The sequence below is a fragment of the Dipodomys merriami genome, unplaced genomic scaffold (assembly GCF_024711535.1).
Source record: "Dipodomys merriami isolate MVZ:Mamm:240054 unplaced genomic scaffold, mDipMer1.0.p SCAF_277, whole genome shotgun sequence".
Lineage (NCBI taxonomy): Eukaryota > Metazoa > Chordata > Mammalia > Rodentia > Heteromyidae > Dipodomys > Dipodomys merriami.
This window is the reverse complement of record NW_027204237.1, coordinates 890,003-1,025,314: the sequence shown is the minus strand read 5'-3', so window position 1 is coordinate 1,025,314 and position 135,312 is coordinate 890,003. Positions and strand designations below refer to the sequence as shown.

At 45.1% G+C, this 135,312-nt stretch overlaps 2 protein-coding genes across 2 annotated transcripts; both read right to left on the bottom strand.

Moving 5' to 3' along the window:
- Positions 1–24,121: 24,121 nt before the first annotated feature.
- LOC138837852 (tRNA dimethylallyltransferase-like) lies at positions 24,122–65,066 on the bottom strand. The gene is made up of 11 exons (XM_070036863.1): positions 64,895–65,066; positions 50,575–50,715; positions 44,354–44,452; positions 43,500–43,645; positions 38,788–38,930; positions 35,032–35,143; positions 34,575–34,687; positions 33,604–33,681; positions 27,262–27,371; positions 26,832–26,949; positions 24,122–24,959 (listed from the first exon to the last, which is right to left on the bottom strand). The coding sequence occupies exons 1-11, from the start codon at positions 64,898–64,900 to the stop codon at positions 24,856–24,858; spliced, it is 1,170 nt and encodes a 389-aa protein (XP_069892964.1). The 5' UTR covers positions 64,901–65,066; the 3' UTR covers positions 24,122–24,855.
- A 21,771-nt stretch (positions 65,067–86,837) lies between these two features.
- Positions 86,838–93,788, bottom strand: LOC138837850 (protein L-Myc). Its single transcript, XM_070036862.1, has 3 exons — positions 93,652–93,788; positions 92,718–93,216; positions 86,838–89,742 (listed from the first exon to the last, which is right to left on the bottom strand). The coding sequence occupies exons 1-3, from the start codon at positions 93,730–93,732 to the stop codon at positions 89,144–89,146; spliced, it is 1,179 nt and encodes a 392-aa protein (XP_069892963.1). The 5' UTR covers positions 93,733–93,788; the 3' UTR covers positions 86,838–89,143.
- Between the last annotated feature and the right edge of the window lie 41,524 nt (positions 93,789–135,312).

Genomic DNA, 135,312 nt, shown 5'->3' with positions numbered 1-135,312 from the left:
GAGGGACAGCGCCCAGGCCCAGAGTTCAGGCCCCACGACCGGACCCCACCCCCCCAAAAAAAAGAAAAGAAAAGAAAAAAAAAGAAAGAAAGAGCTTTAAGTAGTGCTGTGGCTCAAGGAGTTGAGCACTTAACTTGAGCACAAAGAGGCTCAGGGACAGTGCCCAGGACCTGAGTTCAAGCCCTACAGCTAGAAAAGAAAAGATAAATACATAAACATATAAAATACATATAAATTACAATGATACAATAAAAATGACATATAAATCAGAAGATAAATCAGAAAGGAACTTCCTTGTATTATCTAGAAAGAGTGTACCAATTAATATTAACCTAATATCCCTAACAATACTAAAACAAAATACAAACTAGTACCAATATGTCTATTAAATTTAAATAGATTAAGTCTCCCAATTGAGACTTAATTGGTTAAGAAAAAACTATTGAAAACTATCATATATTAAACATAAGGATAAAGATCAAAATTAAAGAGATTGAGTTCCTTTTTTCATCTTTTTTGTGGTGACCAACTGACTAGCAAGGAACTGGCTCTTCTACTTTGTATACAGAATCTTAGGACTCTAGTCCACAGCTCTGGCCTCAGCCCCTGCACAGAGGTGGAAGGAGTCTGCCTCCTGTCTCTTTAATCAGCTTCAGGCCATCCCACCTGAGTCCCTGTCCTGTTCCCTGAGGCCCCAGGCTAGGCCTGTTCTCCATCTGACTCTGCAGTGGATGGGCAGAGTAAAGCACATTGAAGCGGGCAAATGACCTGGGCCCTGCCAGGTCTGTGCTCACTGCTCAAAGGATGTCTCTGTGGAGTGGAGTTGGCGGTGGGTGGTGGGCCATGAACCTCTCTTTACTCCCCATTCTAAACAGTACATTGTGACTCTCCAGTGCACCAGTGAAAGAACTGAACCTGCCTCCTCAGTTGCAGGCACCTGACTTGCTGAGTGGCTTCTTTGGGCCTTCAGTGTATTATCTCTTCATTCTCACAAGCATCCAATTTGGCTGAGGGGGAAACAGAGGCCTAGGGAAGGTTCTGAACTCCAGCAGAGCCAGGAGATACCACTGAAGTTGCCTTCCAATGAGCAGTCAAGAGTCAGGACCAAGGGGCCTGAGGGCAAGCAGGCTGGTGACAGATGTGGGCCGAATCTTGGCGCAGAAAAGCAGAGGCTGCAGAGGTGGTCATGCACCTGAGGCTAGGCTGAGGGGCAAGGACCACCGTGGAGATGGGTAGTTTTTGTGAAGTAGGTAGGCTGGGTGACTGGATGGAGACATAGAAGGCTGGGGAGACTTAGAAGAGAGAGCGGGAAGCCCTCCCTGGGGCAAAGGGACGGAGAGGGGTGAGAAGACTCAGTGCTGAGTGATTGATGATAAGTAAATAAGTAGTGGTCACCGGCACTTTCTGCATCTGTGATTCAGAAGAAAGAGTTTCCCATATGTTATAGGACAAAGTCCTTGCAGCATCTTGATGACGTTAGTACTGTTAGCTCTACAGAGGAGTGGGAGCCTTGGCGGAGGTCACAGAGGACTATGTTCAGCTGTGTTCAGCTCCTCTGAGTGCTAGGCTGCTGTTGGCCACCAGGGGGCAGAGAGAGGCTAGGGATTCAGACAGGCTCCTGCGTTTTCCTGGCACTTCCCTGAACTGCTCTTTGTGGTGAGAGATCTTGATGATCAAGGGGCCTGCCCCTCTAATTCTCACTTCCCCTCAGGCCTGTGGAGGGATTGTGGCTGCCCCCAGTGTCAGAGCCAATCAAGAGTAGATCTAGGCCAGCACCCAGATCTCCAACCTGCCAGTTCTGGAGCCTGGGGGAAGTGGGAGAGGTATGGTGGGCATGGATCAAGAGCCCAACCTGGGAACCCCACAGACAGGCAAACTCCACACCGCCCACACTGTGCTGCACACAGAAAAGCCACAGCTGCCATTTCCTGAGCCAGGCTCGTTGTGACCACATCCTTGTGAGCTGGGAAGCAATGTCCTGCTGGACACCCAGCACTGGTGACAAAGGAAGTTCCCAGCACCCAGTGGTAGTGTGCTATTGCTGCTGTTTTTATCATCAGTGGTGAGCTTCCCAGAAGCCACCTGGGGCAGGTGTCTGTGACACCTGACTTCCCCAGGGAAGACATGACTTGAGTCCCACAGCCAGCCATGGTAGGGTAAGAGATTCAGAGAACTCAAAACCCCTCCAGCAAGACAGTCTCCTGCTTCCTTTGAGAACTCTTTTTTTCCCCCAGTTGTGGAGCTTGAACTCAGCACTTTCTACTGTCCCTGAGCTTCTTTTGCTCAAGGCTAGCGCTCTACCACTTGAGTCACTGTGCCACTTCTGGCTTTTTCTGAGTAGTTTATTGGAGATGAGTTTCCTAGCCTTTCCTGCCTGGGCTTGCCTGCTGAGTAGTTATGACTATGTACGTGAGCCACCAACACTCAGCCCTTTGACAACTCAACTCGCTCATTTGATGGGCAGGAGGCACTCAGAGCCTGCTCCCATGGTGGGTACCAGGTGCCATCCGTGGGCCCTGAAGTGAATAAGGAGGAATTGAACAAACTAAGTTAGGCCAGGCCTACAGCATAGAGAATCCTTGCATATAACCCTTGAACAGTGGTGAGTCCAGGATACCAAAGGGCAAGCTTGAGAGTGTGGCTCTCTGCTCACTAACCAGGATCTGCTTGTCTTCCACAAAAAAATCACACACTAGGGGTGAGGGTACCCCCTGGAGCGCATTCTGCCCTCAGACTAGCCTCACGAACCTGCCTAGCAGGGGCACTCTCTCAACTCAGACTCCAGAAGGTTCTACTATGAAGAAGGCTCCTGCCAGAGGTTCCAAATCTGCACTCTGGGACCACTCCTGAGTCTTGGCCTTGCTGTTGGAGGTAGGTTTAAGCCAGTGAAGAATGGCCACATGGGTTGACCTCCTTTTCAGCCTCTGGAAGTACCACAGTAAGGAGGCCGAGTTTGGCAGGGGATCAGGGACCTTTAGCCATGTTTTAGACCATCCAAACAGCCACCTCCCTTACATGGGACAGTACAGGATGAGTCTAGGAGAGGTCACACAGCTGAGAGGCAAGTGGGGATTGATGTTCAGTTCCATAGCCTGCCCTGCCTAGCACCGCTGGGGACTCTGGAGCAGGGCTGTACCCACCTACAGAAAATGGTTGCTTCTTCTAAGTCACTGTCCAAACCACGCAGGGCTAGAGGGAGGCTTGATGCCGACCTGTTCTCTGGGGCCAGCCCTCCTTGAATGAAAAAGTAGCAAGATGGCCTCCTGTCTGGCCTCATGCACTTGAGCCCTTTCTGAAAAAGAAAGGAACAATGGAGGGGCTACCTGCTCAGGAGCCAGACCTCCCCTGTGGGAGCCTCAGTGTGTGCAGTGTTTTAGGTATGTCCACTGAGACCATTTGCAAACCCTCGGGGGTCCAGAGACCTCCCCACTTTGCATTCGCCCTGACTCCCAGTTCAAATTTCTTTTTCAAAGTGTCCTTGCATCTAATAAATCCCTCACGGGGCCTTTCCTTCTCCACCACAGACATATCTGTCCAGTCTGCACCTCAAACAAACTAGATCTACCAAGTAGACACCTGGTTCCAGAACTATGAAGCCAAGTGATGTTAGGAAGCAAGCTGGGCGCTCATGGCTCACGCTTGTAATCCTAGGAGGCTGAGATTTGAGGATTGCAATTCAAATCCAAACTAGGCAGAAAGCTCTGTGAGATTCTTATCTTCAATAAACTACCCAGAAAAGGCCAAAAGTAGTGCTGTAGTTCACGTGGCAGAGTGCTAGCCTTGAGCAAAAAGAAGCTCAGCGAGAGCACCCAGGCCCAGAGTTCAAGCCCCAGGACAGGCAAAAAAGAAGGAGGAGGAGGACAAGGACAGAAGAGGAGGGAGAAGGAGGAGGAGGAAGAGGAGGAGGAGGGGTGGGGGGAAGAAAAGAAGAAGGAGAAGGAGGAGGAGGACGTGGTGGTGGTGGTGGTGGTGAAGAAGCCTCACAGAATAGCTGGGTAGTGATCAATTCAGAATCCATACAGCATGGAGTGGTACTGGGGATCCCTCTACAGTGACCATCCCGGCCAGCCCGTCCCGGCTGAGCATCCGCAGCCTTCTAAGGCCCTGTAAGGACCCAACCTGGCCTGGCCTGGAGGTGAGATTCCTCAGCTGAGGTGCTACAGGGACAAGGAGAGGCGGCCAGCGTGGCGGGAGGCCTCCTTTGTACCAGGTATTTTCTCAACGGCAGGGCTGGGCTGCCTGCCAGGTGCCAGGGCGCGGCTCTGGCCTCCCGCCCCACAAGCAGCTTTGCCGCCAAACCCTGTACCTGGCTCAGCAACTCCTTCCCGCGCTTTCTCTGCCAGGCCCGGCAAAGTGAGAGAGAGGCAAGGCCTGTGGAGAAAACAGAGTCTGCCAGGCTCTCAGCCCATCCAGCCCACGACTCTGGCAAGGACCCTGAGTCTAGACAGACTGCACACTTGAGACTGCATACTTCCAGGGGAATGGGTTAAAAATACAAACTCTTGCTCAATAAAATTGGAATCCTGCCTCACCATTCATTAGATGTGGGACATAGACAAGTTACTCAACCTGTCTGTGCCTCATTTGTTTGAAAAATGGGGATGATCACTGTGCCCATCTCATAGCGTTATTGTGGGGACTAGGCAAGTTATGACCTGTGATGCTCGCAGAAGTCCTGGGACTAGTACGAGCCATGGAAATGTTTGCTATGATGGTGATTCCGACATCCATGGAATGAATGCTAACCACACACTGGTGGCTCATGTATGTAGTCCTGACTTCTCAAGAGACTGAGATCCAAGGACTGAAGTTCAAAGTCAGCCCAGGCAGAATAGTCTGTGAAACTCTTATCTCCACTTAACCAGCAAAAAGCCAGACATGGAGCTATGTCTCAGGTGGCAGAGCACCAGCTTTGAGCAAAAGAGCCACACAAGAGTATGAGGCTCTTGAGTTCAAGCTGCAATACCAGTGTGCATGCGTGCGCGCGCGCACACACACACACACACACACACTCTCTCTCTCTTTCTCTCCCGCTTGGATGCAGAAAACAAAATCTCAGGCAAACTAAAGCAAAAAGGGAATATACATTTCTCCCTCTCTTTGCCTTGCCATTCCCTTCTTTCTATGCTTCTGCTTCACTTTCATCCCTCACAACAAAGCCTCCACTTATCTGAACACAACCAGCTCTGTTCTTGGGTCAGGAATTGACCTATGATTTGAACGTGTCCCCCACATGCTATGGGGAGCTCGGTCCAGTTTGGGGGCCTTCAGGTGATGGGACCTTCAAGAGGCAGAGCCTAGAGCAAGATGTGTTAGTCATTGAAAGAAGTGCACTTGCAAGGAATTAATGGAGTGCTCTTAAATCCCTGGTTGGTTCTCTTGAGTGGAGTGTCATAGAGAAGCAAGCTTGGTGCCTTTTGGTTCTCTGGCTTCCTGTCTTGCTATGCAATCTCTACAGCACAGACTCTCATCACTGTGATGCTGTCTGCTATTAGACCTCCACCAGAGCTAAGCAGAAGCCAATACCATGTTTTTAGACCTCTAGAGCTGAGTGACATTAAACCTCTTTCATTTCAAAATCAATCAACCTTGAGTATTTTGTTATAGCAATGGAAAACAGACAAATAAAGACTGTCACCTTGAATCCTAACAGCAAAATCATGGGAGGGAGAACCTATTGACCAATGGGGTCCATCAACTATGGCTGGGTTGTCAGAAGATTGGTGTGGGACAGGAAGGCATCTCCAAGGGCATCTGCTCCAATGGCACTCTGGCATGGGAGTCAACACACCTACACACTAGTTCTGGTATTACCACAGGAGATCTCCTTTCTGCTTCTGTTCAAGCACCGATTTCTACAATCCTCTATCACGGCACTTAGGCTGTCTTTTTATGTACCTGTCTTCCTTGCCAGACTGTGATTTTCACTCATTCTTTTAGTATAATAAGTACCTAGAGAGCACCAATGTCATGTCAGAGTTCAAAGAAGTCCTAACTCCAGGTTTGCTGCCTTCCCAGAGGCCCGGTCTGGCTTGGCCTATAGTCAGTCATATGTGTCTACCTCACCGCCCAGTTCCTCCCAAGTTCAGGGGCTGGGGACTTTCTTTCCAAATTGACAGAGCCAACATCACATCCTTCATGTGAAGAAGTTTCCAAGACTCCTGAACTATTAAGAAAAGTGTGTATCCACAGGAAATGTCTTCAGTGGGACCTGGCACTGCTAGATTTGACTTTTGCTGGAAGACTGGGACAATAAATGAGCAGCTTCCAAGGACTTCAGCAGCCATAGGAATGTGGAGCAGCAGAGGTGACAGTATGCTGCTTGAAGACCATTTTCCTGGTTACCAGCGTGGCCTGGTTGCCGTGATGCAAAGGGCTTGATGCTGAGAAGTCTCTCCCTCTCTCTCCTCTCTCTCTCTCTCTCTCTCTCAGTCATGGGGCTTGAACTCTGGGCCTAGGCACTGTCCCTCAGCTCTTCAGCTTAAGGCTAGTGCTCTACCACTTGAGCCACAGCACCACTTCTTGTTTTCTGAGTGGTTTACTGGAGATGAGTCTCATGGGCTTTCCTGTCCGAGCTGGCTTTGAACCATGATCCTCAGATCCCAGCCTCCTGAGTAGCTAGGATTACAGGCATGAGCCACCAGCGCCTGGTTGGGAAGTTTCTTAATACTGACATCATTCCTCTCCATGGCTTTGTTTTCATCTCAGATCTATGTGGTTGCTTTGAAAGCTGTCTCCTGTCCCTGTTCCCAGCCCATTATCCCAAACCAGCTTCCCTGTAAGCAAGATGGGCCAGACCCCTTCCTATAGCCTTCTCAACCCACGAAATCTCTGCTTCCTTCAGGGATGTTCCTTTGGTTCCTAAGGTAGCCCCTTCCCTCCATCCAGCCTTATACTTAGCTTTCAAAACTGTTCATTTGGATGTCCATATTGAAATCTACTTTGGAAGATACTGAAGTTTTCTTTTGATATTTTTGCTACTAAAAGCCTAATATTATTAAGTTTTACATCACTAGGGATCAAACCCAGAGCCGTATGTATGCTAGACAAGTGCTCTACCACTAAGCTACACTCCTAGCCCAAAATACTGATTCTTAAAGGCCATGTAAATGCTGCTGGCTGGCCAGGTGGAAGGTCACATACAAGGAAGTGACAAATAAAAACAAATATTAGTATATTGAGATGCTTTTCTTCTATACACATGACCAAATCATGATAAATATAAGGTAGTAAGGCCTCTAGTCAGAGATGACAGAGTTCCTGGAGTTCAAGAAGAAAAAAGCCACCTCTCCTGGCAGCAGTGGGAAGGACAAGCAGGGAGGCCAATGCAGAACTTCTAAGGATTGGGAAAAACTGCTAGAGAACCAGAGGTGTGGGGAGAGCATGCCGAATGGCAACAATGGTACTGAAAAGAACATAGATGAAGTAGAAAAAAGCTGTGTGCTGAGCACTGCCTTAACTATTACTTTTAAAATGTCAGTTTAGGAGTTGAAGGCATGGCTCAGTTGATAGAGCCCTAGCCAATGAGTGAAAGCCTCAGGTACCCAGTTCAAGCCCCAGTCTTAGACCTAAAATAATTAACTAAAATATTAGGTTAAGCTGGGTGCTGGTGGCTCATGCCTATTATCTTAGCTATCCATGAGGCTGAGATCTGAGGAGCACAGTTCAAAGCCAGCCCAGGCAGGGAAATCCATGAGACTCTTATCTCCAATTAACCACCAGAAAACTGAAAGTGGCACTGTGGCTCCAAGTGGTAGAGCACTAGCCTTGAGCAAAAGAGCTCAGGCAGGGACAGTGCCCAGGCCCCAAGTTCAAGCTCTACAACCACCACCACCAATTTAAAAAATTCAGTTTAATCATCACAACAGCACACCAACGTTGTTATTGGCCCAAGAATTCTTGTATGACAAATGGCAAAGCTGAGGCTTGAGCCTAAGAATTGTGGCTCCAGAAGCCCTGAAACTCCCACAGCTCTGTACTGCGGCATCCTAAGAATTTTGGATGTTATCTGGGGAACTTCTGCAGGACTGAAGATACAAGTAGAGAATAATGGGTGGGAGGGGCAGGGTCAGAGTAGAAACCAATCAGGAGGTTGTTAAGACAGCCCAGATGAGCTGGCCTGGAGTGCAATGACAATTGGAGCAGATGACAGGAAGGTTACATAGGTTATATAGCTGGGATGATGTCAAAGATGTCCATGTCTTAATCCTCAGAACCTGAGTGCCATTTTATGTAACAAAGGGGACTTTACAGATGTGGCTAAATTAAAGATCCTGAGATGAGGAAATTATGATCACAAGATCCTAAGAGGTAGGAAATCAGAGTGAGGAGGAAGAAGGCATGGCACATGGATAGACTGAAATGATGCGGCTACAAACCATGGGGTGCAGGCAGACTCACATGAGCCAGGGCCTTTGGGCCAGCTCATAAAACAAAGGTTCAGTGAGATCAGGTCTGCTGAGCTGCTTCTGGTGAGCTCAATTGACTTTTGAAGGGTTTTCCTGGCTCTCAGGTCTATCTGAAGTTATATACCTCAAGTTATTGGGTGATTCTGATAGCAACAGACCTACCTCACTGGGGTTTTCCATGGGTCAAACTCCACATCCAAACACTGAATACAAAGGGCATGGGGTAAAAGTCACATGTGATTTTACAAGGCCTGTTCATCCTGCTGAACAGGCCGAGCTAAGACCTGATAACAGACAAAAATCAGTCTGTGGTGGAGGGGTGGGCAGGCAGCTGACTTTAATACAATAGACAAAATGAGAGGAAGGGACCCCTGAAGTTCTCAATTTTATATCCCGAGGCTTGACACATAGTAGGAGCTCAAGGAAGGTTTTATGAATGAACTTGTATTTTACCTTCTATCAATTATAAAAAATGAAAGAGAAGCCGGGCGCCGGTGGCTCAGGCCTGTAATCCTAGCTACTCAGGAGGCTGAGATCTGAGAATCGCGGTTCAAAGCCAGCCCGGGCAGGAAAGACCGTGAGACTCCTATCTCCAATAAACCACCAGAAAACCGGAAGTGGTGCTATAGCTCAAGTGGTAGAGCGCTTGCCTTGAGCTGAAGAGCTGAGGGACAGCGCCCAGGCCCAGAGTTCAAGCCCCACGACCGACAAAAAAAAAAAAAAAAAAAAAAAGAAAGAGAATATGGACACTGTGTGTCATTATGCCTGTAAAAACCCAGATGTGGGCTGGTTTTGAACTGTAACCCTAAGATTCTACTCAGGATTTGACATGTACACAATATGGGCCTAACATTATCTCAGGAAAAATGATGCTCTGACCAAAGAATGAAATAAATGTAAATTTAATCACCTTTAAGATAACCTTACAGGCTCATACAACTAGAAACAAAAACCAGTAACAGGGCTGGGAAGGTGGCTCAGTGGTAGAGTGCTTGCCTTGCATGCATGAGGCCCTGGGTTCGATTCTTCAGCACCACATAAGCAGAAAAAGCCAGAAGTGGCGCTGTGGCTCAAGTGGTAGAGAGCTAACCTTGAGCTGAAGAGCTGAAGGACAGTGCCCAGGCCCAGAGCTCAGGCCCACAACCGACAACCCTCTTCCTCCCCTTGCCCCACCCCCGCCAAAAAAAAAGCAGTAACAAAGTCCAAGTTGAGGATGCGGAAAGCCAGACACCAGCAGCCCAGGTAAGAGTGTTAACACAGATATGAAGGACAGTAGCTTTTCAAGTGCTCACCCTAGTCCTAGAGTTCAACATGAAAGCCAGTTAGGCAAAAACAGAGGTTTTTTTGGTTTGTTTTGTTTTGAAATAAGAAAAGAGGCATATCATGAACCCAAGGAAGCACACCAGGAGCAGGAGAGTTAGAAATGGGAACTGGGTGTTAACAGGAAGCCATTTATCTTGCTCTCTTCCTTGTCTGGGCTTTGCTCCTACATCTGCTTGGTTTCTCTCCCGCAAATCAGACTTCTCTCTTTTGCAAGGCACAGGTTCACACAACAAGTATTTGTCTTGTAAATATACCCAACTACCATTCTTCAGTTTCAATGTGTTGAAGTGTATGTAACTAAGTTGTAATTTTCAGTTCCAAGGAAGAGTCCAATTAGCCCAGCCTGTTGATCCTCCACTGATCTAAAAGCTAGGGGCTTACTCCTCTAAAGGGGTTACACCAACTCTGACCCTTTTTCCACAGGACGATCCTTCATCTCTATGTTAATCAGTAATAAATGTGATAAGATAACTTGGGAGAGTGTTTTATTCCTTAAGGTTCTGCTTGGACTGTTTCTCCACTCTGCTCTAGTGACCTCATCTTCCACAGCTTCAAATACCATCAGGGCTGATGACTCAAGATCCTATCTCCCACCTAGGATGCAATCTGGGCTGAACCTGACTAGCCAGTTCCTTACTGTACTTTCCATCAGGACTCTGCAGTTTAGTCCCAGCAAGACCCAAACCTCTTCTCCAATGTTCTCATCTTGGCCAACTGCTCAAGCCGGAAGCCTGAACTTCGTTCTAGATGTTCTCCTCTCTCACCACTTCATCAAGCCTTGCAAATTGTACCTGCTAAGTATCTTAACTGTCTTCCTGCCCCTAGGGTGTCTCCAGCCCATCCATTCCCCACAACTGCACAGTGATCTCACCAGTAAACATGTCTGATGCTATCTTAGGACTCATGTGTTGCAGGCAATATATGACCTGCTTTCTGCAAACCTCTTGGGCCCTTTTTTTTGCCACTGCGTAGCTCACTCCCATCATCCTTTCTGATGTTTCCAAGGTGCTTTTTCCTCAGAAAAGCCTTCCCAGACAATGCTGGATAGATCAGGCAAAAGCATGTGTGCTCCCTCAACACCTCTATTACAGCATTTATCACCTTCACTGAAATAGCACAGAAGGCTTGAAGTCTTTGAAGACAGGAATTGTCTTGTTCACTCATCTCTAGCACTCATTAAATCTGCTGGGTACATTAACAAACAGATGTTCCTAATTACAAAGCTCTTATCTGCTTATTACATGAGACTCCCAAAGTCCTCTACTTGCCTTCATGTTGGTCCAGTTCAAATTACCATGTAGCTGAAAAGAATGCAACTACTTTTGTTGGAGGCTTATTCAAAAATAGCCAGAAGCAGTATAAAACAGTACAAGGAAAGCTAAACCAGGAGACCAGGGCCCAGATACTTATGGCTCTTCTACAAACTCTTTATGCTGTGATGACTCCTTCCTTAGTCTCTCCAGGACTCAATTTCTCCTTTCCGTCTAAAGTGGCTAATCTAGACCAATGGTTCTCAGAATGTTTCACAGGGGAGAAGACTGAAGCAGAGGAGCCTGAAGACTGTTTCCTAGCATCTCAAACTGCTCCATTTGGATTGCTCCTCAATATTGGGATTAATTTATGGTTTTGAGGGGAAAATAGAAATCTTTAGCTAAAATAGGCTTTAAATCAAATGAACCAGATGATCACTTAATTCCTGTAACCTCTGTGTGTGTGTGTGTGTGTGTGTGTGTGTGTGTGTGTGTGTGTGCGCGCGCGCGCGCGCGCGCACGTGTACATGCGCCAGGGTTGGCTTGGCTTTTTTTTTTTTTTAATCAAGGCTGGCACTCTTAACCACTTGAGCCATTCCACCATGTATCTTTTACATGCTGACATTTTTAAACACTGAAAGTCATGAATGTTGTTAAAGTAAGAAGGTAGTTTCTTTTTCTTTTTTTCTCTAGTATGAGGATGTGAACTCAGGGTCTCATGCTTGCTCAACTTGTTTGCAGATAGAATCTTAAGATCTTTGGGAAGATGGGAAAGGATGGGAAGGGGAAACAAAGGAGGAGACTACAATGCTTGATAAGAAATGTACTCATTATCTTGCCCATGTAATTATAACCCCTCTGTACACTATTTTCACAATAAAAAAAAAAAAAAGATCTTTTCTTCCCAGGCTGGCCTCAAACCTCAATCCTCTATATCTCAGCCTCGGAGTTACTAGGATTATAGGTATGAGCCACCAATGTCCAGCATAAGAAAGTTTTTAATGGGTGCCAGCGGCTCATGCCTGTAATCCTAGCTAGTGTACTCAGGAGGCTGAGATCTGAGGATCGCTGTTCGAAGCCAGCTGGAGCAGAAGAGTCCCCATGTGACTCATATCTCCAATTAACAACTCAAAAACTGGAAGTGATGCTGTGGCTCAAGTGGTAGAGTGGTAGCCTTGAGCACAAGGAAGCTCAGGGACAGCTACCAGGCCCTGAGTTCAAGCCCCACAACCTACAAAGAAACAAACAAAAACCAACAAACAAACAAAAGTAGTTTCTGAAATGCACTTATCAATTCTGATTGCAAGGCCCTGGTTATACACACTTTTGGTCCCAGTTACTGGCTTTGAACTATGATCCCCAGATCTCAACCTTCTAAGCAGCTAGGATTCCAAGTGTGATCCAATGGCTACTAGTCCAAATATGCATTTTTTTAAAAAAAAAGTCTCTAATAGCAAAATCTTGGAGAGGGAGAGTTGACTCTTAGTCAGTCTTCTGTCAAAAGACCCACCAGTCCCCATGAAACTCCATTATGCAGATGTAGTAGTACATGAACATTTTTTTTTTTTTTGGGTCCGGTCATGGGGCCTGAACTCTGGGCCTGGGCACTGTCCCTCAGCTCTTCAGCTCTTCAGCGCTCTACCACTTGAGCCACACCACTTCCAGCTTTTTTCTTTTTGCTTATGTGGTGCTGAGGAATCGAACCCAGGGCCTCAGGCATGCAAGGCAAGCACTCTACTGCTGAGCCACCTTCCCAGCCCCTACATGAACTTTTGAAAATGTTATTTGTATAACATTTACATAGACACAATCTAGCTCCCTCAACCATCCTTGGAATTGATGAGGACAAGGAGTAGAGCATGGTAGAATGCTTGCCTAGCCCACAGACAGCGCTGGGCTTAATCCCCACACTACAAAGTGACGAGGAAGCTCACACAGCAGACACAGGTAAAAGTGGTTTTCCCTTTAAGTCACCTCACTCCTAGTGACTCACACTGACCTCACATCTGCTTACACTGTCCCAGGGGCCTTGCAGAGTTGAGCCCTTCCTTCCATGGGAAGTGTTCCAGAGTCAGCATGGCTCATCAGACCTGGCCTTCTCTCTACTTGTCAAAACTGAGGACTCTCCATGTTTGATCTGCTTGGCACCAATCTCACCCCCGTTCTTTCAGAAAAGTGTTTTTCTCCATGCCCATTTCCACAGGGAGCTGCTGTGTTTCTTAGATGATAGATTCTCCTGCTTCATCTAGGGGAGACAACAGAATCCAGATCTACCTTCTGAACCCATGATTGTTTAGCCTGGGGCAGAGGTCTACTTCTTTGTAGTGGGGAAAATCTGTGAGATGTAAAGTGTAGAAGCTTCCAGTGGAGAGCTCATCTGCATGAAGAGGAAAATTAAATCAGCATATAGAGGAGAAATGGAGCAGAGTACCTGCAGCGACCCCTGACGGTGGTTTCTGAGGACCAGCAGCACAGCCTTGCCCTCCAGGGATGTGGTGGGAGGGCTTAGAGTTTTGACTTTTCCTTGGATCCCATGAAGCTATAAATCTTCCTTGATATCTAAAATGTTCAAACTGGCTTTTGGTCCCTTACAAATGAAATAAACACAAGCCCTATGTCAAATGACTCAAATATGGTGAGTCTGTAATTTTTAATGAGTGATTATTAGACAGGAGGATGAGGATGACAGCACATGCTACCTAGAGGGAGTTTACCTTAGAACAAGTGACCTGTCTTACAAGCAGTAAGTCCACAGTAGATGCTCACTGCTTGTCTGTCCAGCTACCCTTCCACCCACCAACTCATACTTCATTCTTCTGGGAATTATTCCACCTCCACCCCATCCTTCGTTTTCAGGGGAACTGCTCTATCCTTTCAGGAATCCACCCCAGTTTGGTTGGCGGGCTTCAAGGGCAATGGATCCTCTTCTTGGGACTTAAAAAAAAAAAAAAGCTCCGGACCACTGATGCTACACCTGTAATCCTAGCTACTCAGGAGGCTGACATCTGACAATCATGATTCAAAGCCAGCCCAAGCAGGAAAGTTCATTGAGACTCATCACCAGAAAACCAGAAGGGGTGCTGTGGTTCAGAGTGGTAGAGCACCAATCCTGAGCAAAAAAATGAGAACTTGGGGACAGCGACCAGGCCCAGAATTCAAGTCCTATGACTGACCAAAATAAAGAAAAATTGCTTTACATACAAGGTAAAATTTACCATCTTAACCAGTTTTCATTTTTAAGCTTAGTAGTTGTCTCCAATTCAGCAGTATCTCCAGAACTTTTCCATTTTGCAAAACCAAAACCACCAGTTGGGTATCAGTAGCTCCTGCCTGTAAACCTAGCTACTAAGGAGGCTGAGATCTGAGAATCATGTTTCAAAGTCAGCCGGGGAAGGAGACTCAGTTCATGTGAGCCACATCCCAGGCCTGAACATGACAGCTCAGATAGGTGGAATCACACATTTATCTTGACTGGCTTATTTAATTTAGCAGAATGTCTTCAAAGTCCATTCATATTGTCGCATGTGTCAATTTCCTTCCTTCATAAGACTATTTCATGGTACATAGCCACCATATTATCCTCCATCCCTTTATGGACCCTTGGGCTGCCTCCACTCTGGCTTTGTGAATACTGCTGCATGTAAGTATCTGAGATCCTGCTTTCAGTTCTTTGCAATATACACCCACAAGTGGGATTGCTAGATCATATGGTAATTCTGTTTTTAAGCTTTTGAGGAATTGTCATATTGTCTTCCATAGCAGCTGCACAGAGTGATGCTTCTCCACATTCTTGTCAACATCTGTTACTATCACCCTGATGTGTGAGGTATTCTGGGACTTTGGAACATAGTACTACAGTAAGCATCAGCACCATAAGCTTGTTAAACCGAGGTGCCTCTAACAAGTGAAGAAAGCCTGGGAGAAGTGAGAAAAGGGTGGGCTGGGGAGCACAGAAAGTCTCCATAGTCTTGCTTACCTGGTACGAGTTGTGGCTAGGATGAGATGCTTTTCCTGTACTTGAATGGGATGAGATATTTCAGTGACCTGATTATGAATGGCATTTATACTTAGTTTGAGTCAGGCTTGTTCCATTTGTATAATCATGGGTTTTTACTTATTTGTTTATTTATTTGTCAGTCATGGGGCTTGACATCTGGACCTGGGCACTGTCCTGAGCTCTTTTGCTTAAGGCTAGCGCTCTGCCACTTTGAGCCAGAGCCACTTCTGGTTTTCTGGTAGTTAACTGGACATAAAAATCTCATAGTCTTTTCTGCCAGGGCTGTCTTTGAACCAGGATCCTCAGATTTCAGCTTCCTGAGTAGCTAGGATTACAGGCATTAGCCACTAGTGCCCAGCTAGTTGTTATCAATATCTTAACACAAAAGTTAGCTCTGTAGAGAACTTATCTACTTTTTCTTCTTGAAGTCCCCTTCCCCCCTTTTTTTCCCCCAGTCCTGAGGCTTGAACTCAGCGCCTGGGCACTGTCCCTGAGCTTTCTTTTGCTCAAGGCTAGCACTCTATGCCCCTTGAGCCACAGCACCACTTCCAGCCTTTTCTGTTTATGTGATACTGAGGAATTGAACACAGGGCTTCATGCATCCTAGGCAAGTACTCTACCACTAAGCCACATTCCCAATCCCTTTGATCAACCTTTTTACAAGTAGATAGGATATAGATAATGTGTATTTAAAAAACACCAACAGGCACTAGGAGTCAGTGGCTCATACCTATAATACTAGCTACTCAGGAGGCTAAAAACTGATTGAGGTTCAAAGATAGCCCTGTATTCACTAGACACGATGTTGAAAATGAATTATACAACTTGTGGGTAAAAACAGGAAGGAAAAACCGGGAGGGAGCAACAGAAGGAATGACATTGTGTATTAAAAAATGTGCTCTTTACCTGAGTTGCAAAAGTCACCTTTATTACAACAAAAAAAACAAAAATGAAATTAAAAAAAAAAAGGCCAACCTAGACAGGAAAGTCCACAAGACTCTTCTCCCCAACTACCTACCAAAAAGGTAAAAATGATGCTATGGTTCAAAGTGGTAGGTGCTAATAACTGTGCACAAAAGCTCAGGGACAGTGCCCAGGCCCTGAGTTCAAGCCTCAGGACAGGCACAAAAAAAAAAAAAAAAAAAAAAAAAAAAGAAAAAGAAACAGAACAAAAAACAGGAATGTGCTTAGAGAAGTAGAGTGTAGTGGTTAGTGCAGGGTTTGGAGTCAACCCAATCTGGCTTCCAAATCCTAGTTCAACAACAAATGTTACTGGATATATTAAGTAACATGATTATAGTAATTATTTCGTGATTATTTCAAAGCATCAAGTTGCATACCTTAGATAGATACAATTTTGTTAATTACAGTTCAATAAAGCTGCGAAGATGTAAAGACTAGCTTAAAGTAAAAACCATAGCATACAAATATTTACTTCAAGCAGCAGGCTATTGTGGGTGCCAAAGGTAAAGTAGTGAACAGGGGGGAAAAAATCCTTGCCCTCCCAAAGCTAGATTTCTAGCATTCAGCCAACATAGGCATGTTTATTCTGTAGCTGTCACTGTTAAACTGTGAATGCGACCGGGTGCTGGTGGCTCATGCCTGTAATCCTAGTTGTTAACAAGGCTGAGATCTAAAGATCCTGGTTCAAAGCCAGCCTGGGCAGTAAGTCCATGAGACTTATCTTCAAGCCAGAAGTGGTAAAAAGCAATCACTGAAAAAAAAACAGCTAGGGAGTACCTAGGCCCTAATTTCAAGCCCAGTATACACACCCACACACTATAAATAAGTAAATAAAACTGAAAGTGCTTGCTCTTTGTAAGGAGACAGTGAATTGTTGGGCCTGTTTGCATGTGCTCACCACAGGAAGCCTGGCAGAAGACTCAATGACCAGCAGCCATGTTTAGAGGGCAGGTTTGCAGTTTCACATCTATTGAGCATCCACTCCAGTTCCACATTATCTTAAAACAGGACTTATATCCTGCAGAATTTACTGTCCAATGAAACAAGAGATAGCTCCAGGTGCTATGTGCTGTGGTAGAATGAATAGGGAGAGCCACCTATCTCAAATCCCAGGCTGTTCTCACTTAACTGCTTTCCACACTTCCTCAATTTTAAATGGAGCTAATAAGGAAAATGACAATATTACCTGTTGTCACAGGGACTGTTGTGAGGATTAAATGAGATTATATGTAAAAATACTTAGAACCAACCAGGCGCTGATGGCTTACGTCTATAATCCTAGCTACTCAGGAAGCTAAGATCTGAGGATAATGGTTTGAAACCAACCAGGGCAGGACAGTTTGTGAGAATCTTACCTCCAATAAGTTACTTTAAAATACTAGAAGCTGGGCACTGGTGGCTCATGCCTCTAATCCTAGCTACTCAGGAGACTGAGATCTGAGGATCATAGTTCAAAGCCAGCCCAGGAAGGAAAGTCTATGAGACTCTTATTTCCAAAAAAGCACCAGAAAACTGGAAGTGCTCAAGTGGTAAGAGGGTTTTAGCCTTGAGCTAAAGAGCTGAGAGACAGCACCCAGGCCCAGAGTTCAAACCCCATGACCAACAAAAAACAAAACAAAACAAAAACAACAACAACAAAAAAAACAACACTTGAAGAGCTGTGACTCAAATGGTAGTGCTAACTTGAGCAAAGAGCTCAGGTACAGTGCCCAAATTTTGAGTTCAAGCCCCTCCCCTCATACACACATATACAGGAGTACTTAAAACAGTGCTCAGCAATGAGTGATATAAAGCAGCCACTGACATTAATACTATGATGTAGAGATCATGTAGCAAGGAAGAACTAAGCCACTCTCAAAGAGCCAACAAGTTCTAATAAGAGAGGACATCTCACGGGCTAGGAAGGTGGCTAAGTGGTAGAGTGCTTGCCTTGCATGTATGAGACCCTGGATTCGATTCCTCAGCACCACATAAGCAGAAAAAGCTGGAAGTGGGGGCTGGGAAGGTGGCTCAGTGGTAGAGCGCTTGCCTTGCATGCATGAGGCCCTGGGTTCGATTCCTCAGCACCACATAAGCAAAAAGAAAAAAGCCAGAAGTGGAGCTGTGGCTCAAGTGGTAGAGTGCTGGCCTTGAGCTGAAGAGCTGAGGGACAGCGCCCAGGCCCAGACTGGACCCACGACTGGACCCCCACCCCCAAAAAAAGAAAAAGCTGGAAGTGGGGCTGTGGTTCAAGTGGTAGAGCGCTAGCCTTGAGTGAAGAGCTGAGGTATAGCCCAGGCCCAAAGTTCAGGACCCACGACAGGCAAAAAAAAAAAAAAAATCACAGTAAAGAGAGGACATCCCAAGCCCGGTGCTGGTGGCTTTATGCCTGCAATCCTAGCTACTCAGGAGGATGAGATCTGAGGATCATGGTTCAAAGCCAGCCTGGGGAGGAAAGCCTGTGAGACTCTTATCTCCAATAAACCACTCAGAAAACCGGAAGTGGCCCTGTGGCTCAAGTGGTAGAGTGCTAGCCTTGAGCTGAAAAGCTGAGGGACAGCGCCTAGGCCCAGAGTTCACACCCCACGACGGACCAAAAAACAAAAATGAGGACATCCCAGAAGTAGCACTGTGGCTCAAGTGGTAGAACACCAGCACTGATTCAGTACAGAGTGACTTAGGGACAGAGCCTGAGTCCAGTTCAAGCCTCAGGACCTGCCTGGGGGGGGGGGGGGGGGGAGGGGAGAGGAAATGGGGGAGAAGAGGGCATTATAGATGGGCCTTGAAGGATGTTGAGTTCACTAGGTGAAGAGAAGGAAAAGGGTGTTTCAGGTGAAGAAAATAATTCAAGCAAGTAAGCTGACCCAAGGAAGAAAACATGCATTCAAACAAACCTTGCCACTGAAGCCCAGTTGGTTGGGAAGTAAAGCCTGAGGCACCATCTTTAACCATTACCAAGCAAACCAGTCAGTGTGAAGTCAGAGATGCCCTAACTGACAGCATACCATGAACCAACACTAACAGCATTATCAAATTTACTGCAATGAAGCAAATAAATTGAATTTATACCTATTCTTTACTAAGCACTACCAAATCGATATGCTAGTTCTTTTTTCTTTTTTTTGTTGGTTGTAGGGCCTGAACTCTGGGCTTGGGCGCTGTCCCTCAGCTCTTCAGCTCAAGGCTAGCACTCTACCACTTGAGCTACAGCACCACTTCTGGCTTTTTCTGCTATGTGGTGTTGAAGAATAGAACCCAGGGCCTCAGGCATGCAAGGCAAGCACTCTACAACTGAGCCACCTTCCCAGCTCCTCAATATGCTATTTCACTCAATTCTTCCTATGTCCCTGAAAGAAACATTACTCCATTTTTACACAAAAACAAAATGAGATGGCTTAGTTTCCCAAAGGTTATATAATCTACCTAGTAGGATAGGAGAAAATATCTTACAGTATTTATATCTACAAATACTGGGGTTTCCTCTCATAAAAAGAAGTATGGATGGGACTGGGAAGGTGGCTCAGTGGTAGAGTGCTTTGCCTTGCATGCATGCGGCACTGGGTTCAATTCCTCAGTACCACATAAGCAGAAAAAGGTGGAAGTGGCACTGTGGCTCAAGTGGTAGAGCGCTAGCCTTGGGCTGAAGAGCTGAGGGACAGTGCCCAAGCCCAGAGTTCAGATCCCACGACCAAAAAAAAAAAAAAAAAAAAAGAAGTCTGGAGGCAGGTAGCTAGCCACTAGTCTGGTTATTCTACAATACCACCGAAACACTTTCCATCTTCCCTCCTTACCATTTTTGGTACAGTTGCTATTGACCTGGAGGTTCACACAGACTAATAGTCTCTGTTAATGCTTTTTTAAATTCTTGTTTTGAACAAGTTTTACCAGCTAGGATTTTGTCAAGCTTTACTTTTTGAAATATTTCAAGAGGTCAGTTCATAGGACTCACTAATTTCACAGATGGAGAAAATAGATTTGCCCTTAGCAAACTAACAGCTAATTAGTTAAATGAGGTTGGAATTCAGTGTTCTTTCTGCTATCAATTTAGTGGAGATTGCAAGTTGTCCACCAAAATCTGTTCTCCCATTCTTTCTTGGCACAGGGCTTGATTCCTTTTCTCAGGCTCCCTGGCAGGTAGGTGTGGCCATATGACTAAATTCCTGCCAATGGAAAGTGAGTGGATGAAGGCATGCCACTGCAGGGTCCAGGCCTTCAGGCAACAGGCGTGCCTCCTGCCTCCTCCCTTTCCCCTTCCCACTGGCTGGGACCAGGGATGACCCAGCTTCAAGTGCGGAAGAGAATAATGCACTACAGGATGGAAAAGCAACGTGATACAAGGAAACCGTGTCCCTGAATGACCATCTGGAACAGAGCTGCCCCACTGACCTGGACCACTCTTTTCAGAAAGACTAACTCAGAGCTGTTACAGGAGAAATAATCAACTGCTTTGTTCTCTAAGCCACTGCATTGTTGAGTCTCTTTGTTACAGCAGCTTAGCCTTTTACTTCAACTAAAACAACCATTTATCTGCCTTTGTACATACTCAGAAAAGCTTTAGCCCACATTTTAGAAAACACCCCTAACCCACCAAGTAGGTGATAATCAAATATTGAAATTCCTACCTGGGGCTACTGTACCAAGACTTCTTCATCCTGTTTATAGAGTATTTAATGGTTGAATCAGATTACTTAAGAGACCCATTTAGCTTTTATGCAATTAATTTAATCAATATTAAGCTGTTGGTGCTCTGGACATAGTCACTGCACTCATAAAAATTTGCTGTGTGTGTGCATGTATACACAGATATATATTACTTCTGTTGTTGGCCTTTCATATGTTGTATGATTTTGTTTTCTTGCAGTGTGGTTGATCAAAACCAGTCTTTTTTTGGGGGGGAAGGGGGTCAGTTGTGGGGCTTGAACTCAGGGTCTAGGCGCTGTCTATGAGCTCTTTTGCTTAAAGCTAGTGCTCTACCACTTTGAGCCACAGATCCACTTCTGGTTATTTGGTAGTTAATTGGAGATAAGAGTCCCAAGGACTTTCCTGCTTGGTCTGTCTTTGAACCTCAATCCTTAGATCTCAGACTCCTGAGTAGCTAGGATTACAGGTGTTAGATATTGGCTTATTAAGACTTTGGTTTTAACCAGAAGAAGCAGAAGAAGCAAGCTCACTGCCCTGCGTTACTCCCCTATCCTTTGTGGTAGTGGTGGTGGTGGTGGTGTGTGTGTAAGTAGAAAAATCTTCTTTACTAAATGGGGAAGTGAGGCTAGGAGTACAAATAATTACTGAGAGTTATAAAGGTTCAGATTGGGGCTGGGAAGGTGGCTCAGTGGTAGAGCGCTTGCCTTGCATGCCTGAGACCCTAGGTTCGATTCCCCTGCACCACATAAGCAAAAAGAAAAAAAGCCAGAAGTGGCCCTGTGGTTCAAGTGGTAGAACGCTAGCCTTGAGCTGAAGAGCTGAGGGACAGCGCCCAGGCCCAGAGTTCAGGCCCCAGGACTGGACCCAAAAAATAAAAATAAAAATAAAGGTTCAGATCATGAACTGGGGACTATAGATGAACTCTGCTTAAGCCTAAAGATTAACTATTTGAAAATTACAAATCCAACTATCAGCTAGATGCCAATGGCTCACTCCTGTAATCTTAACTATTCAAAAGACTAAGATCTGAGGAGTGTGGTTCAAGGCCAGCTCAGACTTTCCTAAGTCTATGAGACACTTATTATCTCCAATTAAATACCAAAAGTTGGAATGTGGAACAGTGGCTCAAGCAGTAGAGCTAGCCTTGAATAAAAAAACTAAAGGTCAGTGTCCAGGCCTCAAGGTCAAGGCCCAGTAATAGCACACATACATATAAAACAAAAAATGACAACAAAAAAGAAAACACCAACTCTTGAGACTGAAGTTCCTTTGCCCATTTGAAACAACATTGTTTAAATAACAAGAAGTACTAACGGCAAGAAGACAAATCAAGATTTCTACTCACAGAGGTAGAGGAACCTAATGCCTCACAAAATGTTGAAATGAATTCCCAGAGCCATCTAGATAGCACTGCTGATGGCCTGGAGACTGAGTATCTAGACTGAAAGGCTCTGCTTCTCTGGGGACTAGCTAAGGCCAGTTGGTGCATTCCTTATCCTCACTCCAGGCTGAACAAACAGTCAAAGTAGGTCTCAATGGGAATTCCTAGTTATCAAAGAAAAATTGGCATGAGATTTAGGAGCTGGTGAGGGAAGTGATTTAAAGATTATCCCAACTTTACCATGACAGTAACATATTTGCTTGGGGTCTCAGTTTCGCAACTATACAAAAAGATGCTAAGGACTGTTTCATCTCTACCTGGAAGACAATCACGAGGCACAAAAGAATCCTCTCCGGCCTTCATCATCAGTCCCCAGAGAGAAGCAGGCTGAGGGGACCCATCCTCATTCATACCTGGGCACTTAGCAGATTGCTAATGTTCTATCTTGTCCAGGATCTTTTGTGGTGATGCTGGAATAAATTTCATCTTGCTGATACGACAGTTTCTAAGAATGTGAATTTAAAAAAAAAAAGTGAGCAGTGAGCTCAATCACAGTGCCTTTAATTTAGCAGGCGTTTAATAAAAAAAAATTAGGTATGGGCTGGTAATGTAGTTTAGTGGTAGAGTGCTTGCCTAGCATGCATGAAGCCCTGGATTTGATTCCTCAGTACCACATACATAGAAAAAGCTGGAAATGGCACTGTGGCTCAAGTGGTAAGTAGAGTGCTAGCTTTGAGCAAGAGAAGCTCAGGGACAGTGCCCAGGCCCTGAGTTCAATCCCTAGGACTGGCAAAAAATTAAAAATTAAAAATATACATATATATATGCACTTTGATTTTTTTTTTTTCTTTTGGGGAAGGGGGGGATTCCTGAAATCCAACTGGCAGAGATAGCAGTGAATTCAGTGAGAAGTTACTGCCCTGGTATTTTAGATGGAAGGATTAAAAGCTTTATGAAGCAGGATTATTAGAACTAGTTCTTCCTGTTTGTCCATTGAGACTTTTTAAAGCATTAAACATATTTAGCAACTTGAGTGAAGAACATTTCGGAGACTAAACTTCCTCCTTAAAAGCAGCCAGCTTAACCCAGCACTTAAGAGCTCCAGTCTAGCTGCTTATCTCAAGTCCAGCCCTGTCACTTGTTGGCTGTACTCTTCATTAGGCCTCTGCCCCCGTAACAACAATTTGAGCAAAACCTTTGGGGCATTTTTGGGGATGAGAGGAGGAAATCTCACTATGTAGCATGAAACTTGCAATCTCTTGCCTTAGCCTTCTAAGTGCTAGGATTACAGGTGTATAACCACCACAAAAGTAGCTTTTTTTTTTGGGGGGGGGCAGTTGTGGGGCCTGAATTCTGGGCCTGGGCGCTGTCCCTCAGCTCTCCAGCTCAAGGCTAGCGCTCTATCACTTGAGCCACAGCGCCACTTCCGGCTTTTTCTGCTTACATGGTACTGAGGAATCAAACCCAGGGCCTCATGCACGCAAGGCAAGCACTCTACCACTGAGCTACCTTCCCAGCCCAAAAGCATTTTTTTAAGGTCCAGAAGAAATGTTCCTTTTTCCATGATTCCTTTCTCTCCTCTCTAAAATGAAATTCTGCACAACTTTTATATACCTTGATACCCTCTTACCTAGACTGGGTGGTTATGTGCACAATATATATAAGCTCCTTGAAAACAAAGAGTCACATCTCACCTCTGTATTACCTAAGTCTAGAGCCTCTCATACCAAGATTCTGAACAAATTCATTTTGGTCAGAGTTACTGCCTCACAGATGTTGAATTCCTGCAAGTTAATAAATAATACTGCTGGCAGCTCAAATCACTACAGTAAGAGCTTTAAACAAAAGACCTCTAATGACAAACCATCCAGATTATTCCAGGAACATATCTGCTGCACAAATCAGTAGAAAGCATGACCTATGAAGATACTCGGGTGGGCTAGGAACGTGGCTTAGTGGTAGAGTGCTTGTCTAGCATATATGAAACCCTGGGTCCCATTCCTCAGTACCACATAAACAGAAAAAGCCAGAAGTGATGCTGTGGCTCAAGTAGTAGAGTGCTAGCTTTGAGCAAAAGAAGCTCAGGGACAGTGCCCAGACTCTAGGTTCAAGCCTCAGGATTGGCAAAAAAATAAAAAGATACTTGGCACACAATTCATAAACCAGCCACGGACATATGTACATTTCAAATGATTATAGAGATCCTTGCAAACTTTTTATTTAATTTTCAATAAAAATATAGGTTTCTACCTTACTAGAAAGATACCAGTAACATCAGTTATCACACAGGAATAGCCCAACAGCTTTCTGTCTTTATACTCTAGGTCACAACTAATTCGGCCTGGTTCCTCCTCCTCTAGAATTCTAAGAGCTGCTCTGGCTCACTTAACTATCTCACTAGGGCTTACCCTTTCCTGCTGTACCCAAATCCAGAACTCCTGATTTGTGCCTCACAATACCTCAGTCATCTACAAAAGCATCTGCAAATCAGATATTTTTAGCCAGTATCAGGGACAAAAGCATTCTTTTAAGGGATGTAAGTGAATTCCTGTATTCACCCCTAAAAGGATGCTCATGTATTAAATGTGCAATCTGTGCCTCTTTCTAAAATCAAACCTTTAAGGTTCAAAGAAAAAAAAAATCCCACCCTGAACTATATCATTACCAGACACAACAGCCACACTGGAGCTGAAAGACTGCTGCCAGGGACAGGAGACCTTAAGACCATACTACAGAAAGAGCATGGGCGTTCTGTCCAGCATTCTGCATTCCAGGGCAGTACAAACAGATGCAACCTCCTTCCTGAACTTGACCCTTCCTCCTTTGCAAAGGCCACTGAACATATCTCTTAAATGCTTATTTTGGCCCTTGATCATGCTGTCCCAAGGATCTCTTCTCTTGAAGTTCTATGTTTCAGTTTGGAGAAATACTCTGTCTTTCTATGGTACTGATGGCGTCTGAGTCCAATCTTCTTCTTTTCTTCAGGTGGTGCAAGTGAGATTTGGATTTCCTATGTGCTGAGAAAACAAAAACAAACAATCAAAAACTCAAAATTTAATATTAAAAGATATATTAAACTTAACTATACAATCCTTTCATAATAAATAACAGGATCAACACATATAGAGGCAGAGCTGTTGTTTTCTTGAGATAGGCTCACACTATGTAGCCCAGGCTGCCCTTGAACTATGTGATCCTCCTGAGTGCTGAGATAACAGATATGTACTACCATACCTACCTGATTAGCATTTCTTTTTGTTTGTTGTTGTGCCAGCCAGTCCTAGGGCTTGAACTCAGGGGTTGGATGCTGTCTGTGTGCTTTTTGCTCAAGGCTAACACTCTATCACTTGAGCCACAGCTCTATTTGTGATTTTTTTTTGGTGGTTAATTTGGGGACAAGTCTCACAGATTTTCCTGCCTAGGCTGGCTTTGAATTGTGATTCTCAGATCTCAGCCTCCTGAGTAGCTATCTTACAGGTGTGCACCACTTATATAGGCTAGCTAACTTATATAGGCTCATTTTCACTATCCTGTCTGTACTCATCCACCCAAGGAAACCTCACCTGGAAATACCTAAAGAGAGGGATGGCTGGAATAAATTCTTTTGTATATTTAAAACATCATTTTTAAGGATTCAGAAGCAAACCTAAGTAAGAAAAAGGTTAGAAGTCAGACAATTTACTTGGAGAGAAAAGTCAACTTTGTTCTCCAGCTAGAGCCTAAGGCAAAAAACTGGGCTCTGGACTGACTCTCCATGGCAGCAGGAGATGGGAGCAAGGACTTGACAGATGGCACTATAGATGGGCTTACACAGCCAAGCTCACAAAGACTCACAAATGTTGCTTCTCTAAGGCTCTCTGAAGGACATTTGACAAACCAAATCACTAAGTTTCCTTTACAAAACAATCAGACACTCTTTCTCTTCCCCTTTCATCATTATAAACCAAGAACAATCGTGGCTTCTTCTGCTGGTTGGGCAATCACAGCCATCCCCAGTCTCTGACAATGGAGTTCATTTTGCCAGGGTTACCAGTTAATAGACCTAATCATTCTACTGGTTGATAATGGAGAAAAAAAGCAAAAACAAAAAAACACTTTTCTAAGAATCCAAGCAAAGCAGTACTCTGAGCAGGATTCCAGGCTGCTGGGTAAACTGTAAGACCCACCATGCCTAAAAGAAGTGAGCCCTGGAATGTGACTAAATTCAAATGGGGTGAGACCTCCTGGGCCTTCACTGTGTGACTACAGAAATCCCACAGGAGAGTCCAATAGAATGAATGGTGACTATCAGAGGGCGGATCTAAGCAGACACTGAGCCTCTGGGCAGTGCCTTTGTGCCAATGGTACTACTACTCTCTACATTTGACTGACAGGTTGGCTCTTAAAGCTTTTCCCTTGCCATCTTTCAACACAATCTCAGCCACTACACTACTTCAATAAACTACCTTGGGAAGTACTGAAGAGGCATGGCTTCTCAAGACCATGCTCTAAAGGAATGACTGTACTTCCTGCTCCCTCCCAGCTGTGCTTCTGCTTCTTCAGTCTCTTGCATGAGTTGCCTTCATTCCTTTATAATGGTATCTCACCTCCACTGAATCCTAAACATGAAAGGTCAAGAAACTCCTCTTGAGCAGAATCATGAAGTCAAAGGAACACTCATGCCAGATGGAGCTAGAGGTCATATGCCCTTCCTTTGCATTTCAGAATGTGGAAGCAGCTCCTTAGTATGGGAAAACCTCCAAAGAATATAAGCACAGGGTCTTAAAGGAACCTGACAGTCCCTTAACATTCCAACAATTCAATACCAAGACCTTTAAATTTCAGCAAGTCAGCATGACTCTCCCCTCCCCCACGCTTACGATTTCTCCATTCCCTTCCCTGAACTCTACCTGCCCACTCACGGTCCCCGATGATGATTCGGTCACAGAGGTCACACATATGGTAACTTCTCTTGTTCTCAGTTTCATTGTGTGATGTCTTTATTGGAGTGGCAGCAGGTTTGTGGCCCTAAGAAAACCAGAATAAGTGGAACATTAGATTCAAAGAGATCTGGATATAATTCTCTGATATTAAGAGGGGAAGGATTTTCCCAAGATTCCTTTTTTGTACCCCAGGAAGCAGGTGGGCTGTGAACAGGTTTTAGCAACAACCTTTCTAAATGTGAAAGAAGAAACAGAGGCTCCAGATTTAAAAGAAGCCAGCCCTGCTGCTTCATTCTATAAAAAAGAAGGCTTGGTTTCCTGACACAGTAACAAAAGTGACAGCAAATAAAAATGCGCTGAAAATCTAACAATAGACTCAACCATTATTAATAGTCACCTGGATAAAACTTTGCACGATATCAAGAGCAGGTTTGAGAACAAACTCCTCCCACTTGGAGACATCAGACACCTCTAAGCCATATACCGAGGGGACATTGGGACCAGGTCCTAATAAGACAAAGAAAATTTGGGAGGTCATCTTCAATACCCTATTCTACTCTCAAGACTCTTAAATCCCTCAAGAGAAAGGATGACGGAATCATCATTCTGACTACACTATTCATTATCAATACTACCCACGGTCCAAGAAAGACCCAGAACATGACTCATCTGTAGCCAATACCTAAAACATACAACCAGAGACTTGGATGCACAATCTTTAAAATCAGTAAACTGAATGGAGTAACAGTTCTATGACTTGTGTATGGACTACGACATACAGACAGCACATGGGCTGAAGGTGTGGCTCAAGTCAGAGCACTTGCCTAACAAGTGCAAGGTCCAGGTACTGACTTCAGGCCCCAGTTAGTACCAAAAACAAAAACAAAAACTTTTTAAGTAAAAAATAACAACAGTATATCATAGAAGGAAATAAACTCACAGCTTTAAGTGCCTTTTTTAAGTTCTATGACATCTATGGCTCTCTGTGGCAAGAAAGAAAGTTCACTGCTCTCTTTAGAAGTAGACACTAGCCTCAAATTTGCATATCCCTTTGGCAGCCCAGTGTTCAGGAAACAGCATGCTGATAAGGTGGGCTGGGAACAATAACAGGAGCCAATAAGCCACCGAAACTGAGAACTAGAAAGAGCCCTGGAATCGATTGAGTTGAACCCTTTCTTTGATAGCCAGATCTAGTGGAGTACTCAAACAACACTTCCAAGTAGGGATGAGACTGGAGGCAGCCAAGAGTTCAGCTCCAGGCATTCATTTATCACTTCAGTCAGCCTTGCTGCCAGAGTTTAGTCTCTGCGGATAGCTTCACCAGCCACTAGACACACTTACCTTCCCTGGCCAGGTAAAGTCAGTTACTGAAAGGCAAAGAACATTGCTCCATGGACAAAAACATCAAAGGCATGGAGATGCCAACGGCTGGCAGGTGCTAGCCTTTTGATTGTGCCAACCACAAATAAGATTCTTCGTAAACTGGACTGGGCTGCACCTGCCACCACACGGAAAGGTGAGACTATGAGGGTGCAGGCAGCACCCACAGCACACCTGGCCTTGGCTAAGCTCTGCACCTGTTTCCAGGACACTCTACATTTTCCTTTCTCCTCTAAGTCCTTTGTTGGGCTTCTGTGCCCTGTCTAAGCACCTTTCAACAAGTTCTCGGCTCCCAGCTGCTATTTCTGGCCTGGATCCAAGGCCAAGCTGGGGTGGGGAAGTCCCCCTGGCTTCATGCCAGACCATATCCCAGAAGATCTGCCATGGCCAATCAAACGTGGCTCCTGACTTACAGGGCAGCTGTGCCTTTCACTCTAGCACCAGGACTGTGCCAGCACACGTGAATGAGGAACAGACATATGACACACTATGCCATCAACTCCTCCTGCCTCAGAGATGGGGGAGTTGTAGTGTAATCACAGAAGGAAGTTCTAAATTATTATAAAAAAGGGCCCTTTTGTTTCAGACTGATTGTCAAACTTAGGAAAAGAGTTATATTGGAAATATGTCAACTTTAGCTGAGACTATCTTCCCCTCTATCTGTCAAGATGTACAAAGAAAAGAGGGTAAGAAGAAAGCACAGGATAAGGTACATATACTCAGAGATACCAAAAGACAGGGGCAGAAACTTCAGCTAGCCTTCCTTATAACTAAATTCAGAAGTCTACTGACAAAACACAAATATGAGATGATTAAGAAGCATATTTAAAAGTTTCCACAGTGGGGCTAGGAAAGTAGTTCGGTGGTAGAGTGCTTCCCTTGCATGCATGAGGCCCTGGGTTTGATTCCTCAGCACCACTTAAGCAGAAAAAGCTGGAAGTGGCACTGTGGCTCAAGTGGTAGAGCGCTAGCCTTGGGCTAAAGGGCTGAGGGACAGCACTCAGGTCCAGAGTTCAGGCCCCACTATTGACAAAAAAAAAAAAAAAGTTTCCACGGGATAATATTGGAGTTTCGGGGGAGGGGGGAGGCTGGGAAGGGATGTGAAGGGTAAACAAAGGAGGAGGCTGCAATGCTTGGTAAGAAATGTATGCATTATCCTGCCCATGTAATTGTAACTCCTCTGTACAGTATGTTCACAAATAAAATAAAATAAAATTAAATTAAAAAAAATACTGGAGTTTCACTCACACTTAATTTCCTTTTAGTTCATAAGCTCAGAAATGTTGTACTTAACTAGGCACCAGTGGCTCACGCCTATAATCCTAGCTATTCAGGAGGCTGAGATCTGAGGATCATGGTTCAAAGCCAGCCCAGGCAAGAAAGTCCATAAGACTCTTATCTCCAATTAACCACCAGAAAACCAGAAGTAGAGCTGTTGGCTCGAGTTGTAGAGCACTCACCTTGAGCTGAGGAGCTCAGGGACAGTGCCCAGGCCCAGAGATCAAGCCCCATGACCAACAACAACAAGGAAAAACAACAACCTGGGGCTGGGAAGGTGGCTCAGTGGTAGAGCGCTTGCCTTGCATGCATGAGGCCCTGGGTTCGATTCCTCAGCACCACATAAGAAAAAAGAAAAAAGCCGGAAGTGGCACTGTGGCTCAAGTGGTAGAGCACTAGCGTTGAGCTGAAGAGCTGAGGGACAGCTCCCAGGCCCAGAGTTCAGGCCCCACGACCAGACCCCCCCCCCCCAAAAAAAAAAAAAAAAGAAAAGAAAAAGAAAAACAACAACCTAAGGAAAAACCACTGCTGCCTAGGCAACAGTACAGTACAAGAAACAAGGAGAGTATAGATTTTTGAGTCAGGCCTACATTCAGTCTCTACTGCCTACTACCTGAGGTATTTGTGGCAAATTGTTTAACCTCTCAAGTCCTTCATTTTCTTATACCTATAAAAAGAAATAAAGCCAGGTACTGGTGGCTCATACCCGTAATTCTAGCCACTCAGGATGCTGAGATCTGAGGATCGTGATTCAAAGCCAGCCTGGGTAGGAAAGCCCATGAAACTCTTTTTTTTTTTTTTTTTTTTTTTGGGGGGGGGTCTGGTCATGGGGCCTGAACTCTGAGCCTGGGCGCTGTCCCTGAGCTCTTCAGCTCAAGGCTAGCGCCCTACCACTTGAGCCACAGTGCCACTTCCGGCTTTTTTTCTTTATGCTTATGTGGTGCTGAGGAATCGAACCCAGGGCCTCAGGCATGCAAGGCAAGCGCTCTACCACTGAGCCACCTTCCCAGTCCAAGCCCATGAAACTCTTATAATCAATTATCCACCAAAATACCAGAAGTGGAGCTATGACTCAAAGTGGCAGAGTGCTAGCCTTGAGCAAAAGAGCTCAGGGACAGTGCCCAGGTCCCAAGTTCAAGCCTCAGGACTGGCAAAAATAAATACACACATAGATAGACAGGCAGCCAGCCAGACAGACAGATATAGCCTCTATATCTTGAAGGCTCAACACTATACACACTACACAGAACACCAAATTTAGGGCAAGAATCAGGAGACAGGGTCAACTTATGAGAATTTCCTTCCCTTAAAAGTTCTGTTCAGCTGGGCGCCAGTGGCTCACACCTGTAATCCTAGCTACTTAAGAGGCTGAGATCTGAGGATCTCGGTTCAAAGCCAGCCCAGGCAGGAAAGTTTGTGAGACTCTTATCTCCAATAAACCACTCTGAAAACTTGAAGTGGTGCTGTGGCTTAAGTGGTAGAGCACTAGCCTTGAGCTGGAGAGCTGAGGGACAGGGCCCAGGCCTAGAGTTCAAGTCCCACAACTGACAAAAAAAATTCTGTTCAATTTAGCAGTGGTACTCAATAGAAACTATGTTGAAAATGAACTAAATAACTTGTGAGGGGGACAAGAGAAAAAAACTGGAAGAAAGCAAGGGAAGGGGTGACACTGTCTAAAAAGAAATGTACTCTTTACCTGACTTACGTAACTGTAACCATTCTGCATATCACCTCTATAGTAACAATTTTTAAAAAACGTTTTTTTAAGTTCAGTTTGGCTGAGCACTGGTGGTAGAGGGCACAATAGCTCAGCCATAGTGCCCAGGCCCAGAGTTCAAGTCCTAGGACTAGAAAGAAAAAAATTCTGTTCAACCAAGTGCTGGTAGCTCATGTCTATAATCAATCCTAGCTACTCAGAAGGCTGAGATATGAGATCACTGTTCATAGCTAGCCCAGGAAGGAAAGTCCATGAGACTCTTACTTTCAATTAACCACCAAAGAGCTGGAAATGGACCTGTAGCTCAAGTGGTAGAGCATTAGCCTTGAGCAAAAAAGCTCAGGGGCAGTACCCAGGCCTAGGTTCCAGTGCCAGGACTGGGAAAAAAAAAAAAAAGAGTTCTGTTCAGCTAACATTTCATTTGAAGTAATTAAATGAAACCATTTCTGACCATAAGAAGATGCTGGGAGAAACGGTGAAAATTTTGTCTTTTTTGTGTGTGCCAGTCATAGGACTTGAATTCAGAGTATAAGCGCTGTACCTAAGCTTTCTGTTGTTGTTGGTAATGGGGCTTGAACTCAGGGCCTGGACCCTCTCCCAGAGCTCTTGCTCAGGGTTACTGTGCCACTTCTGGTTTTCTGGTGGCTAACTGGAGATAAGAGTCTTACATCCCGCTTGAGCTGCTTTGAACAATGATCCTCAGATCTCAGATTCCTGAGAAGGTAGGATTACAGTCATGAGCCACCAGTGCCCAGTTTTCACTCAGCTTTTTTGTTCAAGGCTAATGCTGTACCACATGAGCCATAACTGTTTTTGTCTGTTTTGTTTTTTTTTTCTGAGACCTCATAACTCCACTTCTATCTCCTTTTGGTGGTTAATTGGAGATAAAAGCCTTATGGGGGGTGGGGGAAGAAGAGAAATAAGCAGCTCTTGGGGTTAGAGGTGTGGCTCAGTTGGTGGAGTACTAGCCAATGAGCAAAAGTGGCAGGTACCAAGTTTCAGAACTGTAATTTAAAAGAAAAAAATGTCTCAGGGGCTCTCCTGCCCAGGCTGGCTTCGAACCACAATCCTTAGATCTCAGCCTCCTAAGTAGCTAAGATTATAGACATGAGCCACTAGTACCTGGTTTAAAGGTTTGTTTTGGTTTTTTTTTTTTTTTTTTTTTTTTAATCGTGGGGCTTGAACTCAGGGCCTGGGTACTGTCCCTGGACTCTTCAGCTCAAGGCAAGTGCTCTACCACTTGAGCCACAGCACCACTTCCAGTTTTCTGGTGGTTTATTGGAGATTAGAGTTTCACTGACTTTTCTGCCCAGGCTGAATATGAAGTGTATTCCTTAGATCTCAGCCTCCTGAGTAGGTAGGATTATAGGCTAGAGCCACTGGCACCAAGCTGGCTTGAAGGTTTTTGGGGGCCTGAACTCAGGGCCTGGGCACTGTTCCTGAGCTTCTTTTGCTCAAGGCTAGCACTCTACCACTTGAGCCACTGTGCCACTTCTGGCTTTTTCTGTTTATGTGGTACTAAGGAATCGAGCCCAGGATTTAATGCATGCTAGGTAAGTACTCTTATCACTAAGCCATATTTACTCAGCACAGTTTTGTCTTTATATGTGACCATCCGGCTCAAAAGCTTTTTTTTTTTTTTTTTGGCAGGTCATGGGGCTGACTTTGAACCAGGATCCTCAGATCTCAGCCTCCTGAGTAGCTAGGATTACAGGTGTGAGCCACCGGCACCTGGCTCAGAAGCTTTTTTTTCAGTACTGTAGTCTGAACTCAGGACTCCATACTAACTAGGCCGTGGAGCTTGAACTCTAGGTCTGAGTGCTGTCCCTCAGCTCTTCAGCTCATGGCAAGCGCTCTACCACTTGAGCCACAGTACCACTCTATAGATTTCTAAGTGTTCTTTAGATACAAAGCTGAAGCTAAAATCAACCATGAACATCAACTCTGCTGATACATTGCTCATTTACCCTTTTTTTTTTTTTGTGAACACTGTACAGAGGGGTTAGAATTACATGGGCAGAATAATGCGTACATTTCTTATCAAGCATTGCAGCCTCCTCCTTTGTTTACCCTTCACATCCCTTCCCAGCCTTCCCCCCTACCCCCTCATTTACCCTTATATATTAGAAGTCAATACCATCTCATCAAAGTGTAAGGAGACTACTCAATAGAAACTTAAGTCATTTTTGTCTGGATTTTTTCTGGGATATCACAAGAAAATACCCCTGAACAATCATTTATTTATATAGGCAGGTCTTCCCCCAGGCAAGGTACAGAAACACAAGTTCATTTTCTGGATGAGAAGAGGATACCTATATTCTATCAAGAATGGTCCCAAGGGATAATGATAAACAAGAGACTTACTGCTCAAAAAACGGTTTTTAACCCATCGGTTTTGCTTCCGGGCATATCTCTTAGTTACTTGCTTCAAAGACTCGATACCTGAAAGATATGGTAGATACAGGAGAATTTAGGTAAGCATTTCTTTCCTTGTTAAGAAAAGGCTCACATGCTGGGAAGGTGGCTCAGTGGTAGAGCGCTTGCCTTGCATGCCTGAGGCCCTGGGTTCAATTCCTCAGCACCACATAAGCAAAAAGATAAAAGCTGGAAAGTGGCGCTGTGGCTCAAGTGGTAGAATGCTCACCTTGAGCTGAAGAGCTGAGGGACAGCGCCCAGGTCCAGAGTTCAGGCCCCACAACCGGACCCCCAAAAAAAAAAGAAAAGAAAGAAAAGAAAAGGCCCACACAACCCAACAGAGAAAAGCAGAACAGGAGCTGGGAATGTGTCTTAGTGGTATCGCATGCATGAAGCCCTGGGTTCGATTCCTCAGTACCACATACACAGAAAAAGCTGCAAGTGGCGCTGTGGCTCAAGTAGTATAGTGCTAGCCTTAAGCAAAAGGAACTCAAGGACAGTGCCCAGGTCCTGAGTTCAAGTCCCAGGACTGGCAAAAAAAAGGAAAGAAAGAAAGGAAGAAAGAAAGAAAGAAAGAAAGAAAGAAAGAAAGAAAGAAAGAAAGAAAGAAAGAAAGAAAGGAAGGAAGGAAGGAAGGAAGGAAGGAAGGAAGGAAGGAAGGAAGGAAGGAAGGAAGGAAGGAAGGAGAAAGAGAAAGAGCGAGAGAAGGAAAGAAAGGAAGAAAGAAAGAAAGAAAGAAAGAAAGAAAGAAAGAAAGAAAGAAAAGCAGCACAAAGTTAGACTACATAGGCAGCAATCTCAGTTTTGAGTTGACGGCCATTTGGGGGCTTCTTCTAGCCTCAACTCTTGCTCAGACCATAACAGTAGGGTGCTCTCTCATCCAAGGATGTCCAAGACTAGTTAGAAGGATGGATTCACACCTTTCTTTAGAAGCTGGTTACTTGTCTCTGGTGTGCATTTTCCCTCAGTGATCAGGTACTCGTGAAATTCCTTGAAGCCAATTGACTGGAAGATACCATGTTGATAGTCCTGGCTGGGAACAGGAGAGCATTAGCAGATGAGCCATTGCCTCTGAAAACTAAGCCTTGGACACTGTCTTCTAGAACCATTTCATTTCAGATGAAAACATTGAGATTCAGAGCAGATACTGACTCTAAAATTCTCCCCCTTCCCTCCCAGATTACTTCCTTGAAAAGTAACTCCCAGGAATGCCTGAATAAAAACTCCAACTGTAACAAGTACACTAATCTGCCTTCCAGCTCTCCCAAAGCCTAGGGTAAAGACTGATAAACAAGATCCAAAGCTAGTATTTATGTCTCTGGTCTTTCAGCCAAAGGCAAAGAGTGGAGAGTTTTAAAGTCACAGTCAAATACTCACCTCTTTTCTGAAACTTTCTTCTGATTATAGCGCCTGTGAAAATCTCTTAGCTCCTCCAAGAGACCAGCAGCAAGCATGTCATCCACTCTCTTATCCAAGCGCTCATCTAAAACTTAAATCAAATTAGCCCATGAACTAGCAACATATTGCAGGTACCTCCTGTATACTTACACAGTAAATGGACAGGCTGCCACAAAGAAAAGAATCTGTTCAAATGGAAGAGCTATTCAGATTTTATAAGTGAGCTAATAGCTGGGTACCAGTGGCTCATATCTGTAATCTTAGCTACTCAGGAGGCTGAGATCTGAAGATTGTGGTTCAAAGCCAGCCTAGGCAGAGAAGTCCCTATAAGACTCTTATCTCCAATAACCACTCAAAAACAGAAAGTAGTGCTGTGGCTTGAGTGGTAGAGCACTAGCCTTGAGCACAGAGATGCTCAGGGACAGGGCCACGCCCTGAGTTCAAGCCCCACAACCAACCCAGGAAAAGTGAGATAATAATTTATATAACTTAACTCATGACAGATTCAGCAACTCCAAACAAAAATGGCCAAAATAAAACATAACCATTCTCATTATATAAAGCTATATACAACTGTGTAAAGGGTAATACTTTATTTTATTTTTTTGGGGTCCAGTCGTGGGGCCTGAACTCTGGGCCTGGACCCTGTCCCTCAGCTCTTCAGCTCAAGGCTTAGCGCTCTACCACTTGAGCCACAGCACCACTTCTGGCTTTTTTCATGCATGCAAGGCAAGCGCTCTACCACTGAGCCATCTTCCCAGCCCTAATATTTTATTTTTATATAAACTGTGTACTTACTAGCTCTACCACTGAGCCACATTCCCAGCCCTAATATTTTATTTTTATATAAACTGCACTTACTAGCTTTGTAAAGGTGAGTAAGGATCCCCTAGTTTACTGTTCTTAACAGCTCCATTTCTACCTCTTTTGAGGTACTTAAGAGACAAGAGTCTCATAGATTTTCCTGCCCAAGCTGACTTCGAACCATTATCATCAGGTTTCAGCCTTCTGAGTATTACGGTTACAGGCATGAGCCACCAGCATCTGCTCTTTCTTAACTCTTGTCTTATATTTGTCACTTGCACTGTCCCTGAGCTTCTTCATTCAAACCTAGCAATATACCACTTGGAGGTAAGTCTCACAGACTTTCTGCCTGGGCTGTCTTCAAACATGTTCCTCAGATCTCAGAAGTTCATTCAAACCATCCTCGGGGGCTGGGAAGGTGGCTCAGTGGTAGAGAGCTTGCCTTGCATGCATGTGCATGAGGCCTTGGGTTGGATTCCTTAGCACCACATAAGCAAAAAAATAAAAATAAAAAGCCAGAAGTGGCGCTGTGGCTCAAATGGTAAAGTGCTATCCTGGAGCTGAAGAACTGAGGGACAGCGCCCAGGCCCAGAATTCAGGCCCCACGACCGAACTCAGGGCTAGCCCTGAGCAAAAAAAAAAAAAAAAGGCCCAGGACAGCACTCTTGCCCTGAGTTCAAAACTGGCACACACAAAAAAATCTTCTGAGCTGGGTGCTAGTGGCTACTCAGGAGAATGAGATCTAAGGATCATGGTTCAAAGCCCAGGAAGGTCCATGAGATTCTTTTTTTTGTCGGTCCTTGGGCCTGAACTCTGGGCCTGGGCACTGTCTCTCATCTCTTTAGCTCAAGGTTAGCCATTTGAGCCACAGTGCCACTTCTGGCTTTTTCTGCTTATGTGGTACTGAAAAATCAAACCCAGGGCATCATGCATGCAAGGCAAGCACTCTACCACTAAGCCACATTCCCAGCCCCCATGAAATTCTTATCTCAAATTAATCACCAAAAAGCCAGAAGTGGAACTGTGACTCTATACAGCACTAGCTGTGAGCAAAAAAAAAAAGACCTTCAGGCTGAGATAAGAGGATCCACTTTCACAGCAGCCAGTCCGGGAAGGAAAGGCTGTGAGACTCATCTCCAATTAACCACCAGAAAACCAGAAGTGGTGCTGTGGCTCAAGTGGTAGAGCCCTTGCCTCGAGCTGAAGAGCTGAGGGACAGTGCCCAGGCCCAGAGTTCAAGCCCCACAACTGACCAAAAAAAACAAAAAACAACAAACAAACAAACCCAAAACAAAACTCGGAAACAGTATCCAGGCCCTGAGTTCACACCCCAGGACCATCACAAATATATATAATTTTTTCCATAAACTTAGTAACAGAATAACACCAAGTGTTTATCATTTCAGTTACATTCTCCATTGCTATCTCTGCTACTTATCATCATGCAATGATGTATACTTTCTTACTTTCCTAAAAAGTTTGCATTGTTGAGGGTGACCACTTGCCAGGTACATTCTAAATATCTTGTGTGGGGCTGGGAAGGTGGCTCAGTGGTAGAGTGCTTGCCTTGCATGCATGAGGCCCTGGGTTCGATTCCTCAACACCACATAAGCAAAAAGAAAAAAGCCGGAAGTGGCGCTGTGGCTCAAGTGGTAGAGTGCTAGCCTTGAGCTGAAGAGCTGAGGGACAGTGCTCAGGCCCAGAGTTCAGGCCCCACGACCAGACCCCCCAAAAAAAAAAATCTTGTGTTTCATTTATTAACTCCTTTACTTAGCAGTGCTGGGATTTAACCTAGGGGTCCTGTGCATGTCAGGCAAATGTTCTACTACTGAGCTATATACCCTGGCCCACAACTCAGTATGTATTATTAATTCATTAATCCTCACTGATGCTATGAAATATGTTCTATGATTATCTCCATTTCATAGAAGAACTGGAGCACAGAAAGTAAACTAAAAACTCACACAGGCCAGGCACTGGTAGCTCAAACCTGTAATTCATAATCCTAGTTACTCAAGAGGCTAAGATCTGAGGATCACAGTCCAAAGCCAAGGCAAAAACATCTGAGACGTACATCTCCAATTAACCACCAAAAAGCCAGAAGTAGAACTGTGTGTGGCTCAAGTGGTAGAATGTCATCATTGAGCAAAAAAGCTAACACAGTGCCCAGGTCCTGAGTTCAAGTCCTAGCTAGTACTGGCACAAGTTCTGCTTATGACTATACTACACAATCATCTCATTCTCAGCCCCAGCTCACACCTTTACAAACTGTCCACCTCCCGAGAGAATGATCACCATCTCTTTTCTGTGGCTCCCAGCACTCTGAACATACTACTAACCTGCATTTCTCACATTGCAGTATATCCATCTCTTTATTGGCACCCTACCAGACTGGGCAGTCCTTAAGAGCAGACATCGTCTCTGAAACCTAGTTACTTCATAGAATACATGGTTCTTCATTAGAATGCTCACTGAATCTTTGTTGGATGAGTTACTATTATTACAGGACACTGTTATGTTTGAGCAATAAACACCATCAGCATATCATCATATCCACTTCTCAGGCCTGTGCTAAAATTATGAGTGATCCACCCTCCAGCCAACCCCGATGGGATGCTTTCCACAGGAAAACTTCCTTTTCTATTCTCCTTTGGACCTTCACTAGACAGCCATCTTACTTCCATTCTACTCATCTCATTCAAGCCATGCATCTCATGTTTAGAACCAGCATTAACCTTCACTTTTCAGACAGATACCTAAGGGAATGGCACTGTGCCTAAGTCAACAAATAATAATTGCGATAATAAATTTAATAGCTAGCACTAACTAGTGATTATTATGAGCCACCCATGGTTCTAACACTGCATAAATAGTAACTTAGCATTGTAAGTTTTACCTCAAATGGACTCTAGGTGATCAAAGGGCTTTTACCTGTCTGGTCAGCATGAAGCCAGAGGATGCAAGGGTTAGGGAACTTCAGAGGGCCTCCGAGGGGACCACCGCCTTCCTCTGCATGTTGACGACGAAGAAATTCACTGTGAGAGATTCCTGTTTCTTCAAACACTTGCAAGCTCCTAAGTTGTTTAAAGGGGGAAGGAATCCATAGAAATTATTAGTAAATAATCATTCCCGACTGAAACAAAGAAAAAGGACAAATGTTACAGAAAGCCACATTTTCATTTTTATGGTGTATCTTTCCCCCTTCCCCCAAACAAGGTCCAGGGTGAGTATAATCTTAGGTCTCAGAAAGATCTTAAATAGGAAAATTCTATAGAATGTGAGAAATACAACCAATATTCTAAAACAAGTTAAATAGGTTCAAAAATAACTAAGTTTTCTCCACACAAATAGAATGAGACTCACTTTCAAGTGAACAGTAAAAGAGCTTGGTTGGGACACTCTGTACAAGCCAACAAGTCTGGTCTCGCTGGAGTGCCTTTCCCACAGTTCGAAAGTATGTAGTATATCCAGCTCATCAACTTTCTTCTTAAATATGTCTAAAATTAATCAAGAATACTCCTGGCTAATCCAGTACTCTGTTGGCACAAAGATCACTGAAGAAAAAATACACAGACTTACTCTAAGCTGTGTGTGTCTATTATATTATGCAGCACTAAGTAACTAAACTCTCAAACTATACTCTACCACTCTACATGATTGCAACTTATCAGCTTGAAAGTGATCTTTCCCTTTCTGACTCACTTCTGTTTTCGGGAACTCTAACACAAGAGTAGAGACCCCTTGTCTTTCAGTATCAATGACCACTCAAAGTGGATCTATCAGAAACAAAAAAGTAACATATTTCACTTATAAGGAGTTTAGAATGCAGACTCAACCCAAAATAAAGGTGAAAACACACACACAACCCTCAGTCTTCTCTAAAGGAGAGACTCTAGAACTCTTCTAATGACTCATTAAAACATGATCCTCAAGCTCATAGAAGCAGCAAAATAAAGAGCAATGCTAAGAAAGAAAAAACTGATTTGTCCAAACTGATTACAGGAGGGTACAGTATGCTCAGGGGAGAAGGAATCCAAAGGTGTAACTCTTCTGAACAACTAAAATATCAAAATGAATACCAGGAAGTGGAAGCATGTTTTGGGGGTAAACAAAGGGGGGCAGGCTACAGGAATGCAGGGAGGAAAGGTAAGAAAATGTAGTCATTATATTGAATTTACATTTTTACATTATGTAAAAAATGAACTATATAACTTGAGGGTCGCCGTGGGAAGGGGAAAATGGGAGAGAGAATGAAGGAAGGGGTGACACCCAAGAAGCATATACTCATTACCTGAGGTATGGAATTGTAACCTGTATATACAACTACTTAATAAGTAACAATAACAATTTTTTAACTGATTTGTCCAAGGAGTGGAGAATAAGAGTTGAGGTACAGCACAAATGGTACAATATCTACCTGGCAAATAGAGACCCTGAGTTCAACTCCTAGGACCACAAAATGTGAAACCGAGGAGAGGGACAGGTGGACAGAGAGACAAACTGACAGAAACAGAATAAACACCTCGCTTTAAAATCATGTCATGGAGGCTGGGAAGGTGGCTCAGTGGTAGAGCGCTTGCCTTGCATGCATGAGGCCCTGGGTTCGATTCCTCAGCACCACATAAGCAGAAAAAAAAAGCCGGAAGTGGTGCTATGGCTCAAGTGGTAGAGTGCTAGCCTTGAGCTGAAGAGCTGAGGGACAGCGCCCAGGCCCAGAGTTCAGGCCCCACAACTGGACCCAAAAAAAATCATGTCATGGGCTGGGAAGGTGGTTCAGTGGTGGTGCTTGCCTTGCATGCATGAGGCCCTGGGTTTGATTCCTCAGCACCACAAAAGCAAAAAAAAAAAAAAAAAAAAAAAAAAAAAAGCTAGACATTGTGCTATGGCTCAAGTGGTAGAGCACTAGCCTTGAGCTAACAAGCTGAGGGACAGAGCCCAGGCCCATAATTCAGGCCCCACGACCAAAAAAAAAAAATCATGTCATAAGCCAGGCCCCAGTAGCTCATGCCTGCCCAGGAGGCTGAGATCTGAGGATGGTGGTTTAGAGCCAGCCAGAGCAGGAAATTCTGTGAGACTCTTATTTCCAATTAACCAAAGTGGTACTGTGGTTCAAGTGGTAGAGCACTTGCCTTAAGCTGAAAAGCTGAGGGACAGCGCCCAGGCCCAGAGTTCAAGCCTCACAACCAACCTCCCCCCCCCCCCCCCGCAAAAAAAAGTCATAAAAATGAATGCTCATCAAAATATTCCTAAGGGTTTTTTTTTAATAGAAGTATTTCTATTAAAATGCTTTTTAAAAAATGTCTGGATTTTAGAAAGTATAAACTTCATCATACAGGGGTGGCAAACAACAGTCCAAGGTCCCTTAAAATCTTTTGCTCAAGACTAACATTCTACCACTTGGGTCACAGCTCCACTTACTGTTTTTGAGTGATTAATTGGGAGATAAGAGTCTCACAGGATGCCAGGCACCAGTGGCTCACGCCTGTAATCCTAGCTACTCAGGAGTCTGAGATCTGAGGATCACGGTTCAAAGCCAGCCCAGGCAGCGAAGTCCATGAGACTCTTATCTCCAATAAACCACTAGAAAACCGGAAGTGGCGCTGTGGTTCAAGTGGTAGAGTGCTCCCTTTGAGCTGAAGAGCACAGGCACAGTGCTCAGGCCCAGAGTTCAAGCTCCACAACTGACAAAAAAAAAGTCTCAGGGGCGGAGAGGAGAGGGGGGAGGCTGGGAAGGGATCGGTAAACAAAGGAAGAGGCTGCAATGCTTGATAAGAAATGTACGCATTATCCTGCCCATGTAATTGTAACCCCTCTGTACAGTATGTTCACAAAAATAAATAAATAAATAAAATGAAAAAAAAAAGTCTCACAGGAACTTTTGTGCCCAGGCTGGCTTTGAACCATGATCCTCAGATCATAGCCTCCTTAGTAGCTAGGATTATAAGAATGAGCCACTGGCACCAGCTAAAATCTTTTGGTACCTAACAGGCCAGACACATATGCTTCTATGCTACTCATGGCCCACCTGCCTATACTGACTTTTGTATGGTCTACAAATGATCTTACAAATATCCAGATAGCAGTGGGTAGAAAGAGGGTTCTGTACCCCAGAGAGAACATGAGTGATATTGCCCAAAGGAAACAAAAAATGTTAGAATGAAAGGTGGCCCTCTAAACAACAATCCTATCTGGAAAGATTTTATTCTGTCAGGCAATGGTGGCTCACATCTGTAATCCTAGCTACTCAGGAGGCTGAGATCTGAGGATTACGGTTTGAAGCCAGCCTAGGTGGAAAAGTCCCCATGAGACCCTTATCTCCAATTAACCTCCAGAAAAACAGAAGTGCAGCTGTGGTCCAAAGTGGCAGAACAATAACCTTGAACAAAAGAGCTCAGAAACAGTGTCCAGGCCCAGAGTTCAAGCCCCAGACACAAAAATAAATAAATAAATAAATTATTATTTTTCATGAAAAATTTCATCGGCAGATGTGGTACAATTAGGAAAAGATATTCTGAAAAGGCTCCTAGGAGACAGAATAATGAAGAAAGAAAAATCATTTGGGTAAACTACTTCACAACCTCTATGATTGCTAGATGTTTCCATAATATGTACCTCCCATTGGGGTTTGTAGCCCAATTGCTAGGGTTGTCCCCTTACCAGTTGAGCCATAACCCTACCATGCTTTTTGGTACTTATTTTGGAGATGGAGTCTAGCAAAAATTTTCTGCCCATGAATGGCAATCTCCAGATCTCAGCCTCCAGAGTAGCTAGGATTTATAGGTGTGAGGCACTGAAGCCCAGCTCTTACTGTACTATGTAAACTGTATCCATACAGCTTCATTAGATGTTCCGTTGTGCTAGATGTGATAATCCCTCAACGTGGCAGAAAAGTAAAGCTAACACATGGAACTGCAATTCTAAACCACCTAAGAAAACATGACCTTATGAAGTAATTCACCACGTCTCTTCCCTATGAGACAGTGTTCATGTGCAAAGGTGAGCTGATCTATGAGACAGTTTACAAAATTCACCTCCCACTGGGAAAGCTGCTGGGGCAGAACTCAGCATTGCACAATCAATTATGAAACCCAAATCACAATGTAAACGGACTACATGCCAGAAAAAATTTATATGAAAACTGTTATACAAGCAAAGATCAAATAGAAAACGAAGCAAGATTACATAGGCCCTAGGGAAAAAAACGATCATGTACTATGCATTTAAAATGTAACAACAAAGTAGGGTGCAACTGTTTATTGAGGGAGTTGGACTGAGACAGTCCAACTGTTTCAGTTCAAGTCCTGGGCCTCCTAACCTGCTGAGCTGGAAGAACATATCAATCTCCACTATTACGAAGTCTTCTGTTACTTAGGCAAAGTAAACTTCTCTGCCTCTCAACTCTATAAGAATTCAGGAGCAGTAGGCACATGCTTACTTTTTTTTTTTTTGTCTGTCATGGAGCCTAAACTCTGGGCTTAGGTGCTGTCCCTCAGCTTTTCAGCTCAAGGCTAGTGTCCTACCACTTGAGCCACAGCACCACTTCTTGCTTTTTCTGATTATGTGGTGGTGAGGAATTGAACCCAGGGCCTCAAAGCTTACCAGGAGAGTCACCTTCCCAGCCCCGGCACATGCTGCTTTCTTACCTGGCCACTTTGCGCTTGTCATGTGGGTGCAGCTTGGCAGCCATTTCTGGGTCTACCTGGCTTAGGCGTTTGTGCAGCACATGGCCATCCTCCTTCTCAAGCTCTACTTTCAGATCAATTACTTTCCCAGTGCCCATCTCTTGAGACTGTTAAAATGCAATTTAGAGTAAATGTCACTTAATAATGCAATACACTTTTAGACTGTATGGGCCAGACATTTTGCTTAGTTAGCATTATGAATAAAGAACAGAGATGTATCAGAAGATCTTACTGTATAGTGAGAGATAAATCATAAACCAAAAATTTCAATATTCTATGCTAAGTTCTGTGAGGCCACAGCAAACAAAGAAGGAAGGATTACTGCATAGGGAAGTACTCAGCTACCCTTCCCTGTACTGGTGCTAACACATCCATTTAACATATCCAGGAAACTAGTCTTTCAGCAAGGATGACTAAAGAGAGGACCAGAACTGCCGGTAAATTACCTTTGGATAAGTCTCCCCACACAGAGGCATCTCCACAAGAAAGGTCAGTCAGTGTTGGCCATCTCTCTGACATATGTATTATGCTGCCAGCCAGGAAATGCTGAATCAGACTAATGCATTGTTAACTTACATGAAGATGCTAATTAATCCACAGGAATATTTTTTCCCACACACAGCCCCTGCCCTTAGGCCTGCCTGGAGGAACATACTTCACATATGGAGGTAGTGTTTTCTGCAGAATACTAAGTAGGAAAATTACAACTGCTGAGCATAAGAAATAAGCCAAGAGTCAACCTTCCTCCCATTAAAACTAGCTATCATGAAAGAAACACCCATTTCCTCAGTGAGTTACAAATGAACTAAACTTACCTTGGTATTAACAAGAACTTTCCAGAGCAGAGACTCAATATAGTAATTGGTTCCTCCCACAACAATAGGAATTTTGTCCCGAGCAAATATATCTTCAATGTGGACATTAAGGAAGACATCATCATAGTTAATATGAAGAAGAGAATCCTGACACTTGGGAAGAGTACTAGGAAGAAATCCCATTCATTTGCAGAGAAAAAAAAAAAGGTAGAACAAAGATGAATTGATGCCAGGCTTGAATGTTCCCTCTAAGCTCACACAAACATTTCCACTTAGTTCTGAAGGAACTTACATAAAAAAGACAAGGCACAAATATATATATGGTAGTAATACCTCCAAGGTCTAGAAATTTTTAGGTCTTTTTGTCTCTTTTCAGTATTATTTTATTATAGAACTTTCTGAGTTTGGGGCTGGGAAGGTGGCTCAGTGGTAGCGCGCTTGCCTTGCATGCATGAGGCCCTGGGTTCGATTCCACAGCACCACATAAGCAAATAGAAAAAAGCCGGAAGTGGCTCTGTGGCTCAAGTGGTAGAGCGCTAGCCTTGAGCTGAAGAGCTGAGGGACAGCGCCCAGGCCCAGAGTTCAGGCCCCATGACCAGACCCCTACCCCCCCCAAAAAAAAGAACTTTCTGAGTTTTGCTGCTAAAAGCCAAAGTTTTCTTTTCTTTTTCTTTTTTTTTTTTTTGGTCAGTCGTGGGGCTTGAACTCTGCGCCTGGGCACTGTCCCTCAGCTCTTCAGCTCAAGGCGAGCGCTCTACCACTTGAGCTACAGCGCCACTTCCGGTTTTCTGGTGGTTTATTGGAGGTAGGAGTCTCACGGTCTCTCCTGCCCGGGCTGGCTTTGAACCGCGATCCTCAGATCTCAGCCTCCTGAGTAGCTAGGATTACAGGCGTGAGCCACCAGCGCCCAGCTTAAAAGCCAAAATTTTCAAGCCAGGTATGCAGCTCAAGTGGTGAAGAGCCTGACTAACAAATGAGGCTGAGTTCAAGCCCCAGTACTGACAAAAAAGAAAATTTCTAACTTTTATTTCAAATCAGTTTACCAAGCATAATCACAAGGGTTCTCACAGAACCAAGTGTCAGCTGTAGAGGAAGCTACCAAGGTGACATCCAGTGTGCAACTTTGCTTTTTAAGAGAAAATATAAATTGGTCTCTAAGCTACAGCTCTTAAGACTCAGGAAGTCTCTACTTCTATGTTGTAAAAGTACACATTTTTGTCACTCAAGACTTTACCAAATAAGCACAAGTTCTCAGAGAGACTTCAAATTCCAGAGCCCCGTTTTTGGGCAAGTTACTCGACCTGTCTGAAATTCAGTCTTCTCATCTGTCCAATGTAACATGTAAAGCCCCCACTAAAAGCCCCTGAAAATAACAAGCACTCCATTTACTTTAGTCACTTGTTTCTATATTCCTGCTACTTACTATTTGCTTTAACAGAGGTTTTCCTTTTGAAAAGAACTTCTGTGTGTGCATGCGTGCGTGCGTGCGTGCGTGCGTGTGTGCATGTGTGTGTCCTGGGGCTTGAACTCAGGACCTAGGTACTATCTCTGACCTTTTTTGCTCAAGAGCGATAGCTCTACTACAGGAGCCACAGCTCTACCTCCAGCTTTTTTGATGGTTAACTGGGGATAAGAATCTCATAGACTTTCAGACCTAAACTGGCTTTGAGCCATAATCCTCAGATCTCAACCTCCTGAGTAGCTAGGATTACTACAGCCACCAGCAACCCAACTGATTTAAAAAAAAAAAAAAAAATCACCATCTCTACCCTCCTTCCCTTCCCAGTCAATCTGTAGGCACAGAAACAGGTAATCTCTTTCTTTCAGAAGGAAACCTACTAACACTTAAGAAGACCTGGTAGCGCCGGGCGCTGGTGGCTCACGCCTGTAATCCTAGCTACTCAGGAGGCTGAGATCTGAGGATCGCGGTTCAAAGCCAGCCCGGGCAGGAGAGACCGTGAGACTCCTATCTCCAATAAAACCACCAGAAAACCGGAAGTGGCGCTGTAGCTCAAGTGGTAGAGCGCTCGCTTTGAGCTGAAGAGCTGAGGGACAGCGCCCAGGCCCAGAGTTCAAGCCCCACGACCGACAAAAAAAAAAAATAAATAAAAAAAATAAATAAAAAAAAAAAAAAAAAGAAGACCTGGTAGCGTAGGAAAAAAAAAAGTTACCAATCAAGGCTCATAAAGAAAAAGCACTTGCTGGGTGCTGGTGGCTCACGCCTGTAATCCTAGCTACTCAGGAGGCTGAAATCTGAGGATCGCTGTTCAAAGCCAGCCTGGGCAGGAGAGACCGTGAGACTCCTACCTCCAATAAACCACCAGAAAACCGGAAGTGGCGCTGTAGCTCAAGTGGTAGAGCGCTCGCCTTGAGCTGAAGAGCTGAGGGACAGCGCCCAGGCCCAGAGTTCAAGCCCCATGGCTGACCAAAAAAAAAGAAAGAAAGAAAAAGCACTGCCTTGTATTTTAAAGAAAAACAAATTTTTTATTCTTTTTAAGTACAGGGAACATAATTACAGACTAAAATAAAGCATCATTATATAACATAATTAGCAAAGGGGCTGGGAGCTAGGAGAAGAGGAAGGAAAAACTGTGAGATATCAGACTGAGAGTAGAAAAGAGGGGGGAAATGTAGTACAATGTATTTGATGGGGAAAAGTTTAATATACTTGCCTAAGCCCTGAAACTATTGTGATCTTGGATAATACTCTACTCTCTGGGCCTCAGTATGAATACTTTGCCTGTTAAATTAAAAAGGCTGACTGGAGAGTAGCTCAGGAGTAGAGTACTTGCTTAGCTCATACAAGGTCCTGGTCAGATCACTGGTCCCAAAAAAAAAAAGGGAAAAAAGTTGACTGAACCACAAGTGGGAGAATGAAGCAGGACGACTATCATTTAAGCCCAGGAGCTATCAGCCAGCCTGGCAAACATAGAAAGACCCCATTTACAAACAAAACAAACAGGCTGACAGGATACTTTTGTTTTTAGTTAGGCTCATTGTGTAGCTTAGGCTAGTCAGGAACTTTTGATCCTCCTGCAGCAAAGAGTGCTAGGATTCTGAGCTGAGGCAGTGGCTTACACCAGTAATCCTAGCTCCTCAGGAAATTGAGATCTGAGGATTTTGGTTCAAAGCCAGCCCAGACAGGAAAGTCTATGAGACTCCCATCTCCAATTAAACACACACACACACACACACACACACACACACACACGCACGCACGCACGCACGCGCGCGCGCGCAAAAAAAATCCTAAGTAGACTTGAAGCTCAAGTGGTAGAGGGGTAGTCTTGAGCACAGAGCTCAGGGACAGCACCTAGGCCCTGAGTTCAAGTCCCAAGACTGGTCCAAAAAAAAGTGATGGAGTTGGGTGCCAGTGGCTCACACCTATAATCCCTAGCTACTCAGGAGGCTGAGATCTGAGGATCACAGTTCAGTCCGGGCAGGAAAGTCCATGAGACGTATCTTTAATTAACCACCAGAAAACCAAGAAGTGGTGTTGTGGCCCAAGTGGTAGAGCACTTGCCTTCAGCTAAAGAGCTTAGGGACAATGCCTAGACCCAGAGTTCAAGCCCCACAACCAACCAAAAAACAAAGAAAAAAAAAGTGATGAGATTCTATATGCTTTTTTTTTCCCCCAGTCATAGGGTTTAAAAACTCTGGGCCTGGGTGCTGTTCCTAAGCTTCGTCAGCTCAAGGTTAGTTCTCTACCACTTGAGCCACAATGCCACTTCTGGCTTTTTCTGTATATGTAGTACTGAGGAATTAAGCCCAGGGCTTCATGCATGTTAGGAAGGCACTCTACACTAGGCCATATACCCAGCCCTCCCTGGGCTTTTTTGCTCAAAGCTAGTGTTCCACCACTTGAGCCACAGTTCTACTTCTGGCTTTTTGCTGATTAATAGAGATAAGAGTCTCATGGATTTTCCTGCCCACTGGCTTTGAACCACAATTCTCAGATCTCAGCTTCCTGAGTAGCTAGGATTACAGGGGTGAGCTACTGGCACCTGGCTCCTTTTTTAAATTATAAAGTACTCCATATGAAAGGATATATATATGTATATTGTATACTGGAACTGGAGGCATGCTCAAGTGGTAGAGCATCAATCATGAGTAGAAAAAAAAGCTAAGGAAAAGCCCAAGGCCCAAGTTCAAGCCCCAATACCAGTAGAAAGAAACATGTATAAATTATGAAGCCTAATAATAAAATAAATACTTGTGAACTCAACGTAAGAAATAGAGCACTACCAATATCACTGAAGCCTCCAGTATATGCATTCTCATCCCAACACCTGGCTCCGATCTAAAAAGGAATTGCCATTCTGAAATGTTATCATTCCATCACTTTTCTTACATTATTAGTAATGTGTATGGGTCCCCAATAAAGAAGTACACATTGGTTAGTTCTGCTTCCTTTTTAGCATTTATAGTAGCATAAATAGGACATACACATAGGTACTCTTCTGTAACTTCCCACATTTACATTCTTTCTGAAAAGAGATTCTTCCATTCCAACTGATGCACCTAGCTACAATTTATTCATTTTCACAGTTGAAAAGAATTTATGAGTAAAACAATGTTGGTTTTTTTTTTTTTTGGGGGGGGGGTCGGTCGTGGGGCCTGAACTCTGGGCCTGGGCGCTGTCCCTCAGCTCTTCAGCTCAAGGCTGGCAGTCTCTACCATTTGAGCCAAAGCACCACTTCCAGTTTTCTGCTTATGTGGTGCTGAGCAATGGAAGTCAGGGCCTCAAGCATGTCAGGCAAGCACTCTACCACTAAGCCACCTTCCCAGCCCTAGTAAAACAAATTTTATACACTCTCCTCTGAGTGGGAACTTAGGAATTTACATTTTTACTATTAAGTGCAATACCTTATACAAGTCCCTAAATTCAAACCCTGGTACCACCAAAAAAAAGAAAAAGATTACCAACAAAGCTCCACAAAACTCTAAAGTCATAGTCTAATGAGCCAAATGCCAGTGGCACACGCCTATAATCCTAACTATGCAGGAGAATGTGTTCTGAGGATCGTAGTTCAAAACCAGCCGGGACTTGGGGCAGAAAAGTCCGTGGGACTCTTATCTCCAACTAACTACCAGAAAACCAGAACCAGAAGTGGTGCTGTGGCTCAAAGTGGTACAGCTCTAGCCTTGAGCAAAAAAGCTCAGGAACAAAGTCCAGGTCCTGACTTCAAGCCACACAATCAACAAAATAAAACAACAATAACAACAACAAGACTCTATTCAATCAAATGTATACTCTCTTATCTACTTCAAAGTTTCATTTTATACACAGACACATACACAGATATATATAGAGATAGATAGAGATAGAGATATCAAAACCAATCTGAAATTTATTATGGCATATGTAATATAAGACCTAATTTTTTTCCAAAACAATTAACTGTCACAGGAATAATTATTAACAACTTCCTCATTTCTTATTATTGTGAAATGCCACCTTCATAACCATTTGAACCTCTAACTGGATTTTCTAGTCTGTGCCATAATTTTTCTAGTATTCCATGCTAAACTTCATGTTAAATTCCATGCTAGTATAATTGTCATGAATTTTCAGTATACTTTAATATCTGGCATTTCAGATTCTAAAGGAAATCTAGACTTTGAAGTGTAAGGACAGTCATATTAATCTTTTCTCAAAAACTTAAGTCTTATCCAGAACTACTTTTTTCAGTCCTAAATCTGAGTTTTGTCACTAAAACGAATTTTACTATACGTAAGAATCACTTGGCCCTCTTGTCATAATGCAGCTTCTAGTTGTGTAGTTCTGGAGAAGTATCTAAGATTCAGCATTTCTAACCAGCTGTGAGTGGCTGAGACTTAAGTAGAAAAAGCTCTGTATCTTTTAAGCCCCACAGGTGTGGCAGTCATGCTACCTACTGGTATTTAGGTCATGGGGACCCTTGCTTTGAAGGAACTATCACAAGAAAGAGAACTCCTTTCCTGGCTTTGGTTGCTTTTCCCCCACCTAACCTGGCTTTTTATTTTTTGGTCGGTTTTGGGGCCTGAACTCTAAGCCTCAGCGCTGTCCCTCAGCTCTTCAGCTCAAGGCTAATGTTTTAGCACTTTAGCCACAGCACCACTTCCAGCTTTTTCTGCTTATATGGTGCTGAGGAATCGAACCCAGGGACTCATGCATGCAAGGTAAGCACTCTACCACTGAGCCACCTTCCCAGCCCCTAACCTGGCTTTTTTAAGGATATCAGAGCAGTTGCTTTGTTCCTGAAGTCCACCACTGTGTAACTGGTCACGAGAGGATCCACAAAGCTGATCATGTGGTGCTGGCAGATCCTCTGCTCTTGGGCAGAAACCTTGTTGGTGATGATGTCTAGCCCTTCATAGACCTAGGCAAAGAAAATGAACATAAGGAAAGTCATCTGCCTCCACAAAAGGTATGCTTGATGGGGGAGAGAGGAGAGGAGGAATGGGGAAGATGATTGTCTATTCCTCCTTCCTGCCAAACACTTGACTGACTTAAAACACCTGGTCTAGTCTATGTCTGAGAGGACAGGCAGATCCACAAGCTTCAACACAGAAGAAATTACAACAGTGGCTTATTTATCAAATAATAGCTACTTCAGACTTAAAAATAAGAAGGGTGTATAAAGCCGTTGCTGGTAGCTCCTGCCTGTAATTCTAGCTACTCAGGAGTCTGAGATCTGAGGATCACAGTTCAAAGCCAGCCAGGGCAGGAAAGTCTGTGAGACTCTTATCTCTAATAAATCACTCAAAAAACTGGAAGTAGCACTGTGGCTCAAGTGGCAGAGTGCTAGCCTTGAGCTGAAGAGCTGAGGGACAGCGCCCAGACCCAGAGGTTCAAGCCCCACAACCCACCAAAAAAAAAAAAAAGAAGAAGGGTGTATAACTCCATGCCCAAGTAAGAAGTAGTTATGAAAGATCAAAAGAGGGTTCTTGAGTTTGATTCCTGAGTACCACATAAGCAGAACAAGCCAGAAGTGGAGCTATGGCTCAAGTGATAGTGTTAGCCTTGAGCAGAAAGAGGCTCAAGGACAGTGCCCAGGCTCTGAGTTCAAGCTCCAAAACTGGGAAGAAGAAAGAAGAAAGAAGAAAGGAGGAGGAGGAGGAGGAGGAAGAGGAGGAGGAGGAGGAAGAGGAGGAGGAGGAGGAAGAGGGAGAGGGAGAGGAAGAGGAGGAGGAGGAGGAGGAGGAGGAAGAGGAGGAAGAGGAGGAGGAGGAAAAGGAAGAAGGAGGAGGAGGAAAAAGGAGAAGGAGGAAAAGGAAGAGGAGGAGAGGAGGAGGAGGAAAAGGAAGAAGGAGGAGGAGGAAAAAGGAGAAGGAGGAAAAGGAAGAGGAGGAGAGGAGGAGGAGGAGGAGGAGGAGGAGGAGGAGGAAGAGGAAGAGGAGGAGGAGAGAAAGGAGGAGGAGGAGGAGAAGAAGAAGGAAGAAGAAGAAGAGGAAGAGGAGGAGGAGGAGGAGGAGGAGGAGGAGGAGGAGGAGGAGGAGGAGGAGGAGGAGGAGGAGGAGAAGAAAAGGGCTGGGAAAGTAGCTTAGTAATGGAGTGCTTGTCTTGCATGCATGAGGCCTGGGTTTGATTCCTCAGCACTACATAAGCAGAAAAAGCCAGAAATGGTGCTGTGGCTCAAGTGGTAGAGTGCTAACCTTGAGCTGAAGAGCTGAGAGACAGCACCGAGGCCCAGAGTTCAGGCCCCACGACTGACAAAAAAAAAGAAAGAAAAGAAAAGAAAAAAGGGAGGTTGTATTGTTTAGTCTACTTACAACAAGTTATTCTACTTATCACAAATCTCTAAGAAAGTAAAATTTTGCATTGCTCATAATTCTACTTCAAAATACTTAAAATATTTCTTGGATTTAAATGGTTATAAAAGGTTGTTAGAATTCATGTAAGATTGGTTCTGTTTTATGGAAAAGTGGCCTATCTACAAAGATACATATAAAACACACACACATACACACTTTGAAGTCAAAACCCCTAATACTTGCTATACTCTAGTAGAAACATTTTGATCTATCCAAATTACTGCTTCAGGGGGTGAGCACATAGTCTAAATACTCAATATCCTGTCTGTAAGCTCTTGATCTGTCAATTGAACTAAGAAGTTCAAGCGTACTTTGTGTAAATGCAAGGTCTCAGATGGAGAACAGATCTGAAAATAATAGTTTGAAAATAGGAACAAGTGTTTGGGAATTAAATGTGCCCTCTGTAATCACTGATTCTACATAGAGCACCGAATGAACAAATAATAAGTTCCACAGAGCCCACAAAGATGCTAAAAGCATTTTTTGTCTTCCATTTCCCTGTACTTATATGGGTGTCAGATAGGTGCAGTGCAGGGTTATGGTTAGGAAGAAAACCCTGGCGCCAAGCTGCCTCAATTCTGAACTCCACCACTTACTTTTATTTGTTCTTGGAGTATTCAGTTTCTAACCCTCTGCACCTCAATCTCTTACCAGTAAAACAGAGACAATAACATGTATCTCAGGGCTGTCTTAAGAATTAAATGAGTTAATATAGTAAATGAGCTTAGTTTTATCTGGCAACCTATGTGAAGATCATGGGTTTTTTGGTTTTTTTGTTTGTTTGTTTTGTCAGTCATGGGGCTTGAACTCTGGGCCTGAGCCCTGTTCTTCAGCTCTTCAGCTCAAGGCGAGCACTCTACCACTTGAGCTCTACCCCACTTCTGGTTTTCTGGTGGTTTATTGGAGATAAGAGTTTCACGGACTTTCCTGCCCGGGCTGTTTTTGAACTGCGATCCTCAGATCTCAGACTCCTGAGTAGCTAGGATTACAGGCAGGAGCTACCAGCACTGGCTTTATATACCCTTCTTATTTTTAAGTCTGAAGTAGGCCTCCTGAGTAGCTACAATTACAGGCATGAGCCACCGGCGCCCAGCTAGGATCATGGTTTGAAGCCAGCCCAGGCAGGAAAGTCTGTGAGACTCTTATCTCCAATTAACCAACCAAAAGGTGGAAGTGGATCTGTGGCTCAAGTGGTAGAGTACCAGCCTTGAGCACAAAAGCTTAGGGACAGGCCCTGAGCTCAAGCCATAGAACTGGCACCACACACACACACACAAACCATCTCTCCCCATCCTCACACCATAACCTGCATCTTCCTCTATTACAGAACTTGTTGTACATGACTTTAAAATACTCTATCTCCCTTGCTAGTGTACAAGTTCTGAGGGAAGAAATGAAACATGCACCTTTAGTCCAACCAAGCATCTAACACAGTACTAAATCTAAGGAAAACAGTGAACACTTCAGGCACAAATGCTGAGTTCTATGCTTCCAACACCCTCTCTTTACCAATGAGGAAAATGAAACTCAGATGCATTAGGGAACCTGCCCAAAGTCACACAGGTCATTAGTGACACAGACAAACTCTGAATCTGTATCATCTAACCTCACAATGTTCTTTCCCTACCATGTTGCTAACACCTGGCCTACATAAATCAAGCTTTCAGATTTGGAGAAGTCACTTTCTCAAGTTTCTCATATCTAAATATCTAACATTACTTCTAGTGATGGAGGTCAAAGAAAGGAAGGAAAGTAAAACCAAAACATGGGCATCAAGGGTGGCCTGGCACAGTGATATGTATATATATATTCTCCAGCACTAAAGAGACAGAAACAAGACAATCACAAGTTTGAGGTCAGACTGGCTAAAAACATAAAATAAAATGCAAGGGGAACTGGGTGCTGGTGGCTCACGTCTGTAATCCTAGTTACTCAGGAGGCTAAGATCTGAGGATCGTGGTTCAACGCCAGCCTGGTAAGAAAAATCCCCTTGAGATTCTTACCTCCAATTAACCACCAGAAAACAAGAAGTGTCACTATGGCTCAAAGTGGTAGTAGGGTACTGGCTTTGAACCCTGATCCTTAGAACTCAGCCTCTTGAGTAGCTAGGATTCTAGGCATGAGCCACCAGTGCCTGGCCAAAAAAAAAAAATCACAACTTAGGCCGGGAATGTTTAATGGTACAACATGAGCAGAAAAGGCCAGAAGTGGCGCTGTGGCTCAAGTGGTTGAGTGTTAGCCTTAGGCAAAAGAAGCCCAAGGACAGTGCCTAGGCACTCAAGGTCCTTTTCAAGCCCCAGGACTGGAAGAAGAAAAAAAAAAGCCAAAAACACAGGATGACTAAATGTAACATGGGATACTAAACTGGATTTTCAAACAGAAAGGGACACTAGTGAAAAGGCTGGTAAAAAATCCAGGTCTACTCTAGGTAGACACCTACAATCAGTTTCCTCATTGTGATGAATGTAATAGGATGACACAAGATGTTAGTATTAGTACAAACTCAAAATATATACAGGAATTCAGTGCTATCTTTTTTTTTTTTTTTTTTTTTTTGGTCCAGTCATGGGGCCTGAACTCTGGGCCTGGGTGCTGGTCCCCCAGCTCTTCAGCTCAAGGCTAGCACTCTACCACTTGAGCCACAGCGCCACTTCTAGCTTTTTTTTTTCTGCTTATGTGGTGCTGAGGAATCGAACCCAAGACCTCATGCATGCAAGGCAAGCACTCTACCACTGAGCCACCTTCCCAGCCCGTTCAGTGCTATCTTTAAGACTTTTGTAAAACCTGTTTGTCTCCTAATTTCAGTACCATTATTATTTGGGGTCCAGACAATTCTTTATTGTGGCGGGCTGTCTTATACTTAGTAAGATGTTTCACTATGTTTTTTCCTATATTCACCAAGTGCCAGGAAACCAGCTCCTTGGTTACTACAAATAAAATGTTTTCAGAGATTGCCAAATATTCCCTTGGCAAGCAAAACCATTCCAGATTGATACCACTAATATGGAGTTATATATATATTAACAGCTAAAGACGTACATGATAGCTTGGTAAAATAAAGATGAAAAGCAGAATACAGCAGAGCCTCAACTATGTATCAACTTACATAAAACATATGCACATGTACATAATACACAGATTATTTCTGGAAGTATGTGCAATAGATACTAAAAGTGGCCACCCTGGACACTTTTAGACATTATTTTCTTTGTACTTTTTAGTGTTATTTGGATCTTTTTCAGTAAGTATGTCTCTCTTTTTTCAAACACAAAAGGCCTTTTCATTTGGTTTTCTTCTCTTAAAGCTTCCAAATCACTAAGTTATCTCAAAAGTGTCAAAATAGGTTATCCTTTCCCCCCCGCCACAGCGTACTCCAGCCCCCTCATCCAGGCTAGTGTCACAGTATCTTCCATTGATTTCACTCTCTAACCTACTCTACACCCAACCACCGAGTTACTTCATCGAATAGATTTAATATCACTTCCCTGTTAAAACCCCAATCTCAAGGCATGGCTTCTGAGGGCCTCAACAATTTGTTCCCAGGGTCTTTTATTTTTAGTGTTACCTCCTATAACTGTCACTCAAGAATCCTTTGTGCCAAATAGCTGCTGACCATTCTTTGAAGACACACAAAAGAACCGGACTTTAAGCTCTTCCTTCACTTCGCTCATGCTGTTCTTTTTCTCTAGAATATCCTTCCTGCTTGTGTGCCTGATAAAATGTACACAGTATGACAGAGAGGAAAGAAGGGATGTAGGATAAGCAGTGGCTAAGCACTTGCCTGGCCAGTGCAAAGCCCTGAGTTCAGTCCTCAGCCCTGCAAAAAAAAAAAAAAGAAAAAAGAAAAGAGACAGAGGGAAAATACAGAACAGCATGGAGGTAAGGGTTCAAGAAAGTAATTTGGGAAGGATGAAATAACAGTGCTTACCCCAAAAGACTGTGGCCAAGATAATAATATGACAATGTATGTGAAAATATAAATGTGAGGACAGTGTCTGGTAGATACGTATTAATCTTATTTTTTTTCCCAGTATTGTTTATTTTTGTCATTCATAGTACAGCAGTGAGGGCTTTAACTGTAGCTTCCACAATGAGAATGAAGCAGTGAGGTTTCAGCTCAGAAACAGGATGCCAATTGTAAGCAAAGAGGCAAACAGGACCCTGGTCTAATTCAAATGTACAAAAAAAAAAAAAAAAAATCAAACTACCCAAGAGTCCAATTCAGTTAAATCAAATTGAGCACATACACCTAAAGTGTATGTATTTGTACATACACTTGTACACCATGTGTTTGTAGTTGAAGCACCCTGCCCCAGACACTGAAGCATCAGGGCAACCCCTCTCAGCACCAATCTGAATCTTCAAGCCCCATTGTGCTTTCCTGTGGCTTCCTGTTTGGCCAGTAGTCACTTCTCCTCCCTCCTAACATGGAAGGTTTTACTTCAAAGTTCTCCCTGTAGTGGCAAAAAAAGTAACCAGATATGTACAACCTAGACAGCTTAATACTACAGCCAAAGAAAAACTAAATTTACTTAAAAGAGAAGTGAACCCAGGGACCTAAAAACTGATCTTATATATTTATAGTAGATGAATCAAAAATTTTAAGATTTCCTTTTTAGCCCCTTGTCATGGTCATTTTAAAAGACTATCTTGCCAGTTGTTAACACCTGAAATCCTAGTGACTCAGGGAACATGGTTCAAAGCTAGTCTTGGCAGGAGAGTCCATAAGAAGATTCTTATCTCTAATTAACCATCAGAAAACCAAAAGTGTCGCTGTGGCTCTAAGTGGTAGAGCACTATCCTTAGCGAAAAAGCTCTAGGACAGCACTGGGAGTCTGAGTTCAAGCCCCACAACTGACAAAAAATAAAAATAAAAATAAAAACACAAAATAAAAATAGACTGCTCGGTGCCAGTGGCTCATGCCTATAATCCTAGCTACTCAGGAGGCTGAGATCTGAGGATCCCAGTTCAAAGCCAGCCTGGGCACGAAAGTCCATGAGACTCTTATCTCCAATTAACCACCAGAAAACAGGAAGTGGTGCTGTGGCTCAAGTACTAGAGTGCTCACTTTGAGCTGAAGAGCTAAGGGACAGCACCCAGGCCCAGAGTTCAAGCCCCACGACCAACAAAATAAAAATAAAATAAAAATAAAAAAGACCACCTCTAGGGCTGGGAAGGTGGCTCAGTGGTAGAGCACTTGCCTTGCATGCATGGGGCCCTGGGTTCAATTCCTCAACACCACATAAGCAGAAAAAAAAGCCGGAAGTGGCGCTGTGGCTCAAGTGGTAGAGCACTATCCTTGAGCTGAAGAGCTGAGGGACAGTGCCCAGGCCCAGAGTTCAGGCCCACGACCAGACCCCTCCCCCCCAAAAAAAAAGACCACCTCTAACAGTTATAGCAAAAAGCCTCTGGTAGGCCCCACCTCCTGGTTAACCCATATTTGTGTCTGTTATTTCATGGCCTATCTCTTTTTTTTTTTTTTTTTTTTTTGTCGGTCGTGGGGCTTGAACTCTGGGCCTGGGTGCTATCCCTCAGCTCTTCAGCTCAAGGTGAGCGCTCTACCACTTGAGCTACAGCGCCACTTCCGGTTTTCTGGTGGTTTTATTGGAGATAGGAGTCTCACGGTCTCTCCTGCCCGGGCTGGCTTTGAACCGCGATCCTCAGATCTCAGCCTCCTGAGTAGCTAGGATTACAGGCGTGAGCCACCAGCGCCCGGCCATGGCCTATCTTATATCTCTCCCCCACAAATCTTCCTTGAGCACCAGCAGACAATCCTTTAGTAGAAAACCCTGATCATGCTGGGTGTCAGTGGTTCTCACCTGTAATCATAGCTACTCAGGAGGCTGAGGTTTGAGGTCACAGTTCAAAGCCAGCACAAGGCAGGAAAGTCCATGAGAAATTAACCACCAGAAAATGAGAATGGCACTGTGGTTCAAGTGGTAGAGTGCTCACTTTGAGCTGAAGAGCTAAGGGACAGCACCCAGCCCAGAGTTCAAGCCCCATGACTGACAAAAACAAAAAACAAAACAAAAAAACCCTGATCTTAAATTACATCCCACAGCAGACAAAAAGAACACAGAGCTCCACATCTATTAGATGACACATACTGTGCTTACCAGTCAGACTGCCAAAAATCATTTTCTTATCCTCTTGTAGGTTTGAGAAAGCACAAAGGGAACTGTACTCTTAGGTCTGACTAGTGCTTCTCCACATGACTAGAAGAATTGAGGCATCAGAGATACTTCCTCTCTACAAACCCAAACAGAACACTTTATTTTTTCTTAGTATATATTGCTAGTCTGTGCTTCCAGGCAGTCTTTGTACATGTTTGGCAAGTGCGTTCAAATTTCTCAGTACAATGTTTCATCCAGTCACTGAAGGCGATTCATTGTACCTTGAATTTACATGCCAAGAAGATGACTCAGGCTGAAAAGAAGATGTTCAGTATCATCTTCCTGCAATATTATCAGACTCTACAAATGAGTTAGAAGACCCAGATCCAATTTCCAGGTGTGCAGGCATCTTGCAGTAGGATCTCTAGTCAGCTCTTTAATCTTTCTGTATCTCAGTTTTTCCATCTTGGAAAACAGAGATTATATTACTGGTCCCTCCTTGAATTCAGGTTCTCAACTACTGAATGAAACTATTTATGTTCCTATAATTTGTGAAACAAACAAGGTTTGTGAAAAAAAATTAAACACAGAATTTTCATTTTTGTCAGATCTGCCATATAGAAATCTATGGTAGAGCTCAACAAGAATGCCTAAGCAAATGAGCCCTCAAAAAGTAGTTCTGGGGCTGGGAAGGTGGCTCAGTGGTAGAGTACTTGCTTTGCATGCATGAGGCTCTGGGTTTGATTCCTCAGCACCACATAAGCAGAAAAAGCTGGAAGTGGTGCTGTGGCTTAAGTGGTAGAACACTAGCCTTGAGCTGAAGAGCTGAGGAACAGCGCACAGGCTCAGAGTTCAGGTTCCATGACTAAAAACAACAACAAAAAAAGAATAATGGGAAACCAGAGGCCAGGCATGCATAGCCTTCAGATGCTAGGTGGATTTAGAAACAAGTCACTCTATACCAGGCTCCAAAGATAAAATCACCACTCTAGACTTGCTACCCTTAACAACCCCATTATATTTTTATGTCACATAACAATCTCCATACTTAAAGTACTTACTTAATCCATATTTACCAAAACAAGTACTTCTTTGAAAAGGAAATGCCTTGGATAGACCTTATGGTTGGGGTTGGGAAGGTGGCTCAATGGTAGAGTGCTTCCCTTGCGTGCATAAGGCCCAGGGTTCGATTCCTCAGCACCACATAAGCAGGAAAAGCTGGAAGTGGCCCTGTGGCTCAAAGTGGTAGAGCGCTAGCCTTAAGCTGAGGCACAGCACCCAGCCCCCCCACCCCCACCCCCACAAAATAGCAAAAGACCCTATGGTTAAGGTAGAACAAGGGGCAACCAAAAGCCAATAAGATACAAGACAATTTAGTATTTAAGATGGTGTTTTACAATTTTTTTTAAGTTACTGATACACTTCTATACCTAAAAGGATCATTAAAATAAAAAGATTGACTCCCTGGTGGTAGGAGTAGGGGGAGGGAACTACAGTTCCAGCTAGTTGGGAGACAAAGGATCTCAAGTCCATAGGTTCAAAACCAGTGTTGGGAATACAAGACTAAGGATCCCAAGCTCCAACCTGTCTGAGAAACAAATAAAAATAACTCAAAAAAGAAGCTTAGCCGGGCGCTGGTGGCTCACGCCTGTAATCCTAGCTACTCAGGAGGCTGAGATCTGAGGATCGAGGTTCAAAGCCAGCCCGGGCAAGAAAGACCGTGAGACTCCTATCTCCAATAAACCACCTGAAAACCGGAAGTGGCGCTGTAGCTCAAGTGGTAGAGCGCTCGCCTTGAGCTGAAGAGCTGAGGGACAACGCCCAGGCCCAGAGTTCAAGCCCCACGACCGACAAAAAAAAATAAATAAATAAAATAAAATAAAATAAAATAAAATACCTTTTATATCCTGATCAAAGTGTAGCATACTCCTATGAAAGATGAATGCATGCAAGAACCATTCTGTGTAGCCAGGCAATGGTGGCTCATATTCAGGAAGCTGAGATCTGAAGAATGATGGGTTGTAACTAACCAGCTAGAAAAGTCTGAGACTGCATCTCCACAATTACTAGCAAAAAGCAGGACTTGAGGCATAATAGCTTTAAATGACAAAGAGTGCCAACTTAGTGAGCAAACAAACAGAGCAAGTACAACACCCTAAGTTCAAAAAAGTAGACCATTATTTCACAGTTAACAGGCCCAAGATCCCAGAGTAAGCAGCAGATCTGGAGTTGAACAAAAGTCTCTACTTTCCATGCCCAATGCTTTATCACTTACATAGGCATATTTCCTTAGATGAGGCAGGGAATTCAAAGTGAGGTTTTGTGGGGGGGTTGGTTGTTTTTTGTTTGTTTTGTTTTTTTGGTTGTGGGGCCTGAACTCTGGGCCTGGGCACTCTTCAGCTCAAGACTAGTACTCTACCACTTGAGCCACAGCGCCACTTCTGGTTTTTCTGCTTATGTGGTGCTGAAGAATGGAACCCTTGCCTCATGCATGCGAGGCAAGCACTCTACCACTGAACCACTTTCCCAGCCCCTTTGGTTGTGGGGTTTTTTGTTTGTTTGTTTTTGTCGGTCGTGGGGCCTGAACTCTGAGCCTGGGCACTGTCCCTCGGCTCTTCAGCTGTCTACTAGTGCTCTACCACTTGAGCCTCAGCCCCACTTCCAGCTTTTTCTGCTTATGTGGTACTGAAGAATGGAACCCAGGGCCTCATGCATGCAAGGCAACCACTCTTCCATTGAGACACCTTCCCAGGCCCCTGGTTGTGTGTTTTTTTTGTTTTGTCTTGTGCTGATACTGGGGCTTAAACACAGGACCTTGTATTTTAGCTGGTGTTCTACCACTTGAGCAGAATGATACTTACTTTTAAAGTTTTTGGGTTTTTTTTTTTTGGTCGGTTGTGGGGCCTGAACTTTGGGCCTGGGTGCTATCCCTCAGCTCTTCAGCTCAAGGCTAGCACTCTACCACTTAAGCCACAGCACCACTTCTGGCTTTTTTCTTTTTGCTTATGTGGTGCTGAGGAATCGAACCCAGGGCCTCAGGCATGCAAGGCAAGCGCTCTACCACTGAGCCACCTTCCCAGCCCACTTTTAAAGTTATTATAAAGATTAAAAAACAAAAACAAACCTATGTAGGGGCTGAGGACAGGACATGACTCAAGTGTTAGAATACCTGCCTAACAAGTGTGAGACACCAAATTAAAACCTAAGTACCATCTCCCCCCACCAACACCCCCCCCCCCCGCGTGCGCAAAAAAAAAAAGCAAACATACATTTTTTGTTTTTATTTGTTTTTTCATAGGTCTAAATTCAGGGCCTAAATTCTTTTCTTTTTTTTTTTTTTTTTTTTTTTTTTGGGTCCGGTCGTGGGGCCTGAACTCGGAGCCTGGGCACTGTCCCTCAGCTCTTCAACTCAAGACTAGCACTCTACCACTTGAGCCACAGAGCCACTTCCGGCTTTTTTCTTTTTGCTTATGTGGTGCTGAGGAATTGAACCCACGGCCTCAAGCATGCAAGGCAAGTGCTCTACCGCTGAGCCACCTTCCCAGCCCTCAGGGCCTAAATTCTGTCCCTCAGCTTCTTTTGCTCAAGGCTAGTGCAATACCACTTGAGACATTGCACCACTTCTGTTTTTTGCTAGCTAATTTGAAATCAAGTGTCTCACAGACTTTCCCACCCTGCCTGGCTTCTTCTAATCCTCAGATCACAGCCTCCTGAGTAGTTAGGATTACAGGCACCATCCACTGATATGAGATTCTGATGTGTCAGATTTATAATTATACCACACAAAAGTTTTTTATTTCTTTTCTTTTTTTTTTTTTTTTTTTTGTCGGTCGTGGGGCTTGAACTCTGGGCCTGGGCGCTGTCCCTCAGCTCTTCAGCTCAAGGCGAGCGCTCTACCACTTGAGCTACAGCGCCACTTCCGGTTTTCTGGTGGTTTATTGGAGATAGGAGTTTCACGGTCTCTCCTGCCCGGGCTGGCTTTGAACCGCGATCCTCAGATCTCAGCCTCCTGAGTAGCTAGGATTACAGGCGTGAGCCACCAGCGCCCGGCTTATTTCTTTTTTCTTTTTTTGCTGGTTATGGGGCCTGAACTCTGAGTCTGGGTGCTGTCCCTCAGCTCTTCAGCTTAAGGCTAGCGCTCTACCACTGGAGCCACAGCGCCACTTCTGGCTTTTTCTGCTTATGTGGTGCTGAGGAATCGAACCCAGGCCCTCATGCATGCAGGCAAGCACCCTACCGCTGAGCCACCTTCCCAGCCCACCACACAAAAATTTTATATGCCCCATCCTACCAGTCCAATTCATCACACACTGCTTATAGACTGATGTTTTGCCATGTTACCTTTCTCATACTACTCATCTCCTGGTCCATACCTCCCTATGGAAAGTCTCCTTTACCATCTCACATATTCACTATGACTATTTACTTTCTAAAATCTTCATTCATGTTCCTTCCTTTAGTATGCCTTGTCTTCTTTCTTATTATCCAAACTTGATCTATTTTCCTTTTTTTTTTTTTTTTGCCAGTCCTGGCTTGAACTCAGAGCCTGGCCCTGTCCCCGAGCTTCTTTTTTGCTCAAGGCTAGCACTCTACCACTTGAACCATGGCACCACTTCTGGCTTTTTCTGTTTATGTGGTACTAAGGAACTGAACTCAGGGCTTCATGCATGCTAGGCAAGTACTCTACCACTAAGCCACCTTCCCAGCCCTTGATCTATTTTTCAAGCCCTGTTTTAGAGAGTTTTCCATAACCATGCCAACCTTCACTGATTTCTTCCTTCTCAGAAAGTATATTTAAGCCAAGTGCTAGTGGCTCACACCTGTAATCCTAGCTACTCAGGAGGCTAAGGTCTGAGGATTGTAGTTCAAAGCCAGCCCAGGAAGGAAAATCTGTGAGAATCTTATCTCCAATTAACCACCAAAAGCCAGAAGTTGAGCTGTGGCTCAAAATGGTAAAGCACTACCCTTGAGAACACTCAGGAACAGTGTCTCCAACCTGAATTCAAGCCCCAGGACCAAGAAAGAAAGAAAGGAAGAAAGAAAGGGGAAGGGAAGGGAAGGAAAGGAAAGGAAAGGAAAGGAAAGGAAAGGAAAGGAAAGGAAGGAAGGAAGGAAGGAAGGAAGGAAGGAAGGAAGGAAGGAAGGAAGGAAAGGAAGGAAGGCAGGAAGGCAGGCAGGCAGGCAGGCAGGCAGGAAAGGAAGGAAGGGAAGGAAAGAAAGCAAGAAAGAAAAGAAACTGTATATTTAACAGCTTACCATAAAAACTATTTACAGTTTTTCTCCTCTCCCAATCCTGTCCACCTTGCAAAGCACCATAAATACTTACTCTGCCATGTTTCACGTCTAACCAGACTAAACTCCTTAAATACAGGGATTATGGTCTTATCTCTGCAATAGGATCTTGCAGAAAATAATCATATTTTTAGTTCTGTGTGCTATAAATTGTACTTACTGTTTCACATAGTGTTATCTCATTTAACTACAATAATGTTGTGTTATTGCTCTTGTCCCTCCTATTTTTCAGAAGAATAAAGTCACAGAGATGTTAGGCTGAAGTTGTAAAAGGCTGGGATTTGAGCTAAATTCTGTCTCCTAAAGTTAGCAGCAAATACATTATTAACAAATGTTTGTGGAATTACCTTATCATTTCATGTGTGCTGATGTTCTTGTCACCCCAAGTGAACCAACTGGGGTAGAAACCAGGACAGGAGACTCAGGGGTGGAATGAGAAGAATGGACCTTTCTGATGCTCGGTTTACAGATAGACATTTCATGTCCAACATCTTATTTACACGACGTACATTCATACTGCAAATTCTCTCCAGCAAATAGTTGTTATAATTCTTCTGCTAGATTCATTCACCCATTCTCAATCAAGCACAAATGCACCCACATGAAAAACTATATTCCTTGCTTCCCTGCTTAGAGAAGGAAACAACCTTCTCCCTTAGCTCAGCCACAGGATTAAAAATCTTAATTCTGTATTTATCATACCTCTGGCCTTTTTCGGGAAGGTCATCCTGCTCTGCACTGTAGCACTCACGATCTCTTTATTAATCACTCCAGCCACTTCACAAATAACACCCAAATAAAGGACACTGTGAATCCCAAGCCACGTGGCCAATGGCAGAATCTGACTAGAATACAAGTCTTCTGACTGACCGCCCAGTTCCACTGCCCCAGTACACACTGAAAGGTGCATTTTACTTATTCTGATCTCAGCGTATTAAGGTGAGAATTACAGCAAAAAGCTCTGGAATAACTGCCACTTGAAAAGATATTTACTAGTAGAGTCAACTTCATAAGGTGAAACACCATTTCCTCCACTTACGCGCTATGTGACAAGGGGAGAGCCGTTTCATTTGTCCAGGCCCCAATGTCAACCCGCTAAGTGGAGATCACAATAGTATCGAGAGTTAGAGCAACATCGTGGGAAGTGAATCAGATGATCAAAGGAGAAAGGTTCAGCACATTGTGGGCCTAGTGAGTCTGGGCTCTCTTCACCGACCTCCTCCGCTGGCAGAAGCTCGGAGGTCACCCCCCACGACCACGCGAGCCGGTGTCCACTCTCCCAAGGCCTGCACGCGCCTTCCCAGGTTCCCAAGCCCGGGGCCAGCCACAGGGCCATACCTGCATGGAATCAGCGCTGACGATCTCGCCACCGAGCCTCTGGCCTAGCTGCAGGGCCAGAGTGGACTTGCCAGTGCCGGTGGCCCCGAGAATCACTACAAGCGGCAGCGTGCGTTGCAGACCCTGGAGCCCAGAGCCCACAGGAAGCGCTCGTGCAGCCGCAGCCGCTGCCGCCATCTTGGTTTCCTCTGCGCCTGCGCCGGAGCTTCTGTCACCATGGCAACAGTCAGTGCGCCTGCGCGGAATTCGGGCTCTCCAGGGAAAGCCCTAGGGAGGAGGGAGCTTGGAGACAAAGGTGCCTAGACTATCGAGGGTCACTAGAAGACTGCCCTAAACTAGCTGTTAGTATCTGAACTTCAACTACCTGCTCTCTTAAAAGAGGAATGGCAGCTCCATCCAAGTAGATCTGTGCAATTTTTCTTTCTTTAGGACACCCAATTCTTTTATATCACTATTGTAAATTAGCCTCTGGTGTATTTTATTGTCTGACTTTAAAGACAAAGGATAAATTCTGTTTAGGTTATTGCTGTATCTCTTCTGCCTAGCAAGCACAGTTCTGTTACAGAATAGACTCCTCCCTCTCCCCTTCACCCCACCTCAATCATTAAATGGAGGAGAGAATGACTTGCCTGTTTGGTGCTGAAGGTAGGGAGGTAAAAGGCGTGACATTCTCCACAACTAGACCTGCTCAGTTCTCACACAAGGGCGGCTGCTCTAAATGTTTTCACTTCCCAACCTCAGATGCAATCAGAAGGTAGGACAAAATTTTCCATCCTCTTGGCCAAAGGATACAAAAGATATGATGAGAGAACAGAAAAACAAGCAAGTAAACAACAATTCAGAAAACTAGAAAAGGAAATGAAAGGAATGCAGAAAGGATAAAGCACTGACAATCCTTAGATTCCAGTGAGGATGGGAAAACTTAGGACCATACGGACCAAGGTTTAAGAGTTTACACACGTCCATTTCAAAAACAGTTTTGGGAAAGCCCTTACTAGTGGCTCATGCCTAGGAGACTGAAAACTGAGGATGGTAGTTTAAAGCCAGATCTGGCAGGAAAATCCCTGAGACTTATCTCCAAATAACCACCAAAAAGCCAAAGTGAAACTGTGCCTCAAATGATAGAGCACTAGCCTTGGGCAAAAAAAGCTCAGCTACAGTGCCCAGGCCTACTGGAAGCCCTAAGACCTGTTTAAAAAAAAAAAAAAAAAGGTTTTCTGAACTGGGTTGTAGCTCAGTGGTAGAGCATTTGCCTCATATCCATAAGGTTCTGGGGTTCAGTCCCCAGAACCAAAGAAAACAACAAACTATAAACTGGCTTTATGGTACATTCCTGCAATCTCAGCACTTAAATGTCTGAAGCATGATTTTTATGAATTTGAGGCCAGCCATCATGGACTACATAATGAAATCCTGTCTCAAAACAAAAACAGCTAGGTGTCAGTGGCTTATTCCTGTAATGCTAACTACTCAGGATCTCAGTTTGAAGCCAGCCAGGGCAGAAAACTCTGAGACTCTTCAACTGACCAGTAAAAACACTGGAAGTAAAGATATGGCTCAGTGTTAGAGGACCAGCTTTGAAAAGTAGGGAAGAAAGCTACTAGAGCCAGCTTAGGCTCTTTGTAAGCCCTCAGTACCAGCACCAAAACTAAAAAAGGAACATCCAAAAAAAAAAGACTTTAGAATAAGATGAATTTCAAGCCAGCTCAGTGGCTCATGCCTGTAATCCTACTTACTCAGGAGGCTGAGATCTGAGGATTGACATTAGAAGCTAGACAAGGCAGAAAAATCCATGAGATTCTTATCTCCAATAAACTACTCACAAAAAGTCAAAGTGATGCTGTGATTCAAGTGGTAGAGCACTGGTTTTGAGCACAAAGAGGCTTAGGGATAGCACCCAGGCCCTGAGTTCAAACCTCAGGACTGAGGGGAAAAAAAGAAAGGAATACAGTGAACTTCAGTTCAAATCCCAACTCTTTAACTTATTTGTTGTGTGACTTTTTATTAAATTCACTTTTTTTCTTTTATTGGGGGAGATAGGACTTCCCAGAACTAGTCATAGGCTCCATGACTAGATTACATTCCAAGCCTCTAATTTCACCTCTCAACTTCTGTATTCTTGTCATTACATTCTTCTCAGGGTTGCCATAAAGAGAAAATAAAATAATGAAAAAAGTGTCTGGAAAATGCCTGGCACATAACAACCACCATTTGTTGAATATTTTGTATTATTATAATCATAATATTCCATCTGCTTCCCTCAAGAGGTAAATGCAGCAGCCAAAGAGCAGAGAAATGTGCATAAAAAGTACCTGGACACCTATTTGACCAACTTTTTGTTAGCCAACTTGATTTCTGGAGTGGCAGAACATTTGCCCCCATATATAGGGCTCTGAGTTTAATTCCTAGCACACACACACACACACACACACACACACTTTTTAGTGGGGTGCTAATGGCTCACCTTTGTAATCTTAACTACTTAGAAAACTAAGATCAAGGTTTAAAGCCAGCCCAGGCAAAAATTAATTAACTAATAAGACTCCTACAGCAGGGTCCAGGTTGCTCACACTTGTAATCCTAGCTACTCAGGAGGCTGAGAGCTGAGGGTCCTGGTTTAAAGCCAGCCTGGGCAGAAAAGTCCATGTGAGACTTTTATCTCCAATTAACCACCAAGAAATCAGAAGTGGTGCTGTGGCTTAGAGTGGTAGAGTGCTGCCTTCAACAAAAGAGGTCAGGGACAATTCCCAGGCCAAGTTCAAGCCCCAAGACTAACAAAAATTAAAAACTCCTTCAATTTTCTTTTGTGCATGCCAGTTTGAACTCAGAGCCTCAGCACTATACCTTAGCTTTTCACTTAAGGCAGGCACACTTCCGCTTCAAATTTTTGCTGTTTAATTGGAGACAAGAGTCTCTTGGATTTTCTTGCTTCAAATCATGATGCTTAGATCTCAGCCTCCAGACTAGCTAGTATTATAAGGATGAGCCACTTCCACTACACACACACACACACACACACACACACACACACACACACACACACACACACACACACACACACACACACACACACACACACACACACACACATCCAGCTCCTCCAATTAACTAGAAAATTGCCATACTTGGAGGCATGACTCCAACCTATGACCCAGCAAGCAAGCTGAGAGAGAAGGTAAGATCCTGAGTTCAAGACCCGGTACCAGAGAAAAAAAAAAAAAAGATATAAAGATTCTAACTGCTATTTCCCTAAGATTGCCTCTGCCTAGGTTAGACCAGAATAATTCCTTGTGTCAAAGGACTGAGTTCTGGAAGCATATAGCATATAATATCACTGCCTACCTAGAAGTACTGCCAATATATTAGTCAATCACTTGAATCTCCTCAGACATAATAACTACTCTTACAGACCCAGCCTGAACCTTATAGCCACATATATTGTTTGGAGAACATCAGTTCTTGGTCCTTGGTACTGCCTTCTCTCAACCCAGTCTTCTCTGATGAAAAGCTCTCTTCTCTCTAATTTGTGGTACCCGCCTGAGGCTAGGTTTAAAATGGAGATGTGTAGCCACATACTGGCAGACACTCTCACATGATGGTTGTTAGCTGTAGAGCCTTTGCCTGGAGACTTTCAGAGGGTATTGCTACCCTGGCAACCACCAGAGAGATGGCAGGCTAGAGAAATGATGCAAAGAAAGGAAAGGGGAGGCTGATTTCATGACAGTCTGACAGTGACAGAGTATGCTTACTCACAGGTGGAATAGTACTGTCCAAGTCATGACCAGGTGACTGTTATTAGAAAGAGAAAAAAAAAAGGGGGGGTGGATTTACCACCAAAAAACAAGAAGAGGAAGAAGCTGGTTACCAAGGCAACGGGAGAGAAAGGAATGAAAAAATAGGGCTTCACCACAGCAGCAGAAAATTGCTTCTAGCCAAGCAACACAGGACTGTTGCTATAGAAACAAGGAGAACAGGGATCCTGTAGACCATGGGGAGAATTATCACTGAAATGCTGAGCAGGAAACACTCCTAAATCAGAATGGAGCCTGTGGTCCAAAACAAATGAGAAGTGAGAAAAACATCAGACAATTTCCATTCCCGGCATTTCTACCAGTCTGACTAAAAGAAAATGGGAACATGTTGTTTTAAATACCTTGAGCTATTTTATTAGCATCCCTTCTTCCCTAATGATCTCCTGAACTCTAAATTATACTGAAAATAGTTCCTGAAAGATATATTCTGTGTCTTGAAATTCTAATCAGATATATTAAATTTAAGGGCAAATTAAGAAATTGAAGACTATGATCAGGAGTTAGTATTTCTAAAACAAAACAACAGCATAAAACCCTGCACTGGGAAGCTTCACAGGATAATAAAAAAGACAAAGGAAAGAACAAGGGAGTCCAGAAAGCTATTTGTACTCATTCCCAGGTATTGGTCTTCACCCCTCTCCCTTTCTTATGAGACTAGATGTGAAAAAATTCACACTATACTGCAGAAGAGGAAAGAGAATTACTTACCAAAATGTATGCAGGGGCTGGGAATGTGGCTGAGTGGTAAAGTGCTTGCCTGGCATGCATAAAGCCCTGGGTTCAATTCCTCAGTACCACATAAGCAGAAAAAAGCAAGTGGCATTGAGGTTCAAGTGGTAGAGTGCTAGCCTTGAGCAAAAAAGAAGCTCAGAGACAGTGCCCAGGCCCTGCATTCAAGCCCCAGGACTGGCACACACACACACACACACACACACACACACACACACACACACACACAAAATTATGTATATATTCAGAGAAGAAAACTACAGAACTACTATAAGAAACTACAGAAAACTACAAAACTCCATTCAGTACAAATTATGTCAAGAAAGAAATCCTACCTTTTTTTTCTTCTCTTTTTTGGTATTTGAAATTAGACCTCATGCTCTTGCTCAGCTTGCTTACCACTTGAGCCATGCCTCCAGCCTGGCTTTTGACTGGCTATTTTGAAGACAGAGTCTTATGGACATTTTTGCCTAGGCTACCTTTAAAGCATCTAGATCTCAGCCTGAGTGCTTAGTATTACAGAAATGAGCCAGTGGCATCTGAGAGTTTTTGTGTATGTGGGCTGGTCTTGGGATTTGAATTCAGGGACTCGGCACTGTCCTTGAGCTTCTTTTGTTCAAAGATACCACTTGAGCCACAACATCACTTCTGGCTTTTTCTGTTTATGTAGTACTGAGGAATCGAACCCAGGGCTTCATGTATGCTAGGCAAGCACACTACACTAGGCCATATTCCCAGCCCATATTCCCATGGTTCAAAGCAAGCCCAGGCAGGAAAATTCATGAAACTCTTATCTCCAAGAAACCACCTAAAAACCGGAAGTGGTGCTATGGCTCAAGTAGTAGAGCACTTGCCTTGAGCTGAAGAGCTGAGGGACAGCACCCAAGCCCAGAGTTCAAGCTCCACAACTGACAAAAAAAAAAAATTCTGCTGGGTTCAGGTGGCTCAGGGTTGTAATCCTTGCTTTTCAGGAGGCTGAGATCTCAGGATCAAGGTTCAAAGCCAGATGGGTCAGAAAAGTCCATGAGACTCATCTCCAATAAACCACCCAAAAACTGGAAGTGCTACTGTGGCTCAAGTGGTAGAGTGCTAGCCTTGAGCTGAAAAGCTGAGGGACAGGGCCAGAGTTCAAGCCCCACAACCAAAAAAAAAAAGCCAGAATTGGTGCTGGGGCTCAAGTGACAAAATGCTAGCCTTGAGCACACAGAGGCTCAGGGACAGTACACATGATCTGAGTTTAAGCCCTAGAATCAACAAAAAAAAAAGGGGGGGAAGGAAAGGAAAGTTGGAAGGGAGGGAGGGACACAGAGAGAGAGAGAGAGGAAGGAGGGAGGGAGGGAGGGAGGGAGGGAGGGAAGAAAGAAGGGAGGGAGGAAGCAAGGAAAATAATTCTGTGGGGCACCAGTGACTCATAAATGTAATTCTAGTTACTCAGGAGACTGAGCTCTGAGGATCACCGTTCAAAGCCAGCCCAGGCACAAAAGTACATGAGACTCTTGTTTCCAAATAACCACCAAAAAGGGTGAAAATGAAGCTGTGGCTCAAATGGTAGAGTGCAAAGAAAAGCTCAGGACAGCTCCTACCAGGCCCTGAGTTCAAGTCCTAGGAACGACCCCCCACCCCCACCCCCAGCCCACAAACACACACAAAGAAAAAAATGAAAGGAGAGGGGCTGGGAAGGTGGCTCAGTGGTAGAGTGCTTGCCTTGTATGCACCAGCCCCTGGATTTGAATCCTTAGCACTACATAAGCAGAAAAAGCCAGAAGTGGCGCCATGGCTCAAGTGGTAGGGCTCTAGCCTTGAGCTGAAGAGCTGAGGGACAGAGCCCAGGCCCAGAGTTCAGGCCCCACGACCGACAAAAAAAAAAGAAAAGAAAAGAAAGAAATGAAAGGAGAATTCTAGTTACGCAGAAGAAAGTAAGTTGTGTAAAAAGAAAGCAAGCTAGGAACAAGAAGGGAGAAAAGGGCTGGGAAGGTGGCTCAGTGGTAGAGTGCTTGCCTTGCATGCATGAGGCCCTGGATTCAATTCCTTAGCACCACATAAGCAGAAAAAGCCAGAAGTGGAGCTGTGGCTCAAGTGGTAGGGAGCTAGCCTTGAGCTGAAGAGCTGAGGGACAGCACCCAGGCCCAGAGTTCAGGCCCCAAGACCAACACAAAAAAAAAAAAAAAAAAAAAAGGGAGAAAACTACAGAGAAACCAATCCAACTGATGAAAAGCAATGAGAAGTTCCAAGCCTATCCTTGGCTCCCTGGAAGAGTTTGGGGAAGGTGAAGATTCAATCACAAGGTAATATAGAGTCATGGTGTCAGACTGCCAATTCTAGCTGTGGGAAAAGCCCACACATCCCACAAGTCTTAATCCCAGTTTTAGGGATTTGTGAGACAGCGATTACCCCAGTGTTATAGACCAATCCTTGGTGAATAAAGGCAGTCTGTCACTCCCTTAACCTTAGAGAGCAATAGTCAGATGCCATGTTGAGACAGTGCCCGTTGTTTAAGACTGAGTTCTTCTGGGACCCTGAGAACAAGGGTCAACATGGTTCAAGGAGTTTCACAACACCTTGCCATTGAATTTGTGTGTGAGGGGAGAAAGGGAGCAAGGGAAAGAGGGAGAGAGAGAGAGACAGAGAGACAGAGAGACAGAGAGAGAGGAGAGAGAATGAGATGGCCCCACAGAGAAGTTGAAGTTGAGAACGGCACAGGCAGCTTAGCAGCTTAGATGCCAGAGGCAGCTATTTGAGACACCTGGCAGAGATGGGTGGCTGAGGCTAGAGCCTCCCTTGGGAGGCACACAGAAACATGTGTGGCAGCCGCTGTAGTTGTCCATGGTGGAGAGCAGCTGCTGCTTAAAATGCCTGGCAGAAGTACCCTTAGAGGCAGCTGGGATACCAAAGGCACAAGACTTGGTGGGAGCTCTACCCTCCCAGGCCAGGAACGAAGCCTATCCTCTGAAGCCAGGGTGGCAACGAAGTTTTCAGGCAGAGATTTACTAAGTATTCAACCTCCAGGACCTGTCCCCTTCTTTCATATATTTACTGCCAAGTGGGTCAGAGCCCCTTACCCAGACCCTTCAAATTAGCAAAGCCTATTGCACCCCAGAGAAGTATGTGGGTACACATATGCATGAAAATTTATATTTTGTTTAATTTGGTTTGGCTGTTTTAAACGATAAACACACATGCAAACAAAGGAGAAAAATAACAACAAAGAAAAACAAATGATGTTTTGGCAATGTAGTTACCAGGTAAGAACAGCAGGTAATAAGAATGGATGGGAGGAGAAAAGTAGAAAACAATGTAAGAGAGCTGTTCTAATTGCATAAAGAGGAAAGTATAAATGGGGGGAAACAACAACAAAGGGAAAAGCAGGCTGGGAAGGTAGCTTAGTGGTAGAGTGCTTGCCTAGTATGCATGAAGCCCTGGATTTGATTCCTTAGTACCATAAAACAGAAAAAGCTGGAAGTGGTGCTGTGGCTCAAGTGGTAAAGTGCTAGCCTTGAGCACACACAGGCTCAAGGACAGCGCTCAGGCTCTGAGTTCAAACTCCAGGACCGGAAAAAAGAAAAGAAAAGAGGAAAATATTATTTAAGAGTGAATTATTGGTATTGTGGCTCAGATATAAGGTCTACAGAGAAAAGGCAAGGGAAAGTAGAGCTAAAGTAGAGCTACATGAGAGGGCAAATACAAAATTCCCTTTATCAATGAAGACTAACAAAATCTTTAATGAGCACAGATACAAAGATTCTTTTTTTTTTTTTTTTTTTTGGTCCGGTCATGGGGTCTGAACTCTGGACCTGGGCGCTGTCCTTCAGCTCTTCAGCTCAAGGCTAGCGCTCTACCACTTGAACCACAGCGCCACTTCTGGCTTTTTTCTTTTTGCTTATGTGGTGCTGGGGAATCGAACCCAGGGCTTCAGGCATGCAAGGCAAGCACTCTACCACTGAGCCACCTTCCCAGCCCAAAGATTTTTTTTTTTTTTTTTTTTGTCGGTCGTGGGGCTTGAACTCTGGGCCTGGGCGCTGTCCCTCAGCTCTTCAGCTCAAGGCGAGCACCCTACCACTTGAGCTACAGCGCCACTTCTGGTTTTCTGTAGTTTATTAGAGATAGGAGTCTCACAGTCTTTCCTGCCCGGGCTGGCTTTGAACCGCGATCCTCAGATCTCAGCCTCCTGAGTAGCTAGGATTACAGGCGTGAGCCACCAGCGCCCTGCCCCAGCCCAAAGATTCTTAATAAAATACTTGCAAACTGAATTCAACAACACATTTAAAGTATTTTAACTATGATCAAGTTGGTTTTATCCCAAGGTTGCAAGGATGGTTCAACATACAGAAATCAATAAGCATGGGCTGGGAATGTGGCTCTGTGGTAGAGTGCTTGCTTTGAATGCATGAGGCCTTAGGTTTGATTCCTCAGCATCACATAAACAGAAAAAGCAGAAAGTGGTGTTGTGGCTCAAGTGATAGAGTGCTTACCTTGAGCTGAAGAGCTAAGGGACAGTGCCTAGGCACAGAGTTCCAGGCTCACAACCAAGAAAAACGAAAATAAGTAAGAAATCAATAAGTATAATAAATTACATACCTAATCAAGAGCTGAAATCACACGACCATCTCCTCTAATGTAGAAAAGGCCCTTGGGCTGGGAAGTTGGCTCAGTGGTAGAGCGCTTGCCTTGCATGCATGAGGCCCTGGGTTCAATTCCTCAACACCACATAAGCAAAAAGAAAAAACCCAGAAGTGGCGCTGTGACTCAAGTGGTAAAGTGCTAGCCTTGAGCTGAAGAGCTGAAGGACAGTGCCTAGGCCCAGAGTTCAGGCCCCACGACCAGACCCCCCCCCCAAAAAAAAAAAAAAGAAACCCTTAACAAATACAACATCCTTCTTTGATAAAAGGTCTAAATAAACTAGGAACAAAAGGAATGTACCAGAACATAATAAAGGTTATATATGATACGATAAACCTTATATAGCCAACATCATACTAAATGGGAGAACACTGAAATCATTTCCTCTCAAGTCATGAATGTGACATATGACAAGAATATCCATTCTGGGGCTGAGAATGTGGCTTAGTGGTAGAGTGCTTGCCTAACATGCATGAAGCCTTGGGTTCGATTCCTCAGTACCACATGCACAGAAAAAGCCAGAAGTGGCGCTGTGGCTCATGTGGTAGAGTACTAGCCTTGAGCAAAACAAGCTTAGGGACAGAGCCCAGGCCCTGAGTTCAATCCCCAGGACTGGCAAAAAAAGAGTATGTTCATTCATGGCTGGGAATATGGCTTAGTGTTAGAGTGCTTGTCTAGAATGCATGAAGCCCTGGGTTCGATTCCTCAGTATCATATACACAGAAAAAGCCGGAAGTAGCACTGTGGTTCCTGGGGTAAAATGCTAGCCTTTAGCAAAAGAAGCTCAAGGACAGTGCCCAGGTCCTGAGTTCAAGCCCCAGGACTGGAAAAAAAAAAATGGAATGTCCATTGTTCTAAGTCTTCTTCTTCTTCTTCTTTTTTTGGTCGGTCATGGGGCTTTAACTTTGGGCCTGGGCACTGTTCCTCAGCCCTTTAGCTCAAGGTTAATGCTCTACCACTTGGACCATTAGGCGACTTCCAATTTTCTGAGTGGTTTATTGGAGATAAGAATCTCATGGACTTTTCTGCTCCGGCTGACTTTGAACCGTGATCCTCAGATCTTAGCCTCCTGAGTAGCTAGGGTTACAGGTATGAGCCACCGGCACCCAGGTCCAAGTCTTATTTGATATCATAGTGGATACTGGTGAGAGAAATAAGGTGAGAAAAAGAAATGAGACTCAGTAAACGAAGTCAGGTTATTCCTATTTGCAGATGATATAATTCTTTTTTTTTTTTTTTTGCCAGTCCTGGGGCTTGAACTCAGGGCCTGAGCTTCTTTTTGCTCAAGATTAGTACTCTACCACTTGAGCCACAATTCCATTGCTGACATTTTCTGTTTATGTGGTACTAAGGAATTGAACCCAGGGCTTCATGAATGTGAGGCAAGCAGTCTACTACTAAGCCACATTCCCAGCCCCATGGTGATATAATTCTATTTGTTTGTTTGTTTATTTATTTATTTATTTATATTTTTTGTCAGTCATGGGGCCTGAACTCTGGGCTTGGATGCTGTCCCTCAGCACTTCAGCTCAAGGCTAGCATTCTACCACTTGAGCCAAAGTACCACTTCCAATATTTTCTGCTTATGTGGTGCTGAGGAATCGAACCCAGGGCCTTATGAATGCAAGGCAAGCACTCTACCACTGAGTCACCTTCCCAGCCACTGATACAATTCTTTTTTTTTTTTTGGTCGGTCGTGGGGCTTGAACTCTGGGCCTGGGCGCTGTCCCTCAGCTCTTCAGCTCAAGGCGAGCGCTCTACCACTTGAGCTACAGCGCCACTTCCGGTTTTCTGGTGGTTTATTGGAGATAGGAGTCTCACAGTCTTTCCTGCCCGGGCTGGCTTTGAACCGCGATCCTCAGATCTCAGCCTCCTGAGTAGCTAGGATTACAGGTGTGAGCCACCAGCGCCCGGCTACAATTCTATAATTAAAAAACTCTTATGGTTCTACCAAAACCTTTCAGAACTAGTAAACATTTTCAGCAATTTAGCAGGACATAAATCAACATTCAAAAACAGTAACATTTAACCAGGCACTGGTGGCTCACACCTGTAGTTCTTGCTACTCAAGAGGCTGATATTTGAGGATCTCCATTCAAAGTTAACTACAGCAGGAAGGTCAAGACTGTCCAATTAACCACCAAAAAGCTGGAAGTGAAGATGTGTCTGAAGATGTGTCTTTTTTTGCCTTGAGCAAAAAAAGATAATGAACAGTGCCGAGGCCATAAATATAAGTCCTTGGGGCTGGGAAGGTGGCTCAGTGGTATAGTGCTTGCCTTGCATGCATGAGGCCCTGGGTTCGATTCCTCAGCACCACATAAGCAAAAAGAAAAAAGCCAGAAGTGGCACTGTGGCTCAAGTGGTAGAGTGCTAGCCTGGAGCTGAAGAGCTGAGGGACAGAGCCCAGGCCCAGAGTTCAGGCCCCACGACCGTAAACCACCCCCCCAAAATATATAAGTCCTGGTACCAGCACACACACTCTCTCTCTCTCTCTCCCTCTCTCTCTCTCTCTCTCTCACACACACACACACACAGAGGCATGCATGCATGTGCACATACACACACAGAGCAGCATTCTCTTTTCTTAGTGCCAGTCATGGGGCTTGAACTCAGGTCCTGGGCACTGTCCCTGAGCCTCTTAATGCTCAAGGCTAGCACTTTACCACTTGAGCCACAGCACCACTTCCAGTTTCTTTTTATTGGGGGGGGGGCCCGGTCGTGGGACCTGAACTCTGGGCCTCGGCACTGTCCCTGAGCTCTTCAGCTCAAGGCTAGCGCTTTACCACTTGAGCCACAGCGCCACTTCTAGCTTCTTTCTTTTTGCTTATGTGGTGCTGAGGAATCGAACCCAGGGCCTCAGGCATGCAAGGCAAGCACTGAGCCAACTTCCCAGCCCACCACTTCCAGTTTCTGAGTGATTACTTGTAGTTAATTTCTGAGTGCTTAATTGGAGATAAGAGTCTCATGAGGCCTTTTCTGCTCAAGCTGGCTTTGAACCGAGATTCTCACATCTCAGCAAGGAGTAGCTAGGTTTATAGGTTTGAGCCACTAGCACCCGGATCTAATTTTTGACAAAGAAGCCCAAAACATACATTGCAGAAAAGACAACCTCTTGAACAAATAATTATGGGAAAATTAGCTATCTACATGAACAAGATTGAAACTAGACCCTAATCTCTGACCCTATACAAAAATCAACTTCAAATGGAACAAAAATAAAAAATATAACATTTAAAACTTTGAAACTAGTACAGGAAAACATATGGGAAATCTGGATGTTCTAGGCATAAGTAATTATTTTCTGAATAATAGGTCTCCTATCATCCATAAATAAGAGCAAGAATGGACAAATAAGATTGCATCAAATTAAAATTTTTCTGAGCTGGGTGCCGGTGTTTCACACTTGTAATCCTAGCTACTCGGGAGGCTGAGATGTGAGGATTGTGGTTCAAAGGCAGACTGGTCAGGAAAGTCTATAAGAGTCTTATCTCCAATTATCCACCAGAAAACTGGACGTGATGCTGTGGATCCAGTGGTAGAGTGCTTGCCTTGAACTGAAGAGATAAGGGACAGTGCCCAGGCCCCATGACTGACAAAAAGAAAAAGAAAAAAAAAATCTGAGATGGGCAACTGGTGGCTCAAACCAGTAATCCTAGCTACTCAGGAGGCTGAGATATGAGAATCACAGTTCAAAGCCAGCCCGGACAGGAAAATCCCAGTGAAACTCTTATCTCCAATTAACCATCAGAAAACTGGACATGGTCTAGTGTCTCACTAGCCTTGAGCAAAAGAGCTCAGGGATAGTGCCCAGGCCCGAGTTCAAGCCCTATGACCAAACCAAAAACAAAAAAATAAAATAAAATAAAAAAGAAAGTTTCTGCACAGCAAAAGAAGCAATCACAAGAACCAAAGAACAACTCACACCCACTAGTCAGCAGATAAAGGATTAATATCCAGTCTAAACAAAGAGCTTTAGAACATAACAAAAACAGGCTGGGAAAGTGGCTCAGTGGTAGAGTGCTTGCCTTGTATGCATGAGGCCCTGGGTTCGACTCCTTAGCACCACATATGCAGAAAAAGTCTGAAGTGGTGCTGTGGCTCAAGTGGTAGAGTACTAGCCTAGTCTTGAGCTGAAGTGCTGAGGGACAGAGCCAAGGCCCAGAGTTCAGGCCCCATGACCAACAAAAGACAAACAAACAAACAAAAACAGTAAAGTCTGGGGTCAGTGGCTCACACCTGTAATCTTAGCTACTTAGGAGACTGATATCTGAGGATCACAGTTCAAAGCCAGCCTAGACAGGAAAGACTGTGAGACTCTTATCTCCAATAAACAACTCAGAAAACTGGAAGTGGTGCTAAGGCTCAAGTGGTAGAGCGATAGCCTTGAGCTGAAGAGCTGAGGGACAATGCCCAGGCCCAGAGTTCAAGCTCCACGACTGACAAAAGAAAAAGAAAAAAGAAAAAAGAAAATGCAATTGAAATGACACTCCAGCTATAATAGCTATCATCAAGAAAACAAACAAGTTCAGCCCTGGTGGCTCATGCCTGTAATCCTAGCTACTCAGGAGGCTGAGGTCTGAGGATCACAGTTCAAAGCTAACCTAGACATGGAAGTCCTTGAGACTCTTCTTCTAATTAAGCACCAAAAAACTAGGAGTGGAGTTATGGTTCAAGTGACAGAGTGCTAACCTTGAACAAAAAAAGCTTAGGGAAAATACCTAGACCCTGAGTTCAAGCCTCAGGACCTGTGGACATACACATACACACACAGACACACATGCTGACAAGGATTCAAGAGAAAAGGATCTCTCCTCCAATGTTGGTGAGAATGTAAACTAGAGTAACAACTGTGGAAATCAGTATGAAGTCTCTTCAAAAACCTAAAACTAGGGCTGGGAATATGGCTTAGTGGTAGAGTACTTGCCTAGCATGCATGAAGCCCTGGGTTCCATTCCTCAGACCCACATAAACAGAAAATGCCAGAAGTGGTGCTATGACTCAAGTGGTACAGTGCTAGCCTTGAGCAAAAGAAGCTCAGGGACAGTGCCCAGGCCCAGAGTGCAATCCTCAAGCCTGGTAAAGAAACAAAACAACAACAACAAAGAAACTGAAACTAGGGGCTGGGAAGGTGGCTCAGTGGTAGAGCGCTTGCCATGTATGCATGAGGCCCTGGGTTCGATTCCTCAGCACCACATAAGCAAAAAGAAAAAAGCTGGAAGTGGCGCTGTGGCTCAAGTGGTAGAGCATTAGCCTTGAGCTGAAGAGCTGAGGGACAGCACCCAGGCCCAGAGTTCAGGCCCCATGACCGGATCCAAAAGAAAAAGAAAAAAAGAAACTAAATAAATCTACCTATGACTGACTCACCACTCTTGAACATATATCCAAAGGAATCTAAATTAGTGTACATAACACTCATGATTAGCTTGTTCAAAATAGCCAAATGGTAGAACCAGCTGAGATCACCAATAACTGATAAATGAATAAAAAGTATCATAGAATAAATATTACTCAGCCATAAAAAATTTTCAGGAAAGTCAATGGAGCTGGAGAGCATTATGTTGAACAAGGAATGCTAAGCTCAAAGTGCCAAACACCAGTCACATGCTCCTGGTTCATGCCTATAATCCTAGCTACTCAGGCAGTACGATCTGGAGAACCTCACATGAGATCAGCCAAGGCAGAAAAGTTCACTAGAGTCCATCTCCAAATAACTAGTAAAAAGCAACTCTGTAGTCATGGTCCAAGTGGCAGAGCTTCAGCCATGAGCAAGAAAGCCTAGTCAGATATCTAGTAAAGCAGACCTATTTGGGTGGGTATCAATGGAAAAGGAAAATATAGTCAGAGTTCTTTATATACATGTATAAAAAGAGAAAAATGAAACCTTTTGAAATCAATTTTTTTTAGCCTTTTTTTTTTTGGTTGTGGGGCCTGAACTCTGGGCCTGGGCGCTGTCCCTCAGCAATTCAGCTCAAGGCTAGTTCTCTACCACTTGAGCCATAGCTACTTCTGGCTTTTTCTGCTCATGTGGTGCTGAGGAATAGAACCCAGGGCCTCATGCATGCAAGGTAAGCACCACTGAGCCATCTTCCCAGCCTTTAACCTTTTTTTGTGTGTACTGGTCCTGGGGCTTGAACTCAGTGACTGGGTGCTGTCTGAGCTTTTGTGCTCAAGGCTGATGATCTACCACTTGAGCCCAGATCTCCTTCTGTGTGTGTGTGTGTGTGTGTGTGTGTGTGTGTGTGTGTGTGTGTGTGTGTGTTTAATTGGAAACAAGAGTCTCACAGAGACTTTTCTGCCAGTGTCTGTGAGCCACTGTGCCTAGCCTGTTGAAATTCTTTTAAGAAGTTGGGAATAAAGGAGAATGTTGGAAGGGATGAGGTAGATAGGATATATTGTATTCACATGTGGAAATGTCACAATGAAACTCTCCCTTTATACAACTAATGTATGCTAATAAAAATAAGTGAATGAATAAATAAATAACTCTACCCCTAAGAAAATAATACAAAAATGTCTTTCTTACTGTTGTAGAGGCCAGCTGTCTCTTGTAATCAAGCCACCAGTGGAGCCATGTTCCCATTCTCCCTAGAACCCTTCTGTGTGTCTTATTTCCCTTAGCTTTTTTCCTTAAGGTTGATATTCTGCCAGTTGAGAACTATATCTCCATTTCCAGCTTTTTGCTGGTTAATTGGAGATAAACATTTCATGGACTTTACTGGGCAGGCTGGCTTTGAATCATGATCCTCAAATCTCAGAATCCTGAGTAGCTAGGATTACAGATATAAGCCACTAGCTCCTGGTCACCCAACAGAAACAAATTTCTTTCTTTCTTTCTTTCTTTCTTTCTTTCTTTCTTTCTTTCTTTCTTTCTTTTCTTTTCCTTCCTTCCTTCCTTCCTTCCTTCCTTCCTTCCTTCCTTCCTTCCTTCCTTCCTTCCTTCCTTCCTTCCTTCCTTCCTGTTAGTCATGGGGCTTGAACTCTGGGTCTTGGCACTGTCCAGCTCTTCAGCTCAATGCTAGCACTCTACCACTTGAGCCACAGCACCACTTCTGGTTTTCTGATGGTTTATTGGAGATTAGAGTCTCATGGACTTTCCGAGCTGGCTTTGAACCTTGTTGCTCAGATCTCAGCTTCCTGAATAGCTAGAATTATAGGCATGAGCCACTGGTGCCTGGCTTCTTTCTTTTTTTTGTCAGTTGTAGGGCTTAAACTCAGGTCTAGGCACTGTCTCTGAGCATTTTTGCTCAAGGTTAGTGCTCTACCACTTTGAGCCACAGCCCCATTTCCAGTTTTGGAGTGGTTGAGTCTTAGAGGGACTTTTCTGCGCCAGCTGACTTCCTTCTCTGCCCGTCTTAGTCTCATCAAACCCTGATTCTCCTTCCCTGATAATTTATACCCCTAGAGGTATGTATGCATACAGTCCAGTGTAAGTACCCCTTCTAAAAAGAATATACACAGCAATTCCTTTTGTTCATCATCTTTCAAATATGACTCATTTGTATTGTAGGTCTGGCTTGTGAACATGGTTTAAATAACACTAATCATTTACTGAGCAGTTACTAATGCTCACAACCCAAAGAAGCAGATGATATTTACTGTTTATACCTACTTTACAGATGAGGAAGTTGGAACTGGGAGAGGCCAATCACTTGCCTAGAGCAAGGAAACTGCAGAGCTAAAATTTGGAACTGAGATTGATTGGTTCAATGTGGATTACCCCTTAACTGTACTGTTCCCCATAAAGTTAAAGGCAATCCAATACTTATGGAGATACTTCCTCTGGCACGGAGCCTAATCGGTTAATAGGTTAATAACATACCTGATTAGAGACTTTAAGAACATATTTACATTTCCTTGCCAAGAGAATGTAACAACACAGCTGATCCCTTTGGCTGGAGCAGTTCTAAATAGACATTAAAAGCAGCCCACAGGGTTTACAGAAGAAATGGCCACATACTAAGGGAACTTTAGCTGACACGTGTAGACATCTTCTACCCCACCCATCACTCAGTTATTAATCGTCTCTCAACTGGTTACCTTATCCTTAGAATGGAGCCCTGTGTCACACGCTCCAATCATCTTCCAGATCAATAGAGGCATCCTCAAGCCCGCCCCATCTTTCCTTTTCTAAAGTAAATATTCTGGAATACACTGATCTCAGGAGTTCTTTACACACATTCAATACATCTAAGAGAGTTGAACCTGTCTGTTCCCCCAAAATAACGATTCATGGAGGCAGGAATTAAGTATCTGCCTGAGCCTCACATTGTCTAATGGAGAGGATGACCTCTGTTTCCTTCATCAATACTGGCTTCCCCGCCATCCCTCATTGTTCTCAGGCTGAGTTGGGTGTATAAATCCCTTAGGTGTACTATTCAGAGGCAAACCTAATTTGTAGAAATTGTTCTCTGAAACCCAGGAATAAACTCTTGGCTATTTTCAGACAAAGATAGAGGTAGGAGTCTGTAGAAATGAGCTGGGAAAGAAGCTTAAAATACTCCACATTCCAGAAACACCCTCCCTTCCCCCCAGGAGATGGCTTTATTCCCACTCAGTTTCTTTGCAAAGTAGAGTCAAAGGAGCTGCTGCTCAGAGCCCTGTAGCTGGTACTAGCTGTGTGGGTTTAGACAAATGGCTTAATTCTCTCAGCACCAACGGTTCTAGTCTGTGAAATGGGGTTGACACCACCCCCTACTGTCTAGGTTATTGTAAGGATTAAGATATGCAAATCAAGCCCACTCTGTTGGCTCCAACCTATAATCCTAGCTACTCCTAGAGGCTGAGATCTAAGGTTCGTTGTTCCAAACCGTTCCAAGCCAGCCCAAGCAGAAAAGTCAGTGAGACTCTCATCTCTATTTAATCAACAAAAAGCCGGAACTGAAACAGGAAGCATGGCTCAAATGATAGGGTACCAGTCTTGAGTTGAAAAAGCATAGCAAGAGTACAAGGCCGGAGTTAAAGTCCCAGTACTGGTACAGGAAAAAAAAAAAAAAAAAAAAAAAAAAAAGACTTGCCAAACTGTTAGTGCCCTATCATTTTATCAAATGCCCTTGAATTTTTTCCTAAGTCTACTAAGGGAAGAAAGTACCATGAATCAGTTTCAACAAACAACCTCTAAAAAGGGATGTAGTAGAGCACAAAAAGGGGTTGTGGCTCATGTGGTAGATCATTATCCTTGAGCAAAATTAACGCAGGAACAGTGCTCAGGCTCTGAGTTCAAGCCCTATGGCAAGCACCAAAAAAAAAAAAAAAAAAAGTATTCTAGTAATCCAAGTCTGCTTAATCCAACACCTACTTAGGTTTGTGACCCAGGAAAGGCAAGTGGGGGAGCCAAGTGGAAAGTTTATCTAACAAGAGACTAAACTTGAAATCTTAATTTTATAAATATCATATCTCCATATATTGCTTACTTACCAAGCTGTGGCTTAGGATCACAGAGGGCTGCTACTTTACAGAAGAATTAAGAGTAAGACAGGCAGCCATGGCTCACACCTGTAATCCTAGCTACTCAGGAGGCTGAGATCTGAGGATCGTGGTTCAAAGCTTGATGGAGTAGAAAAGTCTATGAGACTCTTATTTCCAAATAACCGCCAGAAAACTGGAAATGGCACTGTGGCTCAAGTGGTAGAGCGCTAGCCTTGAGCTGAAGAGCTGAGGGACAGCACCCAGGCCCAGAGTTCAGGCCCACGACCGGAGCCCCCACCCCCCCAAAAAAGAGTAGTTGTGTGGGTTTTTTTGTTTTGTTTTTTTTGTTGGTGGTGGGGCTTGAACTCTGGGCTTGGACGCTGTCCCTGAACTCTTCAGCTGAAGGCGAGTGCTCTACCACTCGAGTCACAGTGCCACTTCTGGTTTTCTATGGTGCTTTATTGGAGTCTCATGGCCTTTCCTGCCCTGACTGGCTTTGAACCATGATCCTCAGATCTCAGCCTCCTGAGTAGCTAGGATTATAGGCGTGAGCCACTGGCATCCATTTTGTTTATTTGTTTTGTTTTTTGGTGCCAGTCCTGAGTCTTGAACTCAGAGCCTGGTTGCTGCCCCTGACCATTTTTGCTCAAGGCTAGTGCTCTACCACTTGAACCATAGCTCCACTTCTGGCTTTTTTGGTGCTTACTTGGAGCTAAGAGTCTCAAGGACTTTCCCACCCAGGCTAGCTGCAAACCATGATCCTCAGATCTCAGCCTCCTTAGTAGTTAGGTTTACAGGCATGAGCTACTGGTACCCTGCTAGCTTCTCTTTTTCCTCAGGACCAGAACTTAAGTTTGGTAGGCTGAGGCCTTTGTTTGAAGGTTAGAGCTCTACACCTGAACCAAGCCTCCAACCCCTTACCTGGGTGGCTATGTCTCACGTGCCTATAATCTTATTTACTTAGGAGCCTGAGATCTAGGGGATATTGCTTGAAGACAGGTCTGGTTGAAAAGTCCATGAGATTCCAACTCCAATTAACCAGCAAAAAGCCTGGTAGAAGGTATGGTTCAAGCAGTAGAGAACAGCAAAACAAGCTCAAACCCCTGAGTTCAAACCCCATATGAACAACAACAACAACAAAAAAAGGGGGGGTAGCTTCTTGACCTACTTAGGCTTTACAAGTTCAGATAGTCTATAACAACCTAGGTGTCTGCTATAAGGCAGGATTAGTGAAGGCAAAGCAGCCTTCTTTGACCATGATGCGCATAGCCTTTCCGAGCAGCATTTTCTGTTCAGTCCCAGACTAGGCCTCTTTGGAGCAAGACTATCCAACTCAGTAGTACATCAATGCTGCCCAGTGGTTGACTGTCATGGAACATTTGCTCCATTCAATCTCAGTAAGTGGCAGAATATTGGCCCAAAAAAGAGATCTTCAAGGGACAGCTAAAGTGATGGGATTTCATGTTTACTTCCTCCTCTTCTACCCTCCCTGATGTTCAAGCAAGTTGACCTGGTTCTAGAGTTAGGTGAGGCTTGGAGATGAGTTTTTTTTTTAATTTTTAATTTTTTTTGTCGGTCATGGGGCCTGAACTCTGGGCCTGGGCGCTGTCCCTCAGCTCTTAGGCTCAAGCTAGCTCTCTTCCACTAGAGCCACAGTGCCACTTCTGGCTTTTTCTGCTTATGTGGTGCTGAGGAATCAAACCCAGGGCCTCATGCATGCAAGGCAAGCGCTCTACCACTGAGCCACCTTCCCTGCCCCGCACACTTTTTTTTTTTGTGGATCCTGGGGCTTGAACTCGGGGTCCGAGTGCAGTTCCTAAGCTCTTTTGTTCAAGGTTAGTGCTCTACCACTTTGAGCTACAGAGCTACATCTAGTTTTATTGTGGCTAATTGGAGCCAGCCCAGGCTGGCTTCGAATCACCATCCTCAGATCTCAGCCTCTTAAGTAGCTACAAGTGTGAGCCCCCAGCACCAGACTTCACAGACTTTTTTCTTCTGCCTAGGCTGTCTTTTAACTGCAATAATCAGATCTAGAGTAGCTAGGATCTCAGCTCTGAATCGCTGGGATTACAGGTGTGCGCCACTGGTGCCTGGCTTCTCTCACCTTTCATTTGCAACAAGTTTACAGAGACACTATGTGCAGGAAAGAGAGTCTTAGTTTTCCTTTCATTAATTGAAGAAAGAAAAGTCACACATTACACAAAAAAATTCTGAGAGAACTCTTCAGAAGACATCTTGCTGCCAGGTACCAGTGGCTCATGCCTGTAATCCTAGCTACTCAGGAGGCTGAGATCTGAGGATCCAGGCTCAAAGCCAGCTCGGGCAAGAAAGTCTGAGACTATTATCTCCAATTAACCACCAGAAAACCAAAAGTGGCGCTGTGGCTCAAGTGGTAGACTGCTCGCCTTGAGCTGAAGAGTCAGAGACAGCGCTCAGGCCCAGAGTTCAAGCCCCATGACCACCACCACCAACAACAAAAAAAGACATTGTGCAAAAGGTCATCATAGCACTAAGATAAGTCCTATCGGGAAGAATATGACTTGCTTATAGGACTTGCTGGGCACTCGTAGTGTATGCCTGTAACTCTAGCTATGCAAGAGTCTAAGATCTAAGCATCACAGTTCAAAAGCTACCCAGGCAGACAAATCTGAAAGACTCTCACTTTCAATTAATCAGCAAAAAGCCAGACATGAAGGTGTGACTCAAGTGGTAGAGCACATGCCTTGAGCAAAAAAGCTAAGCAAGCCGGGCGCCGGTGGCTCACGCCTGTAATCCTAGCTACTCAGGAGGCTGAGATCTGAGGATCGCGGTTCAAAGCCAGCCCGGGCAGGAGAGACCGTGAGACTCCTATCTCCAATAAACCACCAGAAAACCGGAAGTGGCGCTGTAGCTCAAGTGGTAGAGCGCTCGCCTTGAGCTGAAGAGCTGAGGGACAGCGTCCAGGCCCAGAGTTCAAGCCCCACGACCGACAAAAAAAAAAAAAAAAAGCTAAGCAAAGCTGGGTGCCAATGACTCAAGCCTTAATTCTAGCTACTCAGGAGACTGAGATCTAAGGATCATGGCTCAAAGTCAGCCTGGGCAGGAAAATCTGTGAGGCCCTTATCTCCAATTAAACACCAAAAGCCAGACATGGAACTGTAGCTCAAGTAGTATAGTGCTAGCTGTGGGCATGAAAGCTCAGGGACAGCACCCAGGCCCTGAGTTCAGCTGGCACCAAAAAACCCAAAGAACAAATAAACAAAAACAACAACAACAACTTCATAATTTAGAAAGAAGTCCAAAGTCTATTATTGCTTTGTTGATTATGGGCAAAATCCTGGGAAATAACATGTATCCCCATCTCACAGGAGGTAAGGAAACTAAGACTCAGAAAGACATGATGAAAAGACCCAGAAGTGGTAGAGCTGGGATTTTTGAGCTTTCTGAAGCACAAATTCAGCACTCTTTGCAATTCACTAGAGAATTCATTTTCATGGAGTACTGAGCTGACATTGTTTAGGCATGTCTGAAATGGCATTTCAGGAACCCAGAGTGGAATGACCAGGTTAGCAACACAGTTAGAGAAATGCAGCCGAAATGCAGCCGTCTGGGTCACTTGTGGCTACCCTGAAATAGTTTTCCTTGTATCCAGAAGACTCAGATGGTGTAAGCTGTCCCCACTGTGATATATTTGAGAAATCTTTTATTAGAAGATGTCCCAGAAGGCAACAGTTTAAAATCAGGCAATCAGAAATCACAACTAAATACAAAATTTCAGGTAAACTTGCCTTTCAAAATAAATCAGACCCTTGCAACAAGAGAATTGCCCAAGAGGTTTTTTTTTCCTTGTACAAAAACAGTTAACACCACTTTGCAAAAGGCATACAAAAATACAGTATAAAACAAAACAAAACAACTCCCCCAGCATAATACCCAGCAGCAGCTTATAAAACAGAAACTACTCAGGTGAGACATCAGTAACTTGTTCCATTCCTACACTCTCAAGACAGTTCTAGAAGTCAGTTGGCTCCTAAAAATCCTGCTTCCACAGTTACAGAAGCTATTTCTGAAATTTCTGCAGAAGTTCTCTGAGGCTAGGAAGCAACCTCAGAAACAGATCACCATACACAGTAGGTTAGGAAGTAGCAGCTGGTTTTTCAGAGCCACAAATAGTGCTGACCACCTCTACCCTGCCCCTACTGTCTAACCCAGAGCCAGCAGGAATCTGCTGTCTGTGCAGAGTTCTGGAAGGGCTGCTCCTTCTTCCAGGCCAGGCTGAACAGCTTCTGAGGTTGGACACATGGCACCTGCTGGGTTAGGTAGGTTCTCAGGCTGGAGGGCACAACTGGGTTTCCCTCAGAGCTGCAAGTCCAGCTGGGGCAATTTATAAGGGTTGGTTAAGCAGAGCTCCTGAAGGTGCCTTTACAACCACCAGGAAGCGAGTCCACCTTCTGGACCCAATGGGTGAGTTCCAAAAGCTCTGCCTAGCACCTTAGTAAGGCCCAGGTTCTGGGAAAGGGATCTGACTCATATCACCCTGGTAGAGAACCAGGCTGGTGGCTTGCAGAGCCAGCAAGCTTCTTGGAGTTGCATGATGAGAAGGACAGGTTTGCATGGTTCCAGTAGAATTTCAAATAGAGTCAAGGACGGAGACAAGAGGCAGGTAAGAAAGAGGAAATGGTACAGAGCTTCCTTCTGAGATGCCTTACACCTCCCTGCCTTAAGATTCCAAGATGGGCCTTAAATGGCCCTGGGGAAATAACTGGGTAAGGAACAAGTTCAAGAGTCAGGACTCCAAGCCTTCCTCGGTCTCGGGCTAGGACCGATTTTCCCTGTGTTTTGGGGAAACATTTCTGACCTGTGGGAAAGGATGCAGTAGAGCCCATTGCATAACAAAGGCAGAATGAAACAAACAACAAAAAAATCCCTTGTGGGGGTGGAAAGGTCCCTCTCTCAGAGGAAAGGGCCCTATGAGCTCTGACTTGAAGAACTCAGAGGCCAAGCTCTTTAAATGTTCTCAAGGTGGCAGCATTGAGGGAGAATGGGAGAGGTGTTGCCCAACATCATTTTATATATATATATGTATATGGATATACATATATATATATACACACACATATATTATATAAAGTTTCCACTCCTCAGCTACTGTAAAGTGTCTGACAGTGAGGTAATGGTCCATTGTTGATCAAGTCTGTGAGCTAGTCTTCACTCAGGACAGCTCGTGTGTCTCTTGGAAAAAGGAGCCTCAGAGAGCATCCAGGCCCAGCTGTCCTTGTGTCACCCCCAGAGACAGCAGTGGGAGCATCCTTTCCTAGCCCAAAGAGCCTGCCGAGTGTGAGATTTCATGCAGGCTGGAGCCCCTGACAACGTCCACCACCTGTTGCATAGCATCTGTCAGCCTTTTCTTCAGAGCTAGTGAGCTAGGCAGACCTCAAGACTCCTCAGTCAGCTGCCTGCTGAGAAAGCCAGAGGCGCCAGGGAGGACACAGCACTCCCCATTGGTGAGGGAGGAGGGAGAGCTCGGTTTCAGGGTTTCCAAGAATGCAAGCCCTTATTGTGTGTGCACCGGCTGCAATGCATTCTGGGACCTACTGTTCAGACCATCGAGCCTGGAACCAAAATGTGCAAATTACTAGAGGGGAAAGGGAGGTTAAAAAATAAACTCGTGTCTTTGTAAGACAAAAGAGTCAGGCTTTTTGATCAGTTAGTAGCCACTGAGGTATGCGATTCTTTTCTGCAGTTGCTGCTGCCGGCACCGGAGCTGCCTTTTCTCGGTAGCCATCCTCTTCTCAGCTCCAACCAGGGCTTGCAAGTATTCCAAGGCCTTGCTTAAGATCACTACTTTGGGGGCCTTGGAGCAGCTGGCCAGGGTGGGTACCTGGTCCCTCAATGCCAAGAACCTTGAGCGAAGGTCATTCCGCCTTTTGCGCTCCAAGAAGTTATGGTTCTTCCTCTTGGTCACATCCTCAGTATCAGAACTGACAGGTTTGGGATGGCAGGACTGAGGAGTCTCACTTTCTACAGGTTCAGGGCTCACGATTTCTTCATCTTCTTCATCCTCCTTTTCCTCGGGGGTGTCTTTTTCCAAAGTCTCTTCCTGGGGATCTCTCTCTGGAGCCTCTTCTTGGGAGCAACTTTCTGGGGGGAAACGAGCCGCATAGTTGTGCTGCTGCTGATGGATGGATATATGGAAGCGTTTCATGCAGGGGTCCAGAGGGTCTGCTCGCACAGTGATGGTGACTGGCTTCCGTAGACTCAGAGACTGTCTCTTCTCCACCGTCACGACATCGATTTCTTCACCCTCTGTCCAAGAAGAGAGATGAAATGCATCTATTAGAAATGCATGCACAAACCCTACACCCGTAGCTTTCTACGGAGGGGCTACATAGAGACATTTTTCTCAATGTTGATTATCAACAAATCGAAGTGAGGAAAAAGATGGTTGATTCATTTGTATTTGAGGTAAGGGCAGAGTGAAGGGAAAACAAACAAGAAGGAAAAATATTCTCCAATTTCCTTTTGCACAGCAAGGCTTAGAAAAGAACAAAAGGCAGACCCAAGCCAACAGCCCCCAGTCGGCACAAGCTCTCCCCTCCCCCACTCAGGGGATGGAGAGAAAGAGCTACCGGCCTGGGACAAAGTTTAGCTATAAAGATCTTCCCCAGTCGGGCTCTTTCATGCCCCATCAGAATTGTAAATGAGGGGTCTGTGGGCAGAGCTGCCCTTTGTTCCTGCCCAGAACAGCCTGCACTTGGGAATTGTTACTTTTCACAAGTTATAAATCCTATTATTCTCCCACCTCTCTATTCTGCTATCCTTTCAGAGGAATATGCACAGAAGGGAGGGCCACAGGCAGTCCTTCTCACCCACAGAGGGGAGAGGAAAGGTTTCCCTTAGGGGCGTTTTGCTCCTGGGTTCAATGGGTTTCTCGAGTCATCCATCATTTATAGGTCGTCTGCCCCACCCCCTTCTTGGGACCAGAAGAAGGTTAGATTTGGAATCACAGGTCACTGAGAGCTGCAGGAACTTTACAAAGGTACAAGTGACCTTTCCAAGCTACCTACAGCAGAGGTAGAAAATGAGGAGCAGAAGAATAACCCTGGATCCAAACCCCCAGAGACACTTGGCTATTTCCCTACCATTCCCTGGCTTGACTCTCTATTAGATTAACCCAACCAGGGAAGAGACAATTAGAGGAAAAACCATTCTGCTTCCCACATTTTGCAGCCCCCACACAGAAGGCTACCTTAATGCATTCTGGCCCCACAAGAGAAGAGCTTGGTTCTCAGCCTCTTTTGCATATCAGGAAGCTTGAGCCCCTTTGTCAGGAAGGCTTCCATTGTGTGGACAATCACATTATTTCTCCATTAATAAAACCTGACCATTCAGCCCTCCTGGCCCCAAAGCTAGTGATTGGCTGGCTAGGCTGTGTTTGGAATGTTGTTTTACTCAGCCCCTAGCTCCTATTGGCTGAGCTCTGCAGTCAGTCACACTCACCACCCCCCCTCATTGTTTGCAATCTGTTGCATTTTGTTCTAGGCCATGTGGCCAGAGAGTGAACCTGAAGCCCACAAACAGGTTCAGGTTAAAGAACAAGTCAGAAAATGATTCAGAAGGCTTTCCTCTATCACAAACCTTTACTTTCAGTGTTAAACCTCAAGGCTGGTAAAGATCCATGTAAGGAAGAAATCATTTATGACCTGCTTCACTTTTCAAAGTAGTTCTCTGCCTCTCCCAGATAAGGAACCATCTTCAGAGGGACAATTGCATTGCAAAGGGAGAAACTGAGAGACCCAGATCAGCCACATCTCCTTCCTTATCACTTCGGTGATGTTCTGGGTCTTAGACTTCTAAACTCCTGAAACAATACTTTCTACTCTATTATTCCACCAGCCCTTGTGCAGATACACCTTTATTGGTTTCTTGATTTCAAGACTCCTGTTCCAGCCATTAAACAAACACAAGCTCTTGATGAAAAGAGAAAGCAGGCTAAAAAAAGACCCTAATAGTGAATGGGGAGGGAGGGTGGAGTATCTTAAGTTTTTGTTATTCTCACTCTTTCCCTTTAGTGCATGACAACTTCCATACCCCATATCCAAGTTCTCAAAACACTCTTGTTAGTTATTCTTTAAAGCTAGAGTTTTTTTTTCTGTCTTGATTATGTGCCAATAACCTCAGTCTGCACCCTACAAGAGTACCCTCTACAATACTTCTCATGGGTGGAGTGGACTAAGAGACTGGGATGAGAACATCCTCTGTTGATAGAAGACACCAGTCTGCCCTCAGTGAGGTTTGCATTTGTGTCAAGTATTGGGGAGGGAGTCTTGGAGCTCTACAGCTATGGCCTCAGTACCTCATCCACACATTGGCACAGAAAAGGGGCCAGGAGCCAGTGAACTTTTGTTAAACTCAGGAGAGCTGCTGAAGCCCTCAGATGTATTAGGAGGAAGCTAAGACATCTTTGTACCTTACGTCAAAGCAGCAGGTGAGGTATAACCTTTCTCAGATAAGCTAAACATCAAGCAAGAAGTGCCTGATTGGGATAGAGGGCTGGGAGAAAAAGCTGGCTAGATGGTAGAAAGCTAGGCTCACTTCTAGTGGTTTCCTGTCTCTAAAGCCTCCGTTTGTCATCTGTTAAAGAGAAACATTTATTCCTCTCTTACCGGTCTCACAAGTGATGTACAGTGGTAAAGGAATGTACAATAGGAAATCATTCCCTCTTTTCCTCTTCCAGGAGGAAACTATTGGCATTTTAAAGTAAAGCAGACAGGGGATGGAATTTTTGCTTGTTTGTTTTAAAGGATGAAGGTTTTGGCTTTGCAAAAAAGCTCCTCAGCCTCTTCTCTCCCTAACGGAGTGTGTGAGTTTCCCAGGGGGAAAAAAAAAAGGCAGTAACAAAACAGCTTCAAGCTTGGAGTGACTCCTAAGGGACTTCTTCCAACCTTCCAAGGACAGAAATCCCCTACAGTCCAGCTGGAGTATTTATTATTCTTTAAGCACCAACCCTCACCGAGTCTCCCTTGTCCCCAGAGGCTCCAATCACCATCTGAGGGACGCTGGCTCCCTCCTCACTTCTCCAAACTGTTTACCAACACACCCACGTGCCAGACAGACACTGCTAGGGGCTACCCCGACAGCTTCAGCTAGAAAAAAAAAGGGGGGGAGGTGATAGCAAGGCTTGAGAAGAGCCAATGCTCGCGACCTCAGACGGTGTTAAAGGTTTGGCCACCCATGGGGGTGCCCCCTCCCCCTTTTAGGTGGCCTGGGGTTGTCCTTACCCGAATCGCTGGGGCTCTCAGACCCCGAGCAGGCCTGGGGTTTGGGCTCGCTCAGCTGACAGGGGGTGGCAGGCGCCGGGGTGCTGGCTTCTAGGCTGGGAGTACAGTCCGGGGTGGCGGGTGCCTTGGGCGGGTTCCCCCGCGGCACGCCAGGGGTGAGCCGGTCGCTCACCACTCTCTCCAGCCGTTCCCGGGCGGAGAAGCCGCTCCACATGCAGTCACGGCGGATGATGGAAGCGTAGTTCCTGCCCCAAGCTTTCGAATGACCCCGACATTCCGCTTCGTCCCCTCCGGGCCACGGCTCCGGAGGACCAGCCCCGGAGGTTGGGTCCCCGGCGGCGCCGAGATCGGAGCCCCAAGGCGGCGACGTGGGGGGCGACGGCACCAGCTCGAATTTCTTCCAGATGTCCTCGCTGGGCGCCGTGGAGCGGTAGAAATCCTCCCCGCAGTCATAGTCGTAGAAATAGTGCTGGTAGGAGTCGAAGTCCATGTCCGCTCCCTGCGGGAGGGCAGCGGGGACGTGCAGACTAGGGTACCCGCCCGAAGGAAGAGGCGACCCCAGGCTCCCCGGCGCCCCCGGCTAGCCGGGCTCCGGTCCCTCCCCAACCCCACCACCGGGCTTGCAGTCTGCGCCCTGCCCTTGCGTCTCCGAGCGCCTGGCCCCGGGTCACAGCGCCCCGGGAAGCGGCTCCCAGCGCGCGGACCAGGCAGCGGGGAGCGAGTTCAAAGCAAACTTTGCCAGCACCGCCCGCAGCGGAGCGCGGCTCCCAGGGCCCCTCTGGGCCGGGCCGAGCGGGGGCGCGCGGCGTTCACTGGGCAGCCGGCAGTCAACTCGCGTCCCCCTCCTCCTCCCCCGTCCCCCCCTCCCACCCCGCTAGGGCCCGATACCATCCCCGGGACCCGCGCCTATGCCCGGGGCCACCCGCAGTCTCACCTCGCTCCAGCCGCCCGCCACCTGGAGCGGACTGGCTCCCCGCCGGCTCGGGGCAGCCTGGCAGCCTGCACACACACACATGCGCGCCGCCGAGCGCGCGCCCCGTACTCACGAGCGCGCCCCTCCCCGCGCGCGCGCCCGTCCGGCCCCGGCCTCGCTCGAGCACAGCGGCCGGCGCGGGAGCGCGAGCTGCAGGCGCATTGTTTCCCGGCTGCCTTATATCTCGTCGCGCGCCCCGGGCTCGGGGACCGGGGGGTGGACCCTAGGGAACAAGCCCCGCCCCCTGACCCGCCCCTCTCCCCGCAGTCGACAGGTGGGGCCTGCCGCACCCCCTGGCTGCGCCGGTCAGCTCCTTTCCATCCCTTGTAGCCCCTTACTAAATAAATGGCACCCTGGGGAGCGCGGAGCTCCCGCAGCCCGTGGGTCGCCTGGTGGAGGCGGCACTCTGGAGAGGCGCCGGTGGTCCCCCGCCCGCCGACCTAAGGCCCGTCGAGCCCGCTCTGGGCCAGAGAACAAGACTACTCCTCGCCCCACCCGGCGAGCCTACTCCCCTCCCTTCCTCCTTCCCCCCCCCCACTCCCCCCCTCCCCGCCCCGCACCCCCACGGCTTCAGGTGCGTCCGGGTTGCGGCCGGGGCTCCGGGAACTGCACCTCCACCGCGCCACCTGGTGGCCCTCAGCTCGGATCTAGGGTTAGCTCGGGCATCGCTTCGTTAACGTTGGCCCATTCAAGTTTAGTGGCCCAATCTCGAATGGTAGTGAATGAGAATAGTGAAGATTTCGTCCCACACATTCTGAGCCTCCAGTTCATCTGTAAAATGAAGGAATGGGGACCCTAACCTCCCAGGGTGTAGGGAGGATTTCCGAGGATAAGAATATCTATGGGGCCAGGCGCTGGTGGCTCACGCCTGTAATCCTAGCTACTCAGGAGGCTGAGATCTGAGGATCGCGGTTCAAAGCCAGCCCGGGCAGGAGAGACCGTGAGACTCCTATCTCCAATAAACCACCAGAAAACCGGAAGTGGCGCTGTAGCTCAAGTGGTAGAGCGCTCGCCTTGAGCTGAAGAGCTGAGGGACAGCGAAGAGCTGAGGGACAGCGCCCAGGCCCAGAGTTCAAGCCCCACGACCGACAAAAAAAAAAAAAAAAAGAATATCTATGGGGCTGGGAAGGTGGCTCACTGGTAGAGCGCTTGCCTTGCATGCATGAGGCCTGGGTTCGATTCCTCAGCAACACATAAGCAAAAAGAAAAAAGCTGGAAGTGGCGCTGTGGCTTAAATGGTAGAGCGCTAGCCTTGAGCTGAAGAGCTGAGGGACAACGCCCAGGCCCAGAGTTCAGGCCCCATGACTGGACCCCCCCCCCCCAAAAAAAAAAAAGAATATCTAGGGAAGGTGATAGGATCCATGGATGCGGGGCTGGAGGGGCTTAATCTCTGGAGCCTGCCTGGGGGCTGTCAGTAGTCTGGAATACATTTTCTCCAAGTCAAGGTCAAGTTGTCACCTACCTTTCTTCCTTTCCCTATTTCCTCATCACAGCCTTACTCCCTCCTTTTCGAGGAAAAAGAATTTGGCCTATTGATTTCTGTAAGCTTCCTTAAAACCCTTGCTTTCCCACTAACTGTAAAGGTCTGAGATGTACACCTAAAGGAAAGTAACTTAAAGATAGCAGCCAGGGGATCTAGAAGCCTCTACCTGGTATTTGTTTACTCCTACCCAATTGCCTCCTGTCTCTCTCTCTTTCCATTCCACCTTTGTGGTCCAAGAGCCCCAAACTACACACAGTTGGCAAGCAATTGGTTGTGATTGATGCAGAGGATTCAAGGTTTGAGTTGATGTATGGGTGGGCAGGAAGGCAGGGAAGATGACACCTTCAACTTTGGATTTGTCAGGTCTAAGGTAGATGTGGGACATCTCTGAAGGCAGGAACAAGCTCAGTGATTACTTTGCAATTACTGCCCCAGGACAGCTTGTAGAGACAGTTGGGAACTGACTTATTGAGTGACCTAATCAACCAGATTGAGACAACCTGTATACCTTGCACTGCGTTGAATAGAAGGCTCAGAAGATTCCACATTTGGTTGCAGCCCTGAAACACACGGATTGGAGACTTGTTTTCTGATTTACAGGTGTCTGGGATGGTTCCAGTACCACTCATGGTTTTTGCTTACAAGTGATAGAAACCAATCTGATAAATTTAGCAGAAAATGGCCATTGGATGAAAATATGGGTATATAATTCATGGAAGACTGGACACCTACCTATGCTTGAAAAATGGGCTTTTTTTTTTCTAGGGTGGAGCCCCTACTCAGCAGCAGTAGCCCCTTCCTATATTTTCATTGTTGTAGATACTATCTGGGGGCAATCAGGAGGTGCCCTCACTTCTAAGAGGAGGAAAAGAGGAAATAAATTGTCTTTTAAGCTGAGATCTGAGGATCTTGGTTCAAAGCCAGGCTAGGCAGAAGACTCTGTGAGGTTCTCATCTCCAGTTTAACCACCAAAAAGCCAGAAGTAAGGAAAAGGCTCAAGTGTTAGAGTGCAAGCCTTGAATGAAAAAGCCAAGCAAGAATGCAAGGCCCTGAGTTCAAGCACCAGTAGTCACACACACACACACACACACACACACACACACACACACACACACACACACACACACACACACACACACACACACACACACAAAACCAGCAGAGATCTGGACTGCTAAAGAAGCCAGAGATCAGGAGATTTGCCAAGGCAATCACTGATATCACCAATGCACTCTTTGGGAATAAAAATACTGGTCTAAGGTCAGAGAAGATAAAGCAGCATCCTTCTCTGAAGCCACCCAGTTCATTCTCCACCTGACTCATGCTGTGGATCACCAAGCAACCCTCTGAAAATCATTCTGTTCCCCCATGTAGATCCGCCCACAGGGAGAGAATGCACTCAACAGCAAACAGAAAGATCCAGGCTGCTTCAAAGCCCTGCTTCCCTTTAGAAATTAATGAATTGGCATCTGATTTGAAATATCAGTCTCATGAGCCTGGTTAATGTGTGTCTGTTCCATAGAGATGCTGCTGTTTTTAGGACTAACAACTGTGCTTTCTGAGCTAATGTCTGGACCCAGAATGGTGATAAATTCACCAAGGTAACAAATGCGCCTCTAGGGACATCCAAATTATCTGCATTAAAAAAAAATCTCCTTAAAACACACACACACACACACACACACACACACACACACATTTACCCCTTCCCCATTGAAGCATCTGAGTGTATATATACATAGCAAAAGAATTCCAGGATTTACCCTCTATGTTTTTATCTTCCTTTTTCATGGTCTGATTCCTGCTGAAGTTGTGAGCACAAAGAAACCAAACTAATGGGAGAGAGTAGATTCTTCCTGCATTTTTCTAGGCCTTTGAGTTGCACATCAAATCCAGGAATTATGACCCACCCTGGTTTCCTGTAAGATTAACAACAATTTTCCCAGCTTGGTGCTCATCCATCCATCTATCTATCTATCTATCTGTACATATGTGTGTGTGTGTGTGTGTGTGTGTGTGTGTGTGTGTGTGTGTGTGTGTGTGTGTGTGTGTGTGAGTCCTGCGGCTTGAAGTCAGGACTTGAGCACTGTCCTTGAGCTTCTTTTGCTCAAGGCTAGCACTCTACCACTTGAGTCAAGTGCCACTTCCAGCTTTTTCTGTTTATGTGGTACTGAGGAATCAAACCCAGGGCTTCATGCATGCTAGGCAAGTACTCTACCACTAAGCCACATTCCTAGTCCCTCATCAATGATTTAAAAACCAACCATGTACTTGTACTATATCAGCAGTTAAAAACTAGATGGTGACTTTGAAGATAGACTAGGGAAAAAAACCTTCAATGATCTCATTGGCAGAAAGAGATGGCAGAAAGTGCTAACATTTCTCTGACTCTCTGTCTCTGTCTCTGTGTTTCTGTCTCTCTGTCCTTCTCTGTACTATGACTTGAATTCAGGGCCTGGGCACTGGCCAATAGCTTTTTCACTGAAGACTGACCTTCTACCACTAGAACTCCATCTCTACTTATGACTTTTTTGGTGGTTAATTGAAGATGAGTGTCATAGACTTTCCTGCCCAGGCTGGCTTTGGCTTTGAACTGAGATCCTCAGATCTCAGCCTCTTGAGTAGCTAGGATTACAGTCCTGAGCCACTGGCACCCAGTTTGTAATTATTCTTTTTTTGGGGGGGTCCGGTCGTGGGGCCTGAACTCTGGACCTGGGCGCTGTCCTTCAGCTCTTCAGCTCAAGGCTAGCACTCTACCACTTGAGCCACAGTGCCACTTCCGGCTTTTTTCTTTTTGCTTATGTGGTGCTGAGGAATAGAACCCAGGGCCTCATGCATGCAAGGCAAGCGCTCTACCACTGAGCCACCTTCCCAGCCCCCTGTAATTATTCTTTTAATTGGCTTTGGTACCTAATATTTCCATATTATACAGTTAGTCTAGTTTGACTGACCTTGAAACTTCTATTGACATCCTAGAATAGAAAATAACTAATACTTCCCTTGTCTACTCTCATGCTTCCCATTCTCTCCCAGTAGAATTATAGGTCAATTTTAAAATAAATATTCAGTATCCACACTATTTAGACTATACAAATATACCACCACTACATTTTTTTGTGTATATATGCCAGTTCTAACCTAGGTACTGTCCCTCAGCTTCTTCATTCAAGGTCGATGCTCTACCACTCGAGACCCAACTCTACTTCACTCTTTTGGTTGTTAATTGGAGATGAGTGTCATGGACTTTTCTGTCTGTCCTGATGTAGAAGTACAATCCTCAGACCTCAGCCTCTTGAGTAGATAGGATTACAGGTGTGAGCCATCAGAGCCCAGCTTCTCATATAATTTTTTTCAGAGTTCTTTTGCCTTTTTATTTTGCTTACATTTTTCTATATCTGTTATGAAGTTAACACTACTAATTATTGCCAGAGCTACAAAGATCACTCCATGTGATCATGATCAAACATCCAGGTAGAAAGTTGCTTTTCTTCCCTTTCTCTCTTAGAATTGTTTCTCTTTGAGCCCTTTGTTTTCCTGTTCCAATCTGAACTTCATTTTTTCTTCCTCATCATCCTCCCGTCCTCCCTTCCTCGTCCTCCTCCTCCTTCTTCATATAGGTCCTGGAGCTTGAATTCAGGACCTGGGAGCTGTCCCTGAGCTTTTTTGCTCAAGGCTAGCAATCTACCACTTGAGTTACAACTCCACTTCTGGCTTTGTAGTGGCTGATTGGAGATAAGCATGTCCCAGACTTTCTGGCAGGAACTGGCTTTGAACCACAATCCTCAGACTCAATCTCCCAACTGGCTAGGATTACATGTTTTTTGTTTTTGTTTTTTGTTTTTTTGTGTTTTTTTTTTTAAAGACAGGATCTCAGGCTGGCTCCAATCTCACTATATTCCTGCTTTAGCCTCCCAAGCGCTGACATTATAGGCATGTACCACCACATCCATCCAACCTGAACTTTCTGGTCTTGGCCTGTTTCACAATTGTCATCCTGTAACTTCCCTTCACTGTGATCCTGGAAATCCCCTCTGCTTCTCTCCTGTGTGGGATCCCTGTTTTCTGGAGCTCATTTCTTCCTCTTTCTTGGTTTACTTCCTCAATTTGGTAAAACACATCCTCTAGCATCTGTTTGAGAAAACGTACTTGGAAAATAAAACTCTTTTTTTCCTTTTTGTGACAGTCCTGGAGCTTGAATTCAGAGTTTGGGCATTGTCCCTGAGCTTTTGTGCTCAAGGCTAGTGCTCTCCACTTTGAGCCAAAACACCATTTTTGGCTTTTTTTTTTTTCTTGGTTGGTCTTGGGGCTTGAACTCTAGGCCTGGGCACTGTCCCTGAGCTCTTCAGCTCAATGAAAGCACTCTACAACTTAAGCCACAACACCACTTTTGTTTTTCTTGTGGTTAGGATTATAGGCGTGAGCCAGTTCCATTTCTGGCTTTTTAGTAGTTAATTAGAAATGAGTCTTATGGATGGGGCTGGGAAAGGGGCTCAGTGGTAGAGAGCATGCCTTGCATGCTAGAGGCCCTGGGTTCAATTCCTCAGCACCACATAAGCAAAAAGAAAAAAGCCGGAAGTGGCGCTGTGGCTCAAGTGGTAGAGCGCTAGCCTTGAGCTAAAGAGCTGGGGGACAGCGCCCAGGCCCAGAGTTCAGGCCCCACAGACTGGACCCCCCCCCCAAAAAAAAAAGAGTCTTATAGATTTTCCTGCCCTGCCTGGCTTTAAACCTCAATACTCAGATTTCAGCCTCCTAAGAAACCTAGGATTACAGGTGTGAGCTACCCCCTGGTGCTCTGTGTGTATGTGTGTGTGTGTGTGTGTGTGTGTGTGTGTGTGTGTGTGTGTGTGTGTGTGTGTGTGTGTGTGTGTTGAATGCCATTCCATTGTCCACTGTGTGATAATCTTTGGCTGCCATTTTCTTTTACATGAAAGAGAAAGGTGGCTGGGAATGGCTTACTGTCAGAGTGCTTGCCTAGCAGGTGTGAAGCCCTGGGTTCAATTCCTCAGTACCACATAAACAGAAAAAGCCAAAAGAAGCTCAGGGACAGTGCCCAGACCCTGAGTTGAAGCCCCAGGACTGGGAAAGAGAGAGAGAGAGACAGACAGACAGACAGAGGGGCATTAGAAGCAGATTAAGCCAGGCATCAATTACAGTCTCAAGCCTGTAATCCTAGCTACTCAGGAGGCTGAGACCTGAGGATCGAGGTTCAAAACCAGCATGGGCAGGAAAGTCCATGAGACTCTTCAATAAACCACTCAGAAAACCAGAAGTGGCACTGTGGCTCAAGTGGTAAAGTGCTCTCCTTGAGCTGAAGTGCTGAGGGACAGCGCCCAGGTCCAGAGTTCAAGCCCCACAACTGACAAAAAGAAAAAAAAAAAAAAAGCAGATTGAAAGCTGCATATATGGCGTCTGGGGGAGGGGCTGCCACTGGTTGAGTTCTCTTCAGGGCAATAGGGCAGTTTCACCTGAGACTCCTCAAGTGCCTTTGGTTTTCCCTCAGAGATGTCCTGTAATCCAGCAGGGCTGGGTTACAAGTGTAACTGGCAGTCTCCTGGGAAGTAAGAGGAGAAATGAGAGAAGGGGAAGTTCCAGTTCTGCCCAGGCTCTCCTGTGCCTGGTACTCCTGAATCCATAGCCTCTCAGTTTAAGCTATCTCTTTTCAGGTAGGAGGAGCACAGTCACATAGAGACAGGGTCAAGTTTAACTCCTTCCAGCCCACGCTGTAGACCTGCCAGCAGCTTCTGTGCTGCTGTTGGGTTCAGCGGCACTAAGAGATTGCTTCTTGCAGTGCTTTTCTCTCCTCTGCTCTGACCATCAGTATGTACAATTCTTGCTTTCTCTGGTCTTTTGCTGAGTCAGCTAGTCCTTATCTGTCTGCTTTCCAGTTTCTCAAGGTTTGCAGACATCTCTCAATTGCCACTGTCTCTTTTCTTTTTCTTCACTCTACTTTTTTTTGAGCCAAGAGTCTTGCTATGTTGTCAGGCTGCTCTTGAATGAATTCCTGGGCTCAAGCAATCCTGCTATCTTAGCAAATTAAGCAACTGGGACGATAGGCATGCACCACTGAGCCCAACTTGACCTTTATGTAAATTGAAGTAAAATTCACATGACATAAAATTCACTCTTTTAGCTGGATGCTGATGGCTCATGCCTGTAATCCTAACTACTCAGGAAACTGAGATCTGAGGATCAGTTTAAAGCCATCCCAGGCAGAAAAGTCCCCATTAGACTCTTTTTTTTTTAAATTTATTTTTATTTTTATTTTTTTGGGTCCGGTCGTGGGGCCTGAACTCTGGGCCTGAACGCTGTCCCTCAGCTCTTCAGCTCAAGGCTAGCGCTCTACCACTTGAGCCATAGCACCACTTCCGGCTTTTTTCTTATGTGCTGCTGAGGAATCAAACCCAGGGCCTCATGCATGCAAGGCAAGTGCTCTACGACTGAGCCACCTTCCCAGCCCCCCATTAGACTCTTATCTCCAATTAACCACTCAAAAAACTGGTAGTGTAGGGCTGGGGATGTGGCTTAGTGGTAGGTGCTTGCCTAGCATGCATGAATCCCTGGATTCAATTCTTTAGTACCACATAAAGAGAAAAGGCTGGAGTGGCACTGTGGCTCAAGTGGTAGAATGCTAGCCTTGAGCAAAAGAAAGTCAAGGATCGTACCCAGGCCCTGAGTTCAAGCTCCAGGACTGGCAAAAGCAAACCAAAAAACCAAAAAACTGGTAGTGGAGCTATGGCTCAAAGTGTAAAGTGTTAGCCTTGAACTCAGGTACTGTACCCAGAGCCTGAGTTCAAGCCCCACTATTGACAAAAAATAAAAATAATCACTATTTTAGACATTTAAAGAGTATAATTCAGTTATCTTTAGTATATTCGTAAGGTTGAACAAACACTATCACTATAAATCCAGAACACTTTTATCACCTCAGAAACCTATACCCATTAAGCAATTACTCTTCTTCTCTCTCAAACCCTAGCAGTTACTTATCTATCTTCTGTATCAATAGATTCACCTGGGGCTGGGAAGGTGGCTCAGTGGTAGAGCGCTTGCCTTGCATGCATGAGGCCCTGGGTTCAATTCCTCAGCACCACATAAGCAAAAAGAAAAAAGCCGGAAGTGGTGCTGTGGCTCAAGTGGTAGAGTGCTAGCCTTGAGCTGAAGAGCTGAGGGACAGCACCCAGGCTCAGAGTTCAAGCCCCACAACAGGACCCCTCCCCACAAAAATAGATTCACCTATTTGAACTATTTCAGACAATGAATTATCGTACAACATATGGCTGTTTGTGTTTGGATTCTTTTTTTTTTTTTTGTCCATTATGGGGCTTGTGGGTGCTGTCCCTGGGCTCTTCAGTTCAAGGCGAGTGCTCTACCGCTTGAGCCATAGCACCACTTCCAGTTTTCTAGTGGCTTATTGGAGATAAGAGCCTCATGGACTTTCTTGCTCGGGTTGGCTTTGAACCGTGATCCTCAGATCTCAGCCTCCTGAGTGGCTAGGATTACAAGTGTGAGCCACCAGTGCCCGGTTTTGTGTTTGTGTTTTTTTTTTAATACTATTTTATTTATACCCATGTATGAAAAAATGGCTAAAACTATCACATTTATATACATACTTAAAACAGGATTCAGTAACAAGTCATATTTAAATTCTATAAAGAACAATCATTAAAACACTGATTGGTTATAGAGAGCAGAGTAGGAAGAAAAAAGTAAGCTATAATTTTTCTTTTCATTAAAGAGAAGTACCCTCTGAAGAAAACTCATTAGTGACACATATCTACACTGCAATGTAAATATATATAAAGTTAGTGATCGTAGTGATTTTATTACTTTTACTAAGCCATTTTATCTTCTCACACTCAGTGCAAATAAAACACAATGGAAGAAAAATATGTGCTTGTTATTATTCACAATAAGAGGGTCTGCTGTGCCCTTGCAGTCTGGGAGTCCTGAATAATAGAGACCACTCGATGGCTCATGTGGACCAATGCACCATTTTGGTTCTGATCCACTGAACAGGATCCCATCCATATGTGGTGACTGCACTAACTCCACAAGAGCTGTGACAGACTGAACCAGTTCAGATTATCCCCATTATCCCCAGATCTCTCTAAAGAAAAGACCTTACAAAGTAAATGTAATAAGTGATCGTCTATAAATTACACCTACAGGCTGATTCTTTAGTATAAGGTGGAAAAGGGTGTTCTTTCCTACATACATACAGAGAAAAGTATTACTGTTGTCTAAAGATTGCTAGATTGACTTGTGCTTTTTTTTTGTCGGTCGTGGGGCTTGAACTCTGGGCCTGGGCGTTGTCCCTTAGCTCTTCAGCTCAAGGCGAGTGCTCTACCACTTGAGCTACAGCGCCACTTCCATGACTTGTCTTTTTATAACAAGATAAGGAATTCATCAAAACCACCATAAGATTAAGAAACTTCCACAACTTTGATCAATTCTTCTAACAATGGAGCAAGTTCCTTTTCTAGGCTGACAATTAGCCCTGTGTTGGAATTGCTACTGGCTATGAAACTCACCACAAGAGGTAAACGATTGAACTGAACTACCTGGTTGGTGTTATAGTAACAGATGATGCTTTTATTCTTTCAAAGTCCAAATGTGCTCCCTTAGTCTGTTGCAAGGGCAAAAATAGAGAGGAAACCAGGTCACAAAGCATGTTGGGGAGCATTATCATTGGCCACTTTGATAACAGGTACTCAATCTCTATCCGACGCAACAATAGCATGGAGTCCTTCAACACTTGGTAACTTCTTTTTTTTTCTTATGTGGTGCTGAGGAATCGAAACCAGGGTCTCAGGCATGCAAGGCAAGTGCTCTACCACTGAGCCACCTTCCCAGCTTCACTTGATAACTTCCTTTTTTTTTTTTTTTTTGGGTCCGGTCATGGGGCCTGAACTCTGGGCCTGGGCGCTGTCCCTCAGCTCTTCAGCTCAAGGCTAGCGCTCTACCACTTGAGCCACAGCACCACTTCCGGCTTTTTTCTTTTTGCTTATGTGGTGCTGAGGAATTGAACCCAGGGCCTCAGGCATGCAAGGCAAGCGCTCTACCACTGAGCCACCTTCCCAGCCCCACTTGGTAACTTCTTTTTTTTTTTTTTTTTTTTTTGCCAGTCATGATGCCTGAACCCTGGGCCTGGGCGCTGTCCCTCAGCTCTTCAGCTCAAGGCTAGTGCTCTACCACTTGAGCCACAGCACCACTTCCAGCTTTTTCTGCTTATGTGGTGCTGAGGAATTGAACCCAGGGTCTCATGCATGGAAGGCAAGCGCTCTACCACTGAGCCACCTTCCCAGCCCCGGCACTTGGTAACTTCTTATACAGGAATTGCTTTAGGTCCTTTTCTTCGAAGTCTCAGATTCAATATCAGTTCAATAGAGATAATAATAGAATCTACAGCATGACACTGCTGGTAAAATTTATTGAGATGTATTATTAGCATACATCCGCCATGGCGAACCCCTTTCCCTCGCAGGATCAATCTTGCAAGCCTGGGTTTCTGGGCCACCGGAATATCCCCACCGTACTTGAGGTAAAGACGAATTCCCCCCCCCTCCGCCCTCCGCCGCGCCCCCCGCCCCCCCCCCCCCCCCCGCAGGTTGCTGTCACATGACTTGTGACCCCCCCCCCCCCCCGCCCCCGGAAGCATTTGTTATGCTTTCACTGCCAAGTGCTGTGTTTGGATTCTTTAAGCAAAGTGTTTCTAAGGTTCATCTATGTTGTGGCCTATATCATTACTTCATTCCTTTTCATGGCTGAATAACATTCCACTGTATGAACTTAATATATATCATTAGTACATTCATCCATTGATGGACATTTAGCTTGTTTCTACTTTAGGATACTTGGAATAATATTGCTTTCAACATCTATACACAAGGCTTTTTGGTGGGGGGCGGGTAGGGATTGACTCAGTGTTTGACAAGCTACCTTTGAGCTACCTCACCCAGGTATATAAGTTTTTGAGTATAAACCTTCAGTTGTTTTGAATCTATACCTTCAGTAGCAGAACAGCTACATTTAGACTTATACATATACCTAAGTATTCTGGTATCTTCACAGCCTTGATAATATTTCTTATTTTCAGGCTTATCATCATTATTATTATTACTACTATGCATATCTTTAATTGGTGTGGTGATATACCATTTGTGTGTGTGTGTGTGTGTGTGTGTGTGTGTGTGTGTGTGTGTGTGTAAGATGTGGGTCAGGACCTGGGCATTGTTCCTGAGCTTTTTTGTTCAAGACTAATGCTCTACCACTTGAGCCACAGTTCCACTCCTGGCTTTCTGGTGTTCAATTGGAGATAAGAGTCACACAGATTTTTTTCTTGCCTGGGCTGGTTTCGAGCATTGATCCCTAGATCTCAGCCTCCTGAACAGCTAGGAAAGCCACTGACACCCAGCTCATTGTGGTTTTGATTTACAGTTCTCTAACAACAAATAATGTTCAGCATCTTTTCATGGGCTTAATGGCCATTAGTGCCTATATATATATATGTATATGTATATATATATATTTTTATATATATATATACACATATATATATATATATATATATTTCTTTTGAGATATGTTTCTCAGCCAGCCCAGGCAAGAAAAATCTGTGAGACTCTTATTTCCAGTTAACCAGCAAAAAGCTGAAATTGAAACTGTGGCTCAAGTGGTAGAATGACAGTCTCAAGTGGAGAAAAAAAAAAAAAGCTAAGGGACAGCACCTAGGCTAAGTTCAAGCCCAATACCCGAACACACACAAAAGAATCCTTTGCCTACTTTTTCTTTTTGTTTATTTGGTTTTTGCTGTTATGGTGGTGGTGCTACTACAGTTTGAATTCAGGGCCTTGAGTTAGGCTGGTACTGTCCACTGAGCTCCATCTGTAGCTCTGCTTTTTTGATTTTTAGTTTGGAAATGAAGTCTAGTGAACTTTTTTGCTCCAGCTGTCCTTAAACTTCATCTTTCAGATTTCAGCCTCCTGAGCAGCTAGAATGACAGGCACAAGCCACCAGCACTTGGCTCTTTGTTCTTTTCTTTTCTTTTGCCAGTCCTAGAGCTTGAACTCAGTCTGGGCACTATCCCTGATCTTTTGCTCAAGGCTAGCACTCTACCACTTGAGCCACAGCGCCACTTCTGGCTTTTTCTGTTTATGTGGAACTCAGGGCTTCATGCACTCTACCACTAAGCCACATTCCTAGCCCTTTTTGTTCATTTTATACTTTAAAAAAATTTTATTGAGAAAATATCATACAGAGGGGTTACAATTACATGGGCAAGGTAATGAGTTCATTTCTTTTTTTTTTTTTTTTTTTTTTTTTTGTCGGCCGTGGGGCTTGAACTCTGGGCCTGGGCGTTGTCCCTTAGCTCTTCAGCTCAAGGCGAGCGCTCTACCACTTGAGCTACAGCGCCACTTCCGGTTTTCTGGTGGTTTATTGGAGATAGGAGTCTCACAGTCTCTCCTGCCCGGGCTGGCTTTGAACCTTGATCCTCAGATCTCAGCCTCCTGAGTAGCTAGGATTACAGGCGTGAGCCACCAGCGCCCGGCAATGAGTACATTTCTTATCAAGCATTGTTGCCTCCTCCTTTGTTTCCCCTTCCCATCCCTTCCCATCCCCCCGCCCATTTAAAAAATTGTGTTGTCATTGTGTTGTTGAGTGGTAAGGACTTACTACTCTCTGGATGCTAAACCTTTATCAGAGATGATTTACAAATATCTTCTCAGTTTTCCATAAATGTCCTTTCTTTTTCTTTTCTTTTTTCCCCTTGTGCTAATCCTGGGGCTTAAACTTAGGGTCTAGAGTATTGTCTCTTAGTGTTTTCTGTTCAATGTTGGCAGTCTACCACTTGAACCCACAGTTCCACTTCTGGCATTTACTAGTTAATTGGAGATAAGTGAGTGTCTCATGATCTTTCCTATGCAGTCTGGCTCTGATCTGTGATCTTCAGATCTCAGCTTCTTGAGTAGCTGGGACTATAGACATGCTCTAACAGCAAGCTCTTTTCCCTTTCTTGCTTATTTACACACACACACACACATTTCTAATTTTGATGAAATCTAATTTGCTAATTTTTTTATTTTTTATTTATTTTTTTTTTACCAGTTGTGGGCCTGAATCTGGGTCTGGGTGCTGTCCCTCAGCTCGCCACTCCTGGCTTTTTCTGCTTATGTGGTGCTGAGGATTGAACCCAGGACCTCATGCATGCAAGGCAAGCACTCTACCACTGAGCCACCTTCCCACCCCTAATTTGCTAATTTTTATTTTTTGTTGCTTGTGGGTCTTTTTTTGGGGGGGGGTGTGGATCTGGTCGTGGGGCCTGAACTCTGGGCCTGGGTGCTGTCCCTCAGCTCTTCAGCTCAAGGCTAGCACTCTACCACTTGAGCCACAGCGCCATTTCCGGCTTTTTTCTTTTTGCTTATGTGGTGCTGAGGAATCAAACCCAGGGTCTCATGCATGCAAGGCAAGCGCTCTACCTCTGAGCCACCTTCCCAGCTTGATTGTGGGTCTTATATCTAAGAATCTATTGCTAAATCCAAGGCCATTACCCCTGTTTTCTTCAAAGAATTTCATATTTTAGCTCTTTTTTTGGGGGGGGGGGTCGAGTTGTGGGCCCGAACTCTGGGCCTGGGCGCTGTCCCTCAGCTCTTCAGCTCAAGGCTAGCACTCTTCCACTTGAACCAATGCCACTTCTGGCTTTTTTCCCCTGCTTATGTGGTGCTGAGAAATCGAACCCAGGGCCTCATGTATGCAAGGCAAGCACTCTACCACTGAGCCACCTTCCCAGCCCCATATTTTAGCTCTTATATTTAGGTTTGTTATCCTTTTTGAATTAATTTTCATGCATGGTGCAAAGTATGGGACCAATTTTTCTCTCTTTTCTTTCTTTCCTTTTGTCCTTGTGAATTTAAATTTTTTTCCCCTGTCTAATCCATTTGCTGTCATGTTAGTGGAATTTCAGAAGTTAATGGAGATAAACATATGTGACCATTCCTCATATACAGCAAGAAATTCATTCTTCCTTTCAAACTACAGTTCTTACTTTCATTAGGCAGATTCTTGAGCCAGGTGGTCTGAGGGCTTTCGGGAGGAGGGAAATTTGATCTGAGCCTTAAAGATGTCTAGGATTCCAGACTGGGGACGTAGCTCTGTAGTAAAGTACTTGCTGAGCAGGACAAGGCTCTGGATTTGATCCCTCTCCCAACCCCCCAAAACTCTAGGATTCCAGTAGAAGTAGAGATGAAGGCAAGAGTGGGTGAGAAAGAAGAGTAAGGCAGGGCAAGGAAGACTCTGGACCAGAAGAATTTAATCAGGTTAAAGTCTAGTTTCTCATCCCAGATTTGTGGCTCAGTTACCTCTGCTTGGTTTCAATGTAAAGCAATTCCTTGGAACACTAAGGAAGTGTCCTTACCTTAGGTACAGTGAGGAAAGAGGACTTTGTATCTTACACAACCAGTCTGAGAAAGGGGCCAGGCCCAGAAATGCTTTAATTTTTTTTTTTTTTTTTTTTTGGTCCTACAGCTTGAACTCAGAGGCTGGGCTCTGTCTCTGAGCTTCTCTGTGCGCAAGGCTAGCACTCTACCACTTGAGCCACAGTGCCACTTCTGGATTTTTATGTTTATGTAGTACTGAGGAATCGAACCCAGGGCTTCAGGCATGCTAGGCAAGCACTCTACCACTAAGCTATGTTCTCAGCCCCAGCCCTGGTGCACCACTTTCTGCACCACACTTGGACTTCACTTCTGGAAGCTCATATACATCCATGTCCCTTTGCTCACAAACCTGTGATTCTCCATTGTTCTGTTTCAGTTCCTGCCTCCCAGCCAGACATCCAAGCCTGGGTTGGCACTCCACAGACTGTTTTTAAAATCCTCAAAAAAAAAAGGGCCAAGCCAGGTACAGTGGCTCATGCCTGTAATCCTAACTACTCAGGAGGCTGAGCTCTCTGGATCACAGTTGGAAGCCAGTCAGAGCAAGAAAATCTATGAGATTCTTATCCTCAATTAACTCCCAAAAAGCTTGAAGTGAAGCTGTGGTTCAAGTGAGGAATGCTGGCCTTGCCTGAGTTCAAGCCCCAGGACTAACCCTAACACACAGAGAGAGGAGGAGTAGGGAAGAGCTGAAAACTGCTATTTGGGGAACTTAACTTTAAGCCAGACACTGTGCTGGACATATTACAGTTCAATGTAATTCTCCAGCAATGTTGCTAGACAGGGATAGCCACTTTACTGATGGGAAAACTAAGGGTCAGAACAAACCAGCACAGCCAGCATGACAGATTGCAAACAGAAATTTTCTAATCAATCTCTTTCCTTTTTGTTCCTTACCTTTTAGGATTTGAACTCAAGACCTTGGGCTTGGTAGGCAGGTGCCCTATTGCTGAGCCATCTCTACCACCTTCATCCTTCATTTCTCTTTTCTTTTGTGCCAGTCCTTGGGCTTGAACTCAGGGCCTAGATGCTGGACATCTTTGTTATAAAAAGCTGATTGTTGGGCTGAGAATGTGGCTTAGTGGTAGAGTGCTTGCCTAGCATGCATGAAGCCCTGGGTTGGATTCCTCAGTACCACATAAACAGAAAAAACTGGAAGTGGCGCTGTGGCTTGACTGGTAGAGCGCTAGTTTTGATAAAAAGAAGCACAGGGACAGTGCCCAGACCCAGTGTTCAAGCCCAAGGACTGGCCAGAAAGAAAAGAAAAGAAAAGAAAGTGGTGTGCCCTAGTTCTGCATCTGACTGACTCCATTTTCTCTTGTGTACCCAAAGCATGCACTGACTTCCCTCAGTGTTCCCCACCAGACTTTGAGTTGTGTGAAAGGCTAAGTTACTAACATAAAGTGCGTCTATTGGTTTGCTTTCCTAGATAGAGGATAGAGACCTGACTAAGAGCTGTGATGGCTGGTCCCCGAATCTGAAAGGCTGGTATAGCCAGTCTGAGTTGCCCCACATCGAGGAGGGGAGTAAGCTGTTTTTTTGTGTTGTTTTGTTTTGTCAGTCATGGGGCTTGAACCCAGGGCCTGGGCACTGTCCCTGAGCCTTTTTTGCTTAAGGTTAGTGCTCAACTCCCTTGAGCCACAGCGCCACTTCTGGTTTTCTGGTGGTTAATTGGAGATAAGGATCTCACAGATGGGGCTGAGAAGGTGGCTCAGTGGTAGAGCGCTTGCCTTGCATGCATGAGGCCCTGGGTTCGATTCCTCAGCACCACATAAGCAAAAAGAAAAAAAGCCAGAAGTGGCGCTGTGGCTCAAGCGGTAGAGTGCTCGCCTTGAGCTGAAAAGCTGAGGGACAGCGCCCAGGCCCAGAGTTCAGGCTCCATGACCGGACCCTCCCCCCACCCCCCACCCCCCAAAAAAAAAGAATCTCACGGACTTTCCTGTTCAGGTAGGTTTCCAATGGTGATCCTCAGATCTCAGCCTCCTGAGTAGCTAGGATTGTAGGCATGAGCCACTGGCACCCAGCTTTGGTTAGCTGGGTTTTTTTTTGTTTTTGTTTTTGTTTTTTGGTCGGTCATGGGGCTTGAACTCTGTGCTTGGGCGCTGTCCCTCAGCTCTTCAGCTCAAGGCGAGCACTCTACAGCTTGAGCCACAGCGCTACTTCTGGTTTTCTACAGGCATGAGCCACTGGTGCCCAGCTGTTTTTTAAAAATAGCTCTGAAGACTGTTATGATGGTGGTGATCTAAGGAGCCCCGGTGACAGTGCCTCTCACAGGGACCTGACATCTAGTGTCTAGTGCCTGAGGACAGTTGTGAAACTGTAAGGACTTTCCATAAGAAACATGTGTGTGTGCGCATGTTGGTGCACATGCGTGCACCAATACTGGACTTGAGTTCAGGGCCTTGTTCTATTGCTTTGGCTTTTTTTTTTTTTGCCAGTCCTGGGGCTTGAACTCAGAGCCTGGGCACTGTCCCTGAATATCTTTGTGCTCAAGGCTAGCGCTCTACCACAGGGCTACTTCTGGCTTTTTCTGTTTATGTGGTGCTGAGGAATTGAATCCAGGGCTTTATGCATACTAAGCAGGCACTCTACCACTAAGCCACATTCCCAGTCCTTGCTTTGGCTTTTTCACTCACGGCTGGTGTGCTTTACCACTTGAGCCACACTTTTGGCATTTTGCTGGTTAGCTGAAGAGTCTCAGATTTATTTGCTCAGGCTGGCTTTGAATCAGGGTCCTCAGTCTTCTGAACATCTTGGATTATAGGTGTGAACAACCGGTGCCCATCTAAGAAACTCTCCATGAGTGGTTTGTATGAACTGTCTGCTTTGGGCCCAGGTAGAAAACAATCACCTGGAAATTACTCTTTTGTCCACTAGAGGGAAACCCAAGCTAGAGAGACGGAGAAGCCCACATGGAGGCCTGAGGATGAAGACAGCCATAGGCTCTCAGAAGCAACCTAACATCAGTACTGGACTGGTGCTTATTGTTGGGCCAGGATTCATTGCTGGGCTGAAACTGGCCCCTATCAGTTTAGTAAGAGACAGGCATGTATTCAAAAATCACAGCAACTGGTTGTTAAACATAGCCATTCAAATTTAAGTTATATAAACCTACACTTAAATAGACTATGTTAAAAACAAAGACTCTAGGAACTGGGAATGTGGCTTAGTGGTAGAGTGCTTGCCTAGCATGCATGAGCCCTGGGTTCGATTCCTCAGTACCACATAAACCGAAAAAGCCAAAGTGGTGCTTTGGCTCAAGTGGTAGAGTGCTAGCCTTGAGCATAGAGAGGCTCAGGGACAGCACATAGGCCCTGAGTTCAAGTTTCAGCTGGCAAAAAAATAAAATAAAAATAAGGACTCTAAATTCACCATTCCCTAATAGTTTTACTACTATCAATTATGGTGCAAATCATATTATAAGAATGTTTTATTGTTCATCTTTTTTTGTTTGTTTTTTGGTCAGTCGTGCGGCTTGAACTCTGGGCCTGGGCGCCGTCCCTCAGCTGAAGAGCTCAAGGTGAATGCTCTACCACTTGAGCCACAGTATCATTTCTGGTTTTCTGGTGGTTAATTGAAGATAAAGAGTCTAACTGATTTTCCTGCCCAGGTTGTCTTTGAACGGCGATCCTCAGATCTCAGCCTCCTGAGTAGCTAAGACTAGAGGCGTGAGCCACCGGTGGCCAGCTTATTGTCCATTTTTAACTTTAGTAGCTTGATACAGGTCATGGCAGAATGATCCCACCCAACAGAGAATGATCTCCAGAATGGGTTTCCCTTCTATGAAACCCACAAATGCCGCAAATCAAGGATCCCTTACCCTCTCAGGTTACTCAGTCCTTGCTAGGACATCCCTGCCTGTGCCATTCACACACCACATGTTATGCAGAAGAGCTAGGTTTCTACAGAGACATACTCAGAGATGGCCCTCAGAGGAGGCTACCCCATTCTAGAAGCAGGTAGAAGTTGTTAGAGGTCCTCTGCGGGGAGCGTTGTATTTGTTGGAGCAGTTTGGCCCCAAGGTGTTGGCCCAGGTTCAGGCTTTGCACTAGTTGCTACCCTCCACCCCAACAAAACCTGTTTGTACCTAAGTGCTCAGGCATGCCTTTCTGCCCGCCTAGCATTGCAATGTGTTTCTAGATCTCCGAGTGTGAACATGTGCTTCCCCATCATAAAGAAAGCTTCCTGAGGACCCAGGGAGCCTCCCACATGAGTCTATCTCCAAGATCTGACTTAAGTGTCTGAGGCTAAATATTCGAGCAGCTTCACAGAACCCTACAGAAGTCAGATCTGGGCTGTTATGCCTCCTAGCTGCCTGACCTGAGAAAAAACATTTAACCAAGCCTGGTTGGGGAGGGAAGGGCAAGGGAGTGCTAGTGAGATCATCCATGTCAAGCCCTCAGCAGCTGTTCCGATCACCTAGGTCTTCCATGAAGTAGACTCAGCCTTTTTTTTCCCCCCTCCATACTGGAGCTTGAACTCAGGGCCTGGGTGCTGCTCCTCAGCTTTTTCTGCACAAGGCTAGTGCTCTACCATTTGAGCCACAGCTCCATTGCTGGCTTTTTGATGGTTAACTGGAGATAGAGTCTGACAAACTTTTCTGTCCATTCTTGATCTCAGCCTCCTGAGTCGTTAAGATTACAGGCATGAGCCACTGGCACCCGATTTAGAATCAAACCCACTCTGGGTGCCTCACTACTCTGGCACCATGTGTTAAGGAGAGAAGTAGGGGGCCGGTGGGGTCGGAAGGATGTGGGGATAACAAACCCAGGATGGCACAATTGGGACACATGCCAGGTCACAGAGCCAGGAAGTGGACCTTGGGACTGAACAGCAGCCCAAATGCTCCATGCACACCTCTTCCCCACCCGCCCACCTCTACCGGGGCCGGGGGCTGGCAGCCGGACGCTGAGGGCCCGAGGCCGCGCTCAGGAAGCAGTGGTGGGGCTGTGCTGGAGCCTCAAAGCTGCGGAAGGGTGGGAGCAGCCGGCACCTGCATTGTGAGGTTCCCGTTCCCTGCTGAGCAGTCAGGGATCGCAGCAGCACATTCTTGGCGTCTGCTGCTGGGGCGGGACCCCGGTGTTAGCTGGATGAGACCAGGATATCTGCACTTTCATTCAGTGATGCAAGCATGCATTCATCCACTCTAGCCCCTAGGAATTGTTGAACTAGGGCAGCAGTTGATGCAGAAAAACAGGCCAAGATCCAAAGGACCTTCACAATTATAAGCCTTTATTTGTTCCTTTACACGGAGGTTCAAACCACTACTGGCTAGCTATGTAACCTAGGCCAAAACCCCAGTCCGCCTTCAGCCTTATCTCTTCTTACCCCTAACTTCTGCTTCTGCTTGCTTTCTTTCCTTCCTGTCTTTCCTTTTTTCTCTCTCTCTTTCTTTCTTTCCTTCTTTCATCTTTTTTTTTTTTTTTGGTCTGTCCTGGGGCTTGAACTCTGGGCTTGGGCGCTGTCCCTGAGCCATTCAGCTCAAGGTGAACACTCTACCCTTTGAGTCACAGTGCCACTTTCTGGTTTTCTGGTGGTTAATTGGACATAAGAGTCTCACAGACTTTCCTGCCCAAGCTGGCTTTGAACTGTGATCCTCAACTCTCAGCCTCCTAAATATCTAAGATTACAGGCATGAGCCATCAGTGCCCAACTTCAATTTGCTTTCTATATCTGTCATCTGTCTGTTTTATTCCACCTACATGAACAACATTTTTATTTTTATTTTTTGCCAGCGTTGGGCTTGAACTAAGGGCCTAGACACTGTCCCTGAGCTTCTTTTGCTCAAGGCTAGCACTATACCACTTGAGCCACAGCACTACTTCCGGCTTTTTTCGTGTATGTGGTACTGAGGAATCAAACCCAGGGCTTCATGCACGCTAAGCAAGCACTCTGCCACTAAGCCACATTCCCAAGCCCACTTCACCTACATGAGATCCTCACTTCTTCCTCCTGGTCACTCACTCCTTCTGGCCTCCATCCTAGTTGTGCTGACTCAAAGGCCTACAGGTCTCTTCTTGGTGCACATGTTGCGTCATTTGGACATGTTCAAGAAATCTTTTATTAGAAGAAGATGTCCCAGAAGGCAACATTTTAAAAGTCAGCCAATCAAGAATCACAAGCAAATAAAAAAAAAATCTGCCTTTTACAATGTTTGACTTTCAGACCCTTGCAACAGGGGAATTGCCCAAGAGGTGTTTTTTTTTTTTTTCTTTCTTATTTCACAATAATTAATACTACTTTGCAAAAGGCATACAACATTTTAAAAAGGGACTGCCTCTAGCATCACCCAATAGCAGCTTATAAAATGTAAACCTCCCAGGTCTTCAAAAGAAAGAAGCTAAAATCTGAGTTTTAGATGAAATTTCATAACTTTTAAATGTTGACACTTCGAAAAATCTTTCAAGCCATTGTTCAGGACTTCAGTTTGCAATTTTGGGTCCTACTAGTCTATCCTCCAATCTTGAAATGTCTTTTTTTGGGGGGGGGCAGTCGTGGGGCTTGAACTCTGGGCCTAGGTGCACTGTCCCTCAGCTCTTCAGCTCAAGGTGAGTGCTCTACCACTTGAGCCACAGCACCACTTCCAGTTTTCTGATGGTTAATTGGAGATGAGTCTCACGGACTTTTCCTGCCTGGGCTGGCTTTGAACCTCAATCATCAGATCTCAGCCTCCTGAGTAGTTAGGATTACAGGCGTGAGCCACCATGCCCAGCTTGAAATGTCTTTTTGTTTGTTTGTTTGTTTTGGTGGTCCTGGGGCTTGAACTCTGGGCCTGAGTGCTGTCCTTCTGCTCTTCAGCTCAAGGCAAGCACTCTACCGCTTGAGCTACAGCGCCACTTCCAGTTTTCTGGTGGTTTATTTGAGATAAGAGTTTCACGGACTTTCCTGCCTGGCTGGCTTTGAACTGCAATCCTCAGATCTCAGCCTCCTGAATAGCTAGAATTACAGGTGTTAGCCACCAGCATCCAGCCTAAAATGTCTTTTTTATGATAAAATAAAAATTATTATTTTTTAATTTACATTTTGGGGCTGGGAATGTGGCTTAGTGGTGGAGTACTTGCTTAGCAAGCATGAAGCCCATGCCCTGGGTTCAATTCCTCAGTACCACATAAACAGAAAAAGCCAGAAGAGGGGCTGGGAAGGTGGCTCAGTGGTAGAGTGCTTGCCTTGCATGCATGAGGCCCTGGGTTCGATCCTTCAGTACCACATAAGCAAAAAAGAAAAAAAAAAGCCGGAAATAGCCCACGACCGGACCAAAAAAAAAAAGCCAGAAGTGGCGCTGTGACTCAAGTGGTAGAGTGTTAACCTTGAACAAAAGAAGCTCAGAGACAGTACCCAGGCCTTGAGTTCAAGCCCCAGATATGACAAAAAAAAAAAAATTCCATTGGCCCAGGACTGGTGGCTAACACCTGTCATCATAGCTACTTAGGAGGCTAAGATCTGAAGGTTGTGATTCAAAGTCAGGCCCCGCAGAAAAATCTGTGAGACTCTCATTTTCAGTTAATCACCACCACAAAGCTGGAAGCGAACATATGTGATCGAGTACAGCCTTGGAGGAAAAAGTCAAGCAAAAGCAGGAGGCTCCAAGTTCAAGCCCCTGTAGAAGCATGAACGTGTGTACACACATTTGTAAGACACAGGACCTGGGTAAAATTAGCCCATGTGTTGTATGCAAAGAAGCAGTCTGAACAGATTAACAGTTTGTGAGGACGATTTATATTTGAGGAATAATGTTTATGTAATAAATTATGAGAATATTAGAGCAGAGCCTGAAAGACTATTGGGTCTGTCTCCCTAGGTGGCCACAGCATCCATCCTACAGGACAGGATCTCTCCCAAGAGCTTCAGTGCACAGGTGAATTGAGAAAGAGGCCTAAAGAAGGGATTCTTCTCCCCGCCCCCTCTCTCTTTTTGGTCAGTCCTGGGGCTTGAACTCAGGGCCTGGGCATTGTCCCTGACCTTTTTTACTCAAGGCTAATACTCTACCACTTTGAACCACAGTACCACTTCTGGTTTTCTGGTGATTAATTTGAGATAAGCTACTCATGAACTTTGCTGCTCGGGCTGCCTTCAAACTGTGACCCTCAGATCTCAGCCTCCGGAGGAAATAGGAATACCGGTGAGCTATCAGTAACCCACTCTTCCCCCCACCCCACCCCCGCCCCCAAGGCTTGGGGCCTCTCTCTCTCTCTCTCTCTCTCTTCTTTCTTTCTTTCTTTCTTTCTTTCTTTCTTTCTTTCTTTCTTTCTTTCTTTCTTTCTTTCTTTCTTTCTTTCTTTCTTTCTTTCTTTCTTTCTTTCTTTCTTTCTTTCTTTCTTTGTGGGGCTTGAACTCGGCCTGGGCACTGTCCCTCAGTTCTTCAGCTCAAGGTGAGCACTCTACTACTTGAGCCACAGAACCACTTCTGGATTTTTAGTGGTTAATTGGAGATAAGAGTTTCACGGACTTGGAGCTGGGAAGATGGCTCAGTGGTAGAGTGCTTGCCTTGCATGCCTGAGGCCCTGGGTTCGATTCCTCAGCACCACATAAACAAAAAGAAAAAAGCCAGAAGTGGTGCTGTGGCTCAAGTGGTAGAGCGCTAGCCTTGAGCTGAAGAGCTGAGGGACAGCGCCCAGGCCCAGAGTTCAGGCCCCACGACCGGAACCACCCCCCCAAAAAAAAAAAGAGTTTCACGGACTTTCCTGCCCAGGCTGGCTTTGAACCATGATCCTCAGAGTAGCCTTCTGAGTAGTTAGGATTACAGGTGTGAGCCACCAACACCCAGCCTCCATTTTTTTGGTTATTTATTTATTGCCATTTCTAGGGCTTGAACTCAGGGCCTGGGCACTGTCCCGGAGCTTCTTGTGCTCAAGGCTAGAGCTCTACCACTTGAGCTATAGTACTGCTTTGGCTTTTTCTGTCATTAATTGGAGATAAGAGTCTCATGGACTTTCCTGCCTGAGTAGGCTTCAAATTATGATCAGATCTCATCCTCCTGAGTAGCCAGGATTACAAGCATGAGCCATCAGTGCACCTGGATCTGAAGGAGGAATTCCTATTAGAGCCTGCTTTAGTCAGATAAATGGTGAGGTCAGGCAAGATCCAGTCAAGTTCAGGAGTTCTAAGTGCCCTTTAGGGGCTCTTTCCTACCCCCCAGGGCCCTTGGAACACTGCTGGGAAAGGGAGCTCAGAAGAGCCTGAGTGAAGCCAGATGCCAGTGGCTCACACCTGTAATCTTAGCTACTAAGGAGGCTGAGATCTGAGGATCACAGTTCAAAGCCAGCCTGGGCAGGAAAGTCCGTGAGACTCTTATCTCCAATAAGACATCAGAAAACCGGAAGTGACACTATGGCTCAAGTGTTAGGGCGCACACCTTGAGCTGAAGAGCTGAGGGACAGCGCTCAGGACCAGAGTTCAAACCCCATGACTGACAAAAAAAAAAAAAAAGAGAGAGAGGCCGGTGGCTCACGCCTGTAATCCTAGCTACTCAGGAGGCTGAGATCTGAGGATCGCGGTTCAAAGCCAGCCCGGGCAGGAGAGACCGTGAGACTCCTATCTCCAATAAACCACCAGAAAACCGGAAGCGGCGCTGTAGCTCAAGTGGTAGAGCACTCGCCTTGAGCTGAAGAGCTGAGGGACAGCGCCCAGGCCCAGAGTTCAGGCCCCATGACCGACAAAAAAAAAAAAAGAGAGAGAGAGAGTGAGCTAACAAGATACCTAAGACATTGTTCTCAGCTGTGGGGAAGTCAGGAGTCAAGGGGCACCCAGAGATGCCATGGGATCCTGCACAGCTGAGATCTCAATCTAGCTGCAGGCCATGCCATGGAGCCCCACCTCTTGTGATCAGGAGGTTTGGTGCATTGGTTCTCATTAAGTGCCGATACCCTCACATACATGTTTTCTCTAATCATCGTGAAAATCCTATGAAGAAAATACAATTCCATGCCCCTCACCTCCCTTTCTTTTGAGGTCTGGGGATTGGACCCAGGACCTTATACATGTCAGTGTTCTACCACTTGAATCATACCCTTGCACTAATTGTCTCCATTTGACAGAAAAGGAAACAGACTCAGAGAGCAGAAGGCATGTGGCAAGGACAAATAGCTTATGGGAAGCAGAGTTCGGATGATAAGCCTGTCTCGACTTTCTCCTGAGGTGACCCCACTTCTGCAATGACCTCTCAGCCTCCACTTGGGCTCTATACCTAGTGTCTTGCTAGCCTTTACCCTTTCCTTCACAACCCCACCTACCAATGACTACCAAATCTTGTCAATCCCACCCCTCTAGAAGACCTTGTATCTGTACCATCCCTGACCTCATAAGTCACTCTGTTTAGGCCTTCCTGGAGCCCCTCCCCATCCACTCCTCACCCCTAGCCTCAGCCCTCTGTTCACACCAACCATCAGAGGTTTCTCCTACCACACCTGATCATGTCATTGCTCCTAACACCTGTCGAAGATATTTGATATCTCCTTGCCTTCTGGGTAAAGTTAAAATTTATGAGCAGGTCACCAGAGTTCATGGGTTCTCACTGCCAACTCCAACAGCTCATGTCCATTGCCCCACGTGCGCCATGTACACTAGCCAGAACAGATCCTGGCGGGGCTTTCCTGCCTCTGAGCCAAGTCTGAGTCCCAACCACAGTCTTTCTTACCTTCCTGCCAACTGAAATTCTGCTTACCCTTCAAGCCTACTTCCATATGGAGCCAGAACGTGCCATGCCTCAGTTTCCCCTGCCAAACATGATCTGTATCTCTCCCTCTGTGCCTGGGATTGTACCTGAATTCTGTCTGGGAGGTTCTGCAAGTGCATGTGTTAGAGTCTCACTCTGTCCCCTCCCTTCTGGCTCTGGCTCCATGTTCAGACCCTTGCCTTGGCTTGGAGCTGCTCCAGCCATGGCAACAGCTCCAGGTTAAGCTCTGAGCTCAGCCCCAACTTTAATTTTGGCCCTGCTCTGCCTCAAGCTTTGGCTCTAGCTTCTGGCCTGCTGCCTGTTTTGGCTCAATATCCCAGACTAATAATGGGCTTAGCCTATGGCACTGGGTCCAAAATTATAACCCATTTAATGGTTTCCCTATTCTCTTCATCTCCAGTTCCACTTTCCTACACAGAAGTTCCCTGCCTCGGTGCTCTCAATCAGAGGGAGATGAGAGGGTGAAGCCTGAGAACACCACACAGCCTAGGAGGATCACTCCTTCTGGGGACCAACCAGCCTTTGCATCCCAGACAACCTCAGGGCACTCATCAGAGCTGCAGGAACAAGTAATTCTCTATTAAATGCAAGATCCTACTGTTTACTGGCAGTGAGGCTTTGAGCACCTCTTTGGAGTCCTTGTTCTCTTGTTTATAAGTGCAGAGAACAAGCTGGGCACTGGTGGCTGTCGCCTGTAATCCTAGCTACTCAGGAGGCTGAGATCTGAGGATTGCAGTTCAAAGCCAGTCCAGGCAGGCACGTCCATGAAACTCTTACCTCCAATTAGCCACCAGAAAATGGGAAGTGGCGCTGTGGCTCAAGTGGTAGAGTGCTCACCTTGAGCTGAAGAGCTGAGGGACAGTGCCCAGGCCCAGAGTTCAAACCCCATGACTGACAAAATAAAAGGCTCAGGGACAGCGCCCAGGCCCTGAGTTCACACCCCAGAACTGGTACCAAAATAAACAAATAAAAAATGCAGGGCCTGATGATTTGATAACTGTAGATGAGTCTGTGGAGCTTCAGCACCTGGCACATGGTAGAGGTCAACAGCCACGTGGCCCTTTTCTCTTCGCCCTTTCACCAGGTCCACAAGGTCAGCTCCTGTAAGTGCCCTGCACATTCCACAGTGCCTGTTGCACAAAGGTTTACTCCTGCTACCATGACATTGGTGGGCCTGGCATCGCTTTGCTTCCAGGCTGTTGGCAGGGATTATTGTCCCCAGGGCATCTTGGGCAGCGGTGGCAGAGCTGAGGCATTGTAATGGATCCCCTGCCCAGAACTCCATGTCCCTGACGTCAGGGGCAAACATCAGTTCATAGGGTACTCGGCGAAAGGGCAGTCTCCTTTCTTTGCTGTGAGCTGGGTAGACATGTTTGGGTTGGGGAAATGGGGGTGCTGCCCTCTCCTTTCCCAATGCCTCACTGAGCCTCTGTCTCCTCATAGCTCGGAAAGCAAAGATTCCTATAGAGAACTTGCCCCCACCCCAAACATAGGAACCAGCATCCATGGGTACAGGTAAGAAGTGCATACATGTGGCATAGTATGTAGTGAGTATAGGCATGTTCGAGTATCATGTGCATAGTACGGTTATTTCTGCGTGCAACATAGGTATAAGTGGTATGTGAGTAGGGGGAGGACTCTGCCCATATGAGCTTTGTGGTAGATGTGACTTGCAAGTGAGAACAATTGTGTCTATGGAGATAGCAGATGACCTAGATATGTGGCATAAGCCAACTGTATTGGGTCATTAGGTGACCTGCATAAGGTGTTGTGGCTGAAAGACCCTATGAGCAGAAGTCTGTCAGGCAGTATTGGCATATTTGGGATTCCCTGCTGAACTCTCTGAGGTGACCTAGACTAAGGTCATTGTCCACTTGTTGCAGTACCAGACAGTAGGGGCAGAGCCAAGGGACTGAGTTCATTTCTGTAGAGGCGCCATGCACAGCCGGCTGCCCTGCCCCAATATCTGCAGTCACATCAGGGAAATAAATACAACCTTTGGAAGGCCTGAGGATGAGGCCCCAGCTGGCAGCTTGTGTGGACTAAGCACCTCCACAAAGTACTCTGCCATTGACCAGCAACTGAGGCTTCTGGGGCCAATGGCCATGCTGTCCCTGACCAGTTACCTCAGCCTTTCCACTCTGCTGTGGCCTTTCCTGGGCACTCCTGCCAAGAGCACTTGGCTCCACAGCAAATCAATATCTCTTGGTGACTGAGGCAAGTCTAAGGATTTCTAGGGCCAAGACACACCCAGGCTGCAGATCTCTGCAGGGTTCAATTTTAATTGAGATAGGCCTCTCCCCATTCTAACTAGAAGGCTGCCTCTTTTCTCAGAAGGGACTGCCTCTCACCCCCCCAAAGGGACTCCTTAAACAATGTGATCCTATCTATGTCTCCTGCCATACCTCATTATTCACTCCATGGAGAACTCCTAAACTACCTGCATTTCCCAGAAACACCCTCTTTAGCCACTGCCTAAAATATTCTTCTCTGCTTGGCTAACGTGGGGTTCATGTCTCAAAATTCAGAATAGACATCGACTCTACAGGAGACTTACTGAGGCTGCAGCTTCTAATATCCATTGTCTTGCCTGTCCTTAATCACTGAAGCCTGGATTTTACTGCAACTATAGTCAGCCTGAAATAAAAACTCTTTTCTGGGAGCCGATGACTCACACCTGTAATCTTAGCTACTCAGGAGGCTGAGATCTGAGGAATGCAGTTTGAAGCTAGCCTGCATAGGAAAGTCTGTAAAGCTAGCCTGCGTAGGAAAGTCTGTAAGACTCTCATCTCCAATTAACCATCAAAAAGTCAGAACTGTGTGTCAAATGGTAGAGCACTAGTCTTGAGTAAAAAAGCATGCTGGCTCTGAGTTCAAGCCTTAGCACTGGCCTGTGTGTGTGCACACGCACACCAAAAACAAAAACCCTTTTTTTCCAGAATTCCTGGCAGTTAGGTTGGGCTACGTAACAGATACTGGCAACAGCTTGCAGGCAGAAATGCTTTTGTCTCACTTCTAGGAACTAAATTTATAGGAGATTAAGAATGTCTACCTCCTTCACTCCTTCATCCTGTGGGCTAGCTGGAACACAGATGTGATCATTAGAGCTTAAGTAACGGTATTGGACAATGAAGTAGAACATTGTGTTAAGGATGACATAGAATAACAGAGCAATAAAATGAAAAGCATGAAGGATCTGACGATCACAGATCCACCCTACTAGCTCCAGACATGTTATTCTCACACTTCTAACTGGGTATAATGACTGTGATTTGGGGTTTTTGGTCACTTGCCACCAAATAAATCTGGGACTAATGGATTAATTTTTCTTGAACCAGTTACCTTTTCTCTCCTCAGCTCTCTCCCTGTAAAGGCACTCAATTGTAATTGCTTGGTATATCTGCTTAGAAGACTGTAAGGGCACAGGGCAGAACCCACGTCATCTTCCAAGTATGGTGTCTTAGCAACTCCCAAAATGTTATTTGTATGAATAAAAGTATAAAATACACTTTCAGTCATTCAAACATGAATTGGAGTTATTAGAACTTTTTGGAGTTACTAGTACAAAATGAACATTAAAGTAGTGGAAGATATGAGGAAGAGTAGGAGTTTCCCTGGAGCATTATCATTTAAGGTCATGTTGAAGGAAACAAAACTTTTGAATAAGGTTGGGGATCATGGTTCAAAGCCAGCCAAGGAAGGAAAGTCTATGAGATTCTTTTTTTTTTTTTTTTTTTTTTTGGTCGGCCGTGGGGCTTGAACTCTGGGCCTGGGCACTGTCCCTCAGCTCTTCAGCTTAAGGGGAGCACTCTACCACTTGAGCTACAGCGCCACTTCCGGTTTTCTGGTGGTTTATTGGAGATAGGAGTCTCATAGTCTCTCCTGCCCGGGCTGGCTTTGAACCGCGATCCTCAGATCTCAGCCTCCTGAGTAGCTAGGATTACAGGTGTGAGCCACCAGTGCCAGGCTCTATGAGATTCTTATCCCCAATTAACTACCAAAAAGCCAGACGTGGAGTTATGGCTCAAGTGGTAAAGCACCAGCCTTGACCAAAAAGCCAAACAAGAGCACAAGGCTCTGAGTTTCCCAGTATTCTCTCGCTCTCTGTCTCTCTGTCTCTGTCTCTCTCTCTTTCTCTCTTTCTCTGTCTCACACACACACACACACACACACATACACACACACACACACACAAGATCTAGGCAAAAGGCAGTAGAGCAAGTGGCTGAGAGATCATGAGACCACATGGTTTTTTGGTTTCCTAGTGTAGCTCACAGTAAGTTAGGACATGAGTAAAGAATCATCTGGGACTGGCCTAGGAATGGGGCAGGAGAAAGTATTGGCAGGAGTCATGCCAGCCCTATGGATGGAGGGACCAGAGGAAACTGGGAAGGACTGTTAGGCTGTGAGAAGACAGAAGGGTAGAGAAACTGTCCTGATGTGTTTCCCAAACCCATCAAGTGACATGGGAGGGAATGTAGGCATGAGATAGCGGAGAAAAATTTAATGTATTTAAGGATGTAACTTATAGTAACTAGTTCATAGAGTGTGTAGGACAAATATAAGTTTACCAAATAGCATTTGTTTGGTTCTGCTGGACTCCAGCCTATTTCAAATTCCTCAAGAGGTCTGAGAAGCCCATTGACTTTTCATGGATGCTTGGAGAATTAACTCATGAAGCTCTCTCCTTTATCTCATTTCTGCTCAAGATCTCATCTAAGCTAGATGCTGATGGCTCTTACTCAGGAAGGTGAGATATGAGATTAAAGGATCAAAGGCAGTCAGGGCAGAATTTTTTTTTTTTTTTTGTCCGTCATGGGCCTTGAACTCTGGGCTTGGGCACTGTCCCTGTGCTCTTCAGCTTAAGGCGAGCGCTCTACCACTTGAGCCACAGCGCCACTTCCGCTGTTCTAGTGGTTTATTGGAGAGAAGAGTCTCACAGACTTTCTTGCCCGGGCTGGCTTTGAACCGTGATCCTCAGATCTCAGCCTCCTGAGTAGCTAGGATTACAGGTGTGAGCCACCAGTGCCAGGCTCTATGAGATTCTTATCCCCAATTAACTACCAAAAAGCCAGACGTGGAGTTATGGCTCAAGTGGTAAAGCACCAGCCTTGACCAAAAAGCCAAACAAGAGCACAAGGCTCTGAGTTTCCCAGTATTCTCTCGCTCTCTGTCTCTCTGTCTCTGTCTCTCTCTCTTTCTCTCTTTCTCTGTCTCACACACACACACACACACACACACACATACACACACACACACACACACACAAGATCTAGGCAAAAGGCAGTAGAGCAAGTGGCTGAGAGATCATGAGACCACATGGTTTTTTGGTTTCCTAGTGTAGCTCACAGTAAGTTAGGACATGAGTAAAGAATCATCTGGGACTGGCCTAGGAATGGGGCAGGAGAAAGTATTGGCAGGAGTCATGCCAGCCCTATGGATGGAGGGACCAGAGGAAACTGGGAAGGACTGTTAGGCTGTGAGAAGACAGAAGGGTAGAGAAACTGTCCTGATGTGTTTCCCAAACCCATCAAGTGACATGGGAGGGAATGTAGGCATGAGATAGCAGAGAAAAATTTAATGTATTTAAGGATGTAACTTATAGTAACTAGTTCATAGAGTGTGTAGGACAAATATAAGTTTACCAAATAGCATTTGTTTGGTTCTGCTGGACTCCAGCCTATTTCAAATTCCTCAAGAGGTCTGAGAAGCCCATTGACTTTTCATGGATGCTTGGAGAATTAACTCATGAAGCTCTCTCCTTTATCTCATTTCTGCTCAAGATCTCATCTAAGCTAGATGCTGATGGCTCTTACTCAGGAAGGTGAGATATGAGATTAAAGGATCAAAGGCAGTCAGGGCAGAATTTTTTTTTTTTTTTTGTCCGTCATGGGCCTTGAACTCTGGGCTTGGGCACTGTCCCTGTGCTCTTCAGCTTAAGGCGAGCGCTCTACCACTTGAGCCACAGCGCCACTTCCGCTGTTCTAGTGGTTTATTGGAGAGAAGAGTCTCACAGACTTTCTTGCCCGGGCTGGCTTTGAACCGTGATCCTCAGATCTCAGCCTCCTGAGTAGCTAGGATTACAGGTGTGAGCCAGCCACTGGTGCCTGGCGCCAACCACCAAAAGAAGCCAGACGCTCAAGTGGTAGAGTATTAGCCTTTAGTAAAAAAGCTAAGGGACAATGCCCAAGCCCTGAGTTCAAGAACCAGTATCAGTACACAAAAATAAAATAAAATATCTCAGTGCCGTTGATCCTTCACAATGACAATACCCAATGGGGACACTATCACAGAAAAGTCCCTTTAGAGAAGACCCAATGCTGCTGCTGTTCCCCTCAATCCCAATATGTTCACTAAGGCTCAAACTTACTAAGGCCCAAGGGCACTGGTGTACAGGGAAGCTGAGGTCTAGGATTTAAGATTCTAGACTCAGAAGATCTGGCTCTGCTGTTTAGCAGCTTTGTGACCTTGTTCAAACAGATTAAATACTCTGAGCCTCTGTTTCTCTAACTGCAGAGAGGAAGATAATAACTTACTTTATGAACCAAGTGCCAATGGCTCTAGCCTATAATCCTAGCTATTCAGAAGGCTGAAATCTGAGAATCTCAGTTCAAAGCCAACCCAGGCAGGAAAGTCTATGAGACTCTCATCTCAAATTAACCAACAAAAAGGGGGTATTGGAGCTGTGGTTCAAGTGGTAGAGCACCAGTCTTGAGCACAAAAGCTCAGGGAGAGTCCTGGCCCTGAGTTTAAGCCCCAGAACCAGCACACACACACACACACACACACACACACACACACACACACACACACACACACAAATGCATGGAAACCACTTAGCCCAAGGCTGGCATAGATTATGCAGTTAATAAATGTTGATGATTATAACTTTTGTTATTGTAGCCCTTCCATTTATTAACTCATTTAGCAAAAAAGCTCTAGGCATTCCCCATACCCCCATGTGCCCTGCACATCAGGGAAGATATGTTTCTTGCTTTTTCCCAATGTATTACACAGTTCCTCAGCCTTCTTTGGCTTGGCATATGGGGTTTGCTCTGCCTAGATAGTTCTTCACTCCTCAGCTGCCTGGTGACTTTGTCCTCATGCTAAACTAATGCTTAGTCTCCTTAAGGCACTTGCCTGGACTCTCCAGGCAGGTCAGATGCCTCCTCTAGATTCCCACATGCCTAGGGTGTTCTCATTGCACAACTCAGTAAGGGAGGAGACAGTCATATAGACCCTCAGAGTTGTGTAACATAGCAACTATTCCCATAATACTCCTGTTCTCTATCATAATTTTTATCTCATTCTTACCATAATGATTTATTTACCTCTTTAGGCCTCCGTCAGACTCTGAACTCCTGGAGCACTCTGGCTGACACATGGTTAGGTTTCAGGAAAAGATTTTGATAAACTTCCTACATTGTAAGTCTTCTAAGCTGGCTGGGGAGACGGAATGAACCAAGACAAAACGAGTGAAGAAGTAACAGGGCCAGCAGTTCCCAACCCTGAGGCTTTTCCAGGACAGAGCCATAAGGATGATGCAGTGGTCAGTGGGAATCTAGAGACAGAAAGAATAAGGATGTACTTGAAAAATTAAAGACTCAGCCAGGCACTGGTAGCTCATATCTACTCAGTAGACTGAGATTTGCGGATTGATGTTGGAAGTCAGCCTGGGCAGAAAAGTCTGTGAGACTCTTATCCCCAATTAACTATCAGAAAATCAAAAGTGGAGCTATGGCTCAATGGCTCAACGTGGTAGAATGCTAGCCCTGAGCAAAAAAGGTCAGGAACAGCACTCAGGCTCTGAGTTCAAGCCCCAGGACTGACAACACACACACACACACACACACACACACACACACACACACACACGCACGCGCGCACACACACACACACACACACACACACACACACATAACCCAAAGACTCACATTCCAACAACAACAAAAAAAACCACAAAAAACAAAAACAAAAACAAAAAAACCCCAAAGCCTCACACTTCCAGCTGGGCACCAGTGGCTCATGTTGTAATATTAGCTACTTAAGAGGCTGAGACCTAAGGATCACAGTTCAAAGCCAGGCAGAGTAGTAAAGTTCATGAGATTTCCACAACCCTCTGCCCCCCGCCCCTTTTTTTTTGCTCATCCTAGGGCTTAAACTCAAGGCCTGGGCACAGTATCACTGTGGTTGGTCCACATTTTACCCACTATCATCCCCACTTGATCCAAAAAGTCAAGTCAGTTCTCATTAGTAGAAAGACATTGAAAGATCAAAACTGTCATGTCTGCTGGGCACTGATGGCTCACACCTGTAATCCTAGATACACAGGAAGCTGAGATCTGAGAATTACGGTTTGAAGCCAGCTGGGCAAGAAAGTTTGTGTAACTACCAAAAATCCAAAAATCAAGCTGTGTCTCAAGTGGTAAAGTGTCCCTGGAGCACAAAAGCTCGGGGACAGCGTCCAGGCCCTGAGTTCAAGCCTGTAGATGCGCGCACTCACACACACACACACACACACACACACACACACACACACACACACACACACACACACACACACACACACACACACACACAAACCCATAACAAACAAACAAAAGTGCCATGCCCAATCTAAGGCAATTGACCATAACTTATTTCCTGTTCCCTCCGTTTTCCCACTTGATACTATTCTAAATTGATTAACAGACATTTGGGTAATGTTCTACTGTTTCAGATCCTGTTGATCTTGTCCCATGTGGCTTGTATATGTGTTTACTGCATAAAGCTTAATGGCTGTTTTTTGCCTGTCATGAACTTGAAAAAGTTGTCTCTTTCTAAAGATCTAAGACAGAGGAATAAAGTTTGGAACTAAGTGTAGGTACTTGGGGTGGGTAAGGCTAAAGGGCAACATCCTGTGAGTAGGGTGTTGATTGATTTCCCCTTAGGTTAAGGTATGTGCTGTGTGTATAACTTAAGATCATTGCTTCTTGTACAGTTCCCTGTAGGAATTCCTGTCCTCTCAGTGAAGTCTGGCTTCAGGTCCCTGGTGCACGAGGGGACAAGAAAGGGTGGGGTAAGCAAAGGAGACCAGCCTACCACTAGCAATCTTCCCTGGAGGTCAAGAAAGCACTGGGGAGTGACCACCTGGAGCACAAGTAGGAGGAGGGATGGGACCTTGAAGAGAACAAAATGTGGAGTGGTCCATGACAAGGAAGGAGGTGATCAGCGCAAGCAGCTGAGCTCAAGTGAGCCCGGGAATGGCTTTTTCTGGGAATTGAGAGCTTTGTAGTTGGAACACAAGGTGAGGCAAAGTTTCCAGGAAGGAGGTGGGGAAAGACTCAGACCCAGGCCCTGGCTGTTGTTTCCCTCCCATGCTGTCCCACAAGAATCCCGGCTGTGGGCTGCACCTTGGTTTCCTCACTGTTCTCTGCTCAGCTAACAAGCAGGATGTCCTCAGATACCTGAGGACACTTTGCATGCAACCTGCCCTGCCCTTCACCCTTCTTCCTGGTGTCCAGGGAAACCCTAAGGCAGCGCAAGGAACTTATTGCTGCCTTTTTGGGGGACTATTCTCCAAGGGTGGAGCAATGCTGAGTCTTCAGGAAGAGTGCAGTCAAAAGGGGACTTGAAAAGCTGCAACTTGCCTTTCTGTGACATTCCTCTCTATTCCCATCCAGCCAAGCCCAAAGTCTGGAGTTCAGAGACTACACTTTACTGATAAGGTCTAGCACTTTACTGCTTAAGGTCTAGAACCCAATCTAAGTTGGGTAGGGTGGCTTGAGCTTGAATGTCTAACTATATGGGAGACAAAGATTGGGGGAATCACGGTTTAAGGCTGCCATGGGCAAAAAGAAAGTTGAAAGATTCCATCTCAACCAAATGGTTGAGCCTGCCTTTTATCCCAAACTATAGTACAATAGCTCAGTGCAATAGTGCATGCCTGTTCTTAGCAACACAGAGAAACACAAGTAGGGGGATCACATACCAGGCCAGCCTAGACATACAGCAAGACCCTGTCTCAAAAGTAACTAATGCAGGGGCTGGGAAGGTGGCTCAGTGGTAGAATGCTTGCCTTGCATGAATGAAGCCCTGGGTTCAATTCCTCAGCACCACATAAGCAAAAAAAAAAAAAAAAAAGTAACTAATACAGGCTGGCAATGTGGCTCAGTGGCAGAGTGCTTACCTTGCATGAGTGAAGCCCTGGGCTCAATTCCTCAGCACCACATACATAGAAAAAGCTGGAAGTGACTCTTGCTCAAGTGGTAGAGCACTACTCTTGAGCAAAAGAAGCTCAGGGACAGTGCCTAGTAGCTAGCGCAAAGAGGGGGTAGAGGCATGGCTTAAGTAGTAAAACATCTTCCAGAAAGTGCAATGCCTAGAGTTCAAGTCCTAGTACTGCCAAATAAGGTTTTTTGTTTTTTGGTTTGTTTTTTTTTTTGTGCTAGTCCTGGGGCTTGAGCTCAGGAAGTGGATAATTCCTGAGCTCCTTTTTGCTCAAGTCTAGCTCTATACCACTTGAACCACAGCTCTACTTCTGCTTTTTAGTGTAATAAGAGATAAGAGTTTCATTGACATCTGCTTAGGCTTTAAACCACAATCCTCAAATCCTACCTCCTGAATAGCTAGATTCCTGGCTAATTTTTTAAAAATAAAAATAAGAAAAACAATTTAAAAATGCAAGCACCAATGGTTCATGCCTGTAACCCTAGCTACTCAGAGAGTTGAGGATTCAACTTTGAGTTCAAAGTCAGCTTGGGTGTGAAAGTCTATGAGACTCTTATCTCTAATTAACCATCAAGCCTGAAGTGAAGGTATGACTCAAGTGGTAGAATGCTGGCCTTATACACAAAGCTCAGGGACAGCGCCAAATGCTGAGACAGTAGTAAAAGCCACAGGACTGGCACAAAACAAATAAATAAAAACAAAAACCCAGTCCATCCCCAAAGTCTAATCCAGAGCCTAGAAACAGAGCCCAGAGATCAAAGCCATTCTGGTGCTAACAACACAGTCTAGTGTAGAATCTAGAGCCCAGGCCAGCCTCAGGCAGCCCAACCCTACTCCAACAATACTCCAAAGTCCAGATCCCAGAACCCAAATGGCAGAACTCAGACTACAACTCAGACAAGTCCCAAAGTCCAACCCAAGCCAAAGACCAGGGCTCAGAACTTAAACTGATACTCTACCTCATAGACCCTAAGTCTAGAATTCAGTGTCTAGAAGCTATGACCAAAGTCTAGAGCCCAGAGCCGCCAAAGTCTAGCTCAAAATCCATTTAAAAGCCTAGAATCCAGCCAGACTCTATCTTAGCTCTAGAGCTCTTAGTCTAGCCTAGCAGTCAGGGTGGCCTAGAACTCTAAACTCAGCTCGAAACTTAGCTTGAACTCAGGGCCTGGGTACCATCTCTTAGCTTTTTTATTCAAGGCTGCCACTCTACCACTTCAGCCACATCACCACTTCCAGTTTTATTGGTGGTTAATTTGGAAAGAAGTGTCTCATAGATGCTTCTGTCTGGGCTGGCTTCAAACCATGATCCTCAGATCTCAGCCTTCTGAGTAGTTAGGATTTACAGTGTGAGCCACTACCTTAGTAGTTCTCGATATTCTTATTTTTTCAGGTATGGTCTCCTTGGTTCTGTCCAAGTAAGACCGAATCATGTTCTTCTTACTTTTTTTTTTTTTTGTCAGTCATGAGGCTTGAACTCTGGGCCTGAGTGCTGTCCCTCAGCTCTTCAGCTCAAGGTGAGTTCTACCACTTGAGCAACAGTGCCACTTCCGGTTTTCTGAGTAGTTATTGAAGATAAGAGTTTCACGGACTTTCCTGCTTGGGCTGGCTTTGAATGGCAATCCTCAGATCTCAGCCTCCTCAGTAGTTCGGATTACAGGCATGAGCCACTCCACTGGCTCCCGGTTATGTTCTTCTTACTTACAGTCTCTCTTGTAGCTGGGATAACAGGAGAATATTACCATATTCAGTTTTTATTGGTTGAGATGGAGTCTCACACTTTGCCTAGGCTGACTTCAAACTATAATCTTCCCAATCTCTACCTCTCAAGGAGCTGGGATTACAGGCATGAGTTCCTGCTCCTGGCTAGTGTCTTCTTCATAAAGCACAGAACTGAGGCTCAGAAGTCACTTATCACTCAGCCCAGGCCGGAAGCCCAGCCCAGAAGGCTTCCCTGGGGAGTGATCCATTGACTCATGGGATCCGATGAATCAGTTACTTCACCTCTCCACTCAGAGTTCATTCCATGACTCCATTCAACGCGCTGGAGGATGAAGATGCAAGGGCTTTTTCCATCTGATCCCCATGGCTTACCGACTCCCCATCCACCAAGAGCCCAGTCAGCCCCAGCTGCTCAGTGTTCTTCATTCACCATCATCATCACACTTCCATTGAAATATGGATACTGGGTCTAAGTAACAGCATCTTGGTGTCTTAATAGCCAATGGGGACTTTTCACACAGTTCCAGCATCTCTAGAGGTGCTATAAGTCATTCTGTGAACTGCAGCTATGTTATGGGTTATTCAGCGCTATGCGGTAATACAGTTCGTTCTTGGAACTGTACACGTGTCATGAGTGGTTTAGCTCCAGGAAAAAGTCTTGCTCTAGTCCCGAGCCCCTGATTGTTCCACCTTACTTGCTTTGCTCCTGCAAACATACTTTTGATAGGTTTAGCTCCTCCTACCAATCTTGTGATTTTTGCCATAATAAGCTTTGTATTAACCACATTTGAGGCTGTGAATTCTTTTGAGACATGAGTCTGCTTGCAGTTGCCAGCTGTATAATAAAGACTTCCGATACACCCTCTCAAAGTGTAGCTTCTCTGTATCTTGCTGATCAAATCCCTGTATATAACACGATGTCTTAGGTATTCCTTTTGCCTCACATGCTCTTGCCTGTCTCAGGAACTCCTACTCATCCTACAGGGCTTGACTCTATCATCACCTCCTTGTGAAGCCTTCTGACTTCCACCTCTCAAATCAAATCTAGTATTCTCAATTCTAGGTACCCAGAGCTCCATAGGCCTTTGCCGCCTCATTGGGTCACATTCTGACTGTATTGTATTTGTCTCTACAACTAAATGTGACCTCCTCAAAAGGACAAGATTGCTTCATGTATCTCTCTTTCTGGATAGGACCAGGGAAGGCTTAATAACTGCACTGACAAGGCCACTTTGATACTTCCAAGCATCCTTTTGTGCCTTTCAAAACCCTGCCCCTGGGGGGCTGGGAAGGTAGCTCAGTGGTAGAGCGCTTGCCTTGCATGCATGAGGCCCTGGGTTCGATTCCTCAGGACCACATAAGCAAAAAGAAAAAAGCCGGAAGTGGCACTGTGGCTCAAGTGGTAGAGTGCTAACCTTGAGCTGAAGAGCTGAGGGACAGTACCTAGGTCCAGAGTTCAGGCCCCACAACCGGACCCAAAAAAACAACAACAAAAAAAACCCTGTCCCTGCCCTATATGGCCTCTGTGGTATGTTTATTTATTTGTATGGTTTGATTTGAATTGGTTTGGTTTTTGAGACAGCATCTTTCTCTATCTCAAGCTGGTCTTGAACTTGTGATCCTGAGTCCTGGGAATGTAGGTGTACATCAACACACCTGGCTAAAGCTCCTGCATTTATTTTTTTATTTGTGACAATTACTTTATACACACAACAGAAAATATTTTTCTTTCCTTTTCTTATCTGTTCTTTTTGGTCAGTTGTGGCAGTTGAACTCTGGGCCTGGACGCTGTCCCTCAGCTCTTCAGCTCAAGGCTAACGTTCTACCACTTGAGCCACAGCTCCACTTCCAGTTTTCAGAATGGTTTATTAGAGTTAAGAGTCTCATAGACATTTCCTGTAAAGACTGGCTTTGACCCACGATCCACAGATCTCAGCCTCCTGAGTAGCTAGGATTACAGGCATGAGCCACCGGCGCCCAACTTGAAAATATTTTTCTTGAACAATACAATTGGCTAATATGGTTGCAATCAAGTTACTGGAAAATTCGTTTTTCTTTGGTGATATTAGACATCGAACTGCTCATTCACTTGCACCACAACTCTAATCCTTTGCTTTTAGTCTGATTTTCAGATAATGTCTCTCAATTTTGCCCCAGACTTGCCTTACACTTCCATCCATCTACTTCTGCTTCTTAGTAACTGGCACTAGCTTGCTTCCCCCCCTCCCCATTTCCCTATGATTCTGTGCTCTCCTCCGAGCTTCCCTCTTATGTACACATGTATACACCATATGTGGGGTCAAGAACATAGAGTCATCAAAAACAATGCGACAAATTAAGAAGAGGTCCTTTGTTTCTTGAGTCCTGTTTACTTTGTCATATCTCATTGTGTTTTGAATTTAGCATCCACATATCAGGGAGACCATGTGCTGTTTGTCTTCTGATCCTAGCTTATTTCGCTCAACATTTGTTCTAGTTCCATCCATTTCCCTGTGAAAGCCATTATTTTGTCCTTTTTAATGGCTGCGTAATATTCCATTGTGTATAGGTACCACAATTTTTGGATCTATTCATCTGTATTGGGGGACCTGGGTTGTTTCCACATCTTGGCTATTGTGAACAGTGCAATAAACTGCAATAAACATGGAGGTGCATGTGTCCTTAGCTCCTGCATTTCACTTAAATCTTAAAACATAAGAAATCACCATGTCTTCTCAGAATGTGTTAGTCAAAGAGTTACACCCTGCCAATTAGACAAAAGTTGAAGGAAAAAAATGATCATTTGTTGACAGCTACCTGTAAGTGTTTTGTATACGCGTGTTATCTTGTTGGGATACTGCTAAGCTTATAGATCAGATAAACAAGACTCAAAGAAGTTGTGACCTGCCCGAAGTCATACAGGGAGTCATTGATTGAACTAGACTCAAACCCTGATGAACCTGATCCAAATCCAAGCTCTGTCATTCTCTTTCTTTTTCTGTCTCTCTGTCTTTGTCTCTCTCTGTGTCTCTCTCTCTGTATCTCTCTGTCTCTCTCTCTGTGTCTCCCTGTGTCTCTCTCTCGGTGTCTGTCTCTGTCTCTGTCTCCATCTCTGTCTCTGTACCTGTCTCTGTCTCTCTGTCTCTCTCTTTCTCTCTTGCCAGTCCTGGGGCTTAAACTCAGGCCTGGGTACTGTCCCTGAGCTTCTTTTTTATCAAGGCTAGCACTCTACCACTTGAGCCATAGTGCCATTTCTGGTCTTTTCTGTTACGTGGTACTGAGGAATTGAACCTAGGGTTTAATGCACGCTAGGCAAGCACTCTACCACTAAGCTAATTCCCAGCCCTCTGCCATTATCTCTTGCTCTTTAACTCAGGGCTTGGGCCTTGTCTCTAAGCTTTTTCTTTTTTTGGGGAGGGGTTAGTTGTGGGGCTTGAACTCAGGGTGCTGACCCTGAGCTTTTCTGCTCAAGGCTAGTACTCCACCACTTTGAGCCATAGCTCCATTTCCGATTTTCTGGTTGTTAATTGGATATAAGAGTCTCACACAGACTTTCTTGCCTGAGTTGGCTTTGAACCTCAATCTTCAGATCTCAGCTTCCTGAGTAGCTAGGATTACAGGTATGAGCCACTAGCACCCCAACTGTCCCTGAGCATTTTTGCTCAAGGTTAGTGCTATACCCCTTGAGCTATAGCTACATTTCTGGCTTCCTAGTGATAACTTGGAGATAAGAGTCTCACATACTTTCTTGTGTGGGCTAGCTTCAAACTGCAATCCTGAGATCTCAGCCTCCAGAGTAGCTAGGATTATAGGCATGAGCCACTTACACCATCTCTTGCTCTTAATTAATATGAGATCACAGCATTATCTTCTAGAATGTGGGGCCAGTCACTAAAAGCCAGAGATCCTGGCTTGCCAAAGTAGAGATGAGAAACAGAAATCACAAAGAAATTACACACTGAGCTAGTGCAGATGGATAAAAACAAAGCCCAAAGAGTGGGCAGGACTCCAAGTATGCCCCAAGCCCTGTTCTACTCCCGTCAAACTGACCTGAGTCCAGTGAGCTGGCAAGACCTAAGGCAGGGCACCTCCTTTTAGAGGTGGTGTGAGTATGAGGAGTGTAGAGTTCT

Coding starts and splice junctions, on each gene's coding strand:
- LOC138837852 (XM_070036863.1), bottom strand. Junction 35,144..38,787: donor GCTTCATGCTGACCAGACAG/GTAAAAGCCCTT, acceptor ATTTGATTTAAG/TTTTAGATGAGCGCTTGGAT. Junction 33,682..34,574: donor TAACCAGCTTCTAAAGAAAG/GTGTGAATCCAT, acceptor CATATCTTTCAG/GTATCGAGTCTTTGAAGCAA.
- LOC138837850 (XM_070036862.1), bottom strand. CDS start 93,732: ATGTGTGTGTGTGCAGGCTGCCAGGCTGCCCCGAGCCGGCGGGGAGCC. Junction 93,217..93,651: donor TGGCGGGCGGCTGGAGCGAG/GTGAGACTGCGG, acceptor GCCCTCCCGCAG/GGAGCGGACATGGACTTCGA. Junction 89,743..92,717: donor TGAGAGCCCCAGCGATTCGG/GTAAGGACAACC, acceptor CTTCTTGGACAG/AGGGTGAAGAAATCGATGTC.